This window comes from Bactrocera dorsalis, chromosome 2 (assembly GCF_023373825.1).
Source record: "Bactrocera dorsalis isolate Fly_Bdor chromosome 2, ASM2337382v1, whole genome shotgun sequence".
In the NCBI taxonomy this organism is placed as follows: domain Eukaryota; kingdom Metazoa; phylum Arthropoda; class Insecta; order Diptera; family Tephritidae; genus Bactrocera; species Bactrocera dorsalis.
Window position 1 is genome coordinate 69,116,769 of NC_064304.1, and position 144,179 is coordinate 69,260,947.

General features: G+C 38.1%; 2 protein-coding genes across 3 annotated transcripts; both read right to left on the minus strand.

Annotated features, from left to right (window-relative positions):
* Positions 1-2,700: 2,700 nt before the first annotated feature.
* Positions 2,701-60,412, minus strand: LOC105222108 (eIF-2-alpha kinase activator GCN1). 2 transcript variants are annotated; one of them, XM_049449821.1, is made up of 4 exons: positions 60,261-60,412; positions 60,092-60,194; positions 59,071-60,038; positions 2,701-9,721 (listed from the first exon to the last, which is right to left on the minus strand). In XM_049449821.1, the coding sequence occupies exons 1-4, from the start codon at positions 60,273-60,275 to the stop codon at positions 2,870-2,872; spliced, it is 7,938 nt and encodes a 2,645-aa protein (XP_049305778.1). In that variant the 5' UTR covers positions 60,276-60,412; the 3' UTR covers positions 2,701-2,869. The 2 variants fall into 2 exon arrangements, with proteins under 2 accessions (XP_049305778.1, XP_049305779.1); XM_049449822.1 differs by lacking the exons at positions 59,071-60,038; positions 60,092-60,194; positions 60,261-60,412 and adding an exon at positions 22,815-23,202.
* Positions 60,413-81,650: 21,238 nt separating this feature from the next.
* LOC125776614 (uncharacterized) lies at positions 81,651-86,872 on the minus strand. The gene is made up of 2 exons (XM_049449954.1): positions 83,592-86,872; positions 81,651-83,429 (listed from the first exon to the last, which is right to left on the minus strand). The coding sequence occupies exon 1, from the start codon at positions 86,870-86,872 to the stop codon at positions 84,425-84,427; it is 2,448 nt and encodes an 815-aa protein (XP_049305911.1). The 3' UTR covers positions 81,651-83,429; positions 83,592-84,424.
* Between the last annotated feature and the right edge of the window lie 57,307 nt (positions 86,873-144,179).

A 144,179-nucleotide genomic window follows, 5' to 3' on the forward strand; every position in this document is an offset into this window, starting at 1 on the left:
TCATGCCACACCTTATCAAACGCCTGAGCCACGTTTAGAAATATAGATGAACAGTACTTTCTTTGTTTCGTGGAGGAAAGGAGACATCTTTGATAGTAACACTTTTCAAATATTTTAGAAAGACAAGGTAGAAGACTGTTTCGTTTGTATGAACGGCTGTGTTAAATCTTTTCCAGGTTTTTCTATCTAGACAATCTGTGACTTTTTCCATGAAATTGGATAGTATCCGAGACTCAGAATTGTATTGAAGAGCATAGAAAACCCTTTTACAGCAATATTTAGAAACACAATTAACTTTTTTGGGGTAATATGTATTATCATGTCCTGGTGACATTTGTGGGTTTTTTCTTTGGGAAATTAGGCTGAAATACCTTTTCTAGGTGTTTTCCAAAACAATAAGCTTTTTCCTCGTCAATTCGAGCCCAATTTCCACTCGTATAGGCATGTTGGAGTCAATTGGTGGCTTCATGGACTTTTGGGCTTTCCAAAAGGAATTTTGCTTGTTTGAATTTGGACACAGCTTCTTTATATACATTTCAGTGTTGAATTCTTCCTCACGTTTAAGTGCTCTTTTTAATTTACGTACAGGTGATTTTAATTGAAGCCGAGTAGAGGGGCAACGATTTATCTGCCATTCTCGTCTTGCACGCCTTTTTTCATTTACAAGCTTTTCTATTTCTCCATTAGAGATTTTTCTGCATCCGATTGACTGGTGGTGTCAAATGTCAAGGTTTGCTTTAACCATGGCAGTAGATCTTCAAATAAAGATTCAACTATGTCATGGTAGTAGATCAAATGAAGATTAACCTATTCCATGAACCATAGCTCCTAAAGCTCTGGGAGAAATTGCTCTAACCTCCGGCACGGGATCAATCAGAGATATCTTTAGACCAGGAATTTTATTAGATAAACATGGCACTTTTGATAGGTAAGAGAGTACAATTACTTATGATTCGAGCTGCCATTTTCGCGGCTAAGTAGATTTATCTATGAATGTTGCATCTATAATATGTAAAATTTGTTTTTAAATAAACTGTCAAACTCTTTGAAATATTTTTTGATGGATCTTCTAAAACTGTCAACAATATAGGAAAGATAGCTTGAATATTGACCTTGAGTGCATCAGCACGGCTTCCTGATGAGTCACCAAGTACTTCGATTAATTTTGGAACTATGTTAGGTAAATTCTATCCAAATTGCTTGGGTTTGCAAAATGCCATTACTCCCAGAATTCAAACGATGCTGTCTTTGTTTGCAAGTGACCTTCATCTAAAGCATTCTAAATACTTGACCAATGAAAGGCTCAAATAAACGTCCAGGGATTCTACATTATACTTTAAAAGCAAAAAGTGTGCCTTCCTGTGATTTTTAATTTTTTTTTTTCTTGTATACAATGTGCTTTCTAAAGTAAGCAGGACTTTTTGAATCTAGCGCCCCTTGGTGGCGCCATCTATATGTCGACTGATGCGTTTGAATCTGTTATCTTTATTGATTGTCCAGTAAGACCTTTCATAGATTGGAAGTGAAGTTATTGCGTTTTAAGCGTCAGTATGCTTGTGTTATCGGTGCGAAAATGAGCTTCGAACAAAGAGCCATCATTAAATTTTATTTTAAAATTGGTAAAACTTTTACCGAAACGTTTAAATTGATGAAACAAGTTTATGGCGGTGATTGCCTTTCCCGTAGCAAAGTGCAAGAGTGGTTTCAACATTTTCATAGTGGCCGTGAGGACATAAATAACGATCAACATGTGGGCCAATCAAAATCCGTAATCACCGAAAATTCTATCGAAACTCTGCGTGAATTCATCAAATGGAATTGAACATTTCTAAAAGATCGATTTATGGCATTTTAACCGAACATTTGGGCTTACGAAAGGTGTGTGCACGGTTTGTGCCACACAAATAAACTGACGACCAAAAATTGCTCAGAATCCAACATTCGAAGGATGATTATTTGACCAAAAATCACATTTTAGCCATTAACCACTCTCCGTATCCACCTGAGAAGACACCGTGCGACTTCTTCCTTTTCGGAAAAATTCATTTGCCCATGAAAGAAAAGCGTTATGCAGATGTAGAGGTCATTCAAAAGGCTTTTACCGGCATACTGGCCATACCGGCCAACGAGCTGAAACACTCGTTCGACATGCTGCATTTGAAGCAGAAGAAGACTATTTTGAATAAAATAAATTGATTTAGCAGAAAAAACCATTTGTTCTGTTTTTGTTTTTTTTTTTGTTTACTTTGGAACGCACCTTGTATATGTCGCTATTTTAGCATTGTTTCAATGACAAAACTACCGAGCCTTTCACAATGTCTACCATTCCATAAGTTTCACCGCTCCTCTTTCCATACTTATCGGATTTTATTAGTTGTTATTCGAATATACTCAATATAAAGAGAAAAATCTTTAGCGAAGGCTTATCAAATACATATGTATATTCATCTTTCACATATATGGCAATATCTGTTCTCTCCGTTAGTTATATATAACTCTATATTCATATTTATTCTCCGCATTTGTGACAATATCGTAACTATCTCTAGTGGTTTCTTTTAGATATAACCCCATTCTCTTAGTCTCACTAAGTCGACGATTTTGTGGTTACTTACTTTACATGTACATAGTGGGAGTTTAATTTTACTTTCCAATGCATTTAAGCCTATCGTCTTTGAACTAAATCAAATCAAAAGATAGTTTTAATCATAATTTTACAATTACGTCATCTCGTTTATCTTTTATTATATATATCCAAAATGCAGACAATAACTTAACAATATTTTTTTTTATTTCGAAATTAATTAATCATTTACAGTACATAAAACAAAATAATTTCGAAAAACTTTAGTAGGCCGTATTCATACTTTCAATTCAATATTGTATCATCAAATTCTTCATCTTTATCAATAGCTTGTACAGCGACCTTACGCAAGACTTTGTTCACAACTTCATTTAAGGAATCCCTTGCACCAACTTCTAAAAGTTGACAAACATAACTAAAAGTAGTATCGTTTTCACGGAGATGCAAAATTGAAACTAAAGCAATCTCGGAATTAGACTTTACATAGCCATTTTTTTCTTTGGTACCGTTAACTAGCATTGGTACGAGCTGTTTAATAACATCTGGGCTCATCTTATCTATAGCTAACGTTTTTGCCAAGTAATTACAACTTTTAGCAACAATCTGTTTTATTTCGTTGCTTTTGTGATTCATAGCCCTTGTAAAGCATGAAACTATTATTGGAGAGAACATAATATTATTCGACATATAAAAGTGCAACAAGCACGTCATTGCGCGAACACCACTGCTTGCAATATTTATTTTATCTGATGCAATACTGGAAGTAATAAATTCAATCAACTTGGGCTCATATTTCGAAATAATAATCGTAGAAGGACTTTCTTTTAATGCCACAAACAAAACTGCGGTTCGTCCGTGTTTTAATAGTCCGTCACCATTTCCAGCAACGAGGATTTGAAGTTCTAATAAATCATCTACTTGTTGAATTGATAAATATTTCAAAAGTGCTCCCAAACAACCTGCAGAAGCAGATCGAGTAATGTCTTCTGAATGTCCTATCATATTCAGAAGAGTAACGCTTAATTGTTGTTTTAAACATTCAGACATTTTTCCTCCAGCCAAATTAATACTTAAACGTATTGCCGCTAACATAGTTTCTCGCACGGACGGATCGTCATTCGATTTTATCCCATTATGAATTTCATTAAAAATCGAATCAGGCCTTGAATGTATGATAACCAATTCGGATATTGCTTGTCCAGCTTTCATGCGAACACTTCTATTCGAGTCATGTAAAGCCTTCAGAAATGTTGTTTGTAACTGTGGTAAAAATTGTTTCAACATGACTCCAACTTTTCTCAATAAAATAGCTAACGTTTCCAGTACAGCTGCTTTGACACCTGCATTAAAACGATCTCCTAGAATTCGAATTAGCGGCCCAGTTATTTGAACAACAGATGGCTGTAAAGACTGAGCACTTGTTAGAGAAATAATTTCACCTAATCCTTCAGCAGCATTTTCTTTAACATCTGGCATTCCATTTAAAATTGCTTCTCGAAACACGGGAAGTAGAGGTGTAATTCCTTTTGGAAGGCAAAAGCCCGGCATCTCGGAACCTCTAATTTCGCTCGAAGCAAATCGAACAGCTTGTCTTACGTCACACACTAGAGAAATTTGTTGGGTTGAATCCAAAGTTTTCACAACTGAGTTTAATGCATCCCATGAATTTTGTAAAATGTCGCGATTAGAATCAGCCATTAGGCGTAATAAACAGCGTAACAATTGTGGAACATATTGAGAATAATCTCCTGGAGTGTGTGTACAGAATACACAAAGTAAACTCGACGCCGATTTTCTTATATTTATGCTATCAGATTTTGCTGACATCATTAGAGTGTCGACAATTGTTCGAACACCGATTTCGTCTGTAACTGACAGTATTACTGCTTGACAATAATCTAATTCTTGGTACTCATAGGCAGTGCCTTGTGCATCGGAAAGTGCATGTAATAAAGCATCTAAAATTTTTGGAAGATACTTTGTTAATGCATCCCCCGCTACTGAAACTAATATGGAAAGGGCTTTTGTATTTACAGGAGGTGCTGTTAGTTGGGGAACAAGATATGGCAATACCACTCGAGATTTAATTGTCATGACTTGGCGAAGGCCATCTAATGTATACTCTGCAACGGTTGGATCAGGATCGTTCAACCCCTCAAGCATTGAAGGTAAAATATCGTCTAAAGCACGAGAGCCAACAGTTGAATGTAAAGATTCAAAAGTTTTTGCCGCCGCTCCTCTCACCTCAGGTAAAGGATCCGATAAAGCTCTTCTTACTGTTGGAACTAGACTGTTAACAAACGACAATACCATTTCTTTAGAAGTTGAGGACATTATTTCTGATAGGCCAATGCAGACTCCTTGGCGTTGATCAGGATGTTCTGAATTAAGTCCTTTCTCTAATATTGGTATTATTTCGGGAAGTACTCTCTCTCCCAATTTTCTCACCAAATCTCCTAACGTTCGCGCAGCAACTTGACGTTTATCATAGCTAGTGCTTGCCAAACATCCTAAAAGTAAACTAAATAATGTAGGCAAGATTTCTCTTAGTGTGCGTGGCGTGTTTGTTACTACAACTTTCCAAACGTGTAGTGATGCTTGTCGTACCATCAGTGATACATCACTCCGACCCATATAAAGACCTGAAAGGACTCTGTTTCGTCTCTCTTCGCCTAAAAATCTTATTATGGCAGTATGAGACTGTTCAGTTCCAAAATTATCATCTTCACTTGCTGTTTCTGTAGTCATTTTCCCAGATACGCCTGATATTCTGTATAGCAAGTCTCCTAATAATTGAACAGAACTAAACCGTATTCTCCAGTTGTTATCAAATAAACCCTTTTCTAGTTCAGGAAGAAGAAGCATCACAGCAGATTCGGCATACAAATTCACTATGCGTTGCCCAGCTTTTAATGCGGTGTCTCGAACATATTCATTCTCATCAGCTAATGCTTTTAATATAGGATTAATTATTTGGCCAATATAAGGAGTAAAATCGTTAGGGAAAGGCCCTGGCATATATATAAACATCATTATATATCCATCTTTTACATGTGGGGCAATGTCTGTTCTCTCCGCTGTTGTAATAATATCAGGCATTAATTGATGTAACTTTTGCACTCCTAAACCACCAACAACTTCGGCAAGACCTTGAGCTGCTCCACTGCGATCGACACTACTAGATTCTGATGTCAAGGTTTGCATCAACCATGGTAGTAGATCTTCAAATGAAGATTCACCTATTCCACGAACCATAGCTCCTAATGCTCTGGCAGAAATTGCTCTAACCTCCGGCACGGGATCAAGCAGAGACATCTTTAGACCAGGAATTATATTAGGTAAATATGGCACTAAATCCTTTTGATCGGTAAGGGAATACATATTACCTATGATTTGAGCTGCCATTTTTCGAGTTTCGGTAGATCTATCCATGAAAGCTCGCTCAACCACAGGCATTATTAGGGCCAAAGATGGTGCATCTATAAAATGTACAAATTTTGTTTGAAGTAAACTGTGCAAACAATTTGAAGTATTTTTTGATGGATCTTCTAAAGCTGTCAACAATATGGGAACGATAGCTTGAATTTCGGGATTTTTTATTACGGATCCTATGACTTTGAGTGCATCAGCACCAGCTTCCTGCACTTTAGTATGTGAGTCACCAAGTACTTCGATTAGTTTTGGAACTATATTAGGTAAACATGATGACAATTGCTTGGGTGCACAAAAGGCCATAGCTCCCAGAAGTTCAACCGAAGCTGTCTTCGTTCGCCAGGAATCTTCATCTAACGCATTAAGTAAAGATGGAAGAACAAGTTTAACTCCATGTGCGGAAAGTTTGCCCATAACTACTTTTGCCGTATCATCAGCCGCTTGCCTAACGTATTGAGAAGAGTCTCCAAAACATTGCAATAGATGAGGTAGTACATGAACAATGTAAGGCTCAAATAAACGTCCAAGCGTTGTACATAATACTTCAAAAGCAAAAAGTGCACCTTCCCGTGATTTATAATTTTTTTTTTCTTGTATAAATGTCGTTAGTTTTGACATTATATCGAATTGTTTCAATGACAAAATTCCCAAGCCTTTTACAATGCCCGCAATTCCATAAGCTGCACCCCTCCGCTCTCCATACTTATCAGATTTTATTAGCTGTTGCAATAATTTTTTTATAATTTCAGGAGCTTTCTCTTTTACCGATGAAACTAAATGTGGTAAGCAATTAGCCACAGCTTCCTGTACTTGTTGAGAAGGTGTTGACAGAGCTGAAATTAATCTTCGCACTATTGGTTCAATTCGAGTATCATCAGCTTCTAAGTGTCGAGCTAATGATCCCATTAAAATGACCACAGCTTGTCTAACGTTATCGTAGCTTTGTGATTTCGGTGCTTTGTCTAAAAAGTCTTCGAAAACAGGTAACAAATTGACTATAGTTTCTTTTCCATGACAATCCACTATGCAAAGGGCAGAGGCAAGCATTTCTTTCTGGACAGTTTCATTACGATCTCTAAATCCTTGCGCTACCATAAATTGCATAATTTCGTTAACGTCGTCGATATCAAAAAATTTCGAAACTTGTGATATTGATATTGAAATTCCTCTTCGAGGCTGCCATTGATCTATAGCAGGAAAAATTTCTCGATCGAATTGATCCAATTTAGGAGGAATCATGGTCAGTTTTTCTCTGTATATATCGAGTAAGGATTTTACTGTTTTTTTTACCTGTTGATGGTTAGTGGAGAGTAATTGCACTAGAGATGCAGAAGCAGCTTTTTGTATGCATAGCTCCTTATGTGTAACAAGCAAAAGTACATCATCTAATTCAGGTGGTGCAAATTTAGCCGCTTCCCACAAATCTGAAGCTAATATGCGATTTTCATCCGAGGTATCATATATAGCAATCCATAATAGAAGTTTCAAACGAGAAATTAAATTTTGGTGCATTTCACTGTTAATCAAAATAACTTTTTTAATAATTTTTAGAACCCTCAATGCAACTTCTCTTACTGACTCTTTGCTGTTTTCCAATGAATTTAAAAATAGCTCTATCTCATCGTCAGTAGCATATGCGCAGTAATCTTCGCCAGAACTTAAGTTTGCCACTTCCAAAATTGCAGCTACGGCTTGTGTTTGAACTCTTCCTTCGTAAATATTTATCAAATTGAGTAATAATTTCGACATTTCTAAACGAGGCATGTACTTAGGATGATTGTAGTCTGTAACTTCACCAAACACCGTAAAGCCTCTAATTTGAGCATGACTTTCAATCAATTGAACACCAATCAACAACAATTCTTCGCTGTTCGCTACGAAATTTGTCGCAAACGCTCGTTTTAAAAACTCAAATGTATATGTGAATGTAGGGGCACTAAATGGAGTGTTTGATGCATTTTCACCTTCATCAGTATGACGGTGTAGTAAGATTTTATTAATGTTAAATAAAATACTTTTGATGATCTCGTTCATATCATTTGTTATCCATTCATTTGGTAGATCTAACCGTGGGTTTTCTAGACGTAAAGTCATTATAGCAATATCTCTACCCAATTCGAAACTATCTTCAAAGCATGCTTCTCGTAATTTGAAATAAAGTTTTGCCAACGATTCTCCTGCGATTGGACATGAAAGTAACTTTAATAGTTGCATTAATAACTTATGAAAATGTAATGAAACTGCTTTAGGATTTCCTGCGAATGCCGCCTCTAACATAGATATGGCACTTTTTAACTTTTTATTAAGAAGGCCAACACGTTCTTTCGTATAATTTTCTTTTTCAATTTGATTTTTAATAGCCTCTTGCTGTTTTTGTGAAAGTTCTGATAGGTTTGTTTTGCCCTTATATCGTTTTTTCTCACTTTCACTACTGATTGTTTTTTCATTTTGATGTTTGTTTTCTCGTCCGTGTCCAGTTGTACCATATATATCACTTTTAACAGCTTTCTCATCGGACATCTCTTGTTTTGGTGTTAAATATATATAGTATTCCTCTTCAGTAATATCACTACTTTCGACACATATTAAATCCGTTATAATTTTTTGCATTAGTATTGGTAATAATTTCCCAGGACTTAGTCGAATAATTGTAGAAATGGAGTTTTCATAGGCTTTTTTCAATTGAAATTTATCTATTATTATATTTGTAATTTCTTTAGCATTAACCGAAACAAATATTTCTGGATCAAAATTAAACTTGCTTTTTAAAATAGTTTCCCACAAAACCGAGTTGTTACAAAACACACCAGGGTGGTGGCATATAAGTAGAGCCTGCAAAGCTAGTTTTTTAGCTTCACCAGGAATTTGTTCAAAATTACATATACTTTGCATTATTTCTACTAAAATATTTGAAGTAGCAAGGTTTTCTTCATGATAACCATCATAATCGGTACTAAATTTAATATTATCTAACTGATTTTCTAGTTCGACCATAATATTATTAATATAATCTACACACTCGATTGCATTCATCAATCTTGGGAGTAAACTCAGAGTATATGTTCTCAGCTTTTCGGAATTTGAAATTAAATTATAAACTATAGCCTTGAATAGAACATTCAATGAACCTTTGAGTTTATCAGAGTATTGCGTTAATAATTTTTCAGCCATCAATGATACGTAGCATAATGTTTCAGGGGGTGCAGCTGCCATGAATCGTTCGGAAAAAAATATCAGCTTATTCATGTCAAATATAGTGTTCCAAAAACTTCCAAATAAGGGATCACTAGTTATTGTAATTGTTTGTATAATGATGCAAGTAGCGCAAACCGATTCACATACAAGTGAAATTTGAAGAGGACTTTGTAATCCTTTCTCTACTATTTTTATAAGTAGGGGTGTCAAATTGAGATCATGGTGTAATTTTGCATTGTTAAGACCAGCTAAAAACCATTGAAGATATGATATTCTTACTGTTTGCGTAGTCGTTTTTAGATCCAACCCCCTTTTAAAGATATCGATGATTGATTTTGGTAATTCACCAATAAATTTTAACATCCACAAGCTAAACATATCCAAGGTGCAGCAAATAACCCTTTCTTGAATTTCAGTCTGTAACGCCTTCGAAAAAAGTTCCATAGCGAGATGTAATACAATTGGTGTTTCCTTGTCAGAAATTCCGTTGCAACTTAAGTATCCCGCGCCCTACAAAGAAATATTTTTTTCAGAGGATATAGTTATTAAAAGTTTTTAAAGAAATTATAAAAGCAGTGTTGTAATAATGAAATTTTAAAAACACGAACTAAGAATTCAATAACATTTAAAAGAAATTGTTTGGTATTTCTACGAATGTTTATATAGTAAACTATTTTATTTTTTTAATATATACAAATTTCTCTGCGCCAACTACCGTGGGATAAGCCTCCTCAACATCGCGTATAAGGTTCTATCGAGCGTATTGTGTGAAAGATTAAAGCCCACCGCCAACAAACTGATTTGACCTTATCAGTGTGGCTTTAAACTTGGCTAATCAACAACAGACCAGATATTCACCATGCGCCAAATTTTGAAAAAGATCCTTGAAAGGAGAATCGACACACACCACATCATCGTAGGTTTCAAAGCTGCCTTCGTCAGCACGAAAAGAAACTGCTTTTATGCCTCGATGTCTGAATTTGGTATCCCCGCAAAACGAATACGGCTGCATAAACTGACGATGAGCAATACCAAAAGCTCCGTCAGGATCGAGAAGGACCGAGCCGTTCGATACCAAACGTGCGACTTCTTCAATCTGCTGCTGGAGAAAATTATTCGAGCTGCAGAACTTAATCGAGCTGGTACAATCTTTTATACGAGTGTACAGCTGCTGGCGTATGGCGATGATATTGATATCAAACTCAATAAGTTACTCATTATTCCCATCCTGCTATATGGTGCAGAGGCCTGGACGATGACAACAAGAAAGATGCGAAAGATTTATGGTCCTTTGCGCGTTGGTCATGGCGAATATCGCATTCGATGGAACGATGAGCTGTATGAGATATACGACGACATTGACATAGTTCAGCGAATTAATAGACAGCGGCTACGTTGGCTAGATCATTTTGTCCGAATGGACGAAAACACTCCAGCTCTAAAAGTATTCGACGCAGCATACGCCAGCAGAGGAAGAGGGAGACCTCCAAGGGGAAGGAAGGAAGGGCTTCGCTTGGAATATCCAATTGGCGCCACGTAGCGAAAAGAAGAAACGACTTGAGCGCTCTTGTATTGTAGCCGAGTTATAAACGCGTAAGCGGTGTCTACGCCAATAAAGAAGAAGAAGGTATGAGGGCAGAGCTAATTTAAATTTTCATGTGCTTCCAAGAAGGTCCCCGATCAGCGATGAGACCCATTCCTGATTGTAAACAAGCAAAATTGTTGCATTTGGAACGAATAACGACTTGAAGAGATTCAAGAGCTGCCATTTGATCTAGAAAAAACAATGGTTTGGTGTGGTTTGTAGACCAGTAAAATCATAGATCCATATTTCATCAAAAATGATGTTGGTGAAAACGTAACCATCAATAGCGACCTTTATCGTGCAATGATAACGGACTATTTGACGACGCCATTTCCCACTTTACTTCAATCAATGGATTTATTGAGAGAACACTTCGGTGAGCATATAATTTCACGTTTTAAACCGGACGGTTGGCCACCAAGATCATGTGATTTGACACCGTGAGATTATGTAAAGTCTAAAGTCTATGCGGTCAATGCCGCTTCGATTAAGGTTTTGGATCGAAATATTACGTGTGTCATTCGCCAATGCTCGAAAGAGTCATGGAAAATTGAATTGAGTTTTTTGAATTTTATTTAAAAACAAACCAAAAATATTTTTACCATCCATTTCTTTATGGTGTTTTTATTAATATCTTAAGAATACAGAAAAAAAAAGTTTACAAAAAAATATTAAAAATTAAAATAATTAGAGGGGGGGAGAGACAGGTGTAAAAAAAATGGCGCATCCTGGTGACATTGTTCCTGACTCTCCTAGTGGTCTGAAAAACAAAATCAAAAGAAATTCTTAATCAGTAAGGATGCTGTTATAGTCCCTACCTCAGGAAACACGGAATTTTTTTTTTTTTGAAAAATGGCGACTGCCTGAAAATAAAAATTCTTTTTTACGCATTTTTTTGAAATACCTGAATTTTTTTAAATATTAAAAACAAAGGATTAAGGATTATATAAAGGTAAAGGATTATATAAAGAAGGTTCACACAAAATTTTAAGTAAATCGGTTGTATAGAACTTGAGATAATGCCGGTACTGTGTGGAAAAAAGTAGTTTCGAGAAAAACGCGTTTAAAAAAGCGAGTCTACCTACCTACCGGGCGAGGTACTGCGTCACTAAAGTAATTGTAGCTCTTAAAATAACTTTAAGTTTTAAAAATCCTTTGGGGGATATGTTCTTAAGGGTCTAAACTTTAAATATATGAAAAAAAATCGAATTTTTCAAAATTCTAGAGTAGAATACCCCCTTAAAAAAGCAACTTTGCTCTCATCAATCCACAGCATATTCCGCCATTTTGTAGATGACCAATTGCAATGTTCTTTCGCGCCACGTGAGTCTTTTACGATTTGTAAAAGCAACACCTACAATCTAATCTTTTAAGATGCTTGATAATACATATCTCTGTCTTTTAATATTGTCTTTTTATTTAATTTTGCCCCATGATTTTCGGCATTATCATTGTAATTTTTAAAATTTTATATTACTGTGTAACTGTATCCCACTATTACCATGATTCCCGGTAGGTTCTGTCTTGTTTCCAAATATCTATCCCTACCATAATAAACCCGACTGTTGACTTGGCGATACGGTATGTGCTAAAAAACTCTTTATATAAAGTGTTGCATTCAGGGTTTTCATTTACTAGCGTAGCAGTAAAATTTCAAGAATTATTGCTATGCTATCGCTACTGCTCTCACTTGTCGGGAGCCACAGCAGAGCCATAGCATAGCAATGTAAAAGTATGTGCTCTGCTCTGCTCCGATTTTTGTTAGGTAAAAAACTATAGCTGTAGCGAGAGCAAAAAATGAAGTGCTGTGCTCTGCTCTGTCGTAGCGCTAGCAAAAAATTGGGAGCGGTAGTAGAGCAGAGCTAATGAAAATTTTTATTTGTTTTTTCTTTTTTTGCTATTTTCTGTCATAATATTTGAATTAATTGAATAATTCAACCAAAAAAATGTTATGCAAATCATTTTGGCACTTGTTGCGTCAAGTGACTTTATAAATGTAAAATCAAATATCTTAAGGAATAAATTAATAAAATGAATTAGAAAATAATTGAATAAATTAAAAAATGTTTTTTATATTATGTAAAATATTTACCATTTTTATATTACCAAAAAAGTCATCTATTACAAATATATTACAATACTCAATTACTTTGAATTTTCGAGATTAATTTTAACTGCATATACTTTCTCCTTTTTTATATACATATTTACCAGTAGTTTAAAATGTTAGGTTAAGTTTTAGGCTAAACCATGAAATTCTGGTAATAGTTGATTAATTTTTTTTTTACAAAAGCTATCCGTGAAGTTTTATTTTTTCAATTCTAACCGTGGAGGAAGGAGTCATGTGTAGAAGTTTACGAAAGTGAGAGAAGTTGTCTGATTTCCAGGACGATGTGACCAAAGATGCCTTCTATGAGTTTGGAGCGCACCTACGAGAGCTGTCAACGCCACGTTGTCAAAATCCCGCCTCAGAAAACGCACGTCAACAAAAAAGAAGAAGGTTTGACGTCGAGAAGCTGCAATCACACAAAACATTTGAACGATTTTTTACTCGACTTGCACTCCTGCTCCTCTTCTCTCCTCTGGGGGCACTCGTCAGCAACTCGTTAGAAGGGAACTGTGGGACCGCATTTCAAGCTTCTTACATACAGCTAAAAATGAATACATTGGTTCTCGGAAAAGACAAAAGAACAGCTGGTACGTGTCGAAGGGGAGAGAAAACAGACTGCATACCTCGCAACGTTACGATCGACCACAACACGCGCGGGAGGAAAGAGAGACGTATTTGCAGACAGAAAAAGAAAGAGGCCAAAATTCGTGAGTATGAAGAGCTTGACAAGCTGGTCGACAGGGGTAATGCTCGAAAATTCTACGAAAAAATGCGGTGGCTAACATATGGTTTCAACACCGGAGCATACTCTTGTAGAACCCCCAAAGGTGCTGAATGGCAATGAAAGTATAACGCCAGGGGAAGGCGAACCCAATTTCCCAATCGATGGCATAGTAGCAGACGTTCCATTGCCTAACCACAAAGAAGTTCGAATAGCAATTACCCACCTGAAGAACAACAAATCGGCGGGGGCCGATGAATTGCCGGCTAAGCTATTCAAACACGGCGGCAAAGAAGTGATAAGGAGCACGCATCAGGTTATTTGTAAAATATGGTCGGACGAAAGCTTGCTCAACGATTGGAATTTAAGTGTTCTCTGCCGAATCCACCAAAAGGGAGACCCCAGAATCTGCGCCAATTACTGTGGGATAAGCCTCCTCAGTCCTTCGATACCAAACGAGATTTCAGACAAGGCGATTTTCTTTCGTGCGACTTCTTCAACCTACTTCTGGAGAAAATAATTCGAGATGCAGAACTAAACCGAGAAGGTACAATCTTCTATAAGAGTGCACAGTTGCTGGCGTATGCTGATGATATTGATATCATTGGCCTCAACAGCCGCGCTGTTAGTTCTGCTTTCTCCAGAATGGATAATGCAGCGATGCAAATGGGTCTGGTAGTGAACGAGCGCAAGACGAAATATCTCCTGTCACCAAACAAACTGTCGTCGCACATGACAGTCATAACTTCGAAGTTGTAAATAATTTCGTCTATTATTGGAACCAGAATCAACACCAACAACAACGTCAGCCTCGAAATCCAACGCAGGATATCTCTTTTCAACTCGATGCAGAACCTGTATGGGGAAACAGAGGAAAACCTCCACTCTATTGGAAAGACCAGGTGCAGGTTAAAAATCGATTTTCAGTAGTCGAACTGGATTAAGAATCGGTTCTTGACATTCGAAAAATCGATTATTTTACGAGAAAACTCGATTCTCGAGTATAATCGGGATCGAGTTTACCATCCCTACTGGCAGCCATCGGGGCACATATAAAACCCCCGCACAATAACCACCACAAAAAACAATGATTTTTTTTCCATGTAATTTATATGGAAAACAGAAAATTTGAAAGAGGGACCTCTTAATATTAATATTAAGAGCTCATCTTTTGAGTGACTTTTTTTTACACATTTTCGAAAGTTTTGAACCTGTTTTTCAGTTGAAAAAAAAGGTTGCCTCAGAATGGCACACTCTAATGTTTATATTTTAAAGCGCATAACATGAGATGCTTAAGTAAGCCTTAAGCAAGTAAGGCTATATTTTTAAAAACATACAAAGAAACCAAACGAAACCATCAATGGAGAACGGTATCAACTTCAATTAATGTGATTGAGCCGAGTGCTACGCGAAAAGTGGCCTCAATGCGAGGAGAAGCACGAAAAACTGATTCTGTTGCATGACTACGATCGGCTTCCACCTTGACAGTTTTACCGTAATAGTAGCCGTGTTTTGCCAAAAAGATAATTCATTTATAAGCATTTCCTCACAATAAAATTTCATTTTCATAAAAAAAAAACCAGCGGCAAATTAGTTGTACACCTAATGATATATTTTCATATTAAAAGTGATTCTCAATTATTAAAGGAGAAAACATAACAAAAACAAAGCAGAATGCAATTATTATTATTTGATTCATGGAAGCTTATAGAGACATGACCAGTCAAAAGTTATTATAATTTAACGTTATGGCAAAAATTTAACTTTATTATAGAGATAAATTTGACATTATGGTTCAAAAATGATTTCGGCAAGAGCCCGGGGCGACTGACTCGCATAAATTCCAATCAAGGAGACTACTTTCGTCCACTTTTTGCAGCGATTCAAGTGAAGATCGTTCTGTTTCAATTCTTGCGCGTGTAGGAGTTTGTGAGCCCGCAAACCAATATCCTTTTTTGTTTTTAATAAATGGTAAATAATTAATTCCTTTATATTTTAGCTTCCAACTAAGCTAAGTGTTTTTTTTCGACACAATCGACTAGAGCGGCATGTGTCTAAAAGATTTCTCGCCTCCTCGTTCACATGTGCATTAAGCCTTTTGCAGTGGGCATTTGCCTGACTCCTTATTTCTTCGGCGACTGTATTCATCCTTAGGTCTCGATGAATATCCGCATTTCTGCAGTACCAGGGAGCATTTACAATGCCTCTTAGCATCTTGTTTTGAAAACGTTGTATAATATTAATACTGCCATCATTGGCACACCCCCACAGTTGCGCACCATATGACCCCGGTATGGTGTTGATTATTGATTATTTGTTTATAAAGAAATAATTTGTTGTATATGGACAGGTTTGACCTTCGCCCAATTAGCCATTTCATTTTCGACAATTTCAGATTAAGTTCAATCCTTTTTATTTTAGTATGCTCTTTCCAACGTAATCTAGCATCAAGCGTGATGCCAAGATATTTAGCTGTATTTGCGTATGGTATGCAGACATCTAGAATACTTATAGGTTGGTAAGTGATTCTTTTGTTTGTAAAACTTACATGAAACGATTTGCCACCGTTTAGTTTTATTCTCCATTTTTTAGTCCAACTTACTACAGAGTTGATCGCATGTTGCAGGTTTAGCGCAGCTTTTTCTGCTGTTTTTTCGACGCATAGTATTATGGTGTCATCAGCAAAAGTGGCAGTCATACTGTTTGGTGCTAACGGTAAGTCTTTTGTATACAGAATATATAAAAGTGGACCTAAGATACTTCCCTGAGGAACTCCTGCTTCAATTTCTTTAAGTTTGCAGAATTCATTTCCTTGTTTACACGGAAAACTCTTATGGTGATATACGATTCTGAAAGAGCACAATACTCAACCGGAAGACATGATTTCAGTTTTTGCATAAGGCCTTCGTGCCATACCTTGTTAAACGCTTGTGCGACGTCAAGGAATACAGCTGAGCATGCGTTTCCCTCCTCCAGGGATTTTTCTATTTCTGATGTTATTCTGTGAATTTGTTCTATTGTTCAATGCTTATTTCTAAAACCGAACTGATGCGATGGGATTAACTGCTTTTCGTCGATTATAGATTTTAATAACCAATATCCTACCGCAAAATTTTAAATGAAGCACCTGCGGTTGCTGCGCGCGGTTTTGTTATTAAATGTGCACAATTTGCAAACGTTATTCAGGAGTAAGTATATTACTGTGACCAAACTGAAAGCTGAATTTTGTACATTTCATCTCCTTCAAAGTAATCCTCTCCCGCTGCAATATACATATGCCAACGAAAGGGAAAAATCCTCCGTCCTGATGGCCATCAGAGCCTCTTTAGATTCAGTTTTTATTTCCTCAATTGAGTCAAAACGGTGTCCTCTGAGTGCTCATGTGAATTTGCTGAATAGCCAGAAGTTACATGAAGTTAAATCAGGCGAATGTGGTGGTTGCGCAACGATATTAGTGGAAAATGTGGCGAAATGATCACGAATAACCAATGCAATATGAGATGAAGCTTTTACGCACTTCTTTGTTCAATAAATTCAGACATAGAAAAACACTTTTAGAGCCTCACGAAACGACGCGTATCTCAAATACTAATGCATATTTTAACGTGAAATTTAGCATAGACATAGAAAAACACTTTTAGAGCCTCACGAAACGACGCGTATCTCAAATACTAATGCATATTTTAACGTGAAATTTAGCATAGATGTCACTAACAGTACTACCAACTTACAGAAAAAAAATTTTCCTACAATAGTGCAATTAATAATAATACATAATTGCAAAAAATTCACCTTTCAATTTGATCACAGTAGTATTAAAATGGCAAACCAAACTGAGTATAAATAAAGTAACAGCTGTTTAAAAATATCATTTCCGATAAATGTATTACATCATTGAAAACCACATGCCTAGTATGAAAGGGCTTAGTTCGGGTGCTACCGAACATTTTATTATCTTGAAACTTGCAGGAATCAATCGTTAAAGCCAGGGAAATACCTTAGGCTGTAAAACGTCAATCTGAGGATCGAAAACCAAGCAAGAAAGACCCGATTTATCTATTAACAAATTACCATGCCACATTAGATTAGATTAAATTGATAAATGAAGAATTCACCGCGACCTTAGGTCTATTGTGCCCTCTCCTGAATCACAAGGACATACGTAGCCCCAGCACATTGATGAAGTCCAATATTCTACCGGGTGCTAGTGAGGCGATGCGATCCCTATCCGGAAACATGGATCCAAGGGTCCTAACCCTGCGTCTACAGACTGCTGAATTTCAATTGTATATCCTATACATTGACGGACATTTTCGGTCGAAAGTCAACTGTAGATACTGGGGTCCATATATTCGGTACCTAGAGGCTTGAAAAGTTTTGGTTGGATTTGGACAATTCTTGATCATAAGGAGGCATGCTTTAAAGTAATTACTAAAGCGAAATTGTATCCTTTATATTAATTACTTCTTGATTTGTGTACTGGAAAGTGAAAGAATCAAAAGAATATCACGTACTAAATTTAGACGAAATCGGTCGGTCGGGTCCCGAGATATGTCTGTGATTTCACCAAAAAAGTGGACGATACCACGCCATCATCGAATTTTCACAGCGGCTTCCATAAAGTCCTTTCATCTCGAAGGTAAGGAGAGGTGCAAATCATTTGTTTATCTTATCTTTCGATTTCGTCCATTTTCACACTCTTTCTAGGAGTTCATATAATATTTGCGCTGAGCATATTTGGTTGTTGTTGCTTTACTGATATAGCGTAAATGTATGTACATTAAAGTTATTAAAGGGCGGGGACACGCTCACTTTTTAAAAAAATTTTGGCCACAGGTGCCCCCTGCTACAGTGATCTCCTGTGAGTTTTATATCTGAATTTAGTACTTAGTTATGGCACTTTACAGATTTTCGATTTGTATCCTTTTTTACTAAGGAACGTGCATACTAAATTTTATCAAGATATCTCAATTTATACTTAAGTTATAGCTTGCAAAGACGGACAGACAGCCACACGGAATTCAACTCGTCTCATTACCCTGATCATATATAAATATATATAACCCTTTATCAATTTCGATTAGTTTTAGGTAATACGTAATACAAACGTTTGGTGAACAAAACTAACTAACTGAAAAATATGTATATTTCTGGCTGAAAAAACAGTAATTTGGTTATTCTAAAGAAGTTTTCTTAAGCTAATTTTTTATCAGGTTTCGATGGATTGAAGGGCTGTCATAAGAAAAAAAAGTTAGAGAAACTGGTTGGGCTATTTAATAAATTCATATTAACCTATATTTCTTCTGCATTCAGCTCATTTTTCATAACAATCGTTCCATTTTCAGAACACCAAAACCAAATTTACACGTTTTATGTATTCATTTTAATTTTCAATTTCACTCGGATTCCCGAACCCGCCCTTTTATTACCTTTTCTATAGAACGCAATTGTTTTAGAATATATTCTTGTCAAAATTGCAGGTATTGGAATTCGATGATGGTTAGAAGTGAAGACAAATTTCTTTACACAAAAACTGTTAGTTAACCTGCGTTCTACAAAAGTTTCTTCAGATGACGTGCTTTAAATTAATATTAATAATATATGTTGGTAAGTGAAAAACAGAAAACAATTACTAGTGCGGCGCAGCCTCTCAAGCAATGTCGTAGACATGTCTTTTTTTTCGGACTGTCTGGCTGTCAAATGTAACACCTCAAATTTTAGGATTGTTGACAGTCGGAAGTTCAATAACATAGAAATTTGTGAGATTAAAATGCACTCTCTGTCAATATCTAAGGTGTTGGTAATTCCTTCTGATGGTTGAAGGAGTTAAATAATAGCAGGGAAAGGACACTACCCAAGAGTCAGGCGAAATACAAACAAAGAAAAATCGTTGAAAATCCTACATATCGTCACCTGAAATGCAAAATAACGTATCATCAAAAAATTCGAAATTGAGTGTCTTATTGATTACGCTTCAATACTTCAAATTATATACATAATATTACATATGTTCAACATTTTTTGGTTCTGCGGTCATATATAAACCAGTTTTAACCAATATTAATATTTTGTTTCACTCATGTTCCATTTTATTCCGTGTTTCATTCATGCCACTGTAAATTTCTGAAAATGTTGTTACGTTAATTTGCATTTCAGGTGACGATATGTGGTGTTTAAGATGTAGCAGCGCTTGTCACAATTGTAAAAAATCTAACCTTTTCAAGGATGAGTGATTTTTAAATTAATAAATTTAGCTAAAATATAACAAAATAAAAATGAAATATGAACTTATTTTAATGTTTAGAGTGTATATTTAAATGTACCAAGTGAAAAATGTGAAACAATTTAGTGAAACATTCTGAAATACTAAATGTTATTAAAACAATATTTTGAATTTTTTAATTTTTAGGAGGATGAAGTCATGTGTAGAAGTTCACGCAAGTGAGGAAAGTTCTCTGATCGCCATTCACTTGGAAGTGGCGAGAAACAATTCTTTTACATATGACTCAAGCAGCTCACGACTTCCGGTCTTTGACCAAGTATCCTCTGGGTAGCCTAAGAACATCCGTTTGAAGGCGAATTAAAGTGAGAAGGCAAAACATCCCCTGCATCTTTGTGGCATTTACTACAGTGGCCATATAAAGGAGCGCAAATTTGGTGTGGGATTCGTGGTGGCTGAGAGACTCCATCGCCGAGTACTGTCATTTACCTCAGTGGATGAACGAAACGGCAAAGAAGGTATCTTTGGTTCAACGGTCGGTAAATTCAGATTCCACAATGAAACATCCCCAAATGGGTTGTGGCGATCGACTTCGCCGGGGCCCGAAATATGGTTATCTGTAGTACTGGATTTCAGCATAAGATAATTCATCAAGCCACCTGCCTGTCTCCGGATCGAAAAACAACCAACCATATCGATCATGTTGTGATAGACGGAAGACACGTCTCCAGCGTTTTAGATATGCGTACGCTCCGAGGTCCTAACCTCGACTCGGACCCCTACCTTCTTGCAGCCAAGATTCGCACCCGCCTCTGTGCAGCAAAAAACGCACGTCACAAACGCAAGGAAGGTTCGACCTCGAGATGCTGCAATCACAACAGATAGCTGAAGGATTTTCTACTCGAGGGAACTGTGGGACGGCATTTCAAGCTCCTTACGTACAGCTGCAACCGAAACCATTGGTTTTCGTAAAATGCAAGAGAACAGCTGGTACGACGAGGAGTGCCGTGTCGCAGCGGGAAGAGAAAAAAATACTGCCTACCACGCAAAGTTACGATTGACCACAACACGTGAGGGATGGGATAGATACCGAGAGTTGAAGAGGGAAGCGAGAAGGATGTGCAGACAGAAAAAGAAAGAGGCCGAAATGCGTGACTATGAAGAGCTTGACAAGCTGATCGACAGGGGTAATGTTCAAAAATTCTACGAAAAAATGTGGTGGCTAACAGAAGCTTTCAAGACCGGAGCATACTCTTGTAGAACCCCCAAAGGTGATCTAGTGAGCGATTCCCAGAGCATACTAAAATTATGGAGGGAACACTTCTCTAGCCTTCCGAATGACAGTAAAAGTATAACGCCAGGAGAAGGCGTACCCGATTCCTCAATCGATAACGATGGAGCAGACGTTCCATTGCCCGACCATGAAGAAGTTCGAATAGCAATTACCTTCCACCCAGCTTCAATTGAAATCTGCTCTACGTAAATTAAAAAAAGCGCTTCAAAGTGAGGAAGGATTCGACGCTGAAAGTATGAAATGTATATAAGGAAGCTATGTCTAAATTCAAACCATCTATAATTCCCTCTGGAAAGCCCAAAAGTCCATGAAGCCACCAATTAACTCCGTCATGCCTATACGAGACTTGGGTGGAAATTGTGCTCGAAGTGACGAGAAAACGGCTAATTGTTTTGCAAATAAACTAGAAAATGTATTTTAACCTAATTTGCCAAAGAACAACTTTAAGCTGTCAATCTTACCCAACACAGCTAAAAGTCGCTCTAGTCTTTTAAGACTTCACCTTCTGAAATTATTTGAATCATAAAAGAACTTAAAACAAAAAAGTCGCCGGCACATGATAATATTACCCCTAAAAATGCTAATTGAGTTACCAATTATTGCTGTAGAGATGCTCTCTTTGCTGAAAAAAACTTAATACAGCCGTCTTAATACAGGCCAAGTATTTTTTTACCGTTTTTCTAAAATATTTGAAAAATTATTTCTATCAAAGATGTCTCCTTTCCTGCACGATATATACATCAACAATACCAACGCATCAATTCGGATTTCGTGCGAAACATGGTACAATAGAGCAAGTAAATAGAATTACTAACGAAATAAGTAAGCATTTGGGCCCAGGGAGTACTGTTAAGCAATATTTCTAGATGTAGCTCAGGCGTTTGATAAGGTGTGGTCTTTATATAAGTTTAAAAAAATTCTACCTTTAGAATTGTATAAAACATTGGAGACTTATTTAAATAATAGACAAATTATCGTGAAAGTAGGAGATTTCATATCTGATGAAAGACAGATAAGGGCTGGTGTACCATAGGGCAGTGTTTTAATCCCAACTCTATACATCTTATATACAGCAGATCTTCCAACAGCTAACAATGTATTAATTTCAACTTTTCCGAATGATACAGCTTTAGTGAGCCGTAACAATTGCCACATTTTAGCATCAAGAATATTAGCGAAGCATTTCAATTTTGTCGAAGAATGTCTAGCGAATTGGCGTCTAAATGTGAATGAACAGAAGTGTAAGACATTTTCGCTAAGACCAAAAATGTGCCCGGCAGTAAAAATAAACAATATTTTAGTACCCCATGCGAACGAAGTAACATATCTTGGTATTCACCCAGATAGAAGGCTCACGTGGAGAAAACATATCTCAAGTAAAATAACATGTATGAAGATTAGCGCTGCAAATTTAATTTGGATTTTAAATAAAAACTCTAAACATAGCCTAGAAAACAAACTTGCTCTTGCAAGATTGCACGATGCAAAAACCCTATACCGAAATATGCAAGGCCAAGAGAGCACCCATTCTAGTATATATGAACGGCTGATTCGGTCAATTTATTGAGAATGACTATTGTGAATTAGCACACCTTCTGCATTCATAATAAACAAAAAACTGTAAGGAATTTTTATAATTTAAGTAGAAATTATAAAATCTATTTAAAACTTACCTTCCTCAGCAATTTAACGGCGAAATATGTCTTTATGTAAAATTACAGCTAAAACAGGGTTGCAATTATCTTTTACGTGTCATTGCACGAAAATAAAAATGGGTTTTCGTCTGACATATTTTATAGCCATTGCAAATAATTTTCAGCGTGTGTTTATTGTTGTTCCGTTGCATCAAGTGGAAAATTCTGCAAATCGTGCACCGTGCAAGGGTTTTGCAAGAGCTAGAGAATCCCTCTAGTGATTTTATATAATCCGGTCATAAAGCCAATTTGGATGTATGACATTCAACTGTGGGGTACGACCTGTGTAACTAATATTCATATAATACAAATGTTCCAATCGAAAACATGTGTTCACCATAGTACATGTGTAATGAAAATATCCTTTTGGCCTATGCTTTGATACATTCGTGCGATCACACATGCCTTAAAAGAAGAGATACACGTGCGTACTAAGGAGCAACGTATCACCAAAACAGCTCATTCACTTGCTTGAGCATATCTAGTTTTTAAATAGATTTAATATTTTATAACTTATTGTTACGCTTTAAAAAGAGCAGATCAAATAAATAAAATAATATTAAAAAAAAAATGAAAAAGTCACTAGGATTTCATAAAAAAATTTAACACTAAATTAGTAAATCACTTATTAAATATATTTATTTATTTTGTTTTCATTTATCGTCCCTTAACGACACAACTTATGTCATAAAAAAGAAAATGGAAGCAAATGTAACGGGATTTGTTCGTTTCTATAATTTGACTTGACAAGTAGCTGTTGTCCTACTATTTTCATATACACAGCAGTAGGTCCATATGCATGTATTTATGATATCCCTATGTGCGTTTGATCGCAATTTCGGTTTATATCCTATCCTGGACCTGTTCAAGTATTGCGTTACTACAATGAAGTGCTGGCTATTTGCTTTGCATTTTGGATGAAATTGGGGGTAAGGTGGTCTAGACGATGATCACGTTATTCCTTGCCTTACCCCCAATTTCATCCATATATATATATATATCATTTAGCCAAGGAATAACGTGATCATCGTCTAGACCAGGGATGGGCACATGGACAGTAAAAGTATAACGCCAGGAGAAGGCGTACCCGATTCCTCAATCGATAACGATGGAGCAGACGTTCCATTGCCCGACCATGAAGAAGTTCGAATAGCAATTACCTTCCACCCAGCTTCAATTGAAATCTGCTCTACGTAAATTAAAAAAAGCGCTTCAAAGTGAGGAAGGATTCGACGCTGAAAGTATGAAATGTATATAAGGAAGCTATGTCTAAATTCAAACCATCTATAATTCCCTCTGGAAAGCCCAAAAGTCCATGAAGCCACCAATTAACTCCGTCATGCCTATACGAGACTTGGGTGGAAATTGTGCTCGAAGTGACGAGAAAACGGCTAATTGTTTTGCAAATAAACTAGAAAATGTATTTTAACCTAATTTGCCAAAGAACAACTTTAAGCTGTCAATCTTACCCAACACAGCTAAAAGTCGCTCTAGTCTTTTAAGACTTCACCTTCTGAAATTATTTGAATCATAAAAGAACTTAAAACAAAAAAGTCGCCGGCACATGATAATATTACCCCTAAAAATGCTAATTGAGTTACCAATTATTGCTGTAGAGATGCTCTCTTTGCTGAAAAAAACTTAATACAGCCGTCTTAATACAGGCCAAGTATTTTTTTACCGTTTTTCTAAAATATTTGAAAAATTATTTCTATCAAAGATGTCTCCTTTCCTGCACGATATATACATCAACAATACCAACGCATCAATTCGGATTTCGTGCGAAACATGGTACAATAGAGCAAGTAAATAGAATTACTAACGAAATAAGTAAGCATTTGGGCCCAGGGAGTACTGTTAAGCAATATTTCTAGATGTAGCTCAGGCGTTTGATAAGGTGTGGTCTTTATATAAGTTTAAAAAAATTCTACCTTTAGAATTGTATAAAACATTGGAGACTTATTTAAATAATAGACAAATTATCGTGAAAGTAGGAGATTTCATATCTGATGAAAGACAGATAAGGGCTGGTGTACCATAGGGCAGTGTTTTAATCCCAACTCTATACATCTTATATACAGCAGATCTTCCAACAGCTAACAATGTATTAATTTCAACTTTTCCGAATGATACAGCTTTAGTGAGCCGTAACAATTGCCACATTTTAGCATCAAGAATATTAGCGAAGCATTTCAATTTTGTCGAAGAATGTCTAGCGAATTGGCGTCTAAATGTGAATGAACAGAAGTGTAAGACATTTTCGCTAAGACCAAAAATGTGCCCGGCAGTAAAAATAAACAATATTTTAGTACCCCATGCGAACGAAGTAACATATCTTGGTATTCACCCAGATAGAAGGCTCACGTGGAGAAAACATATCTCAAGTAAAATAACATGTATGAAGATTAGCGCTGCAAATTTAATTTGGATTTTAAATAAAAACTCTAAACATAGCCTAGAAAACAAACTTGCTCTTGCAAGATTGCACGATGCAAAAACCCTATACCGAAATATGCAAGGCCAAGAGAGCACCCATTCTAGTATATATGAACGGCTGATTCGGTCAATTTATTGAGAATGACTATTGTGAATTAGCACACCTTCTGCATTCATAATAAACAAAAAACTGTAAGGAATTTTTATAATTTAAGTAGAAATTATAAAATCTATTTAAAACTTACCTTCCTCAGCAATTTAACGGCGAAATATGTCTTTATGTAAAATTACAGCTAAAACAGGGTTGCAATTATCTTTTACGTGTCATTGCACGAAAATAAAAATGGGTTTTCGTCTGACATATTTTATAGCCATTGCAAATAATTTTCAGCGTGTGTTTATTGTTGTTCCGTTGCATCAAGTGGAAAATTCTGCAAATCGTGCACCGTGCAAGGGTTTTGCAAGAGCTAGAGAATCCCTCTAGTGATTTTATATAATCCGGTCATAAAGCCAATTTGGATGTATGACATTCAACTGTGGGGTACGACCTGTGTAACTAATATTCATATAATACAAATGTTCCAATCGAAAACATGTGTTCACCATAGTACATGTGTAATGAAAATATCCTTTTGGCCTATGCTTTGATACATTCGTGCGATCACACATGCCTTAAAAGAAGAGATACACGTGCGTACTAAGGAGCAACGTATCACCAAAACAGCTCATTCACTTGCTTGAGCATATCTAGTTTTTAAATAGATTTAATATTTTATAACTTATTGTTACGCTTTAAAAAGAGCAGATCAAATAAATAAAATAATATTAAAAAAAAAATGAAAAAGTCACTAGGATTTCATAAAAAAATTTAACACTAAATTAGTAAATCACTTATTAAATATATTTATTTATTTTGTTTTCATTTATCGTCCCTTAACGACACAACTTATGTCATAAAAAAGAAAATGGAAGCAAATGTAACGGGATTTGTTCGTTTCTATAATTTGACTTGACAAGTAGCTGTTGTCCTACTATTTTCATATACACAGCAGTAGGTCCATATGCATGTATTTATGATATCCCTATGTGCGTTTGATCGCAATTTCGGTTTATATCCTATCCTGGACCTGTTCAAGTATTGCGTTACTACAATGAAGTGCTGGCTATTTGCTTTGCATTTTGGATGAAATTGGGGGTAAGGTGGTCTAGACGATGATCACGTTATTCCTTGCCTTACCCCCAATTTCATCCATATATATATATATATCATTTAGCCAAGGAATAACGTGATCATCGTCTAGACCAGGGATGGGCACATTTTTAGCCCTCAAAGTTAGCAAAGTGCGCACGGGGGCTAGATGAGGGGAATATCAGTTTACGGAGAGAAGGGCATAACAAGTTGCGAAAAGTTGCAAAAAAATCAATTACATTCCTCCGTAACTTAATGTTCACCGCAGAGTGGTTGCGGCAATACTGTCATTGTACACAAATTAAAGAGCGGAAGTTTACTTCATATCGGAATTGAACAGTTGTGTGAACAAAAAGAGGTAAACATAATTTGCAGGGTTTAGAGTTTCGCATTAAAATTTGTTTTTATTTACCTTTTCATGGTGAGAAATTCTAATCACTGTTAGGAAAAAATATATAAGTTATACTTGTATCCAAAAACAATTTTATTTAATAAGAAAACAGCACATTTTAAAACGTCACAACACCTATAGTTGTTCCTATTTTGTTCACACCACTGTACATGTGATAGATCAGTCTAATGGTGGTGATGCCAGTTGTAAAAATTCATTTTAGTTACAATTGGGCAAACTTTTCTCAAGTTGTGGGCTTTTATACGTACATATGCATATCTGCATATATAAAAAAGAAAAGATACTTGTGACCATTATATTTATATATTCTGTTTAAACATATTGCATTTCCATTTAATGAAAATGCTTATATAAATATATGATTTGTGATATTTTCAGTTTGGTTGTTTTATCAAAATATTCAAAGAATTGAGGTTTTTTTCTACAATTGTTTTGTTAAATTTTAAAAATCTAAGTTGCCTCTGGAAATGTATTAAAATAATAATATGCGCTATAGAAAGGGAACACATATTTTAAAAAATATAAGAAATCATCCAAAAAAAATATATAATATTTGCGCGGTATGGCATTATTGATTGAGAGTGGCTAAGCACACAAATAGAATACAAACGCTAATGGCAGAAACATCCTCTCACTTCGCCACGAGCGGCAAGCGTTTTGTTCTCGTTTTCATTCGAACAATGTTGCCATTACTCAATACGCATATGTAGTTTAATAGACATCTAAGTTTTCAATTATAATTTTTCATAATAAAAAATATCAAAACTGAAATCAAACTATTAAAACTAGTTTATATATTTGTAAATAATAGCATTCGATTCTGAATTTGAGTTATTTTAAGAAAATTTCAAATATATTGAAGACAATTTTTATAATTACTACAGTATATCGAGCCTGGCAACCCTGCGGTGTGAGAGAGCAATCAGCTGAGTCGTTGGAAATTCTAGGATTGGCGGGTGGTAGAAGGGCTGTTGGGTAATTATTTACATTGCGCTCTCATTTGGTCATATGTGTTTGAAGAAACAGTGGTTCATAAACTGAAGTTATTATTAAAATTACTTTTTATAAGGAAGTTTAAAGAAATAACCTGGTTTGAAACTTTTTGCTTCGAAACTTATATATAAAATAAGAAGTAGGTTATCTGATTTAAATTTTGGTACTTGGTACAATAATGTGTGGAGCTATAGCAAATGAGATTAAACCAAGCATATAATTTATTATTTCAAATAAACAAAATTAAATGCTGATATAAAGACATATTAAAAAAATGATTACTAAAATCAAATATTTATTATACTTTTTGTTATTTGTCTTACATTTTATAAATTTATAGTAGTTACAAAGAAACTTAACATTCTTAGGCAATTTTACTGTTATTACCCACAGTGCAACTTCCCATATATGCGTGCGCTCTCATTTGTAAACATGGTGTGGTAAAATACGCTGCTCTTACTTCCCTCCTCATGTTTGCCCGCGATGAGCCCCTCACCTAGCCCTCAAAATGTGCACTCGTGCCCGCACGGGCAAAATGTCACTGAGTGCTAATATGTCCATCCCTGGTCTAGACCACCTTACCCCCAATTTCATCCAAAATGCAAAGCAAATAGCCAGCACTTCATTGTAGTAAGGCAATACTTGAACAGGTCCAGGATAGGATATAAACCGAAATTGCGATCAAAGGCACATAGGGATATCATAACCTATTGCTGTGTGTATGAAAATAGTAGGACAACAGCTACTTGTCAAGTCAAATTATAGAAACGAACAAATCCTGTTACATTTGCTTCCATTTTCTTTTTATGACATAAGTTATGTCGTTAAGGGACGATAAATGATATATAAGTTATATATATACTGGCATATACATACAGGGTAGGCCATTTAAAGTTGACCCATCTGGCAACGCTGTAACTTTTAACAGCGCTGACAAATCGGCTAATGTCATACCGCGTTAGAAGCGTCATTCGAAGACAATTTATACCATGGAACAGTACACTCCAAAAGAACGCGCTGAAATTGTTCAGCTTTATATTCAAAATAACTTTTCAATTGTGTTAACTCAACGTGCGTTTCGCAAAAAAAATAAAGTGAAAAGTGCTCCAGTTAAGAACACAATTAAGTCTTTATACGCAAAATTTGTGAACACCGGTAATCTCAGTAATGCCAGTCATGCATCCAGACAACGCACAAGACGTTCTGATGAAAATATCGAAGCTGTACGAGCCAGTATTGAGGAGACTCCATCGACATCGAGTTATCGCCGCTCTCAGGAATTAGACATCTCTCGCACCACTCTCCGACGCATAATTCATAAAGATTTGAAGATGTTTCCATATAAAATTCAAATGGCACAAAAACTAAACCCAGCTGATTATCCGCGACGCCTTAATTTTGGCAAATGGGCCATCGAAAAAATTGATATCGAAAAATGGTGATGTTGACTGGCCACCGAGATCACCAGATTTGACGCCACCAGACTTTTATTTGTGGGGTTATTTGAAATCCAAGGTATACGCTAATAAGCCAAAGACCTTAGCTCAACTGAAAGCCAACATTCGACGTGAAACAGCCGCCATATCATCCGAAACATTGGCCAAAGTCATGGAAAATGTCGAAAAAAGAGTGCATTTAGCTGTCAAAGCTAAAGGTGCCCATTTACGCGATCTAATTTTTAAATATTAGCTGAAACAAATCCCCTTGGACCAAAATAAATTATTTTTGAAATGAACAAAAAACATTGTTTTCTTTTGTTCTTTTTTTTTAGAAACAAATGGGTCAACTTTAAATGGCCTACCCTGTACATATCTGATAAAAGGCCTACTTATGCTTACATTTGTGTATCTAAACACACAACATTAAAAATCAAAAAAAAAAAAGTCCAAGTATTCACTTGATAAAATTTTCCGGCAATACCCTTATACACAAAACAGTATAAGCAGGATTGCGCAAAAAGTAAGCCAGGGCAATTGCGAAATTTAAAAAGAGAAAATAAAAATAACATAACCAAACATACATACATATGTACATATATGCCAATAGTCACCACTTTCATATGTAAGTTAGCACCAGCTAAGTTGAAACCAAAGCTGACACCAACACTATTGCGCTAAGTCAACAATTACAAAGAACTAGGAAATAGCCCAGACGCGCGCTCAGTAAAATTGTCAATATCAGCAGCGCAATATCCGGCATGCGCCGATCAAAATTCTGGATCGATCTAAAAAAGGAATAAGCAAAATAAAACACTTGCAACAACATCCGGCATGCGCCGACCAATACCAATTGCTGACACAGGTAGAAATAGGGTATATTTAAGAGAGAATAAGTAGAATTAAGTTTTAGTATTAACGTTTTGGTGATTCAATAAAGGTCTTGCGACCAACGAAAAAAATCTTTTTTTAGACTTGTACAATAAAGTCGATAACTGGCGCCCGAGTCAAATAAGCTCGGCGGAGTCTAGTCGTTGAAAGTGTTAAGAGCGTTGAAAGTGTCAGAAATAAATAAAGACCCTTTTTTTTAACGTGCAACAATAAAGTGCCACAAACTAAAGACTTTAAAAGAAATTTGCCATAATAAAGTGCCAAAAACAAATAAAGACTTTAAAAAAAGTGCCACAAAAAAAAAGCACCGAAGAAAGAAAGACTTTGAAAAAGTGTGCCACAATAAAAACGGCTCCACACAAAAAGTGAGATAATAACACTACAAAGAAATTGTTGAAAACAACATAAAATCAGCATAAAGTGGCGTGAAGAGGAACGTGGAACTTCCTTGACGCCCCAACGACAGCACGACACCAGCCGACCCGGAGTAAAACAGCAAGGAGTAAGCAAGTGTTCCCGAGTACCGTAAAGATAAAAGGATATCAGCACACTTACCGGCATATCTATCAACAATGCAGCTGCTACTAATGTAAGAAAATAGATTATAAGTACTAATTATACCATATAAACCCTATTCTTAACTAAATTTAATGAAATAAAAATAGTTAGAGAAGAAATTTAGATATACGTCAGAAAAGTGAAAAATTTAAATAAAGAAAAGTTTTTGTGAAAAAATAGAAAATAGTGGAAAATTTAAACAAAGGAAAATAAGTAGTAAAAAATTTTTTAAATAAAGGAAGTTTTTGAAAAATAGGTACATAGCTAAAATCTAGAAATAACAAATTGGCTTGTACAGCCTATAAAATTAAATATTACTGAAGCTGTGATTCACCACCCTCGGGGGGACCCTCCAGCTTATAACATAAAAAAAACACTGCGATTCACCACCCAAGGGACCCTCCAGTGATTTATCAACTAAACAAAAATCTGAAAGGATAAATTAATTATAAAAAATAAAAAGCAGATAATAACAACAAAAGAAAATGGCAAATCCAAATAATTTAATCAGACCACCCGTGTTAGGGAATAACACAACTCCCCCACCTGCCCAACAAATTTCCCCAGACTTGGCAAACATGATACGAGCTATGGTTTCCCAGGCTATAGAAGCCAGTGGACCAGAGCTAGTCAGGACTACTCTAGGCAATAACAATAACCCTATTATAAAAGATCACACCATAGAGGAGCAATATAGGAATAATATGGCTGAAATGGATAAAGTCCCAGATGTCGTACGATCCTTGAGAGAATTCTCAGGAAACGCCTCTGAGTTCAGCTCATGGAAAAAAAGTGTCGAGCGAATTATAAAGATATATGAACCCTCAAAAGGCACCCCAAAATTTTTCGGAATTCTAAATGTAATTCGGAACAAAATTGTTGGAAAAGCGGACATAGCGTTAGAATCATATAACACCCCCTTGGATTGGACAGCCAGCTCCCGTTGTCTGACCACCCACTATGCCGATAAACGCGACATAGGCACTCTAGAATATCAAATGACGTGCCTTATTCAGGGAAGGAGCTCTATAAACGAATTTTATCAGAAGGTTTATAGTCAATTATCCCTAATACTTAACAAAATAGGATGCATGGAAATTGGCGAGGAGGCGGTCCATCTACTAACGGACAACTACCGTGCCAAGGCCCTGGATACCTTTGTGAGAGGACTTTCCGGTGACCTCCCGAGGCTTCTGGGTATAAAAGAACCCAAGACTTTACCAGAGGCACTACACCTTTGTCTAAAGCTGGAAAATCGAAGCTTTAGAGCACACCATGCCAACAACCAAGTGTTAAATGCACCATCAGTCCCCAGACATCAAAGTTTCAACTCTTTCATTCCTAGACAACAACCCCCCATGGCAAGGCAGGTACAACCATTAAACTCACGATTTCCCGAATCAAGATTCTATCCCGAATTAGCCCATATACCTCACCCTCAGCAAACTTATCGCCAACCAAATTTGAGTCCCATAGCTCCCAGCAATATCAAAATTCAAATTCGAATCCACACAATAGCTACCAACAACAAAACTCCTATAACCACTCTAGATATCCATATAACCAACAACCAAACTATCCTCCCCCAAGGCCACCTAAACCTCCTCAACGCATGGACGTGGATGAAAGCGTCAGAACAAGAGCGGTAAATTATGTGAACCGCCCTAAGCCCCACGAAACTGGCAAACGACCATTGAATGCATCCATGATCAACCACCCCCCAGCGAAAGCTCAAAGGAACTTTCATATAGACATGGACGAAACAACTTACGATCCATACCATGAAGACATTATGACCAACACGACAACACCCAACAAACAGCTTACAGTCAGGAAACAGCTTACAATAATGCAGACAAAGAACCATATGACCTAACGGACGTACAGTTTTTATGCTGAATAGCTCTTCGTTGCCCTATTTTCGATGCAAAACGAAGAGCGGCGAAATACTTAACATATTGGTGGATACAAACAAAAACTATATCCAATACGGTCTAGTTAAAAACGCAAAAGAAAACGATAACCCCTTTTTCGCCAACTCAGTTGGAGGAAAAACAAAAATTACACACCTATCCTCAGAACCGAACGAAAAGCTGACATACGCAACAAAAGTAGTAGCAGAAATACGAACAATTTCCGACACGCCCATATATTCAAAATCTTACCCATACCCTACCAGCCTTAAACAAGAGGTGGAAGACCAAGTAAACAAATTATTGGAAGACGGAATCATCCAAAAATCAAGGTCACCCTACAACTCACCTGTCTGGATCGTACCCAAAAAGAACGACGCTTCAGGGGAAAAAAAGTTCCGAATGGTTATCGATTACAGAAAACTAAATACGGTCACAATTGCAGATAGGTACCCAATACCAGAAATAGATGAGGTTCTCTCTCAACTAGGAAAAAACCGAATTTTCTCTGTAATTGACTTAAAAAGCGGTTTCCATCCAATTCCTCTTAAGGAATCTGACGTGGAAAAGACAGCTTTTTCAGTGAACAATGGAAAATATGAGTTCACTAGACTGCCATTTGGTTTGAAGAATGCCCCGTCTATTTTCCAACGGACATTGGACGACATACTAAGGGAATATATAGGACGGATATGCTATGTATATATAGATGACATTATTATATTTAGCAAAGACGAAAAAGAACACTCCGAACATATAGATACAATTTTTGACACCCTTACAAAAGCAAACATGAAAGTGCAAGTCAACAAATGCGAATTCTTTAAAAAACAAGTCTAGTTCTTAGGATTTGTAGTATCCTCCAATGGAATTTCAACAAACCCATCCAAAGTACAAGCAATAGCCATCTTCCCCTATCCTCAGACGATCAAAGACTTAAGATCATTCTTAGGCTTATCTGGTTATTATAGACGATTTATCAAAGATTATGCTAAGCTAGCAAAGCCGTTAACATCCTTACTTCGAGGTGAAGAAGGAAGAATGTCTAAGAGCAGTTCAAAAAAAAAATCCAAATACAATTAAATGAAGAAGCAAAGGCAGCATTCAATAAAATCAAGAACACGTTGACATCTAGAGACGTAATTCTGCAATATCCCAATTACAGCAAAGAATTCAACCTGACTACAGATGCCTCAAAATATGCCATAGGCGCGGTCCTGGAGCAAAATGGCAAACCAATTACCTTCATTTCAAGAACATTAAACAAAGCAGAAGAAAATTACGCGGTAAATGAGAAAGAAATGCTTGCCATAGTTTGGGCACTCAACTCCTTTAGGAACTACCTATACGGTACAGCAAAAGTGGTAATACACACTGACCACCAGCCCCTTACATATGCCCTAAGTAATAAAAATAACAATTCAAAACTAAAACGTTGGAAAGCAATACTCGAAGAGTATAACTATGAATTAAGATACAAGCCCGGAAAATCGAATGTAGTTGCAGACACTTTATCTAGACCATTTGAATTAAATTCATTATCAGTTGCTACCCACTCCGATGAAAGCTCATCTCACAATCTAATCCCATCTGTGGAAGGACCCATAAACGCCTTCAAAAATCAACTTTGGATCTCTTTAGGAGAAGAAGACAGCTATCAGTTTAAAATACCATTCCCGACCTACCATAGACATCTAATTACTAAACCCAATTTTTCAATGGACAACCTAGTGGCATTATTAAAACGTTACCTAAACCCTTCAGTCATAAATGGCATAATTACCTCCGAAGAAATAATGGGAAAAATCCAAGAGGTCTACCCCCTACATTTTTCCAATTACAAAATCCGTTATACCCAAACAAAAGTAGAAGACTTAATAAACGAAGACGCCCAAAACGAAGAAATTTTGAAAGAACACAAACGAGCACACAGAAATAGAGATGAAAATAAGAAACAACTCATACAAAAAGTCTACTTCCCCAAAATGAAAGCAAAAATAGAAAATATTATTAAGCAGTGCAAAGTTTGTAAGGAACATAAATATGATCGTCATCCCAACAAACCGAAATTACTCGAAACCCCAATTCCCCAATATCCCGGTGAAATAGTTCACATAGATATCTATACTACAGAAAAACACCTGGTCTTAACGGCATTAGACAAATTTTCGAAATACGCACAAGTTAAATTAATAAGATCAAAAGCAATAGAAGACATCAGAGAACCACTACGAGGAATAATCTTTTCTTTCGGAGTACCGAAAACAATAGTCATCGACAACGAGAAATTGCTAAACTCAGCTTCCATTCAATTCATGGTTGAAGATCAACTTGGAATTGAAATATTTAAAACAACCCCTACACAAGTACAGTCAACGGTCAAGTAGAAAGATTTCATTCCACACTATCCGAGATCATGCGTTGCCTTAAAACAGAACAAACTCATCGCTCGTTCCAAGAACTTTTAGATAGATCCACATATGAATACAACTACTCCATACACTACGCAACAGGGAAACGACCGATAGAGACATTTTTCGGCAGACGAGTTTCAATAGACGCCGAACAATACGAAAACTCACGCAGAGAAAACATAAACATACTTAGGAAAAGACAAGCGAAGGACTTAGAAACTCATAACAAAACAAGACAACCCATAAAAACATATTCCCCTGGTGACATAATTTACGTCAGGATAAATAAACGATTAGGATCCAAACTTACCGCTAGATATAGGAAAGAAATAGTAAAGGAAGACAAATCTAGCGTGGTAATAACTGAAAAAGGACGGACAGTACATAAAAGTAACATGAAGACCTAGAAACACTAATAATCTTTAAATTTTCTTATAAACGTATAATTTTTTTTTTTTTTAGACTTCTCGTACATTTAGTGTACGCAGACTTTAAAATTATAGACTATACGAACTCACAACTAGCAACATTTGACACAGGACTGACGAAAATTCGAAGAAGGATCATATGCAGTGCATTTCCACAATTCCACGGTTATAATCGACAACCAGAAATACTATTTTAACGAGATACTAACCAGCAAACCCCTGCCTGCTATACTTCAATCAAATATCCCCTCAAACAAGGAAGAAGAAATTTTAAGCTTAGAAATGTTGAAAGAACTTCACATTAATAACACCAAGCGGTTGGATGCATTGAAAACAACCCACACAGCAGCCCTAGTAACAAATTTTTCGCTAATAATCACTAGCATTATCTTCATAGCAAGTTTGATTATCAAGTTAATCATGAAAATAATTTTCAAGGCAGAACCAGAGCTATCGAGCTACAATCCGAACGCCAATGAGGCCGATATTAAAAAAAGTCGCAACACCCGAAATGCCTTACTTAACAGAACCCACAAGCCCAGTTTTTTAATCCAAACAAACGAGGACGTTCGTTTTTGGCGGCGGAAGAGTTAGCACCAGCTAAGTTGAAACCAAAGCTGACACCAACACTATTGCGATAAGTCAACAATTACAAAGAACTGGGAAATAGCCCAGACGCGCGCTAAGTAAAATTGTCAATATCAGCAGCGCAATATCCGGCATGCGCCGATCAAAATTCTGGATCGACCTAAAAAAGGAGTAAGCAAAATAAAACACTTGCAACAACATCCGGCATGCGCCGACCAATACCAATTGCTGACACAGGTAGAAATAGGGTATATTTAAGAGAGAATAAGTAGAATTAAGTTTTAGTATTAATGTTTTGGTAATTCAATAAAGGTCTTGCGACCAACGAAAAAAATCTTTTTTTTAGACTTGTACAATACAAGTCTATAACTTGTACATACCTTACATACCGAAACAAAGTGAGAAACAAAATTAATGCGACATACACCCACATTTATGTATAAACAGCACAACTAAAATTATACATATGTATTAACCAAAAGTGCATACCTGCACTTCACCGATTTTCTATTCCCGCGTTATCCGTACGGCAAATAATATACATACAAGTTCATATTACATGAACATATTCTATTTCTGTTATAAATATGTAACCCATATGGTACTTTGCTAATACTGTCCGCCTTTGGTGGTCCAAAAATGTAACTCATAGATTGTAAGATGAATCTTTCCACTTGTAACATATGTCCTATCCTACATATGTCCTATCTCAAGTGGATTGTAAATATACTTCCTAGAATGTAAGATTAATATTTGTATCTAGGCTTAAGCAAAATATTGTATTTAAGAAAATGTAATAAAGAAAACGAGGCAGTTGCTCGTGGTTGCCCAAAAACAAACGACGTAATTAATTGGCGATCCTGCCAGGAGCATCGTAAAACTCCTGTTGGACCAAAAACAAAACGCAAACAAGTATCGCGAACTCGCGAGAAAAGAAATACAAAAATACTAGTGTGTTACTCAAAGCGTACGGTAGCAATTAGAAACGCACTAAGCAATTAACGGCAAAGTAAAAAAGGTTGAAAAAACGCTAAGTCCAAAAAGAGACATATACGCAAAAAAATCTCAGCGCCACTTAGAAAAATATTGAAAAAATTTCGAGTGTGTGTTTGTGCCACCAATTGCCAATCAAACGCAGCACGTTTAAACCGATTACGGGCGAACAACAAGCAACGCATTACAACAAAAAAAAAAAAAACAAAAAACTACAACAGTTTCACAGATAAAGTGATTTTAAAATCTGAATTGAAAAACCAAAAACTGAAAGTGAAAATTTTTGAAAATTTCAAACAAATAGAAGAAAGTGCGTGGATCTATAAACTATCCACATAAAAACAAATAAATAAAAAAAATTTCACCAAAAAACTTATTTAATTTAAACCTCGCACACGGCCGCCAACGACGACCATTGCACAACCAACCGCCAAAATTCGACTTAAAAAGCAACAGCAGCAGCAAAGGCAACAATAGCCGCAACAGTAGTAACAGCAGCAACAGCAGCAATAGCAACAGTAAGTAAGGCTTATATTTATTAATTAAATGGGAAATAAACCCACTAATATTAAGTATAAAAATTACTGTGAGTATTACATGAAACTCGCAAATACATATAGTATATAAAAAAACGCAAACCCGAAAAATAACGATTATAAAAAAGAGGCGATAGGAATAAAGAATTTTTAAGAGATCAAGATAATTTTATAAATGGCGGTTGTTAACTCGGCTATAATCGCGTAAGCGGTGTCTACGCCAATTAAGAAGAAGAAGAACTATCCTCCGAAATAAGATTGTAGGTAATGCCAATGATATGTTAACTAATCATGGCACAGTTTTGAATTTAGAAGCAATATTTGCAAGATTAAATTTTGCTTACGCCGACAGACGACCAATACACGTAATTGATCAAGAAATGAGCGTTATGAGACAAGGATCGACATCCTTAATTGATTATTATAATGAAGTCAATCAGAAATTGACATTACTAATAAATAAAACTATAATGACGCACGACACCAATTCAGATATTACAAAACAATTAAATATCAAGAATCGAGAAACCGCGTTAAGAACTTTTATAACTGGTTTAAATTACCCTCTAAACCAAATACTATTTGCATTAACACCTACCGATTTGCCAAATGCTCTTGCTAAAGCACAAGAACTGCATTCAAATCAAATACGATCGCAATTTGCTTTGCAATTTACTCATGAATCATGAAATTGGTTGAAGAAACAAGCCTCAAGCTAACCGAAGATATTCAAATTTTCAGAATATCTTAAGGCACCCCCAAATGAATAATAATTCATACCAAATGTATTCCAATCACCCAGAACCTATGAAAGTGGATCAATCAATCCAATTAACAAATAAACGCAATCATGTGCAAAGAAACCAACCACATGTTAGGAGTAACAGGTATAATTGGCAGACCAATTATCAGCCAACAAACATTTCAAAAAGCTCAATTGAAAGTGCACAAATAAGCGCACAACCTCAACCAAAAATTCAACGAATTAATAATATTGGTGAGAACCATTTTTTAAGGGTAAATTCTGATTTGCCGTATGTTATTAAAACCGATACAAAAACTGGGCAAATCTTTAGAATTCTCATAGATACGTTGGCAAACAGCTCATATATACGGGCCGGAATTTATAATAATAAAAACCTTTTAGTAATTAAGAAGAAGGTTAGGACCATTCATGGTTCGACCATAATAAAATATTTTCATAATATCAATCTGTTTGGTATACAGGAACGTTTTTATGAAATTAACAATTTAGAGAGCGATCTTTTAATTGGAATTAATTTCCTAAATAAAATCGGAGCGACAATTGATATTCCGAATAGAAAATTGATTTATGGGAATAATAAAACAGAGAAAATAAATTTTCTCAATGATTTAATTATACTAAACCCCTTGGGACAAAAAAGTCCTGAGGCACCCGTCAATAATAATATTAATAAAAATGATACTAAGGATAGAAAAATTAATGAAGCAAATGCTCACAACATTTTCAAAATAAATAATGTTGAAATTTCTAACGAAGTTGCTGATACGTATAACTATAATAATAATGAAAGAAAAGATATCAACATTCCATTGCTAAGAGAGGATGTTATTAAAATAATAAATAAAGCTCATAAAAATGTTAACATGGATTTACCTTTTAGAACAGATATTAAAGCAGAAATTAGAACTGAGGATGACAAACCTATATGGTCCAAACAATATCCTTATTCTATATCTGCAAATAATTTTGTTAATAAGGAAATCGAAAGTTTACTCGCAAAAGGGATTATACGACATAGTAAAAGCCCATATAATTCTCCCGTTTGGGTCGTTCCAAAAAAAGAAATAAATGAAGATGGTAGTCCGAAATTAAGACTGGTCATCGATTTTAAAAAAATTAATGAAAAAACAGTAACCGACAGGTACCCAATGCCTAATCCCGAGGTGATACTTTTTAATTTGGGAGAATCAAAATACTTTTCCACAATAGATTTAGAGTCTGGATTTCATCAGATATTGATGGAAGAAAACGACATAGAAAAAACAGGATTTTCTGTAAATAATGGAAAATATGAATACCTAAGAATGCCATTTGGACTTAAAAATGCTCCAAGTATATTTCAGAGAGCAATGAATATTTTACATGAATTTATAGGAAAATTTTGTCACGTATATGTTGACGACATAATAGTATATTCAAAAACTGTAAAGGAACATATATCTCATTTGAAATATATAGTACAAACCCTCGAAGAAGCCCATATGAAAATATCTATAGAAAAATCAAAATTTATAGAAACCGATGTGGAATTTTTAGGATACGTTGTATCCCATAAAGTTATAAAAACTGATCCCAAAAAAGTAGAGACAATAAAAAATTACCCATATCCCAAGACGTTACGACAACTTAGAGGATTTTTAGGATTAACGGGATACTATAGAAAATGCATAGAAAATTATGCAACAATAGCTAAACCACTAACAAAACACTTAAAGGGAGAAAACGGTAAAATATCGCAGCATATGCCCAAAAAACAATTATTAATCTTGATCAAGAAGGAATTGTTGCTTGTGAAACCTTAAAAAGAGCGTTACAAGAACAAGTTGAATTAGCTCAACCAAACTTTGAGAAAAAATTAATTTTAACTACTGACGCATCTAATGTTGCTGTAGGTGCAGTCTTATCCCAAGAAGGAAGACCAATAACATTTATTTCAAAGACATTAAACACTACCGAACAAAATTACGCAACAAACGAAAAAGAATTATTCGCCATAGTTTGGGCATTAAAGACATTACGCCATTATCTTTATGCAGTAAAAAATTTAGAAATTCATACGGATCATCAACCATTAGCATTTGCAATGTCGGAAAAAAATCCAGATGTTAAAATGAAAAAATGGCGAGCTTTTATTGAGGAGTTTTCTCCAAAAATAATTTATAAACCGGGAACAACAAATGTAATTGCTGACGCATTATCAAGACAAGTATTAAATAATTTAACTAGTTCATGTGAGTCGAGTGACTCAAGTGATTCACTAATAGAAACCCAACATGCCACAGAAAGTAGCGATGAGTACCAAATTCATGAAACAAAAAAACCTTTGAATCATTTTAAGCAACAGATAATGGAGCAAGAATTACTGTCTTAGAGACTATTTTTTCTTTTAATAATAAACGTTTTTTAATTGAATATGACAAACCAGAAAATATAATTGGTATTTAAAAAGAATATATGAATCCAAAAGTAGTTACAGTAATATTTTGCACACCTGAAGTGCTATACATAATGATATTGATATCATCGGTCTCAACACCCGCGCCGTTAGTTCTGCTTTCTCCAGACTGAACAAGGAAGCAACGCAAATGGGTCTGGCAGTGAACGAGGGCAAGACGAAATATCTCCTGTCATCAAACAAACAGTCGTCGCACTCGCGACTTGGCACTCACGTCACTGTTGACAGTCATAACTTTGAAGTTGTAGATAATTTCGTCTATTTAGGAACCAGCATTAACACCACCAACAATGTCAGCCTAGAAATCCATCGCAGGATTACTCTTGCCAACAGGTGCTACTTCGGACTGAGTAGGCAATTGAAAAGTAAAGTCCTCTCTCGACGAACAAAAACCAAACTCTATAAGTCGCTCATAATTCCCGTCCTGCTATATGGTGCAGAGGCTTGGACGATGACAACAACCGATGAGTCGACGTTGCGAGTTTTCGAGAGAAAAGTTCTGCGGAAGATTTATGGTCCTTTGCGCGTTGGCCACGGCGAATACCGCATCCGATGGAACGATGAGCTGTACGAGATATACGACGACATCGACATAGTTCAGCGAATTAAAAGACAGCGGCTACGCTGGCTAGGTCATGTTGTCCGGATGGAAGAAAACACTCCAGCTCTGAAAGTATTCGACGCAGTACCCGCCGCGGGAAGCAGAGGAAGAGGAAGACCTCCACTCCGTTGGAAGGACCAAGTGGAGAAGGACCTGGCTTCGCTTGGAATATCCAATTGGCGCCACGTAGCGAAAAGAAGAAACGACTGGCGCGCTGTTGTTGACTCGGCTATAATCGCGTAAGAGGTGCTTGCGCCAGTAAAGAAGAAGAAGAAGTGCTATATGCAATAAAAAACATTTTGAAGGAGACATTTCCCACGATAAAATTCCTATATACTAAACTATTCCCTAATGATATATGCAATAAAGAAGATCAAGGATCGATAATCGAGCAAACACATAATAGAGCACATAGAAATTATAGGGAAAATTTGGCACAAATTAGGCAGCAATATTATTGGCCTTTAATGATAAAACAATTTAAACAGTACGCAAAAAATTGTAGCATATGTAATAGTAATAAATATGAAAGACATCCGAAACTAATTCCAATAGGGGAAGCACCAATACCAAACCAAATACCAAAGAGGGAGAACAACTCCATATAGATATTTTTTTCACACAAAAGCTTAAATTTCTTACATGTATAGATTCATATTCCAAATTTCTAATCGTAAAATATATAGAAGACAAATCAAAATTTAGAAGAAAAAGTTTTGGAACTGTTACAAACATTTCCAAATGTTAAAAGTATAGTTATTGATAATGAACCAGGCTTAAGTACGATACAGTTCAAGTCTTTAATGGAAAGGATTAATGTGCAAATTTATTATTGTACACCACGCAACAGTACAAGTAATGGCCAAATAGAAAGAGTTCATTCAACACTGATTGAAATCTCCAGATGTTTAAAGCAAGAACACAGCTTAAGGGGTTACATGGGTTTCAAAGGCTCAAAAAATGGGTATTTTTTTCAATTTTTTAATAATATTTGTAATGAAATTATTTATTTAACAGTTTGGCATATTAATGATACATATTTAATAAATACTTTGTGAAATTTTTACACAAAAATATTGAATATTCAGCCCTTCAGAGCTCATGTCCCTCGCCCTCTCAAAAAAAAAAGTGCTCTCGCCGTGGACAGGATAACTCACAACTGGTTCATCTAAAATTAAAAAACCAAATATTTTTAGTTAGTACATGAATAAAACTCGTACTTGAACGAAGGAAAAAGAAAAAACTTGAAATTTGAGTTTTTGGCGGAGTTGTTAACACAGAACTACACTTTTTGGTCAAATTTTAGGCATATGTTGCCTCGTATAATGACTTGTAATAAATAAAAAAAAATCCTTCATTCAATTACGAGATAATATTATTTTGAAGAAGTGTGCAAAATTTTAAGAAGATCGGTTCATAACTTTTCGAGAAATCGTGTCCACCGACTTCAAAAATCGAGTTTCGAGAAAAACGCGTTTAAAGACGGCGCACTTAGCCTAGCTTGCCTCGAGCGCACAAGTTTTGTATCTCCGAAACTATTGCTCAGATCAACTTGAAAATTTGGGACGATATTCTAGAAATGTTATAGAATTCAATAAGACAAAAAAAAATTTCGATTTTTTGAAACTGTGAAACCCATGTAACCCCTTAATTAGTAATTTTGAATCAATTATGAGAGCAGTTCAACAGTATAATAAAACAATTCATTCTGTAACAGGTAAACAACCTTGCAACATTTTATTTAATAAAGAGCCTCACGATAATATGAAAAATGTGTTGCAAAATGCTCAAGAGAAAATGCTAGAGCATCATAACAAGAAAAGGCTTCAGAAAAGTTATCAGAAAGGAGATATTATTTATGAAAAAATTTATGGGAAAGAAATAAATTGAACCCCAAGTACAAAAGACAAGTAGTATTAGAAGATTTGGGAAATACAATTAAAATACAAAACAGAAACAGAATAATACATAAAGATAATATCAAATCTTAAATTAATATGCAAGAAAAAGAAATTTTTGTCTAAAAGTTGTCACATTTAAAAAGACTTCGATCAAAATAATAATTAGAAGTCAAAGATAATATAAAAAGTGTCTAGGAGTCAAATTTAAATAAATTGTACATATACATAAATTAAGATTTTAAAATGGTACTGTTTAAATTGATAAAATAGTCTATAGCCTCACGTACTATATCCCTTTGAATCGGGACGCTTCAATTTAGAGGTGGGGGAGTTAATACCACCAGTTCATATTACATGAACATATTCTATTTCTGTTATAAATATGTAACCCATATGGTACTTTGCTAATACTGTCCGCCTTAGGTGGTCCAAAAATGTAACTCATAGATTGTAAGATGAATCTTTCCATTTGTGACATATGTCCTATCCTACTTATGTCCTATCTCAAGTGGATTGTAGATATACTTCCTAGAATGTAAGATTAATATTTGTATCTAGGCTTAAGCAAAATATTGTATTTAAGAAAATGTAATAAAGAAAACGAGGCAGTTGCCCGTGGTTGCCCAAAAACAAACGACGTAATTAATTTACATACATATGGCATACAATTTGCCTATGCCGGTATATACAACGTACATAGGGTACAAAATTAAATTAAAATTTCACAAATTTTACAAAATTCCGAAAAAATAAAGCGGTAAATGCTAAATTTTAATTTCTTAAAAATTTTAAAATTTGCTAATTAAAAAAAGAAAATAAAAATTTGCGGTCAAAATAAAACAAAAAATTTTAAGAGTTGATAGAAAGAAAAGCACATACATACGTATTGGCATTTTCAAGTGTTCACACACACATACTTATACTTATACTCGTATTCAAAGACCAAATCGGCACCTGTAAAGCAATACCCCTTGTTCTTGTTAAAGCACAAGCAAGCACGATTGCAAACAAAACAAAAAAATAAATTTTTAGCAACTTACGTATGCACATAAACACGCACATATTGTTGTAAACTCATATACAAAGGTCATCAACCTTTTCCTCCTTTTGCATTATCGCTCGTATACGCAAGTATTTACTAACGAGTACGGAACATTAAACAAAATAAAAAACAAAAACAAGAACAAACTAATAGCTAAATACATAAGCACCGGTAATAAGGAAAACGAAATACGCATTCGTTATTTGATACATTGCGTATACAACAAAAATAAAAAAAAAAACTTTTTATCTTAAAGATTTCACTTATTATTATCAGATGTACACTGAGAGAATTTTTTTTTCTCATATTTTCAATTTTATCATATTATCTAAATGAACGGAGATTCTATAGAATCTAAAACAATACAATATTTAAAAGTACAAAAAATTATTTCAGAAGAAAAGAGCCTATGTACACCTGCTGATGCTACACGCTCAAAGCAAGGTGCTACAAAGCAAAAAAAGCTGAAAGATATTTCATATACTAAGTTTATTGCTGAGAGTGACAGTCTAATTCGATACTGCACTCGATTTTCATTTTCACCGATTCAAGATAATTCGGAATCTGTATTAGAAATCAAAAAAGAAAATCTGGTCAATTTCTGGACACGTCTCCAAGCTGCGTATGACGCAATTGTAGAATCTGACGAATCAGATCTACCTGAAAATTTCAAATCTTCAGCATACTCCAAATATGAAAACTGCTTAGACCAGTACGAAGAGACGAAAGCTATGATCTCCGATCAATTGAAATTAATTAAAGCAATTGCCAACAAAACTAGCTAATTTTGAAATTACGGGAATGGCCGGAAGAGTAGTACAAAACTCAAACAAAATCTGCCCCATTACCCTTATTTCCCCCCAAGCGGATAAGCGCATACCAGCAGAAGCTATTGTCTTACCACAACTAACAAGCATGCTTCCAAGCTATCATATAAATAGCAAGCATTTGCAAAAGGTTTCACACCTTAAGTTAGCAGACCCCAACTGCAACACTCCCGCTCAAATAGACATTCTATTAGGCAGCGATCTCATACCACAATTTATTTTCGAAGGTGTTGAGAAAGTTACAAAAACACTTCTGGCGCAAAATATCATTTTCGGATGGGTCCTAAGCGGACTAGTTGCGGAACCAGTCACAACAATGACAACTCAAGTTGAGGAAATCTCAAACGAGTACCTCAATACACAACCCATATCAATCACAACCCCAGAAGATCGATATTGTGAGGATTTTTACAAATCCACAACTACTCAATTAGATAATGGCCGGTACGTCGTACGACTACCACTAAAGCCAGAATTTCCCCACACACTCGCCTTAGGTCATTCTCGTACCTCTGCTATCCAACAGTTTTTAAGTATGGAAAAAACCTACTTAAAAAAGGTGAGCTTAAACCAGAATACGATAGGGTTTTAGAAGAATACCTCCATTTAGACCACATGGCGAAAAAATTATAAAAGGTAAATACTATTCATTTTACCTGCCACATCATACAGTAATAAAGCCAGACCTCCTCCATACCTCGCCATTCGTACACTCCACGCACTGGCAGAAGACACAAAAAAAAGTGGTCCCAGTTCGCGGGTAATCTGAAAGATATCTCACAGATACAAATCCCACGATGGATAAATTATGCCCCAGAGCACAAAGTCGAACAACATGGCTTCTGTGATGCCTTTGAAAATGCATGTTGTGCCACCATCTATGTGCGCACACAATCTGACACAGCGACCACCAGTCACCTACTGGTAGCCAAGGCAAAGGTGGCTCCGTGACAAACAATAAGTCTGCCACGACTAGAACTATGTGGTGCGGTAGAATCCATGGTGCCAGCGCATCTAAATATGACCAAATATAAATTGTGTGCGCACAATCTGACACAGCGACCACCAGTCACCTACTGATAGCCAAGGCAAAGGTGGCTCCGTGACAAACAATAAGTCTGCCACGACTGGAACTATGTGGTGCGGTAGTATCCATGGTGCCAACGCATCTAAATATGACCAAATATAAATTGTATCTCTGGTCTGATTCCGAAATTGTATTAGCCTGGTTAGAAAAACAGGCACATGCATGGAAGACGTATATTTCCAATCGAACGTCTCAAATCCTTGACCTAGTGGGATCAGCCACTTGGCGACACGTGGCCAGTGCTGACAATCCTGCCGACCTAGGTACAAGGGGGTGCAAGCCTCTACACTTTGCAACCACCACTCTTTGGTGGAATGGCCCTCGATGCGCAACATAATTGCCCCGGAAAGTCGAAAAATCGATTCTTTTCACACGATATTTGATGATACTGACATCCTTGAGCGATTTTCATCAGACCCTCGAGCACTCAGAGTAATCACTTATATGTTCAATTTCATCAAGCGACTCAAAATTAGAGTGAAGGGTGAACCCACGCTATACTCCCAAGGCGATACATTGACCTAGAAAAGGCAAAGGTCGTTCTTATCACTTATACTCAGTCGCGCCACTATATTCTCCGACTTAAGCCTCAAATAAAAAAGTGCATTTTCATGTGCAAAATCTGCACTATGCATAAACAGAAGATGAGAACGCAAATTATGGCAGCACTTCCACCGGAACGCTGCAACTTCGCTCTGGCTTTATCACAGGTGTGGACTTTGCTAGGCCTTTTCAGATAAAGGCGTCTATGCTAAGGTTTCCCACTCTAATGAAAGGCTACGTGGCTGTCTTAGAGCTATGTACTAATCTGAAAAAAGAGGCTTTTCTCGCGGCATTTGCTCGCTCGACGCGGTTTTCCGTCCAAACTTATGAGCGACAATGGAAAAACCTTTATCGGGGCTCAAAGAGCCACAGAAAAACAGTTTGTGGACTTTATTAAACAAGTCTCCCTTGAGATTGTACAAAAGTACGCTCCCCAAGGCATTAATTGGCAATTCATCGCCCCAAGAGCTCCTCATATGGGTGGTTTATGGGAATCAGCTGTAAAAAGCTTCAAATCCCACTTAAAAAAGGTAGCTGGAAACTACAAATTTAATTACGAAGAATTTACAACCCTATTAATTCGCATTGAAGCCGTTCTCAATTCACGGCCAGTAACAACACTCTCGCAAGATCCCTCAGATCTCACAGCCCTAACTCCAGGGCACTTTCTCAAAAGAGCACCCATTCTGGCCACACCTGAGCGAGGCGTGGAGTCGCTATCCTTATTAAATCGATGGGAGAGAATTAAAATCCTCCATCATAATTTCAGTCGCAGATGGAAAGAAGACTATTTAAAGGACCTCCACAAGAGGTATCGATGGAAAACATCAGAAAATGCGCCAAAGCTTAGAGATTGTGTGCTTATTAACGACGATTGTCTCTCACTTACCGAGTGGCGACTTGGCCGTATATGAAAACTCCATTACGGCTCAAGCGGTCACATTCGGGTAGTTGATCTCCGTACTCAAAGCGGAATACTAACCAGACCGCTGGTTAAGTTATGCTTTCTACCAACCGCGGATAATAGCGAAAATCCGATACTAAGTGTGGAGATCTGGCAGCGCGAGAGATCTGGCAGCACCTGGAGATTCGGAGAGGAATGGAAATGGCGCGGTTGCGGAGGTCTGTTTTGGTTCGGTTAAGTAAAATGTTCTACGAAACTGAAGTCTGATGAAATAAAGTCTAAATCAGAATAAATACTGTATTTGTCTTATTACTGGTGGTAAAGGTGAGTTGTTACAGTGGCGACGAGGTAAATTTGTGAAAATCTAAAAGAAAAAAAAAGAAATAGGTAAATCGAAGCTGGCATAAAATATGCCGAAGCCCAAAGCAACTGACGTACATACATATGTATATGTAAGAAAAAAAGCAGCATACATATGTAATATATGGAAAAAAAAACCAAAAGCACAAGTGGCAAGGAATAGCAACTGGCATATATAAAATATGCCGGCGAGCACGAAGAGCACGAAAATTGGTATAATACACCAACGGGCAGAGACCGAAACAACTGACATACATAATTGTAAGTCGGCGAGCTCACTGAGACAATTTTTATTGCAGCGACAATAAATAATTGAAAAACAAAAGCAACTCGCACAAAATGTGCCGGTGAGCAATACAAACCGGAAATAAATATAGTTTAAAAAAACTAAAAAACACGCTTTTAAAGCATATCAAACTAAAAAGTGAAAAATAATTCTTGGTATAAACTAACAATAATAATGAAGGAAAAATTCCTGCATTATTGTGAGAAAAGCGTAGCATGCTCGATATATGAAAAATATGTCAATATTTTGAGACTAACGCTAGAGACTGTTTAGTGAATAGTAACTAGTCTCGAATTGAGACTTTGCCTCAAAATCTCTCAAATAGAGACTAGAGACAGAATCCCGCTATTAGTATTGTGGTTAAGTAAATCGATAATTAGGCAGCATTTAATATCTACTCGTAACCTTTCATTGACTAATTGTTACATTATTTTCCACCAAGTTCTATTGACGACTTTACGAATTATTACTTCTTAATCGAATCATTTCTTCTAAAGCTTCACTGTTACATGGAGTTTTACCTGTCAACTTTGAACAGTCTAGTTCTTCAATTCGAGTACCGTCCAAAGATCTACAACGACTGAGTGCTACATAAGCTTGTCCAGCAGCAAACAGTCGAGAGCCCAGATAAATTACTGCATGCTCTACTGTACAACCTTGCATCTTATGAACGGTCGACGCCCAACTCAGTATGCTATTTAAATGTCACCAAAACTAGTTTTATATATATATTGCATACTTTTAAGCGCATCTTTTTCGTGAGCTGCTTAAACTTACTATCGCCTTCCTACAGTGTCGCTCAAATATTCTAGGTTTCAGTACCACTTAAAAAAGTTACATACATATATACATACATACATACAAGTGAAGTTAATAAAAGCGTATTAAAAAATTACACCAACGATCGTAGTAACTGGCATAAGTTATGCCGGCGAGCAAAAGCAACTGACATACATACAAATGTACGTTTGTGTGCGTAAACGTATAACATTGTATGTCGGCGAGCAGAATAAGCAAATGAAAATATGCAAAAGCAACTGGTATACAAACAAAAAAAAAAGGCAAGGCGAATGGATAGGTACGAGGTGATAGCAAAGCAAACTCAAACGCATTTTACGTTGCGCCATTGAAATCAAACAACGAGCAGTCAGCTGTTCGTTTACTGTCACCTAGTACAATAATCCACCTTACGAAGAAGTGTGCCGACGGGCTAAAGAATAATAGTGTGAACAAAGAAATTGAAAGGCAATTAATATGTGTAAATGCAAGACGCATTCACCACATGAGCTGCTGTTAAAATAGCAATAAGTTCGCCGTATTTTGTTTTCTCGACCTCGCTTTGTTATGTTTTGCACGACGGACTGCAGAGGCAAAATTGCACTTGATTTTGTTCGTATTTCTTTGCGTGTTTGCTATCAGCTGGGGTGAAATCGTCTCGCAATAATTTATGTTCACAATTTTTGAAAGAAAATAAAGTTGGTACTGGAAATTCTGGTGTTATTTGTCATTACAAAATTAAATAAATGTATCTGTTTTATTCTCCCAATTTTGCGACTTGATAAAACAAAGGCATTCAATCCAAAGTAAATTAAAATCATGAACATAGCGGGCGTACCACCATTTTTGTGCAATGCAATTGATAAAGCACTTGTTCGTTCGTAGTGGGATAAGCCCCCTTATCCTTTTATCTATACCTGGAAGCCGAGGACATCAAAGATCCTATTAAAAGAAAGAATAAACTGTTGCATTTAGGAGGGATGCAGCTTCAAGAGGTTATCTACAATATACCTGGCGCACTCATAGAACCTGAAGAGAAAAAAGATGTGTTAAGGCATTTAGTAGAAAAATTGCAGCAATATTTCTCTCCTAAAAGGAACTCCACTTTTGAACGTCACTTATTTCGATCTTTGAAACCTGAGGTGGGGGAAAACTTGAATAAATTTATTCTTAGGCTAAGAAACCAAGCCGCTAAGTGCCAGTTTGGTGAAACAAAAAACGAAATAATTGAAATTAACTTGAAAGACAAGCTCATAGACACATGGGCACCTACTGAGCTTAAGAAACGTGTATTAGAAAAGGAGCATTCTCTAGATGAAATAATTGAGATGTGCTTGGTATATGAGCAAATTAAAACACAATCAGAAACTATGATATTGCCGTCGCAATCTGAAAGCGTAAACAAAATTACACAAGCCGTCGTAAATAAGGAAAGGGAGACAGAATGCGGTAGATGTGGTCGAAAGGGGCATTTGAGTAGCAGCGCTGGGTGTCCAGCCAAAAATGTGAGATGTAATAAGTGTAACTTTATAGGGCATTTTGCTAAAATGTGTAAGACAAGGGCTCGTAAACGGAAACAGAATGATGAAACAACCGATAAGGTAAAAAGGAAGAAGAATTATGCATCCAAAGTCCACTGTGTTGCAGGGGATTACAAATCTGATGGCGAGCATGATACACTTAACGAATATAATTGTTTTAAAGTATCAGACAACTTCAATGAAGATCTAAATGAGCTAATAGATTGCTTCATTGGTGGTAAAAAAATTTCGATGCTAATTGACTCTGGTTCACGTTTTAATCTTCTCACAGAAAATGACTGGAAAAGTCTGTGTAGTAAAAATGCCACAGTATGGAATATTCGTAGTGAGTCAGATGTTCAATTCCGGGCGTACGCGGGAAAAGACCTGCAGAGAGTAAAACTTGTATTTGAGTCTGTTATTGATATTGATTTGAATTCAAATGTGATTTCTTCATTCTATGTATGTTATTGAGAATGGCAGACAATCACTGTTGGGTAGAGATACGGCCATAAAACTAAGGGTTTTGAAGCTAGGGATCGAGGTAAACGCGCTTGAAAATCGGGTTCCTTTTCCGAAAGTAAAGGGAATACAGATATCTTTGACCATTGACAAGTCAGTTAGACCAGTATAACAACCGCTTAGGCGAATTCCATCTGTAGAGGAAAAGGTTGACCAGAAGTTGAAAGAAGCGTTAGCACAAGATATTATCGAGTCAGTAACGGGGCCAAGTGCATGGATTTCACCCATAGTAATTGTATTTAAAGAAGATGGTGACATCCGTTTATGCATAGATATGCGACGTACAAATAAGGCTATTTTAAGGGAAAATTACCCATTGCCAACATTTTATTCGTTTGTGACGCGACTCACAAGAGCGAAGTATTTTTCTAGATTAGACCTCAAGAACGCCTACCACCAATTAGAATTGGACGAACAAAGCAAAGGGATAACCACATTTATTACGCCCAAAGGCCTATTCAGATATAAGCGGCTTTTATTTGGGGTTAACTCGGCCCCTGAAATCTTTCAGCGAACGATGGAAAATATACTGGCTGGTCAGAAAAATGCCCTTAATTACCTAGGTGACATAATCGTATATGGTGAAACAGAGGCCGATCATGATAGCAACTTACAAGGCGTTTTAAAAGTTTTTGAGGAATTTAACATAAAGCTTAATGACTCGAAATGTATCTGGAAAGCACAGAAACTGACATTTTTAGGACACGTGTTATCTTCGGATGGTATCGACCCTGATCCAGAAAAGATTAATGCCGTTTTAAAATTTCGAGCCCCTTACACCAAAGAGGAAATCAGGAGTTTCTTAGGTCTAGTAACATACCTTGGCAAATTTTTGCCGGATCTGGCGGGCGTCACCGAGCCGCTAAGGCACCTGATTAAAAAAGACATAAAGTTGGTGTGGGGTCCGCAACAAGAAGCCGCATTTCAAAAGTTAAAATATAGTTTGGCAAAAATACCAACACTCTCATATTTTGATCAAAGAGACGTACTCAGGTAATAGCTGACGCAGGCCCAGTGGCGTTGGGCGCGATACTCCTTCAATTCCAAAGTGAGTCACCTCAAGTCATTTCGTTTGCCAGTAAATCCCTGTCAGAAGTGGAACGCCGGTATTCACAGACCGAGAAGGAAAGTTCTGCGTTAATCTGGGCAGTTGAACGGTTTTATTATTATCTGGCAGGGATAGAATTCGAACTCGTCACGGACCATAAGCCACTAGAAGCAATTTTTAAAACTACATCGAGACCTGGGTTCTCCGTTTACAATCTTTTAAATTTAAAATAATATACAGACCGGGAAAATACAATATTGCTGACACCTTCTCGAGATTATACGTAGGAAAACCCTCTAACACGTTTGATCAATATGGAGAACAGAGTCTTTGTACCATTATTGAAAAGTCGGTGCCTCGAGCTCTCACAATTTTAGAAATTTATCAAGGTAGCTCCTCAGATCCCGAACTCTTAGAGGCACTTAGAAATGTTAAGGAAGATACTTGGGCGACAAATCTATTAACAAGTTTTTTCCTTTTCGCTTGGAGCTATGTGCGGTTGGAAACATGCTTCTACGGGGAACTAAGATCGTTATACCCAAATCGTTGTGATCTCGCGTCCTGGAATTAGCCTACGAAGGTCACCCAGGTGAAACAGTAATGAAAATAAGAGTTCGATCGAAGGTCTGGTGGCCCCTCATCGACAGGGAAGTTGAAAAATTCGTTAAAAACTGCCGCAGTTGCTTACTAGTATCCAGATCCAACAACCCGGCCCCAATGAAAAGACGTACCTTACCGGACGGACCGTGGATTTCACTCGCAATGGATTTACTGGGACCTTTACCAAACCACGAGTACATTTTTGTTGTTATTGACTACTATTCACGTTATCATGAACTGAAATTTCTTAAAATAATAACTCTATAATAAGTTTTCTGGATGAAATATTTTCAAGATTGGGGTATCCAAAATCCATCACTGCGGATAACGGCCGACAGTTTGTAAGTGAAGAGTTCAAGAACTATTGTTTAGAAAATGCGATTGAATTGATTACATCTCCACCGTATTGGCCACAGGCAAACGGGGAGGTAGAGAACTTGAATCGATCTTTGCTTAAGCGTCTATAAATTGCCAATGCACAGGGAGAAAACTATAGAAAAGAAAGCCAAAAGTTTGCTCTCATGTACAACGTAACCCCACATGGAACAACAGGGAAATCACCCTCAGAACTTTTATTGAATAGGCGCATACGAGATAAGATTCCATCGCTACAGGACGTCGAAGAACCGTTCCTGGACCTTGAAGCCAGAGATTTAGATTGTGGCAATAAAGAAAAAGAGAAAAAGAGAGGGGATGAGGACCGGAGAGCCAAAGAAAGAAAATTGCAGTTGGAGACAAAGTTCTGGTACGTAATACGATACTCCCAAATAAGCTATCTACGACGTTTAATGCAGAAAAATTCGAAGTGATTAAACGAACAGGGAATGACGTTGTAGTACGTGGTAATGGCAAAGAGCACCGACGGAATGTAAGCCATTTGAAAAAGCTTCCAGTACCTGAAGTGACAGAAGGTGACAAAGATACAGCAAAGCAGCATACTAATCCACCGTTGAAACTTACTTTGAAAAATATAGAAGGGATGTGGAGATCTGGCAGCGCGAGAGATCTGGCAGCACCTGGAGATTCGGAGAGGAATGGAAATGGCGCGGTTGCGGAGGTCTGTTTTGGTTCGGTTAAGTAAAATGTTCTACGAAACTGAAGTCAGATGAAATAAAGTCTATATCAAAATAAATACTGTATTTGTCTTATTATTGGCGGTAAAGGTGAGTTGTTACACTAAGTAATCCGAACATAATGCCGAAACACAAATGAAAATAAAATCAATCAATCAATGAAAATAAGTCAATAAAACCGCAACCCGGAACAAACCGTTAAAAATAACCATAAGAATTTCAAAAAATGGTCGGTCAATACGACGACCCAGTCATGCCACATAACGTGGCACAATCGCACATTCCATTTATATACTCGTACTACCATGTACATATATTCAAATACAATTTTTTTACAGAGATCAAGATGGACGTGGACATGCCTACTATCCCAACACCAACTGGTCGGCAACCAACGAGGCACGTACTGGGCCTACTCTTCCGCCCCGCCCAACCAATGCAACTATATCGACTGTCGCTTCTGGTGGTAGGTTACGAGCAGCCCCATCAACGCCATCCGCTCAAGTCGAGCCACGTCGCATCCGATGCCCGCTATGTCGCCGGAAACACCGACTACAGCACTGTGGGCTCTTTAAGGAGTTGACACCGACACAACGCCAGCGTGTTGCCTAGGCACATGAGCACTGCCTCAACTGCCTGTCGCACACGCATGTGACGCAGGAGTGTGTTTCTGTCGATTTATGCCACACGTGTGGCAGACCACATCACACGCTGCTGCACAGGACACCACGACGCGATGTAGGTCGGCCGGCTGCCTCAAGCATGGGTAGATCCACGCAAGGAAACCGGACGGTACGACGCCGAACCACTGCAGCCCGTCCTGAGCCCCATCAATGGCGTCCGCACCACGTCGCACCAACCAGGCGTCGTCTAAAAGCGCCACAGCATCGCCCTGCTACTGGACTCAGCAACGTAGTGGCAACACTCCAGCAATTACAAAAATTGCTAGGATGAATATTCGCCTAGGGGGGCCGGGATGGCTAAATGAGATAAGTCGGAGCATACTCTTGTAGAACCTCCAAAGGTGATCTAGTGCGTGATGCCCAGAGCATACTAAAATTATGGAGGGAACACTTCTCCAGCCTGCTGAATGGCAGTGAACGCACAACGCCAGGAGAAGGCGAACCCAATTCCCCTATCGATGACGATGGAGCAGACGTTCCATTACCCGACCATGAAGAAGTTCGAATAGCAATTGCCCGCCTGAACAACAACAAAGCAGCAGGGGATGGATAGCCGGCGCACAGTGATCGATTTGAAGTATTTAGGCGGCCAAAAGTAAAAATCTTAAATACGTAGTAGGCACAAAATATTGACGTCTAGGTATAGTAAACACTTCCGCGAATTACCCCCCACCCTTTTTTTCAACAACCGTACGTCACCGCTTCCGTGCAGTTAGCCGCAATTTGATCGTTGACTTGATACGTATTTTTATTTGGGTGCCCAAATTATATCAAATTTCGCAATACGCATTTATGTTTATTTTAAGTTGTGTAGTGAAGTGAAAGTGATTCCCGTAGCTCACATGAAAAATGTATTTTTTTTTATTTCAAAAGCAATTTTGTTATGGATCAGGGTTCATCCGGATCATATTTTTTTGTTTATTGAATACGTTACACATTCAGCTTTTCTATAAAAAAAACAAGACCCGCAGAATCCCGCTTACTCCTTAAAGACAGCAGTTCAAAGTATTTTGTTAAAAAAATTTAAAAAACAATTTTTTTTTTTTAATTTTATGTTTTTTTCAGTTATAAAGATACCTAGTTCGTCGGGGGTGAAAATAGTGACCCGTAAATGTATGTTTGAGCAAATGCAACTACAAAATTTGCTAAGTATGAATGAGAAATTGGAGTTTTTAGAAAACCACTTGCTATTGTCTTGCGGAGACACTGTGAAAAGAAAAAAGAGCCTTAAGCGGCCCACTCACGACAAATTTGTTTGACAAATCTGTTTGAGTTTGAGGTGGTTTTTGTCGTGAGTGGGCATGTTGTCAAACGGATTGAAGGTTTGCGACAAATTTCAAAAACTAACAACCGATTTGTGGATTCGTTTGTCGTGAGTGGCGTGGTTTGCAAACATTTGGTCAGTTGCTTGAAATTTTTGCAGAGTAAACATCAGCGGATAAAAAAATGGCAAGCGTGAGCAAACATTTTTTGGAAGAGTTTATTGAATTATTTAAAAATGAACCGGCCTTATGGCAATGCAAAAGTGAAAATTATAAGAATAAATGCCAAAAAGATAAGTCGTGGAAAAATTCAGCTCCATTGAATTTAATAGTTTTACATGTGAGTGGTTATATCTCTCACATAACCACTCTTTCATCCATTCTTTCTTCATTATTTTTTTTTGCATTTGGCTTTTTTCGCTTCATGCACTGGTGTATTACTAGTAGCGCAATTACATCATCCGCGTTATAATCAAACATGTTAACTCCGCGAAGCACACAATGGAAATAAAGTTTGTCAAATCGGTTTGTCGTGAGTGCTCAACCGTCTTCAAACAGATTTGTCAAACAAATTTGTCGTGAATGGGCCGCTTTAAGCATAAATTTTCCTACATCAAACACGAATTTAAACATAGGCTAAAAGGCTAAAACAGCTAACAGGCTAAAAGCTCATAAAGTTGAAGAAGTTTTTATGGAAAACAACCAGAAGTGGTTGGAAGGCACTTTTGAAATACCAGTGCATTCGCTTAATCAACCAGGTCGTCCGAGCAAATCATTTTCGGATTCGAGTGAACGAAGCGAGAGAAGAAAAACTGAGGGAATTCGATCAAATGTTGATGATGAAATGATTATACATGCCGCACAAGTCATATTGCAAACGAAGGGAAAAAGAAATGCCTCAAAAGTGCTCAAAGATATACGAAATTCACCAACAAAGGCTAGTAAATATAGAAAAGCCTATTCCAAGACCAATGAAACAATTGCTCCTTTGATCCCGTTCCAAGCAATGATCATAGAAGCTGACCTAACAAGACAACAATATGAAATAATAAGGGCAACTAACCCAAAGCATTACCCTTGTTACGACCTTTTGTTGAAAGCAAAACAAGAATGCTACCCACCAAAGACGGCATTGCGAGTAACGGCTACCTGCGCAGAAATTAGTTTACAATGCCTAATGGATCATACTATTCAACGATTATCAATCTACCTGGAAGAAGTGTTATCAACTCTTAACGAAATTGAAAGAAAGTCATTAACGGTCATTTATAAATGGGGTGTGACGGGTCACAGCAAGCACGGTACAAACAAAAATTCTCGGAAGGCGCCGAATCCGATGCTAGTATATTTTTGAGTTCTTTTGTCCCACTTCAAATTATTTGTGGTAAAAAAACAATAGTGTTTTGGCAAAACCCAACACCATCATCACCACGATTTTGCCGCCCCATCAGATTTCGGTATGTGAAAGAAACTACAGATGTAACAAAAGAGGAAATAAGTTATGAGAAAGCATTAGAAGAAGAAAGGAAAAAAAGAAATCCAAGAAAGATTCCGCTGGGGCTGTTGATGCACATGCCTAAAGCCAATTTTGGTAATACCAATGATGGCAATACGAGTACGAGATTTTTTGAAAACACAGAATTAGCGGCGGACAGAACAGGCATTAACCACGGATTAATACACAAATTTAAAATCTTATTAGAGGTGATTTCAAGTGGACACAAAATAAATACAACAAAATTCGAAGAATACGCCTTCAACACCGCGCAAATGTATGTGGAATTATACGGATGGCATCCCATGACTCCAACAATGCATAAATTACTATAACAGTGCGCACTTTTTTATAAAATTCTTTGTATTTCTTATCATTTATTTACAGAATTACGTAAATACAGAATTTTGTCAATACAGAATTTCGTCAGTACAGAATATTTTTTACAGAATTTTGAAATACATAATTTTAGATACAGAATTTTATAATACAGAATTTTTAAATACAGAATTTCGCATACAGAATTTTGTAAACAGAATATTGTATAGTACAGCATTTCGTACCCAACCCTATTTCAAATCGACCACTGTGCGGCGGAGATGTTCAAACACAGCGGCGAAGAACTGATAAAGAGCATGCATCAGCTTCTTTGTAAAATATGGTCGGAAAAAAGCATGCCCAACGATTGGAATTTAAGTGTGCTATGTCCAATCCATAAAAAAGGAGACCCCACATCAACATCAACATCGCATATAAGGTTCTATCGAGCGTATTGTGTGAAAGATTAAAGCCCACCGTCAACAAACTGATTGGACCTTATCAGTGTGGCTTTAGACCTGGGAAATCAACAACCGACCAGATATTCACCAAGCGCCAGATCTTGGAAAAGACCCGTGAAAGTAGAATCGACACACACCATGATATTGATATCATCGGCCTCAACACCCGCGCCGTTAGTTAGTGCTTTCTCCAGACTGGACAAGGAATCAAAACAAATGGGTCTGGCAGTGAACGAGGGCAAGACGAAATATCTCCTGTCATCAAACAAACAGTTGTCGCACTCGCGACTTGGCACTCACGCCACTGTTGACAGTCATAACTTTGAAGTTGTAGATAATTTCGTCTACACCACCAACAATGTCAGCCTAGAAATCCAACGCAGGATAACTCTTGCCAATAGGTGCTACTTCGGACTGAGTAGGCAATTGAGAAGCAAAGTCCTCTCTCGACAAAAAAAAAACCAAACTCTATAAGTCACTCATAATTTCCGTCCTGCTAGGACGCAAGGCAATGCATCCGATATGTGGTGCAGCATGAGGGCCCAATTGATGAATTGCCGCCACGAGGTAAATAGGGATGTATTAGAACGGAGCATTCTCAACACCGAGCCACATTGGAAGTAACGATGGACTTACTACGCCATGGACCGACCGACCCAATTTTATCGTAAGAGAAGCATGCGCTGTTTGAGGTGAATGCCAAAGGCGATGACGATCGGCTATCTATCACGACAGATGTACGCCAAAAAGAAATGTTCCCCCAGCAGTCTCAGCTGCTAGGTTTCTTATACAACTACCAAAAAAAAACAAAAATTATTTGTCATTTTTATGATAATGAACTATAGGTAGGTAATTTTAAACTGAATTTTAAAGGTAGTAAAATTTACAAGTTAAATATGTATCACAATAGAAAATACCTGAATCAGATGTATTCTGTACTCCGCTACTGTTATTTTACCATTGTGTCCATCAAGAGTGTCGAAAATTCCTTTCAGTAAATATTCAATCGAATCGACAGTAGTACACTTAAGCGATAATTCCTTCAGCGTTTCTAAAGATTCTCCTCTCACTATGTCATCCTTACAATATAAATGATGTAACAGCACCTTTCCTAATGATGAGGCATATTCACTTAAGTCTATATTTAATTTGTGAAAAATTAATCCCATAACACGTATTGCCATTTCAGGGCTCCTTAATATGGATTTAAGTAATACCGGATGTATCAATTCTTCAAAATCCTTTTGTGTAATTATTGTTAACAATGGCTCACACGCCATTACAATTGAAGATTGTGGCTTTGTTTTATTAATGATAATACTTTTAATAAAGTGCTCAAATAGTTCCGATTTGTGCCTTTTTTGTATATATTCTTCATGTCCTTTGAAATGTTCAAATCGTAAAAGTAACATTAAAAAGTTGATAATGTTAAATGCAGGTTCCTTTAATATAATTGTAGACGAGCAAAGTATGTAATTTTCTAGATTTATCCAAGAATCAAAGAGTAATTTCTCAGCCATTTCAATTATGCGCATGTTACAGGAAAGAAATATATTATAATACAATATACTTTGGTATTCTACCAACTTAGAATATTCCGTTTTAAATATGTTCGAATTATAATCTCCATTTCTTATAATTAAATCAGTCCATCCTAAAGCAATAAGTGAATACTTTGCAGACTTTTGAGGGGTCAAAATTAATATTTCTTTGTTTAAGACAGTTCTAACTACAGAGCTAAGACTTTCAGTAGCCACGTCATGATGCTGTTTTACGATATCCACAATTAAATTTCTGACAAGAATTTGAGAAGGTGTATCCTTGTATTTTGTCAAAGTTGTTCCAATTACTTTACATAAGCCTTTCACAATAGACGCATTAACACCTAAAATATAATGTTTTAATGGTTTTTAAAATTAACACGCTCTTGTTTTATACCAGGATTATTCAGCACAGATGTCACGTTTTGAAACAAATCTGTTCTCTCATCACACTTCGCTGACAAGACTCGATTTGGTAAGTCACGCAACGCTTTAGACAACTGTAAATAATAACAATTATATTTTCAAAAGAAAACCACCATTATATTATTATATCTCTTTAAAACCTCAATTTCTGCCATTTTATTGCATGCTATTTATTAACTCCCAATTAATATTTAGTTTTGGAATAGATGAAAATGAAACAATATTCATAGGGTGATCAGTGCTAACACATGTGTTCGATGCAGTGCCAGATTTCTTTCAATTGTGTAAAACATACAAATTTTACCTTAACCCACGGTCACACATTCAATATTTATAATGACATTTAGATCATGATTCATAGTGAAGGCTGTTGGATCGCGAGTAAACACTACCGGCCCAATAATTATCACTTTTTACCGTGCGATTCTGTACTGTGATACTGCCTCAAGTCTCTAAATTTGAGATTTTAATAGCGGGATTCTGTAACCAGTCTCTAGTCTCTATTTGAGACATTTTGAGGCAAAGTCTCAATTTGAGACTAGTTACTATTCACTAAACAGTCTCTAGCGTTAGTCTCAAAATATTGAGACCTGGTAGTTAGCCGGTCACAAAACTAAAAAGAGCTCTTGTCTGCCATTTTGAATATACTGAATAGAGATCATCATAGATATTAATCGATTGTCGTATTTTTATATTTTGTAAGCAACTCAAACACGAAAAAGTTAAAAATGAATAAATTTTACATAAATTTCGTAAATATTATGAAACAAAGTCAACATATATTTTCACTTTTATTGATAACTATGTTTTTTGACGATGTTATAGAAATTTTAATATTTGTTATCGACATATTTATTTCCATTCAAGTGTAAAAACATCTCTGATTGATGAAATGTAATAGATTTTGTGACTGTTACTTACAGAATAGCAATATCGTCTCAAGTCTCAAAATTTGTCTCTAACTTAAAATCTCAAATTTAGAGACTTGAGACTGTCTCACGTTACAGAATCGCACGGTAAGTTAGAGACAATTTTTGAGACTTGAGACGATTTTGCTATTCTGTAACTGACAGTCACAAAATCTATCACATTTTCATCATCAGATATTTTTACACTTGAATATAAATAATTATGTCGATAACAAATATTAAATTTTCTTTAACACATACAACATTGTCAAAACACATAATTATCAATAATAATATAAATATATGTTCACCTTGTGTAAGCGATGGCAACTCTGTTGCCCATCAAGTGTCAAATAAAATAATGCAAGTGGCAGCAACCAAACGAGCAACCGTCAGCGAGTGAGTAACATAAACGAAATATTTGAGAACATCCAGTAAAGTTGAAATAAGTGTAACATTTTTCTTATATTCACAATAAAGTTTTGTATTATTATATATAAGTGTTTGACTGTGCACACGAGTACGGTGTTTCTCTACAGTTCAGAAGTGGGATGATAAACCCATACACGTCTACAAACATAGTAAGTATATGTATGTGCGTTGGTGAAGGGCTATAGGCACCGGCAGATATATATACACGATACGTAAAAACGATACGATGGTGAAGATCAGTGATCTGAAGGTGGAACAACTGAAGAGGTTGCTACGGGAAAGGCAATTAGCGACGACTGGCACGCGAGACCAGTTGTTGCAACGTCTTAGCGCATATGAGGAGTCCGACGAGGTGGACATCCAAGAGATCAACGTTACGGAGGAGTCATCCGAGATGTCAACGGTGGCACAACTGCAGCAGGAGATGAAGCAGTTACGCGAGACGATGGCGCAGCTGCTACAAGCGCAAAACAACGGGACTGGTACAGTTAGCATGAAAGAGGTACAAACGGTACAAAACGCAAATAGCAACGATAGCGCAGTCGCAGTCAACGGCGGCGCAGGCGTTCAGAGTCACGCCACTGACGCTATTTCAACGAACGACGACAGCACGGTTGCAACTAACAACAACGTTACAACACGCATTCAAAGCAACGGAAAGAAATTGCAAATACCCTGCCGGAATTTGATCCAACGAATAACGCAAGCATTACGGTAGAGCAATTTATTGATAGAGTCGATCGAGTAGTGGAAGCATATAGATGGGACGAGAAATTTTTATTGTTAGCTATTTACACACGTTTAAAAGGAGTTGCACGTATGTGGTTGGATGCATCACCCACATTACACCGACACGGGCAGCCAATGCAGCATCATTCGTAGGTCAGTAGCCAAGCGCATCGACGATAAAGCCGTAAAATGCTGCTTACAAGTAAAAGGCATTTGCGGAGGGGTGCGTACGTTCACGGAGGCTATTCCCATAGACATCACCATCGACGGAATCAACATCGAGACGCAAGCCTACATCGCTGATGACGAGTTACTAGAACAAGACGTTTTAATAGGTCAAGATGTTATCATCAATGCAAACACTACGCTGAAAATTGAAAATGGTCGGCACATATTTCGGAAGCAGACGAGCAGTACAGACAACGGTAATAACTGAGAGCAATTTTTCCAAATTAATGTCCAGTTTCAGCAATGAAGCAGAACGAAATAAGATACAAAGTCTTCTGGCAAGCTATGCCGATGTTTTCTCCAGTGGGCTGAAAGATATTGGCAAAACTGACGTAGTTCAAGATAGCATCGAACTTGAGAGCAATCGCACCATATTTCAAGCGCCTTATCGTATCCCAGAACCGAAGCGTGATATTGTCAACAGGATGGTTGAGGAGTTGCTTGAGCGTGATATTATCACGAAATCGACATCCGAATACGCAAGTCCCGTGGTCTTAGTCAAAAAGCAGAATGGAAGTGATCGGTTATGTATCGATTATCGACGAATTAATAAGGTAACAAAGAAAGAGAATTTTCCAGTCCCGAATATTGAAGAACGGCTACACGAAGCGAAACGTTTCCGATACTTTTCGTCACTCGATTTGAATAGTGGGTACTATCAGATCAAAATGGCACCCGATAGTAGGAAATACACCGCTTTTATCACGACGGACGGTCTATATGAGTTCAAACGCATGCCGTTTGGTTTAAAGAATGCACCAGCTGTGTTTAATAGACTCATGGCAGAAATCCAAAGACGGGTGGAGACGGGCGACATGCTGCATTATATGGATGACATCCTAATCGGCAGCAATTCTTTCGACGAAATGTATACAAAGCTTTCTCGTATACTCCAAGTACTACGTACCTGTGGACTCACATTGAACGTTAACAAATGTGAGTTGTTCACGCAAACAATAACGTTTTTGGGACATCAGCTAACTCCTGAAGGCATCAGTCCGGGCAACGTCAAAACCAACGCTATCGTAAATTTTCCACAGCCGAGAAATGTCACTGAAGTACGAAAATTCTTAGGTCTCAGTGGCTACTTCCGAAAATTCGTCGCTGGTTATTCCATTATTTCTGAACCATTACGCAAATTGCTACGCAACAACACCGCATTCGCATGGGGACTACAGCAAGAGTCAGCATTCAACGAACTCAAAACCGCATTATCATCGAAACCAGCCATGGTCAACTACCGCATCGAAGCCGAACACGAACTACATACAGACGCAAGCTCTATCGGCCTTGCAAGCGTTTTGTTGCAAGTCGAGAATGGACAACTGCACCCGATCTCATATTTTAGTCGCTCTACTACAGACAACGAAAAACGTTTCCATAGCTATGAACTCGAAGCATTAGCGATTGTGGAATCATTGGAAAGATTCAAATACTACGTATACGGAAAGAAGATAAAAGTTATTACCGATTGCAACGCTTTACGAACAACGATGGAGAAGCGAGAGCTTATACCACGCATTGCCCGATGGTGGTTGAGAATCCAAGAATTCGACATTGAAATTCAACATCGACCAGGAGCTCGTATGGCCCATGTCGATGCGTTGAGCCGTGCACCTTATGAAGATGCACACGAAATAGATGCCGCTGATCTCAAAATTTCCAAGATGATTATCGACCAGGCAGATTGGTTGTTTAGTGTTCAGCTACAAGACGAGAAAATAAGAAACATCGTTAACGAAATACAGAATGAGGTGAAGCCAGAATATCCCGACTACGTTGTTGAACTGGGACGCCTATATCGAAAACACGACAACAAACTACTATGGGTTGTTCCAAAGCAATTAAGGTTCCAAATACTGCACGAATGCCACGATAAGGCAGGTCATATGAGCTTTGACAAAACAATGAAACGAATTCTCAATCTCTTCTGGTTTCCTCGAATGCGCAATTACGTAAAGAGCTACATCAACTCATGTGTGGGTTGTGCTTTAAATAAAACCCCTGGCGGACGACGTGAGGGTCGATATCACTACGACAACGTTAAGCCAATACCGTTCACGACAATACACATTGATCATTTGGGTCCGTTCCCAAAAAGTTCAAAACGCAACGAGCATGTGTTGGTAATTGTAGATTCATTTACCAAATTCACAATCCTACGAGCAGTCAAGAGTACCGCAACAAGCCATGTAATTCCGGTATTGCTTGAGATCACGAGCTATCTAGGAATGCCTGAACGTATCATACCCGACCGAGGAACGGCCTTCACTTCAAAAGCGTTCCAAAAGTTTTGCTATGAAAACAACGTCAAACATATTCTCAACGCAGTGCGGACGCCACGCGTTAACGGACACGCTGAACGAGCAAATCGCGTCATCCTATCCATGCTACTACCTTCTACTGATGACGAAAGACGATGGGACGACAAATTACGTCAAATACAATGGAGCATTAATACCATCCCGAATAAAACCACAGGTTGTACACCATTCCGACTACTTTATGGGTACGTGCCTCGAGACATCCTGCAGAATCAACTTATCCAGGCACTTCAAGACGATGATGTTGACCTGATAAACGACACCGACCTACAGCAACTACGAGTCGACACAGCTCAACGAATAAACGACGTAAGAGCACAAGCCAAGAAGCTATATGACGCAAAGCATAATCAACCGAAGACGTACAACGAAGGTGATCTCGTATTGACTACAAACGAACCAATAAGCTCCGGTATATCACGTAAACTAGAACCACGATTCAGAGGACCATTCATCATCACCAAAGTCCTGCCAAATGATCGTTATGTACTTGAAGACTTACCTCATGCCGAGCGAACGCAACGTCACTACAAAGCCGTATTTGCATCAGATCAACTTAAAACTTGGTGCATGTTACCACCAGATGATCCAGACGACATAGACGACATAGACAACGAAGATGAGAGCACCATGGGCGAGGGCGCCACATTGGATCAGGAAAGCCGACTGTAAGCGATGGCAACTCTGTTGCCCATCAAGTGTCAAATAAAATAAAGCAAGTGGCAGCAACCAAAGACACAGTCAACGAGCAACCGTCAGCGAGTGAGCAACATAAACGAAATATTTGAGAACATCCAGTAAAGTTGAATAAGTGTAACATTTTTCTTATATTCACAATAAAGTTTTGTATTATTATATATAAGTGTTTGTTTCATAATATTTACGAAATTTATGTTAAACTGATTTATAGTGGGATTTTGTAATGAGTCTCTAGTCTCTATTTGAGTCATTTTGGCGCAAAATCTCAATTTGTGACTAGTTACTATTCACTAAACAGTCTCTAGCGTTAGTCTCAAAATATCGAGAATTGGTAGTTAGCAGGTTACAAAACTCAAATGAGCTCTTGTCTGCCATTTTGAATATACTGAATAGAGATCATCCTAGATATTAATCGATTGTCATTTATTTATATTTTTTAAGCAACTCAAACACGAAAAGGTTAAAAATAAATAAATTTTACATAAATTTCGTAAATATTGTGAGACAAAGTCAACATATATTTTTATTTTTATTGATAATTATGTTTTTTGACTATGTTATAGAAAATTTAATGTTTGTTATATACTTATTTATTTTCATTCAAGTGTAAAAACATCTCTGAATAATGAAATGTAATAGATTTTGTGACTGTTACAGAATAGCAATATCGTCTCAAGTCTCAAAAATTGTCTCTAACTTAAAATCTCAAATTTAAAGACTTGAGATTGTCTCACGTTACAGAATCGCACGGTTATTTTTAACCTTTTCGTGTTTGAGCTGCTTACAACATATAAAAAAATGGCAATCGATTAATATCTATGATGATCTCTTTGTGTATTATTACACGCGGAAACTTTTGTTGCGGCAACTCTTGATTTATGGGCGAGGGGGCGACGAAGAGAGGAGAATCGCGCCGAGTTTCCAGTGTTCAGTAACTCGCTTTGTGTTCTTATTCGTAACAGTTCGCTGCGACGTTTTTCGGCATTCGTGTTCTTTCTTTCGTAGTACATAGTTGCATTTCAGTATATATTTTTGAAATTAATATTTTGAATATATTTGAAAAATTGTATTTCATCTTTTGGCAAGTAATTTGCAAATATGTATACAGATATACATAATATAATATAATTATTTTAGAAAATGGAGTATGACGAAAAAATCGAATTAATTAAATATATTGTGAAATGTATGGAGAAAGCCATACAAATTGATTCAGACGATAGTGAAGTGGGTGATATATGTGAAAGTCTGTCATATAATCTTTGTTTTAATTTTGAGTTATCAATAAAATGTATTTCTTAATTGACAGAACTGATTAATATCTGTGATAGAGTGGCCCAAATACCTATAAGGAAAAAGAAACGACAATGGGTTAAAGTAAAGAGTAGACAATGGGTTAAAGTAAAGTGAAAGAGAATGAGAAAAAAACTCGAACAGAGTTGCGCAACACAAATTGCTCGTGTGAAGGTAATGGGCGACAGCAAAAGAGAATCCCCCGAGAATTAGCAACAAAAGTTGCCTCACGTAATAGCGCTCTATTCAGTATATTCAAAATGTCAGACAAGAGTTCTTTTTAGTTTTGTGACCTGCTAACTACCATTTTGAGACTAATGCTAGAGACTGTTTAGTGAATAGTAACTAGTCACAAATTGAGACCTCCCTCAAAATGTCTCAAATAGAGATTAGGGACTGGTTACAGAATCCCGCTATTATTCCATTTTTTGAGAAAAAGATGTGAAACAAGTAAGGAAGACCAAAGTTCGGGTGCAACCGCACATATCATAGACTTGCAACTTACAAGAGACAAAACCAGGGAAATACTTTATGGTGTAAAACGTCGACTTGAGAATCGAAATCTGAGCTATTTTATGTATACATATACTATATATAACTCCTATACTGACAGATATATGAGATTTGTTAGAAAAACAAAAACCATTATATGTAGTATATGGCATTTGGGCACAATTTCAATTTCTTTGGGGCCGCGATTTGAAGGTACTGTTGGAAAGAGAAAGTCCTCCTGATTAAAAAATATATGGGGTTATAGGTACCGCAACCGCTTAGTTTACGAGATATTCGAACTTAAGGGGCACACCTAGTGTGACAGCGTAAAACAAAGGCATTTTTTGGGATAAAAAAAAACTAGTCAATCAATCGTTTTAAAATTTTGAGAGTATATTTAAATATGTTTTAAGATTTTTGATTAGATCAAAAAACTAGAGGGTTATCGTATGGAGAACTATATAGAGAAGATGCAAAAAAAAAATTGATAGCGATCGGATTATTTGTCTGCGAGTAATCACTCCAGCAAATTCGAAAAATGCTGTATCGAAAAAACGCGTTTAGAGATAAAATGATTGTTTTACTACTACTACTCTTTTAAATAGCTGTAACTCAAAAACTGTTCCAGATATCGATTTGAAATTTTAGTATGTTATTTTTAAAGGTATAACCTATCGAAATACGAAAAATCGATTTTTTGAAAATTTCACACTAGGTGTGCCCCTTAAAGTTCAAAAATTCGCAAAATTCGAACATTTCAAGAAGCTATTTTACCACATTAAACATACTTTATTCACATTTTTCACTTCAAATTAATTAAATTACACTATAAACTTTTAAATAACTCCACATTTTACACTTTTAGCAGGTTTTTTTTTACCTAAAAAAACTTAATTTTAAAAATTATATTTTACGCTTGTTTGAACCTCATTTGTTTTCCAAAAATTACGACGAAAAGGAGTGCTGCCATGTGATGATAAGGCAATTCGCTGAAATTCCTCTATCCATGCATATGGATATTTTCTTTTTTAAATTTATTAAGCTAATAAGTAATATTAAATACATGTATTAGTAATATTATCTAATAATATTATATATACATATGTATAAGTAATATTATATGTAATATTACGTCCTTAATAAAGTGTAAAGTATACAGTACAGGACAAAAACTCAAATTTTGTTTCAATATGAGTGTATGATAACCAAAAAATATAACCACTTTAACCACTTTATAATAAAAACTCAATATATTTTTTTATTTTTAACGCAGAAATGAGTACTACGTGAAAGTACTTCAGTCACTCCGGGTATTCGCTCAGTCAGGGTTATTTTTTTAGAGCACGGCCGAGGGCTGCCAACGCAGAAAGGAGTAATACGTGAAAGTAATTCAGTCAGCCCGGGTATTCACTCGGCCAGGGTTATTTTTTTAAAGTGCGACCGAAGGCCGCCAACTCAGTACGAGAAGAATAGTATCAAATTGTAATATGTATATAAAAATGTTTTATTACAATCATATAAATATTATAATATTATCACAGGATTTTACTTATCTGTGTTTATGAAATATAAATCATATATTATATTATTCACATATGTACATATGTATATGGAAAAGTGTTCACATATTCAATATTAGATTATAGTTTTTTTATAGTTAATAAAGAAAAAAGATTCACTCGAAAGTACAAACAAAGAAATCGCTGTGAAACGCTGAAAAATCCTTCACTTTTGGTTTTTAAGGTGTAGCAAAGCTGGTTTTCCTCGTAAATATAAACACTCTAAACTTTTCAGCCATAAATTTGATTAATGATTTACTAAATTTAGCTGAAAAATTACAAAATAAATGTGAAACGTGAGCTTATTTCAATTCTTAGAGTGTATATTTAAATATTCAGAGTAAAAAACGTGAAAAAATTAAGTGAAACAGAGAGAAATACCATAGGGGTATTCGCTTGCTCTTGCAAGATTGCAGATTGTAAAAAGACTATACCGAAATATACAAGGGCACGAGATCACCCATTGCATCTCTAGTGATATATGAACGGCTGATTCGGTCAATTTATTGTGAATGACTATTATGCATGGCTATTGTGAGTTGGCGCACCTTCTGCATACATTTTTAACAAAAAAAACTGTAACAAATCTTTATAATGTAAATAGAAATTATAACATCTGTTTTAAACTTACCTTCCTCAACAATTTAGCAACGTTATGTCTTTATGTAAAATAACGGCTAAAGCAATTAAATTTTTGCGGGACATTGCACGCAAATATACATGGGTTTTGGTCTGACATATTTTACAGCGATTGTAAATAATTTTCTGCGTGTGTTTGTTGTTGTGCCGGTGCACCAAAAGGAAATATATGCTATTCTTGCACCGTGCAAGGGGTTTGCAAGAGCAAGAGAATACCCCTCTGGTGTTCTTAGTGTAAATTTTTGAACTTTTAAACGTGAATATTTTAAAAAAATATTAGTTATTTTTATATTACTTTTGGATATTCCTCCTCTGGAGAAGCTCCCCTATCCACACATACCCCATTTATGCGGAAATTCAGGTTTTTTACCCCTCTGCCAAAGTAATCGGAATCGTGTCGGCAATTGGGGTAGTATCGACCAGATTTTATCTATTTTTCCCAATATCTCATAAATTCCAAGCAGACACATAGCTTCAGCATGATGATAAAGTCCAATAATCTGCTGGGTGCTAGTGAAGATGCCCTCGCTATTCGGAAACATGGATCCAAAGGCCTTAATCCTGCGTCTATAGACTACTGTGCAGTCGATTGGTAGATGTTTCGTTGTTTTAGGCTCCCTTCTGCAGAACCGGCAGTTTTTGTAAGAAGATAGGCCCATGTTGTGTAAATGCTTATCCAGCTTGCAGTGGTCGGTATAAAATACGACCAGTAGCCAGAGTTTATCCCTAGGGAGGTTAAAGGTTAATTTAAACCTGCTGAGATTGTCCACGTATTAGCTACTTGACATGTCTTTCTCGCGGGCGAGCTCGTCAGCCAGTTCGTTACCTGCTATACCTTTGTGACCAAGCACTCAGATGAGGTGCACCTGGTTACGTTTCGCAACCGTTTTCTGCACTCCTGTACCTGTAGCGATTTGATCTCGTAGGAGAAGATTTCTCTTAGTGCCGCTTGACTATCGCTTATCTCTATGTACCACATGATCCTACTATTCCTTAGCAGCAGCTCGAGAGTGGAATCCTTCCACTTATCCTTGCTGCCAATGGTAACTATGAACATCTGCGTGAAGTTAACGTTTTTGGTAATGCTGTCTCTCGGGAGAAGGGCCAATGGTACAGTGTCACTTATCTCTTTCATTATCTAATAGTTCGAGCTCTATCAAAGTCTGCGAAGCTTTTGGTGGCCTGGGTCACCACCCATACGTGATTATCGGTCGCAAAATCATGGTGTACAACAGAGACCTGCATTGAGTATGATCGATCCGGTTTGATCAGCCTCGCTCAAAACGGTCACAACTCAGCACAGCGGTTCGCAACAAAATTGTTCAATCGAGTTTCGTGCTCAAAACGAAGGAGTTCGATCAGTTGATTGGATTGCTCTGCTTACTGATTGAAACTGATTGGTTGGTTCCGGTATGATGATTGGAAATGATTGTACAGAAAAAGACGATCAAGTCCAACGATGCACGAAAACTCAGACATCGATCAAGTTGCAAATTTCTAATTTTAATCACTTCTTCATTGAGATCCACAAAAACTTAAAATTAAAAAAAGGTTTATTTTTTGGTTTCAATCTTAATCGCTAAAACTTTTATAAAATGAATTTAAAAAAAATAAGCTTTCAACTGAACATGGTCCGAGCCTATTTCTTTTTTCAGTTATAATATTTTAAGCTAAAGAAAAAGAACGCTCAGCGACTGCGCTGCTGGCAGGAACCAACCGGTATGACCAAACGGTATGATTGTGATCGATCGGAATGCAAGCAGCATTCTCGAACATTCTTTGCTGCTCACACAAGGCTTTCGATCGAGAAAAATCATAACGAAACAAGCAACAGTGATTGAAACTGATTGTTCGCTTCGAGCACGCTCGCTTACGATCATTCATTTTTGTTGAAGCAAAGTTTTCCGTCACAAAAAATCTGAGTCAATGATCGGGTATGATTGAAAAAATTGTGATCGTTGCAGCTCTCTGGTGTACAACCACCTAAAAATCCTTGACTTACAGCGCCAGGATTTCCCGCCAGCCGGTTGCACACCATTAGAGCTTTTGTCGCCTTGACCAAGACATTCGACCACGATGCTCATCTCTGTCTCTCTGCCCCCAAGTGTAAGGTTTTTGGGAATGGGTAGGAACTTACGTCGCGTTGACGGGACGATGGTCATCTTAGAGAAGTTGATGTTCAACTCAACCCTATGGGCAGCCCCTAGGTGTGCCAAAACGAATCCTTGTATCTCCTAGTGTTGTTTCAGCAATTCTGGTGCGCAGTACGGCCTCTGGCTACACTCCTGTGACACGTGTTGTCAAAAGCACCTTCGATGTATAGGAAGGCGCAAGGCACCACTTCCCCTCTCTCCAGCTCTCTATCTCCGAGGTTAAATAGTACAGAGCAGTATTGGTCGATCTGCCTGCTCTGTATGCCGCCGCCATAGGGACTCCTAGCCCCTCCAGGAGTTCCTGCGTGGAGGGTATCTCCCCTCCTTGAGCGCAAGTCCTCTCTTCGGGCAGTTTCGAAGTCACAACAGCCGCAACCTGTTCCGCCCTTCTGTTGCTGGGTTGAGTAGTAACGGCTTTTTTGCTCAGAGGATGGGGTCCTTCCAGCCTTCCAACTCCTATAACCATTTGGAGGACGTCTCGTCCTGGCAGTCCACCTGCAACATGCCTGGCTCCTGCGGTGTGATTTGTCCGCTCTTCCGCTTCGCGGTTTGTACCTGGGTGGCCGTAGGCGCTGCCTTTTCGCCACCTCTCTGGCATGCTCCTCAAACAGCACCCGGTCTTCTGGCTAGAGAGCGTCAAGGAAACTAAACTTCTGTTCAGCTCCTGGATCCCCCTTACCTGCAGCTGCGCTGATTCCATAGTCCTTCTCGTTGTCCGTGTCCTGGTTTTTTGTCTTGTTGTATTTATAGTTACTGCTTCTTTGGAATTGTCGAACATCTTTTTCTCACGACCCTTGGTTCAACGCGGTGAGCTGTAGGGTCTGCGTTACTAAAAGTGAACTAAAGGTTCGCCACGCCAGAGCACGAGGTAAGGCCATAGTTGGGAAGGCTCCACTCGAATACAGCCGAACTAACCTCATGGCTGCAAATCTTCCAATGGGCACGGAAGTCGCATAACACCCTGAATTAGGAGGTGGTAGAGGTGCCAAGCAGCATCCATCATGATGATTGGGAGATGCCGACAAATGCATTGCAGTTAAGTCCCTACACCACAACAAGGTGTCTACCATTCGCAGAGGATGTTAAAAACTAAGGGGCCATCCATAAATTACGTCACACCTTGAAGGGGGGGGGGGGAGGGTATCATTCAGAAGTGACATAGTGTGACAAGGGGCAGGGGTGGTCAAAAGCTTTGTGACATCACATTTCAAAATTTGTGATGTACAAACGTGAAATTTTTAGGTAAACAAAAAATATTAAGCATTTATAAACACAATCTTTGTTTTCAATATTTAAGTTGTAACCAAGCTTTTTACTGCCCCTGCTTCTTACAAGTATAACTTGCTGAGGTATACTCGCCGTGTCCACGGTTCGTTACAATAAATTTGTAAACATTGGGGCTCTTCTGCGAATCGTACATTATTTTATTTTATATTATAATTTTAATCAAAGTTACAAAATTGCTTTCCGCGTTATAGTTTCAGCTTTACAACATTTTAAATATTTTCATTTAGATGCAATTTATATAGCTACAAATGCCCCAGGAAGGAGTGCATTTAACAGAGTTGAACGACGCATGGCACCTCTCAGTCGCGAACTTACTGGTGTACTATTAAATCATGATGATTCTGGGTCACATCTTGATTCAAGTAATCAAACTACTGACTTAGATCTAGAAAAACGAAACTTCGAAAGTGCGGGCAATGTGTTGGCTGCCATTTGGAGCAACTTAGTCATTGATAATTTTCCAGACATTGCTGAATGTGTTGCACCAACTGTTACTGGACCGGATATTGAACAGGCTATAATGTTGAAAAATAATGCTACTTGGTAAGCTAATCATGTACGTGAGTCAAAATATTTTTTACAAATACTTAAATGTGAAACTATTGCATGTTGCGGTGTAAGACGTTCTGGTCTTTGGAAATTATTAAAAGAAGAATTTTTACCACCACCTGTGTTAATTAAGCAGACATCAGAAGGTTATGGAGTCACAGAGAGTGAAGACAACAACGCTAAGTTTGCTCCATTATTACTACAGATATTATTAAATCTCCAAGCATCATCCCATCTAAAACAAGTTCCATATGATAGTTAATGCCCTAGTGTCGAGTCATACTTGTTTAAAAGATCGTGTAGCATATGTGGCCTATATTTTTCTTCATATTAAGCCACCAATCAACACAAACAATCACATAAAAAACAAGAGCTGTTACCTATCGCGAAAATTCGTCCTCAAAGAATTGCGGCTGGACGTGCCCGAGAGATTCTCTGTTTAATGAATGATGACGATGCTTTATGGATGGAAGAAGACGATTTTGATACGAAAGATGTTCCTGACATCCAAATTCAGAACGAAAATGAAGTACCTGATTAACCAGTAGTAAATGATAAGGAGTGGGTGAAAAGTCCGTGGACACAAGGTGATTAAGTTTTGTATTTTTAATTAGCATATTTAAGTATCTATTATTTCTGGACTAGTCATTCGTTGTAAATGTTGATTTTATTAAAGATTATTCAATAAATATAAGAATAAATAGAATAACCTTTTTTTTAATAAATCCATAAAATTGGAAAATGTGTGACGTCACAAAAGGGCGCTCAGTAATTTTTATTGAGATAACTGAAATATTGGCTGCTATTGGGATCCAAATATTGGGTACCTAGGATGCTCTTCATACGGGATTAAAAATTTGTGTAATTTTTGTATGTTACTGAATTGATATTTCGTATTTGTGGACATAATTTCTAATATTTTTATATCTTCTTGTCCGTGCGCTAAAATATACTTTTTTATTTCTTCATCTTGAATATGGTATTTATTATTATTAATTTCAATTGTTTTATCAAATTGAACTAAATATGTTCCTTCATATGTTTTGTTGTTAACATTATTTTTTTCCATTTATTAATATATTTCCTTCGCTAATTTTTTTTATTTCCTCATTATTTTCTTCTATAACATTACATTGTGATTGCAAAATTAGTAATATAGGTATTGTACACTTATCTGGTTTTTCTTCTTTGCATATGTATTTCGACAAAATATTTTTACATTTATTAATTCGTTTCATTCCATTAGCACATTTGGCAATTTTTGAGTCTAATTCTATCTTTCCGTGTTCATATGATATTGGGGTAATTTCGTAAGTTTCACATTTTTCTTTGATTATTGGATACTGTCGAGGTGATCGACGTGAGTTTGCCGGTGTGCCAAATAAAATAAAAACTATTAGAAATCGGGTAACAATTCGGATGTGTGTATTTGTGGGTGTGTAATATATAATTTGAGTAGGTTAGTATGTACAATTGTATATTTGTGTATGAGTTTATACAATAATACGGCTTAAGGGTTATTTATAATATAAATACAGTTATTATATAAAACCTGATGTGGTTAATTTTTCCCGCGTTGATATGATTCTGCTGCTGTTAATACTGCTGATGCTGCTGTGGTTGTTATTGCTGCTGATATTGTTGCTGCTGCTTTGGCGCCTGACTGTGTCCGTCCGCTTTGCTGATTTATTTCATTGTGTTTTTCTGTTTGTTGGGTTCTTCGCTGTTATGTTGGCGCTGTTGGGTGTTTTTTGCATTGTCCTCTAATTCGTATTTAGACGAGTTAGGAGGACAATGCAGGGATGTGTTCATTTGGTATGAACATCCCGGCCGCCTTGCAGTGTCTATTTTGATTTGGGTAAATGAGTAATGTTATGAACGGGTTGGAGGTATACTTGGGGTTTAAATCGCACAAGCACCGGTTAAAGTCCAACCGAGTGCGGTGTTTTGTGCGATCACGGTGCTGTTATCGGGGTTGAATAAGCCGGGTTTCATCAATCTTGGGTAGATGTCAGCTCCCAGTTCCAACATGATTTTGTAGTCTTTCCAAAATGTAGGGTCGGCAAGGACTAAGTGGTCGAATTTCTTAATGGTTTCGCCACTTAAGTCACGATTATAGGGTCGGGTCGGTTAATCATGCGTCAATAGGCAGTTAACTTCGACATGCCAGTCGGAATCAGTTAATGATCCTATGACGACTTTGCCTATGCAATGGGAGTCGAGGTACGTTTTCGGTAACCTCAATCTCTGAACCAGCTCTGACGGGTCGGGTTGATTATGTCTCGTATTTTGTTCCATTTGCCATCGTGTTTAACCTTAACCAGGACTGTTGGGTCGGCTTGGCCAGTAACGTGGGTAGAACTTCTTGTCTATGTAATCGTTCTCCGCCTTTTGCTGTTTTCTTTTGCTCTTTGCAGAATAGCCTGGGGTGTCCATGTAGGGTTGAATGGTGTTCCCCGTTACACGTGGCACATCGTTTTTTACTTGTGCACTTTTGGGTAGAATGCGATCTGACCAAGCAATTGACACAGTACTTGTATTTATTAACTGCGTCAAACTTTTCGTTGATGTTCATTTTGGTGAATTTTGAACATGTTACCAGTCTAAGGTCTTTTTTACACAATCCACAGGCGACGTGTTTGTGTTTCGTTTTGATGGACGGCTGATAGCACGCCGAGCCGTGCGATGGGTACTTCCTCGTTCTTCCCGAATAGGGGAAAGGCTGATGGTACGTCGGGCCGTGCGATGCGTATTTCCACGCTCCTCTCGAATGGTGGAAAGGGGCCATGTCACTATAAGGAAATAAGATTAATTATTTGGTAAAGTGACTATTTTGGTTATTGGGCGGGTAATTATTCCCTGAGAGGTACGAATGTCAACTATTCTTGCTTTATTGTCTGCACAGAGATATGTTTTTTCGATGCGACCAAGTCTCCACTCATTTGGGGGTAGAGTTTCTTGACGTATAACTACCATATCGTCAACGTCTATGTTGCGTTGAGGGTATTTCCACTTATATCTTTTGTGGAGTTCTTTCAAATATTCTTCTTTCCATCGTTTGCAGAAGTGTTGATAGAGTATCTTCAGTTTTTGCCATCTTTGTGCGGTGCTTAGATGTGCATCTTCTAAGTTGGGTTCTGCTGGGATTAATAAAGGGGTTAAGGTTCTAAGTTAAAGTTAAGTGGAGTTAAAGGTTCTAAATTTGTTGGGTCTTCACTTAATGGGCTTAAAGGGCGAGAATTCAAGCAACTTTCGATTCGGGTTAAAAGGGTAGCTAGTTCTTCGAAAGTGAATTTCTGGCTGGTTCTGAGACATCTTTTTCAAGTGGCTCTTTAAACTTTTCACTCCTGCTTCCCAGAGTTTACCCATGTGTGGAGCTCCTGGAGGATTAAAGTGCCAGTTGATGTTTTGATGTGCTTCACTAGTCGTTAGTTGAGTTTTCAATGACTTCATGAATTCTCGCCGATCTTTAATTAAAAGTTTAGACGCTCCAACGAAATTAGTACCATTGTCCGAATAGAGATCGGCGGGATTTTGGTTGCAAAACAAACAAATACGCATACATAACCTTTTGTGATCAGACATGCTCTGCCGGTGTAATTTTTTATGTCATAGGGACCGGCGAAATCGATTCCTGTTGCTGTGAATGGACGGGTTAAGGTGGTACGTTCTGCGGGTAGTGCTGCCATAATCTGAGTAGTGTTGCGCTTTTTGTGCAAGCTTTGCACTGATGAATGGTAGACTTGATGAGGGTTTTCAGCTTCGGCATCCAAAATTCCGAACGCATAAGTCGTAAGACTAGCTGGTTGCCGCCATGAAGGGTTATTAGATGGGTAAAGTGGGTGAGTAGTTTGGCTAATCGGCTGCTATAGGGTAATATAATCGGATAACGCTCGTTGTATGATAATGCCGCTGAATTGCTCAACCGACCATTAACTCGCATTATTCCTTTGGGATCGATTAAAGGGTTTAGTGTCAAAATTGTACTTTTTTTGGGTATGCTGGTTTTCTAGGTTAAGGCTTCATACTCTTCTTTGAAATACTTCTTTTGGGATAAAATAATTAGCTTCGTGCGGGTAGTGTTGAACTCCTCTGGAGTTATTTCCAACGTCGTGTATGACTGTTGTGTTTTATTGGGTGACGCATTCGAACAGAATCGGAACAAATATGCTACAACTCGAATGGCTTTGGGTAAGGATGAGAATCTATCCAGGATATCCTCTTGTGTTGTGTTCACGAAGGTTCTGATTGGCCGGAGTTCCAGTTTTGTATCGCTTGATATTTTGGTAACTGGCCAGTGTATTGGGTCGAGTGTTAGCCATTGGGGTCCGTGCCACCAGAGGTTATTATTAACCATTTCCAGAGGTGTGCTTCCGCGAGCAGCTAGATCTGCCGGGTTGTCTTGACTTTCGACGTGAGTCCAATTTTTGGTTCCAACCTTTTCTGCGATTGTGGCAATTCGGTGGGATACAAAGGTTGTCCATGTACATGGGGGTTTGCTAAGCCATGAAAGCACAATTGTGGAATCCGTCCAAAGGTGAGTACGGTATTGGGTCATGTTTAGTTGGGATAGAGTCGCATCCACTATATTTGCCAGAAGAACAGCCCCGCAAAGTTCTACCCTTGGTAATGTTCTAGTTTTTATTGGGGCCACACGAGTCTTGGATACCAAAAGGGTTGTCCAGGTATTTACGTTTGTAGAAACACTGATATATAGGGCTGCTGCGTAGGCCTTTTCAGATGCGTCAGAGAATCCATGAAAATTGATGATCGCCGATGTCGAAAAGTGGGTCCATCGAGGAATTTCAATGAGATTTAAGGAATCATAGTCCTTTATGAATCTTTTCCACCGATGGAGGGTTAAGGGTTTCAGACATTCATCCCAATCAGATTTATCCAGCCAGATCTGTTGCATTATTATTTTTACGGTGACTACAAAGGGGCTGAGCCAACCAGCTGGGTCGAACAATTTTGCTATAATCGACAGTACTTCTCTTTTAGTATACGACGTTTTATCCTGAATAGGGTTGATGAGAAAAAAAACGCATCTTTAGATTTCCGACTGCTTCCACAGATTTATATCGATGAGTGAGAAACGCGTCGAATGTTTTCCAGGATGGTATTTCCGAGTTGTCTTCTAGGGTGTCCTCGAATTGATGAAGTAGGGTTTTGGGTAGTTTCAATCCGCATAAGAAGATTAAGATGGGGTCCCAGCTACTGGTGTCTATGTACACGTTGTGCAGATTTGTGAGACAATTGTTGACGGTCCTCTGAAGGTGTTTAATCGCGCTTCCCCTTTCTTGGGTTGCTTGGGGTAGATTGAATAAAATTTTCAATTGCGCGTTGATCTGAACTCGTTTGTTCTCCTATTGGGATATCAGGTCTCTCCATGCCATCAGGAAACCATCATTTGTTAAGGGTGCATTTTTAACAATTGCTCTTGCTTCTCCTCGGGTCTTTTGAATCAATTTTGATTTTGTGATTGTTTACGTATATAGCAATAAACATATCTCGGAATCACAAGAGGGTATATGAATTGAGGGTCCTATGTCCCGCGATGTATATTCCTCTGAAACTCGTTCTTTTATTGTTGGAGTTGGGGTCTTGAGATCATCAATAGCTTGATTAATGGATCCTAAACATTTTAAATATAATTGATGACCTTTTTTAAATTTTTCTTTGATTTTTGCAAAATCAATAGTTTCACCGGGTTTTTGTGGGGTTCTACGAAAGGCATCGTACGACTTGTTTGCCTTGTCATATATCGCGTTGAGTTCAACCCTTTTTATTTCTAGGGTATAAATTGACTCATCTTCGGGTTGGGTATCGTAATGTTCCTCAATGTATTCGAACAAATCGGACATATAAAATTTAAACTCTTCCATTATTATTAAAAATTCACTTAAGCGGGTTTACGAAGACGAATTAAATTGAAATAAAACAAATAATAAATTTGAATAAAATATTGAAAATATTTCTTTATTTAAGTTTGAATTTTAATAAATTAATAAGCAACGACTTTACTTTTTTGTTCGATGTGTATATTTTGTACCGCAAAATATAATGGGTGAAATTCCGACGAATGAAAAATTTCCTAATGGGTCTGTTTAAAAAGACGCGTTTGGTTCGGAATGTAAATATGTACTCAGCCCTGGTTGCCCAGAGCTCCTTTATTTATAAAATTTCTTATCCTAATTTGTGTATGCACCACATGCAGAGTACATACACCAATCTTAGTACCAATCTACTGTACATAACGAAGTATGTACACATATCTTAAACATAAGTGTTCTCAACGGCATACATACTATTTCTTATCTTTTAATAGTTTAGGATCATTTCCGTTCCTTTACATTGCATGCATTAAATATTACAGTCTCTAATCAATATGCCTGTTCAAATATATTGAACAGGCTTATCTTCGCCAGTGTTGAGGCAGTACAAAGCAAATACATAAACAACGCATAGAGATACATATAATACATTTATATGAGGCACGTATGCATTTATATGCAATACTTATGCACTCAACAATTAGCAAACAAAGATATTTACTTAAGATAACATATTGACTTAAGATATGGCAATTGAATACAAATGTGCATGTGCACTTGAAAACAAGCCTATACCATGTAACATAAACAATACCCGAAATGGGTATTTGTACATATTTATATTTATGACTGTATTTTTATGTGTTAGCGATAATGCATATAAATATTTGACATATGAGATCCGTTTCTATACAGATTTATCTCATTTACAATTGTAGCCGTTAAGAACTGTTCAGAAATCTGAACATACTGCCCACGTTGAAGTGTTCACACTTCAAAATAATTCAAGTATTTATAAATTTTGGGCATGTTAATTACATTTTTTAATTACAAGATTGGCGGATCGAACTCGTTAAAATTTTTCTAATATAAACTATTTTTATTGTATACTTTTTAAATGTTTGATATAATTTTCAGTTGCTAATATTATTAATTAATTTCTAAATATATATCCTCCTATGGGATATACGTTCCTTGCTGCGATGCAGATGCGTCGTAGGATTATTGTTAAGATTACACCACCAGCAATTAACAGGATTAGGTTAGTGGTATTCATGCCGTAATGTACCATATGATGCCATTCTAAGTCCAGTGGAAATCCCCAAATGGTAGTTGGTCGCAGAATGTCAGGTATCTTGAATGCCTGTATGGATCCTTTTAGCTTAAAATGTTTTAGGGGAGGGAGATGTGTTGTGAGGTTAGTTCCTGGTATTTCAAACTTAATTCCGGAACTTTTGAGATTGTATGCCCAAAGGTTTACGCTCTCCGTCCTCAAAACGCAATTGGTGTCGAAAGTTATGATGCCTTGTCCGTCTAGGATGGTAGTTTGATTACTACCATTGCAGCTAGTTTTGGCCTCTATCTTTGATGGCATTGAAAATATCCATGTGTTAGGTGAGGAGAGCTGTAACCAAAACTCTTGCGTAGGCATAATATTAACTTCACAGTAAAGTGGTATGCCTGTTTTATTTATTAATAATGACATCTCACAAGTCTGCATATGTCCTACGTTAAAGATAGGATGCACTTGTGGACATATTGTCATTTTCACCATACGTTGACATCTGTACAACAATTCATCAGTCATGCTATAGAAAACCGTTTTATTTTCGTTGAAAATAATCTGACGATTTGTTTCCTTAATGCTGACGAAATACCCGTCATGTATTGTGGGGTATGGGTATATTGTGTACATATGGAGTTCTGTTTTGGTAACTAAAGGTATTTTTATATAAAACAATATAAAATCTTTAGTAACTTTGGCTGTTGTGGTGGCTATATGTCCGAGTTCAAAGGGGTCAGTATCCGGAAGCCGCAAATTCGGGTCAAGATTATTCGAAATTAATTTTATTTGGGCTTAAAACTTTTTTATCGGCAACAACTTTTCCATGAAGTTACCTCTAGAGTTCCAAAGGACGCTTATAATATCTCTTTGAAGCATTTCAAAGGTCTCCATTGTTGTGCTTAGTTTGGTGGCTGTTTCAATAAATAACTCCCTTTTCATTTGCTCATCGAGAATGGAACTCATTGAAAAAATTGAGTCGTTCATTATTTTGAAGTTGTCCCAGTAAGCTTGATTTTGACGTTTTAAAACATCTAAGGTAACGTCTTCCACTGAAGATTGATTTCGCAACAATCCCAGCAAGTAGTTTTCGTTCTCCTTAGCCTTCTCTATTTTTTGCGTAAGAACTTCTGCATGCTCTTCATCCATCAGTCCAAACAAGGAGTGGTACAATGACCCTATAAAGGGTAACACTGACCTTGTCCTCCGTTGCATCCTCCTCCCCGTGAACGCAATGATGTCGTGCAGCTGTTCAATCTCTAAATACTTGTTGTGCAGCTGCTGAGCCACTTCGTTCACTTTATCCTCTTTAAATATAGTTGAGTCCTTTAAATATTTCAACGAATTTGAAATTTGCTGCTTTTCAACCGAGTATTGAAGAAGATCGATGTGGACAATTATATCCCACGCTGTTCTAGTCAACCCAACAGGCCCTCTTTGTTCCAAAAATACTCCAGAACTATTCTTAAAATAACTTATATTTAAGCATTTTACAGATGGTAAAACTATAAGTAAGTTTAATAATGTTAAGATTAAGTTTTTATTTTTTATCCGAGTCGACCGCCTTGGTATATTATCATTTACCTCAATCGGATCATCTCTTGTTTTTTCTTCGATAGGACATTTCTTCAAAAGTCATTACACCTTCAACTACTCGGAAAAAATGTTTTTTAACTGATTTAACAGCCGCTTCCCAAAGTCCTCCTACATGTGGAGATCTTGCTGGTATATTTATCCAGGTTATTTCTCTTTGATTACAAAATTCTGATAATTTTGCTTTATGAGAGTCTTTCTGAAATAATTTAAAGACTTCGCGAAGGCTATTGGCTGCTCCAATAAAATTGGTCCCATTATCTGAATAGATTTTGTATGGGAAACTTCTCCTAGAAATAAATCGTTTTAAGGCACCTATAAAGGCTGCTGAAGAAAGATCTGATACTACTTCTAAGTGTACTGCCTTCGTAGAAAAGCACCCGAAGACACAGACATAAGCTTTATTAGCCTTTTTTCCACGTATTTTATGATGTATCCTAATTGGACCTAGGAAGCCCATTCCTACTATATAAAATGGACGCGTCCCTATTAATCTATCTCGTGGTAAGTTTCCCATTAACTGATGAAGGGGGCGAGGGTTTGCTTTAAAGCATCTATAACATTTATTTACAACTTTGCTTGCTAATTGTCTACCTCTTAAAATCCAAAACTTTTGCCTGGTTATTGCTAGTAAACCCTGTGGTCCAATGTGTAGATGTTTAACATGTATATGATTTACTAATAAACGAACAATTTCATCTTCATAAGGGAGAAGTATAGGGTGCTTATAATATTATTAGTATCTACAATTGGAGCTAAAGTGGCCAGTTTGGAATTTTTTGGAATTCGTTTGTTTTAATTGATTAGTTTTGGTTCTAGATCAAAGTATTTGTTTTAGTATTTGACAAACTACATAATTTAATGCTTGTCGTTTATAAAAAATTGGATTCATTAATGGTTTTTTCCTTATGATATCTATAAATTTAAATATGTTAGCTATAACGTTTTGTAGAAATTCGAAACTATTTTTATGGTTTATATTCATTAGAATTGTTTGTTTTTCGGTAAGAATCATAACAATCTTGGATTTCTTTATCTCTGGAATAATTAAATTATCATTGTTTACCTTTTGTTGGATTTTATAATTATTTGTATAAATAATTTCCGGTCCTCTAAACCATAGTTTGCTGGTGATAAGTTCGCTTGGTGTCACTCCTCTAGAAATAATATCAGCCGGATTGTCTTTTGAGCCGATATGCCTCCAATTATTCATGTTGGTGTTGGTTTGTATGAAATTTACTCTATTCGACACAAATATCTGTAAACGTCCAGGATCTAGCTGTAACCAATTCAATACTATTGTGGAATCTGTATAAAAGTAAATAGAACATTTAAATTTAAAACTTTCTAAAATTTTTTGTACTAATTCTACTAAGAGGACAACCGCACATAGTTCAAGCCGCGGCAATGTTATTATCTTTATTGGCGCGACTCGTGATTTGGCTGCAAGTATATTTACATAAGTTTCACCTGTTTGGTTTTCAGATTTTGCATAAAGTACGGCCCCATACGCTTTCATCGAAGCATCACAAAAACCATGTAACTCAATATTCACCGGTTCATTGCATAAAATACGTCTGGATATTCGTATTTGATTTAACAATGGAAGCTCATCTTTGATTTTTAACCAAGTGTCCACTATTTCCTGTTACGGCTTTTCATCCCAATCAGTTTTTGATTTCCACATTTCTTGTAATAAAATTTTAGAAGTAACTGTGACGGTATTTACAAAGACCAATGGGTCGAATAATTTGGAAACGTCTGAAAGAATGGTCCTTTTAGTAATTTTGTCGTTGCACTTCCAATTGCAAGTTATACGAAAGTAGTCGTCGAATGGAGTCCAAGTGACACCTAATGCTTTAACTTCGTTGTTATTTTCCTTGTTCAAGTCAAGTTGATTTTCTCTGTCTTCAAGAGGAATGTTTTTTAGAAGTTCAATGTTGTTGGAACACCATTTTCTAAGGTTGAATCCATATTTTCTGAAAATTATTTTGATATTGTCCTGGATTAACTTGACATCATCTAGATTATCTCCTCCTGTCATGAGATCATCCATATAAAAATCTACATTGATAATTTCTGCTACTTCTGGATAATTATTCCTCTCCATTTCTGTAATTTTCTGCAAACATTTAACTGCTAAATAAGGTGCAGCTGCAGTACCATACGTAACTGTTTTAAGAGTATATGTTCGCAGTATTTCATTATCTTCATCGCGCCAATAGATTAATTGATATTTTTCATCCTCTGGGCGAATCCATATTTGCCTGAACATTTTCTCAATGTCTGCTGTGAAGACATACCTACATATGTTTTCTAAATCTCAGCAAAATATTAAATAAGTTTTCTTGCAACTTAGGCCCAGAATGCATTATTGAATTCAAGGAAACATTCTTGTCTGTTTTACAGGATGCATCAAAAACGACTATTAATTTAGTAGTTGTACTATCTGGTTTCAGTACGCAATGGTGTGGTAAATAATATTTCGATTTAAACAAATTAACATTTTTTATTTCCTCCGTATGGCCCAACCTTATGTATTCCTTCATAAATTGTTTATACTGCTCTCTCACAATTTCATTATTTTTAAGCTTTTTCTCCAGAGAAAGAAATCTTCTTTTTGCTTGTAAAGAAGAGTCACCTAAGTTTATATTTTCTTTTTTGAATGGAAGAGCTACAGTAAATTTACCATCTACAGAAATTTTAAAATTATTAATAAAATGCTCTTCACAATGTGTTTCTTCTTTAGTTTGATTAACACATTTATTTTCAATTGATTCTATTTCCCAAAACTTTTTAAGTTGATTATCTAGTTTTTCATCGAAATATGTTACCACACCACAGTGAGCTAATTTGGAGCTTATGTTAGTTGATCCGTATATCAACCACCCAAACACACTGTTCTGCAGTTTGTAATTAACATTTTCGATTGATAATTTCTCTTCTTTTAAGAAATCAAAGAATATGTCCGCACCTAAAAGTAAGTCAATTTTACCCGGAACACCAAATGAAGGGTCGGCCAGTTTTATATTCTCTGGAATTTTTTTTACTTTTATGTGTTCTGTGGGCACATTCGACACAATCTTTTCTACAACCATAGTGTCTAAATTTGTTTCGAAAGGATCTTTTAATGACTTTAAATGAAGATTAACTCTTTCATTTGTATTTGTCTTGTTTTGACCAACTCCTTCAATGGTCATAGATTCTCTCTTGGAAGGAAGTTTTAATTTATTTTTTAGTTCTTTGGTTATAAGGTGAACTTGAGACCCACTATCTAATAAAGCACGTGCCTTTATTATTCTTCCATCACGACCTTTTATACCAACAATTGCTGTGGTTAGCAGGACATGTTTAGAATCATTTTTTAATTTATCATTTTTCGTATTTTTAATGATTGTGCTTTTCGCTTTAGAAGTTTTATCTTTATGAAGCCATAAATGATGGTTTCCTTTACAAGTGAGGCAACTTTCGCCTTTACATTCTTTTATATTGTGCCCTGTTTTAAGACATTTGGTGCATAATTTGTGTTTAATTACTGCATCCCATTTGTCCTGTGTAGAAAGGGCTTTAAATTTATGACAATAAAATATATTGTGAGAGTTATTACATCCCATTATGCATTTAAATTCTGCATTTTGAAATTTTGGTGATGTTTTTGAAGCTTGTGCTGCTTCTAGTGCATTCCCTTCATGAATCAGAAACGATTGTAGTGAATTTAAGGTAGGTATTTCCTTAGGGTTTTTAAGGGAATTTTCATACCTAAGTCTTAAATTGTTGTCCAATTTTTGCACAAGCGTATAATTTAATAAAGCTTGCAACAAATTATCAGCAGACAAACTGAGACTTTCCAATGCTTGTGTACTTTCAGAAATTTTTTCTTGAAATTTTCGTACACTAAAAGCAGTCTCAGTCACTACTGGTGCTTCTAAAATTTGTTTGAAATAAGTGTTTGCGAGTAACCTTTTATTCGTAAATTTTTCATTAAGAAGGTTCCAGGCAACTGAAAAATTAGTCGAGGTTGAAGGCAAATTTGTAATACAACTTGCAGCCGATCCTCTTAATTTTGTTTTTAAAATACACATTTTATATGTGTTTGAAACATTTTGAGAGACTACGAGTTGCTCAAACAATTCTTTAAATGTTTGCCACTGAGCGTAATCTCCTGAAAAGATGGGAATGTCTACTTGAGGCAGCGTAAAATTAGTAGCATTTTTTTTGCTAATGGATTTTAATTTAAGTTTGTAAAATCTATTTCTTAAATCATAGAATTTACTCGTTAACTCATCATTTTCGTGCTGGCTAATAAATTCAAGCACAGTATCACGAGTTTTTTCTATTAGTCTCTCTATGCTGTCTAGAGAGCATATTTCGTTTAATTCGCAGTCTTCAATATTCTTTTCTAATTCTGTTAATAAGAATTGAAGCCTGCGAACTAAACCAGGATTTGGAAGGCATTCCATTTTCCTGGGAGCACTATTTTCTTTAATAATAGCGATCAAATCGCTTAACTTGGCGTGCGCTGTCAAATAAAGCGTGCCTACCGACCCTTCTACGTCACTTTTAAAATAATTATCTTTTTTATTTTTGGGATCTTTGGACAATTCTAAATGGTTTCGTTGAAACTCTGACCATTTTTTGGCCAAACTATCTAGGAGTTTTTCCAAATTTTCTAAATCTTCATTTATATCCATACTCATGGACTTAAAATGAAGTTTTTGCAGTTCTTCTGCTAATTTAATTTGGTTCTCCATTTTACCAAAAATATATGAATATAAAAATATATAATGAATATAAAAAAATGAAAAAGGTAAGAAACCTTGATACTCGTAGAAAGCTGTAAATTTGAAAAAAAATTTTTTTTTTTTTAATTCACTTGGTTTTTTTTTTTTTTTATTATTAATAATATATGTATGTATATATATATATTATTATTATTATTATTTTTTCTTTTTAAATGCACTTTTTCAAACACCACTTTTCACTTTTCACAAATTTTTTTTTTTTTTTTTTTGTTTTTATAAAGACAAACTTTTAGAATTTTCTTTTTTTTTATAAAAACACACTTTTAGAACTTCCTTTACTTTTTTTTTTAAATACTCACTCGCGTGTTTTAAAACTACGGGCTCACCAATGTTTAAAAATAAGACGCGTTTGGTTCGGAATGTAAATATATACTCAGCCCTGGTTGCCCAGAGCTCCTTTATTTATAAAATTTCTTATCCTAATTTGTGTATGCACCACATGCAGAGTACATACACCAATCTTAGTACTAATCTACTGTACATAACGAAGTATGTACACATATCTTAAACATAAGTGTTCTCAACGGCATACATACTATTTCTTATCTTTTAATAGTTTAGGATCATTTCCGTTCCTTTACATTGCATGCATTAAATATTACAGTCTCTAATCAATATGCCTGTTCAAATATATTGAACAGGCTTATCTTCGCCAGTGTTGAGGCAGTACAAAGCAAATACATAAACAACGCATAGAGATACATATAATACATTTATATGAGGCACGTATGCATTTATATACAATACTTATGCACTCAACAATTAGCAAACAAAGATATTTACTTAAGATAACATATTGACTTAAGATATGTATTTAGGCAATTGAATACAAATGTGCATGTGCACTTGAAAACAAGCCTATACCATGTAACATAAACAATACCCGAAATGGGTATTTGTACATATTTATATTTATGACTGTATTTTTATGTGTTAGCGATAATGCATATAAATATTTGACATATGAGATCCGTTTCTATACAGATTTATGTCATTTACAATTGTAGCCGTTAAGAACTGTTCAGAAATCTGAACAGGGTCTTTTGAAATTTTTCCTACCGGGTCTGTTTTTTGCTTGCTCACACTGCACTTGCAGTCAACGTTAGTTCGTTGTTAGTTGAGCGGGTAAAGCAATAAAGCATATGTATGTACGCGTAGGTACGGGTGGGTGCCAAAGCAACGCTACTTGGCTCTCAAAAATTATATGCGTATGTATGTATGTCAACGGGTAAGGTGCAAAGCGGAATATGGCGATAACAAAGTTAGCAAATACTTTGTGCTTAATACCAGTTAAGCAAAAGATTTACTTTGGAATAGAATATTAATTTTGTTCTTGTTTCACTCTGCCGTTTTATTCCGATTTGCACTAATTCATGTATATTATTATATTTTAAACAAATTTGAGTTTGGGTACTTACAATTTTTTCCACTTATGTGTTTGCTGATTAAGTAGTTGAGTAGTTAATTGGGTGGGTAAAAATTAATTCGGAGGATCCAAAATACGGTTAATTGGGTGGATGAAAATATGTATGTGCACAAATCTTGATGATCCGAAATCCTGTTCCAAACGATGATTAATTGGGTGGGTTTATTTTATTAGGCGGACAATTCGGCTCGAAGGACCAAAATGTCGGGGTGATCGACGTGAGTTTGCCGGTGTGCCAAATAAAATATTGCTGCTGCTTTGGCGCCTGAATGTGTCCGTCCGCTTTGCTGATTTATTTCATTGTGTTATTCTGTTTTTTGGGTTCTTCGCTGTGATGTTGGCGCTGTTGGGTGTTTTTTGCATTGTCCTCTAATCCGTATTTAGACGAGTTAGGAGGACAACGCAGGGATGTGTTCATTTGGTATGAATAGATATTTATATACAACAATAAAGGTATCTCCAATTCTACATATCGTCACCTGAAATGCAAAATAACGTATCATCAAAAAATTCGAAATTGAGGGCTTCACTACTACGCTTACGCTTCACTACTTCAAATTACGTACATAATATTGCATAGGTCCAACATTTCCAGGTTCTGCCCTCAGATATAAACCAGTTTTAACCAATATTAAAATTTTTTTCACTCATATTCCATTTTATTTCGTGTTTCGTTCATGCCACTGTAAATTTCCGAAAATGTTGTTACGTTAATTTGCATTTCAGGTGACGATATGTACATGAATATCTGAGTATTCCATTAAATTTATTACGGGTATATCAGATCCTTCGGTTTTAATTATTTTTTCGATATCCTCTAAATTTATTGATGCAGAGTAGAAATTTTTATTCTTTGCAAAGTTTATAGTCATTTATTTTTTCTTTAATTTCAATAACATCATAATGGTCTGGTACTCCGGTAACAAAGCTAACTATTGAGCCTAAAAAATTTATACTCCTAGGTTTCCTTCTGATTAACAACTGATTTGTCTTCTATTCTGTTTATTATAGCCGTTTCTTTAGCTAAACCTTTGTTTCCTTGAACCGAATCGCATAATGCATCGTAATGTTTTAATATTTCTGTTAAATTTACCATATGAAATAAATAGTCTGATTTGTCGTAAGTGTACGTAGGATATGTTTCTGTTAATAAATATTTTTTGTCCTTTACGTTAGTTATTTGTATCGCGAGTGCTTCCTTTAACAGGAGCGTCATTATGATTATTCGGTACATTTCTAATATTATCTTTATGTATGACTTTATTTTTTGTTGTGATCACTGTATTTTCTTTCATAATATGTTTTATATACCTTTTGTTATATTTTTCGCGTCGATTTGTTTTTTCGTAAATTGTTTGTCCTGGTGTATATTCCTTTAATATCCTTTTCCTGTTGTGATATTCTAGCATTCGCTGTTGACTGTCTTCGATGTTTTCCTTCACAGGTTCATCTGTATTCTTGTTAAACAATAAGTTTATTGGTTTCCTTTTGGTCATTTAATGTATTGTTCATTATATTCTTTTATTGCAGGAAATATTTGTTCCTATGTTGTTGTTTTTTTATCTTCAGCTAAAGTTCTCGCAATTTCTAGAATTGTGGAGTGCAAACGTTCAACTTGTGCGTTCGATGTCGAATTTTTTTTTTTTTTTTTGAAGAGATGTGGGGGGAAATCTTCTAAAGACACCCTGGCGGGTAGTGTCGGATTCGCTTGATGCGCCTACCGACTAAAACCCCCCCACACCGGTTGGAGTAATTTGGGGGAGAAGGAGGAAGATTCAGTTGTGAGCGGTAGTGGCCCTCAAAAGAATCTGACGCTAATAAGCGAAGCTCGAGTTTTCGATGTCGAATGATTGTTCGCGGTCTTTGTATGCTTAATATGTAGTTCGTCAAGCATCGCTGTTGTGCCTATACCTACGAATATACTTTCGTTATCTGTCATTACTTCGGTGCAGTTCGGGAATACTTGGCATAGTACCTCTTCAAATATTTCGTGGAAATGCCGTTTACTGTCGAGCTTGCGAAAGTATGCGTATTTCGTATGTCTGTCTATGCATGATAGAAGTTGCTGCTGTTAATATAAAATATGGCTGCTTGTATAGATGTTCCGGGTATATTTGGTGTTGGTGTTTTGTCTAATAGTTGCTTGACTTGATTTCTCTCGTATTTACTTTCAGTACAGTTGGTGCAATTTCTTGCTACTTTCTCCGTATCTTTTTTTAGTGTTGGCCAATTACATGTTTCTAGTATTTCTTTGTAGTTGTTGAATGCGTTTCTATGCGCTCTTTTATGTGTGAATTCTAGTATATTCTCTCTGTCGATTATTTCGGTTATGTCTTTTAGCTTAATTTGCGTGAATAATTTGAAATATGTAGAAAAAATTTAAGGGTTTTGCAATCATTTTAATGCATCTGAGTGCTGAAGACTCTGCGGAATGGATTGATGCATCTGACATCGTATTTACTTGTCTAGATAGTGCGTCTGCGGCCACGTTCTCGTGTCCAGGTTTGTATTTTAATTTAGCACCATATTCCTCTATTAGGTTTTTCCATCTTTTGAGTTTAGTGTTTGGATTTTTTTCTGATATCGAAAATATAAGAGACTGGTGATCTGTGTAAATTGTCAGGTCGGCTATTCCATACAGGTAATTTCTTAGTTAGCCCAAATTATGGCTAACATTTCCTTTTCATTTGTGGAATAGTTTTGTTCTGTGGTTGTCAATGTTCTTGATATAAACGAAATTGGGTTTCTACCCTGACTCAGTTTCCTATAGTAGGAAGCTAATCCTAAAAATGAGCGTAATTCTTTTAGTGTCTCCGGTGTTTTATACCTATCTATAGCATCTATTTTCCCTGGGTCTACTGTAATCCTTCCGTTATTTATTATGTGTCCCAGAAATTCGGGTTTAGTTTGAAAAAATTTGACTTTTCCTCGGAGATCTTCATATTAGCTGTATGTAGCGTCTGTACAACATTTGTGATATCCTTAATGTGTTACTCTGGGTCAGCAGAGTAAATTAAGACATCATCGATATAGACATATCATTTTCCAATGTATGGTCTCAGAATGTCATCTACACATCTTTGAAATGTGGCTGGAGAGTTCTTTAGGCCGAACGGTAGGCGAAGGAATTCATACTTTGCCCCATTGACTGAAAATGCAGTCTTTTCCCTATCTTCTGGTTTAATCATTATTTGGTGAACTCCAGACTCTAGATCTAATGTTGTAAAGATCTTGCCTTACCTAAATTCTGCAATGTCATTGTTATATCCGGTATGGGATATCTATCTGGTATTGTCTGCTTGTTTAATTTTTGAAAGCCTATAACCATTCTTTTCTTTGGTTTTCCTTCCTCATCTATACCCTTTTTTGATACTGTCCATATTGGTGAGTTATATGGGCTTTTACTTTCCCTAATTATTTCATTCTTTAAAAGTTTTTGTATTTCCTTTTCGACAAACTCCTGATCTGCACATGGATACCCAAACAGGTTCTTTGGATTCAGTCCTAATCTCTGTTTGTATTGAGGTGGTGAAAGGTAACAGTTCATTATTGTAATTATTCTCCATTAGTTCCTTGATTTCTTTCTCATATTTTTTATCTCCTATAGAGTAATTTATTTGTTCCCTACCTACTTCAGTAGTTTTTTCAAATGTTACTGAGTATTCAAATAAATCTATTTTTGCTTTCATTTTTCTTAACGCGTCCTCTCCTAGTATTATATCGAACTCTTTTAGTTCTTCTGCTTCAAAAAAATCTAAGTCAAATCCTACTAGATTGTTTTCTCTATTGTGAGTAACTGTTGAACTCCCGTGTAGTGTGTTAAACTTAACAGGTTTATTTAATTTTATTCTTTCTGCAAATGGGTAATTTTTACTCCCATAGCTACTAGTTGCACCTGAATCTATCAGTATATGCACGAATCTTCCATTAGGTGCAGTGCGTCTTAACGTCGGAAGACCGTGGTATCTTATAAAAAATGTTTCTGTCTATTATTATTTCTATAACTTACACTAGGTGCTTCATTGTAAAGTGACTCCTGGTCGTCTTCTTGGGTGTCTCCCACTTGGCTAAGGCGTTGTGTTTTTCTTTGTTGCGAGTTTGCCGTGTCTTATCTGTCGCGCTTGAATTGGTTGCCGAATCTTTGGATGACTTGTCTAAACGGATTCTGTGTTTGCCTTGCTTCCTGATGAGTGTTCATTGGCGGTTTTGGATTGTATGGTTGTCGTCTAAATCTTGTTGAAGAGGGGTCTACCTCCATTGGTTCCGTTGTTTCTTGTTGCATTTGAGGTTGTTGGTGATAAAAATTCTGCTGGAATTGCTGCTGTGTTTGCCACTGTTGATGGCTTCGCCATTGTACCCTCGGTACGTGTTCCAGTTGGTGATAATGCGAATCATGCTGCATCGTTCTAGCTATCCCATGTGTTTCCATCAGATTGGTGCATGATCTTGAGTATAATGCATTCTTTGTTGCTGTACTACTCAATCCTGCGATAAATGTTCTCACTGCCTTTAATTGTATCTCCTTGGATAGAGCGCTGATCACATTTTCATTCTTGTGTGTCATCTCTATTTTGGATAATACTACGTTCAACGCTTGGTTTAACTGATCGTAGTATATATGTAGAGGTTTTCTGCCTGTCTTATCCTCATTATGTCTTCTTCCAGGACATAGAGTGGGCGTTGATCGGCATATGAGTCGTCTAAGCGGTCTATGATTTCCTCGAAGTTTAATTTTGCATTATTATTGATGAGAATTTGCGCGGCTCTTCCTGTAATCTTTCCCCTGAGTAAGATTAAGGCTATTCTGTCCCCTGAATGGTTTCACGTTTCCCATTAGAGTTGTGGCCAGTTTTCTCCAGTTTCTATACTCATGGTAGTCTCCGCTGAAATTGTTTATTGCTGACTTGAAGAGTCCTAAATCAACTTCTTTTGGGTCTGAGTATGTGCAGACTTCGTCCTGTGCTTCTTCCACTGGTGCAGCGGTTATTTGAGCTTCGGCGAATCTTCTCTGCAAGTTCATAACCATGGCTTGAAGTGCCTGGATTTCCGATTGTGCCTGTGCCATTTTTAGAAAATTTCTTCTGTTGGACCACTTTTGATACACTTGAATTTTATTTTGAATTCGTCGTTGTTTAAGTCGCGAAGGTTTTATTCACTGAATCCTTTTGTTCACCGGTCCCTGCTCGGGCGCCAATTAAGAATAATCTTTGGTTATTCTATAGAAATATATTTCCCTTGGATCCCTCCAAGGTTTCTTTATTTAAATATATATATTGTATGTTTACACATTGGACAATATATTACTAGCTATGCCCATGATTATATTTAAACTGAGAACAAGTGTTGTATGCGCGTCACTCTTTTATAGCAGTGCAGTCAACTCGTGTCGGCTTCTGATTGGCTAATTCCGGTGGCGTGGCATCTTGTAAGATGATGCCCCTCCATGTGTCTGTATGTTGACCACGTTGTATGTGCGTGATGTGGTATAGGCTTGTTGTTGTTGGTCACGTGGTGGCTGTACATTCTTGTAAGATGATGCCTCTCCATGTGTTTGTGTTTTGATCACGTTGCACATGTGTGATGTGGTATTGGCTTGTACTTTTTGGTCACGTGGTGGCTATACATTCTTGTATAATGATGCCCCTCCATGTGTTTGTGTGCTTTGTTCACGTGGTCTACTGTTGCTATGTTGTATATATGTGTAGTGGTAGGTAATATGAGTCATACGTGTATGGCTGGGTGTTAACTCGCGCGTAGTCGAATCGACCGCGCTTAGTACATTTACGTTCATATTACTAGTTAATTTTTGTTTTTTTTTATACTCTCGCAACAAAGTTGCTAAGGAGAGTATTATAATTTTGTTCACATAACGGTTGTTTGTAAGTCCTAAAACTAAAAGAGTCAGATATAGGGTTATACAATATATACCAAAGTGATCAGGGTTACGAGTAGAGTTGAAATCCGGATGTCTGTCTGTCTGTCCGTCTGTCCGTGCAAGCTGTAACTTGAGTAAAAATTGAGATATCATAATGGAACTTGGTACACGTGTTTCTTGGCTCCATAAGAAGGTTAAGTTCGAAGATGGGCAAAATCGGCCAACTGCCACGCCCACAAAATGGCGAAACCCGAAAACCTACAAAGTGTCATAACTAAGCCATAAATAAAGATATTAAAGTGAAATTTGGCACAAAGGATCGTATTAGAGAGGGGCATATTTGGACGTAATTTTTTTGGAAAAGTGGGCGTGGCCCCGCCCCCTAGTAAGTTTTTTGTACATATCTCGGAAACTATTATAGCTATGTCAACCAAACTGTATAAAGTCGTTTCTTTCAGGCATTTCCATATACAGTTCAAAAATGCAAGAAATCGGATAATAACCACGCCCACCTCCCATACAAAAGTTATGTTGAAAATCACTAAAAGTGCGTTAACCATTAACAAAAAACGTCAGAAACACTAAATTTTGCGGAAGAAATGGCTGAAGGAAGCTGCATCCAGTCTTTTTTTTAAATTGAAAATGGGCGTGGCGTCGCCCACTTATGGACCAAAAACCATATCTCAGGAACTACTAATCTAATTAATTTTACAGCAAAATAAAAAAATGTGTAAATGACGGATAATAAAATCTCGATTATCACTTTATCATGCGAGAGTATAAAATGTTCGGTGACACACGAACTTAGCCCTTCCTTACTTGTTTTTAACAATTTTAATTCCTTTTTTTTGACAAAATAGACTTTAAGGACAATGATAATATATCTAAGTACAAATAAATAAATAATTACTGAATAATTAGCTTTATTTTTTTTATTCATCCCAAACGTCTTTTCGGTTACGCGCGCCCGCTCCTGTTACAAATGACCCCGCTTGAAAGTTAAAGGTGTACTACTAAAGTAAAAGAACCAAGTAGAATTTAAAATTGTGCTATATGAAAAGTAGACGTGGTTTCTGTCCCATTTCGCTCATTTTCACAACATGACATATAAATATAAAAAAATACCACATACCAAATTTTGTAGAAATCGGTTAGTCGGATCCCGAGATATGGGATTTCACCAAAAAGAAGGCGGTGCCACGCCCATTGTTCAATTTTTACCCCAGTCCCTATAAAGCACTATCATAACATCCTGTTGGCAAATTTTGGCGTCTCTTGCGCATTTAGTTATTGAATTATCGCGGTTTTAGTAGTTTTAAACAGTACTGTTATATAGGGGGTGAATGGAATTTTCATCCTATTTTGTCCATTTTTACACTGTCAGTAGAAATGCTTGCAATATTCGTGTTGGCCGAATTTGGTTATTGTAGCTTAAGTGGTTCAGGAGACATGCGCATTTAACTTATTAGAGGGCGGGGCACGCCTACTTTTCCGAAAACTCTCTGTGCAACTCTGCTTTAGCACAACTTGTCATTATTTGAAATCTATGACATTATTACAGCTTATTTAGACACTACAAAGTGAAAGTGTAAGCAAACAAGTAAATTAAACGCAATGAATTTGAATTCACCTTAAATCCACTCTGTAAATAAAAAACATGCGTCGATTATTTCCATTGTATGGAAAATATGTAAAAAAAGACGGCTTTTATACCAAAATACTAAATAACAATGTTTTCTTTTAATAAATATTAAGCCACGTGAATTCTTGAATGGCGATAACATCTGTTTTATCATCTGTCGGCAGTGAAAACGGGTTAGATTAGTGAAGAGATTAAATGTAATCCAATCACTTAAAATTTTTGGTTGGAACATAGTATTATATCTTAATTAGGTACTTAGTTTTTGCACTTTATTGGTTTTTGGTTAACAGCGAATTGTTGGCGTGGCAGTGGTTGAACTTGAACTTTTTTTGTACTCAGAATATATCAAGTTTAATTAAGATATCTCAGTTTTTACACGGACGGACGGGCAGACAGAGAGTCAACCGGATTTCAACATTTTTTGTCACCCTGGTCATTTATATATAATTAACCCTATATCTATCTCGCTTAGTTTTATGTAATACGTACAACCGTTAGGTGAACAAAACTAGAATACTCTGTAGCAACTGGTTGCAAGAGTATAAAAATAACTTTTGTTTTATAAATTGTTATATTTTTTTCTGGTATTTTTTTTTTATTAAATATCCAAAGAAAACTGAACAATGTTCAAATATATGTATGTATATAACATTATTAGCAACCATTGGAAATAATTCACTGGAACTTTGACAATACGAGGATTTTTATGTAAATATAAATACATTGTAATACAACTTTAGAATACAAAATTGATGGACTGCGATTTAACAACAGCACGCCAGTCGTTTCTTCTATTCGCAATGTGGCGCCAATTGGTGATTCCAAGCGAAACCAGGTCCTTCTTCACCTGGTCCTTCCAACGGAGTGGAGTTCTTCTTCTTCCTCTGCTTCCCCCACCGGGTACTGCGTCGAATACTTTTAGAGCTGGAGTATTTTCATCTATTCGGACAACATGACCTAGCCAGCGTAGCCGCTGTCTTTTAATTCGCTGAACTATGTCAATATCGTCGTATATCTCATACAGCTCATCGTTCGAGCGAATGCGATATTCGCCGTGGCCAACGCGCAGAAAACCATACATCTTTCGCAGATATTTTCTCTCGAAAACTCCTAACGTCGACAAATAGGAGGAAGGGAATAATGAGTAACTTATAGAGTTTTATTTTTGTTCTCAATTGCCTACTCAGTACAAAGTACAGTGCCGGATTAAACTAGCGCGGGGCCTGTGGCAAATTCTGTCAAGGGTCCCTCGGTTCGCTATAGGTTCTCAAGTTTAGGGTATTAAATAAAACAAAATTGTTACAAATAAACTTTTCTGGATTTATTATAGGCAAATTTAGAGATAATACTTTCAATATCGACTTATTACGCAAGTCAAGCTCTATATTCAACAAAGGGAGATGATTAAGACCTTCTTTGCCCATCGTGTTCCTTAATTCATTTTTAATACGTTTTAATGTTGAAAAAGAACGTTCGCCACTGCAGTTAGTGATCATGAGAGATAAGTAAATTCGCAAAGTTATTTCTAAGTTTGGGACACACGATTCTAAAGAATTATTTAATAAAAGTTTATAATATTGCTGTTCCAGAGTTTCCTGTTTCTTGCTATCAATAACAGTAGCCACATCTGTTTTCAGCAGCTCTGCGAACTGCACTGGTTCGCCGCCTAGGCCGTTCTCCAAATCTGCTTCGTAACCATTGACCATACTAGAGGATTTTTCCAAAATCTCTTCTGTTGTAAGAGATTATAGCTGTCGAAATACTTCAAAAACACTAGTAATTTCATGATATGCTTTCATACGTTTAGTTAAAGCAGACAGTACGTTATCAATAATGACCATAAACACCTCAAACTCGAAACGTTGTCCAGGTGTACTTTGTATTTCGCTTGATTCGTCGCCTGTTGCTGGTATTCTTCACAGTAGGTCAGATCTTTGGTTCTTGCCTCAATATCTGAAAAAATAGATCGCATTGCTTGGACGTAGCCATATAATGATTCATAAAGGGCGTATCCCTTTATTAAGGTCTTGATCAGACGACTGCAGCGAAGCACTAGTCGCTTGCAAGCGTTCTAGGGCTTCGTTCCACGTAATTGTCATTATTCCCGTTTCTAACTTATTCATCGGGATCCCTGCGTTGCTTCCTTGTTCAGCCTGGAAAAAACAGAGCTAACGGAGCGGGTGTTGAGGCCGATGATATCAATATCATCGGCATACGCCAGCAGCTGTACACTCTTATAAAATATTGTACCTGCTCGATTAAGTTCTGCAGCTCGAATAATTTTCTCCTGCAGCAGATTGAAGAAGTCGCACGATAGGGAGTCGCCTTGTCTGAAACCTTCGTTTCTGACGAAGCATTTGGTGGTGCTCAACGTCAGTTTACACAGCCGTATTAGTTTTGCGGGGATACCAAATTCAGACATCGCGGCATAAAAAGCAGCTTCTTTTCGTGCTGTCGAAAGCAGCTTTGAAATCGACGAAGTGGTGGTGTGTGTCGATTCTCCTTTCACGGGTCTTTTCCAAAATTTGGCGCATGGTGAATATCTGTGAGTAGATCACCTTGGGGGGTTCTACAAGAGTATGCTCCGGTATTGAAACCTTCTGTAAGCCGCCGCATCTTTTCGTAGAATTTTCGAGCATTACCCCTGTCGGCCAGCTTATCAAGCTCTTCGTTCTTTCTTTTTCTGTCTACAAATACGTCTCGCTTCCCGCTTCAACTCTCGCTATATATCCCATCCCGCACGTGTTGTGGTCGATCGTAACGTCGCGAAGTAGGCAGCCTGTTTTCTCTCCGCTGCGCCACGGCACTCCTCGTCGTACCAGCTGTTCTTTTGCACTTTCCGAAAACCAATGGTTTCGTTGCAGCTGTACGTAAGGAGTTTGAGTACCGAGTTGTTGACGAGTGCTCTCAGAGAGCAGGAGTGCAAGCCGAGTAGAAAATCTTTCGGCTGTCTGTTGTGATTGTAGCTTCTCGACGTCGAACCTTTCTTGTGTTTGTTGGCGTGCGTTTTTTGCCCCGGGCCCCGGCGAAGTCGATCAGCCTCAACCCATTTGGGGATGTTTCCTCGTGGAGGCTGAACTTACCGACCGTAGTACCAAGGATACCTTCTTTGCCCACCCTGGCTTTGAAGTCGCCAAGCACGATTTTGACATCGTGGCGGGGGCACCTCTCATAAGTGCGCTCCAAGCACTCATAAAAGGCATCTTTGGTCACATCGTCCTTCTCTTCCGTCGGGGCGTGGGCGCAAATCAGCGATGTGTTGAAAAACCTCGCTTTGATGCGGATTGCGGCTAGACGTTCATTCATAGGAGTGAATGATAGTACTCGGCGAACTAGTCTCTCTCCCACCGCTAATCCAACAACAAACTTGCGCTCCTTTATATGTAAAATTATCATGTGCCGGCGACGTTTTTGTTTTAAATTCTTTTATGATTCAAATAATTTCAGAAGGTGAAGTCTTAAAAGACTCGAGCGACTTTTAGCTGTGTTGGGTAAGATTGACAGCTGAAAGTTGTTCTTTGGCAAATTAGGTTAAAATACATTTTCTAGTTTATTTGCAAAACAATTAGCCGTTTTCTCGTCACTTCGAGCACAATTTCTACCCAAGTCTCGTACAGGCATGACGGAGTTAATTGGTGGCTTCATGGACTTTTGGGCTTTCCAGAGGGAATTATAGAAGGTTTGAATTTAGACACAGTTTCCTTATATACATTTCGGTGTCGAATTCTTCCTCACTTTTAAGCGCTTTTTGTAATTTACGTAGAGCAGATTTCAATTGAAGCGGGGTGGAAGGTAATTGCTATTCGAACTTCTTCATGGTCGGGCAATGGAACGTCTGCTCCATCGTTTTCGATTGGGGAATCGGGTACGCCTTCTCCTGGCGTTATACTTTTACTGTCATTCGGAAGGCAAGAGAAGTGTTCCCTCCATAATTTTAGTATGCTCTGGGAATCGCTCACTAGATCACCTTTGGGGGTTCTACAAGAGTATGCTCCGGTCTTGAAAACTTCTGTTAGCCACCACATTTTTTCGTAGAATTTTTGAGCATTACCCCTGTCGATCAGCTAGTCAAGCTCTTCATAGTCACTCATTTCGGCCTCTTCCTTTTTTTGTCTGCAAATCCTTCTCACTTCCCTCTTCAACTCTCGGTATCTATCCCTTCCCTCACGTGTTGTGGTCGAACATAACTTTGCGTGGTATGTAGTATTTTTTCTCTTCCCGTGCGACACGGCACTCCTCGTCGTACCAGCTGTTCTCTTGCATTTTACGAAAACCAATGGTTTCAGTTGCAGTAGTACGTAAGGAGCTTGAAATGCCGTCCCACAGTTCCCTCGAGTAGAAAAACCTTCGACTGTCTGTTGTGATTGCAGCTTCTCGATGTCGAACCTTCCTTGTGTTTGTGACTTGCGTTTTTTGCTGCACAGAGGCGGATGCGAATCTTGGCTGCAAGAAGGTAGTGGTCCGAGTCGAGGTTAGGATCTCGGAGCGTACGCACATCTAAAACGCTGGAGACGTGTCTTCCGTCTATCACAACATGATCGATATGGTTGGTGGTTTTTCGATCCGGAGACAGGCAGGTGGCTTGATGAATTATCTTATGCTGAAATCCAGTACTACAGATAACCATATTTCGGGCCCCGGCGAAGTCGATCGCCACAACCCATTTGGGGATGTTTCATCGTGGAATCTGAATTTACCGACCGTTGAGCCAAAGATACCTTCTTTGTCCTTTCGTTCATCCACTGAGGTAAATGACAGTACTCGGCGATGGAGTCTCTCAGCCACCACGAATCCCACACTGTAGTAAATGCCACAAGGACCTACTCGTCTCTGTCCTTTCTTGGACGGCGGTGATGTCAGCCTTTATTTTCACGAGGACATCAACCAGCTGGGCAGCGGCACCTTCCCAATTAAGGGATCGGACATTCCAGGTGCATGCCCTCAAATCATAGTCCTTAATTCGTTTGCCATGGTCGTCATCAAAAGGGGGGCCACTCATCCGAGGCTTGTTGTTTTCTTTCATTGGGGGTGTTTTTTTTACGTGGCGGGTCCCAAATCCACACACAACCCTAAGTAGGGGATATTTCGTCTTCTCACCCAGAGTATACTTGGTCAAAGACCGGAAGTCGTAAGCTGCTTGAGTCATATGTAAAAGAATCTTTTCTGGCTACTCCCAAGTGAATGGGGAACAGAGAACTTTCCTCACTTGCGTGAACTTCTACACATGTTGTTCAAATATCATTGAACATGCTTACTTATCAACAAAGCCGAAATTCTACTAAATAAAAATATCTATTTATATATTAATATACATACATACATATGTATGTACCTAAACAACCACATGAATTTAAATGCAATGTGCATCGAATAATAATAAAAATGCATGGGACACAAATCATAAATTTACAGAAGATAACACACACACACACATGTATTAAATTGTACACTTAAAAACAACCCCATGCAGAATAAAACATGTTAAGCAGCAATAAACAATATGCTGCAATACATACTGACATACACACATACACATATATTTAGTTATTTAAGATAGTTTTAAAATTTGTATATAAGCATAGAAAATACTTAAAAAATCAGAATGAATATATTCTCACTTGACGAAAGACTTTTTTGAAATCCCCCCACCAGCGGTAAGGTAGACAAAAATGTTTGTTGAGTTACAAACACATGTCACCAACAAAAAATTGAAACATTGTTCTACAAAAGCAACAATTGTCTAAAAAGCAGAAGCATCACAAGTCAATATGGCAGCCAAATTGGCGAAGCCCAAATATAGTAAATTTTACAACAAAAACGATTTCGTTAATAAACGCAGGCGCAAATTCCACAAGCGACCTCGCTTCATTCATAAAAACAGACGCCGTAACATCTCCCCGAGCATGCCTTTGCCAGCAGGCGTCTTTTCGCGACGATGGCAAAAGCTAAAAATCATAAATTGAACATCTTTCTGGTGTTTGTTCTAAGAACGAAGTGAGAAAAGTGGCAACATAGCTGTTGTCGATTTACAATATTTGTAAATTCTAAAATATTTTTCCGTGGCTCGCAAAAATCAGCGTCGATATGTATACAAGCTCATACAAAATCATACATATATGCGCTAGCTTGTTGGCGAAGCTGTTCGAGCAGCAAGGGAAGCGGTAACAATCGGCGATCGTTTGTTAGTTTCTTTCGGCATAGTTTGGATTTTCTACCAACAACACAACGTTGCCGTCGCGTCAGTGCTTCGACAGATTGACTCTTTGACACTTGTTACTATGAATGTATGTACATATGTATATGGTTCGCATTTGCTTTCGTAAACATATAGACAAATGTGCCAAAGAAATAATATATGTATGTATATGCCAATAATATAAAATAGTATGCATATTTCTGTCTCATTCTTTCCTGGCTTCATCCTACACATTTTCGTATTTGTGTCTTTTACCTGTCCGTTTTTCCGTTGCATCTGGTTTGAAATCACAACGATTCTAAAGAAGTTTCACTTCTAAAATATATATTCGCTAAGTTTCCACCTTATATAGTATTTGATAAATGAATAATTACTCTGATGGATGCCCTTTACACATAAATTCTTTGCATTACTAGATGATTATCTCCAACTAATATACTTATTTCGTTTACCAGAACATTCTGGTAGTAACTTGACCACCTCAAGCGGCTTATCCTATTTGATCTGTGGACCTCACCTCTATTTTGTAGTCAGCGACTGTAGTCAGTTATGTTAAAAGAATACATGGGTTTCCTCGGGTAAAAATAAACCTTTTTTCACATTTTTTTTTTTCATGTAAAAAATTAACTATAGATTTTGTTATTGTTACAAACATACACTAATAACAAAGAAATTCTGAAATTTTTGGAATAAAAAAATTTTTAAACTCGGCCATTGCGACGCTATTTCTGAAGACGAAGGGAAAAAACTGAAAATTGGATTTTCGGAAACATTTTTTACAAAAATTTTAAAATTTCACAACATTTATTTTTTTTTTTCATACAAATGTAATCGAAAAAGAATCCTACTTCCAAGTCCTTAAGAATTGTATCTGAAAGACCTGTGTAAAATTTCGCGCAGATCGGTTGAGTAGTTGTCGAGAAATCTTGCAACCGACTTCAAAACCACAGTTTGCGCGCTGAACCTAGCTACCCTCGAGTGCATACGTTCTCAGCATAATCAGCGAAGCTGTATCTCTGAAACTATTAGTCGGATCAATTTGAAAATTTAGGACAATCTTCTAGAGGCGTTGTAGAATTTAATAAGATTTCACTATTTAGAGCCATTTTGGTTATATTTTATTTCTCCCTTTTCCTTTTCTTTGAATATGGGCACTTTTAAATTCTATAGCTGCCCTTGCAAAGATTAATAAAACCTTTTGTATTTTAGTGAACATTTAAAAAATGTTTATATCTTTTTTATACCTATATCATCGCTACCGTTTTTGATACTATTGTGTCACGTTTATAATAAGCCTCAATAGTTATTTTTTCCCATATAATTCAAATTTTTCTGCATACTTTCGATTCTATCCTCATCTTTATATTGATTTTTTCTTGTTTTATTTCGCCTCCACGTTTTTCAAAATTTTTAACATTCTGCTTAACATATCCAAGTGAGTTGCCCCTTACCAACTATCATTTTTTCGAAATCATTCGGTCATTAGAGTCTTAGTTTATTTGTTTATATGTATTTCTTATCTTATCAAGGAAAAAAAGGAGAGTCTTTTATTTTCTAAGGTAGGGTCATCTTTCGAAATATTTTATTATATTGGTGGTCGTGCCATGATTTATAATTTGATCGGATATACAAATTGCCACAATAAATACACGTTTGATAACATTTATAATCCTAAATTAATAGTAATAAGTAACAGGAGTATGGGGTCATGTGCAGAAGTTCACGCAAATGAGGAAAGTTGACTCAAACAGCTCACGACCTCCGGTCTTTGACCAAGTATCCTCTGGTTAGCCTAAGAACGTCCGTTTGAAGCCGAGCTAAAGTGAGAAGGCGAAACAAGCTTCGGACAAAGTCCTCTCTCGACGAACAAAAGCCAAACTCTATAAGTCGCTCATAATTCCCGTCTTGCTATGTGGTACAGAGGCTTGGACGATGTCAACAACGGATGAGTCGACGTTGCATGTTTTCGAGAGAAAAGTTCTGCAAAAGATTTATGGTCCTTTGCGCGTTGGCCACGGCGAATATCGCATTCGATGGAACGATGAGCTGTATGAGATATATGACGATATTGACATAGTTCAGCGAATTGAAAGACAGCGGCTACGTTGGCTAGGTCATGTTGTCCGAATAGTAATTTAAATTATTTATCATTTGGAGTAATTTCCAACAGTTTTGTTAATATTTTTTTAATGAGATATTATTGTTTTCGGTTTTTCTTTTCGCTTCTGATAAGTGTTTCTGTCGACTCGATTATCCTTTTAGATGGATAGAATGGATATTTTTCTCTCTTTTTTTACCAAGGATATATTTTTGTATGCCTTACACGTTGGACGCCAATCAATTCAATTTGCAAGGGAGTTCTTAAAAAATAATATTTTAATCGCGTTATTGATAATACCCCACTTTGAACACTAAACTACCTTTTTTTTGTTTCGATGAAAAAAGTACAATATTTATTTATTCCGACGAGGAAAAATCGCTAATTTAAACAACTTGGTTTTGGAAAGAAAAACACAATTTTAATGAGATGTCGTTCTTAAAAAATATCGGTAACTATGAAAAGCGGTCAAGCGCGCGTTGCTAACTCCTTGAGCGTGACGTCGGAAAAGAGGCCGGCCTGCTGCCCGTTATTCCTTTTTTAGCGTTTTGGTGTGGGGTGTCGGTCAGCCGCTAGATCTGCTATAGCGGTGACATTGTGAATGTTGCGTGGGGGAATATTGTGGAACGTGTGTGGTAAATGATGAATGCGGTGTGTCGGTGTTGCGCCTCTATGTAGGGTTGCATGCTGGTGTTGTACGCTGAGGCTCATTTGGCCATCCCGGCCCCCCTAGGCGAATAGTTAGCCTAGGAGACGCTGTAGCTGCTGGTGGCGACCACGTTGCTGAGGCCTGTCGTGCGGCGAGGTTGTGGCCTGGATGATTGGCGCCGCATCGAAGTGTCGTTATGTGGACGCCAGGCCCGAGGTGCTGCGAGGACATTTCTTTGATGGGTCCGTGCTACACGGCTTGGCTGCGCCTGTCGGGCTAAATAGCGGCTACGGGGAGCAGATGAACGGGCGACAGCGCGTCTGGGATGATGGTGTAGTAGTGTATGATGTGGCCGCTCACAGTGCTGGCACATGGTGTCAGACACGCACTCCTGTGTAACATGCGTTTGAGTCAGACAATTCAAGCAGTGTCCATGTGCCTGAGCCACCTGCTGACGCTGATTGGGAGTCATCCCCTTAAAAATAGGACAGTGCTGCAAGCGGTGTGGGCGACAACAAAGCGGGCATCGGGTTCGGGGCGGCTGCGAAGCCGCGGTCGTTGTTTGTCGGGCGCGGTTCGTGCAACGGTTGGCGCAGTGGTTACAGTGGTTGTACGGGGCGCTGCTATGGGGACAGCCCCAGTGCGCGGCACAGTGATAGCCGAACGTATAGTTGGCGTTGGTGTAACTAGCCTTTCTGCATCCATAATACCCTCTGTGGAAGAAGAGGTAGTGTTTATAGATTTATCATTCATAGTTTGTTCCACAATATGTTGCACGAACGGGCCGTCATTTTGGACGAGCTTTTAAATAATTCGGTTATATTGTTTGATTATCGTTTATTTCGGCGGTTGTTTTAGCGAGTTTTGACACCGTTTCGTTATTATCGGTAGTTGGTAAAAAACATAGTTTTACAAGTGGTCTAGTTAACGTTCCGGTTTGCGTACGGAGATCGACTACTCGGATATGACCGTCGGAGCCATAGTAAAGCTTTTCTATGCGGCCAAGCCGCCATTCGGTCGGAGGGAGACAATCATAATTAATTAGGACACAATCTCCAAGCTTAGGCGCATTTTCTGATGTTTTCCATCGATACCTCTTGTGGAAGTCTTTTAAATAGTCTTCTTTCCATCGGCGACTGAAATTGTGATGGAGAATTTTAATTCGTTCCCATCGATTTAATAAGGACAGCGACTCCACGCCTGGCTCAGGTGTGGCCAGAATGGGTGCTCCTTTGATAAAGTGCCCTGGGGTTAGGGCTGTAAAATCTGAGGGGTCTTGCGAGAGCATTGTTAGTGGCCGTGAATTGAGTACGGCTTCAATGCGGATTAGTAATGTTGTGAATTCCTCGTAATTAAACTTGTAGTTTCCAGCTACTTTTTTAAAATAGGATTTAAAACTTTTTACTGCGGATTCCCATAAACCAGCCATATGAGGCGCGCTTGGGGGAATAAATTGCCAATTAATGCCTTGGTGAGCGTATTACGATATCAGGGGAAACTTGCTTGATGAAATCAACAAACTGTTTTTCTGTGGCTCTTTGAGCCCCTATAAACGTTTTTCCGTCGCTCATAAGTTTTGACGGAAAACCGCGTCGTCCGACGAAGCGTGCGAATGCCGCGAGAAAAGCCTCTTTTGTCAGATTAGTACATAGCTCGAGGTGCACTGCTTTTGTCGTAAAACAGACAAAAACAGCCACGTAGCCCTTCATTAGTGTGGGAGAACTTAGCATGGACGCCTTTATCTGAAAAGGCCCAGCAAAATCGACACATGTGGTAGTGAAAGGCGGAGCAAAGTTGCAGCGTTCCGGTGGAAGTGCCGCCATAATCTGCGTCCTCATTTTCTGTTTATGCATCGTGCAGATCTTACACATGAAGATACACTTTTTTATTTGAGGCTTAAGTCGGGGAATATAGAACTCTTGACGAATTATATGTTGCATCAAGCGATGTTCAGCGTGTAGCATTAAGATGTGTATATAACGGATAAGTAATATGGCAAGTTGTGATTGTTCTGGCAAAATTATGGGATGGCGTTCGTTATATATAAGACTTGAGTTGGCAAGCCGACCGTTCGCACGAAGCACACCCTTTGTATCCAGAAATGGATTTAGTACTAAGAGTGAGCTCCTTTTATTAATCGTCTTCGATTCTCTTAGTAGTGACATCTCGCTACTGAAATGGCGCGATTGGGTGTAAGTGATGAGAGCGACCTTTGCCATTTGTAAGTCTAGGTGCAACAATGTATCACCTTGGGAGTACGCTGAGGGTTCTCCCTTGACTTTAATCTTGAGTCGCTCTATGAATTTGAGCATGTAAGCGATTACCCTGAGTGCTCGGGAGTATGATGAAAATCGCTCAAGGATGTCGTCGTCATCTATCGTTGTATGAAAGGAGTCGATTTTCCGACTTTCGGGGGCAATTATATTGCGCATAGGCGATTGTGGCCAAGAATCGGGAGATTCTGTTGACCATCGGGGACCATTCCACCAAAGAGTGGTGGAGGTAAGGTGCAGGGGTTTGCACCCTCTTGTACCTAGATCGGCAGGATTGTCAGCACTGGCTACATGTCGCCAGGTGGCTGATCCCACTAGGTCAAGGATTTGAGACGTTCGATTAGAAATATACGTCTTCCATGCATGTGGTGGTTTTTCTAACCAGACTAATACGATTTCGGAATCAGACCAGAGATACAATTTGTACTTTTCCATCTTTAGATGTGTTTGCACAATGGATACTAGTTTAGCAAGTAGTAACGCACCACATAGTTCCAGTCGTGGTAGACTTATTGTTTTTAGAGGAGCTACCTTTGCCTTGGCTACTAATAGGTGACTGGTGGTTGCTGTGTCTGATTGTGTGCGCACATAAATGGTGGCACAATATGCCTTTTCAGAGGCGTCACAGAAGCCATGTAGTTCGACTTTGTGCTCTGGGGCATAATTTACCCATCGTGGGATTTGGATTTGTGAGATATCACTAAGATTTCCTGCGGACTGGGACCACTTTTCTAAACGAAGTGGTTTCACTTGTTCGTCCCAGTCTGTTCCGTCTAGCCATAATTCTTGAATCAGGATTTTCGCTTGTATCATAATTGGCGAAAGCCATCCTGCGGGGTCGCAAAGTTTTGCCACCGAGGATAAAATTTGCCTCTTTGTTATGGCGGATAGTGCTGATATTGACTCAGTAGTGTTTGAAAACTGGTCAGATATCGCATTCCATTGTATACCCAAAGTTTTTGTTGTGCTTTCCTTTTAAAATTTAAGGAAATTAGTGTCGAATATATTTTCCTTTGGTATACCCTTTAAAATATTAGGGTGGTTAGCCGTTATCTTTTTTAACGGAAACCCAGCTGTTTTGAGAGCTTGTGTCACTTGTGCTAGTGACTCGTATGCTTGTGGAAGACTGTGGCTTCCAGACAGAATATCGTCCACATACGTTTGTGTTTTTAACACTTGTGTTGCCAGAGGAAATTCTGACTTTGTGTCTTCTGCCAGTTCGTGGTGGCTAAATGAGCTTCAGTCTCTTGCCCCAACACATAACCAACACAGAACACCTAACCACAACAATAATCCCGAACACTCTACACTCACCGCATCAAAATAAATAAAAATAAAATATACGTCACTAGCACACTTCATTCACCACACTCATCTCTACACGACCTACAATCCACATCACACATAACTATGTACATTACCACTGCGATTTCACCACCCCAAAAAAAGGAACAAAAGGAGCGGAGAAACAAGTTCGCCTCTACCACCTTTTCTTTTTCTTGCGATCCGAACGAAAGCCGTGCTCCGTGAATACCGAAGTTTTTTCAGCCGTTGCATCTTGTGCGAAAATCCATTTTCTATCTTCAAGAAATAAATAACTAAATAAGTTAATTTACAATCCTCTTGTGGATATAGTGATACAATTTGTGGAATTTTGATTGAAATATACATACATACAGTTCAATAAAATACATTTTTGTAAATTTTTGGCGGAATTGTGTGTTGCCTTTTTCTTTGTACATAAGGTTCCGAATGGTGAGTGCTAAGAAATTAACTGAAAAATACATGGTCCTTCGAGCCCACAGAAAGGCACTATAAAAAAAAAAATCAATTTTAAAATTAAAAAAAAAAAACATAAAGAGTGCAGTGACATTAATACATATAAAAAAAAACGAAATAAAAAGAATAAAACCAAGTTGGAGTAAAAAGTTAAGCGGAGTGCTGTGAAAAAAAGGAGATAAAAAGAAATATTAACACATACAGAAAACAAAATACAGAAACGAAGTTCTTTTTTAAAAAACAATAACATATACATACATATATATATGAACATAGCTATATAATTACATGTTCATGTGTTAAAACATAATAAAATAAAAATTAAGTTTTTAAAACAAAATATAATACATAAAAACTAACAAATCATAATCAAACGAGCGCGCCGCGTTATAAAAATCTAACCCTAAACATCATTCGAGCGCGATCGGTCAAAAAAACAAAAAAGCATTAATACAACATAATAACAACAACAGGAATACCGGAGCACACAGGCGCGGGACAACACAACAGGAAAACCGGAGCACACAGGCATATAAATCCTTTACAAAAGCTTCTTCTTCTTAATTGGCGTAGACACCGCTTATGCGATTATAGCCGAGTTAACAAGCGCACGCCAGTCGTTTCTTCTTTTCGCAACGTGGCGCCAATTAGATATTCCAAGCGAGGCCAGGTCCTTCTCCACTTGGTCCTTCCAACGGAGTGGAGGTCTTCCTCTGCTTCCCGCGGCGGGTACTGCGTCGAATACTTTCAGAGCTGGAGTGTTTTCGTCCATCCGGACAACATGACCTAGCCAGCGTAGCCGCTGTCTTTTAATTCGCTGAACTACGAAGGCTGTCCGATAAATAACCGACCTTAACGTGAAGCTAGCGGCACATCTGAAAAAAAGTTTCTACTTCAAATTGTGCATATTATAATAGCTACTCGCCAAAATTTCAGAAATTTATCTTGCGCAATTATCTGTTGACAGTCGTTTTTGTGAGTCTATTTCGGTGATTTCCCCAAAATGGAAAAAATTGAATATCGAGCTGTAATTAAATGTTTATTTTTGAAAGGCAATACGCCTTCACAAATCAAAGATGAGTTGGACTCTGTGTATGGTGACTCTGCACCATCGTTTACCACCGTAAAATTTTGGGCAGTGAATTTAAACGTGGTCGCAGGAGCTTGGAAGCTGATGAACGTCCTGGGCGTCCAAAAACTGTAACCACTAACGATAACATCGCTAAAGTTCATCAATTGGTACTAGACGACCGCCGGATTAAAGTTAGGGAAATAGCTAAGATTATGAAGATGTCAAAAGAAAATGTTTCTCACATATTAAACCAAGATTTGGGCATGAGAAAGCTGTCCGTGCGTTGGGTGCCGCGTTTGCTTACGCTAGACCACAAACGTACGCGCATGAACATTTCCAGCGCTCTGTTGGCTCAGTATAGAGGCAATAAGACCGAGTTTTGGCGCCGATTGATAACTGCCGACGAAACTTGGATTCATCATTATACGCCCGAAACAAAAAACCAATCTAAACAGTGGATTGAAAAGGGGGAACCAGCCCCAAAAAAACCTAAAGCTGTGTATTCGGCTGGGAAAGTGATGGCGAGTGTTTTTTGGGACAACCATGGAATTATTTTTATCGACTATCTTGAAAAAGGAAAAACTATAACAGGAGCATACTACGCATCATTAGCGGACAAGCTAAAGGAAGAAATTTCGAAAAATCGGCCACATTTGCAAAAAAAGAAAGTCTTGTTCCACCAAGACAACGCACCATCTCACACCTCAACAGTCGCCATGGCGAAAATCCACGAATTGCGGTTCGAACTGCTTGACCATCCACCTTATTCACCGGATCTAGCACCAAGCGACTTTTTTTTGTTTCTCAACTTAAAACTGCGCTCTGCGGCCAGAGATTTTCGTCAAATGAGGAGGCAATCTCTTTCGTGAACTCGTATTTTGCAGACAAAGACGCCAAGTACTATTTGGAAGGGTTGCAGAGATAGGAGCATCGCTGGGAGAAGTGTGTGGAGTTACAAGGAGACTATGTAGAAAAAAAAAAAAATTTGAAAAAGTCGCGTGCATCATGGTTGGGTCGGTTATTTATCGGACAGCCCTCGTATGTCAATGTCGTCGTATATCTCGTACAGCTCATCGTTCCATCGAATGCGATATTCGCCGTGGCCAACGCGCAAAGGACCATAAATCTTTCGCAGAACTTTTCTCTCGAAAACTCGCAACGTCGACTCATCTGTTGTTGACATCGTCCAGGCCTCTGCACCATATAGCAGGATGGGAATTATGAGTGACTTATAGAGTTTGGTTTTTGTTTGTCGAGAGAGGACTTTGCTTCTCAATTGCCTACTTAGTCCGAAGTAGCACCTGTTGGCAAGAGTTATCCTGCGTTGGATTTCTAGGCTGACATTGTTGGTGGTGTTTACGCTGGTTCCAAGATAGACGAAATTATCTACAACTTCAAAGTTATGACTGTCAACAGTGACGTGAGTGCCAAGTCGCGTGTGCGACGACTGTTTGTTTGATGACAGGAGATATTTCGTCTTGCCCTCGTTCACTGCCAGACCCATTTCTTTTGCTTCCTTGTCCAGTCTGGAGAAAGCAGAACTAACGGCGCGGGTGTTGAGGCCGATGATATCAATATCATCGGCATACGCCAGTAGTTGTACACTCTTATAGAAGATGGTACCTTCTCTGTTGAGTTCTGCACCTCGAACTATTTTCTCCAGAAGCAGGTTGAAAAAGTCGCACGATAGGGAATCACCTTGTCTGAAACCTCGTTTGGTATCGAACGGCTCGGAGAGGTCCTTCCCGATCCTGACGGAGCTTTTCGTGTTGCTCAACGTCAGTTTACACAGCCGTATTAGTTTTGCGGGGATACCAAATTCAGACATCGCGGCATAAAGGCAGCTCCTTTTCGTGCTGTCGAAAGCAGCTTTGAAATCGACGAATAGGTGGTGAGTGTCGATTCTCCTTTCACGAGTCTTTTCCAAGATTTGGCGCATGGTGAATATCTGGTCGGTTGTTGATTTACCAGGTCTGAAGCCACACTGATAAGGTCCAATCAGTTTGTTGACGGTGGGCTTTAATCTTTCACACAATACGCTCGACAGAACCTTATATGCGATGTTGAGGAGGCTTATCCCACGGTAGTTGGCGCAGATTGTGGGGTCTCCTTTTTTATGGATTGGGCAGAGCACACTTAGATTCCAATCGTAGGGCATGCTTTCGTCCGACCATATTTTACAAAGAAGTTGATGCATGCTCCTTATCAGTTCTTCGCCGCCGTGTTTGAATAGCTCGGCCGGCAATCCATCGGCCCCTGCCGCTTTGTTGTTTTCCAGGCGGGCAATTGCTATTCGAACGTCTTCATGATCGGGCAATGGAACGTCTGCTCCATCGTCATCGATTGGGGTATCGGGTTCGCCTTCTCCTGGTGTTGTGCGTTCACTGCCATTCAGCAGGCTGGAGAAGTGCTCCCTCCATAATTTAAGTAAGCTCTGGGCATCAGTGGCTAGATCACCTTGGGGGGGTTCTACAGGAGTATGCTCCTGTCTTGAAACCTTCTGTAAGCCGCCGCATCTTTTCGTAGAATTTTCGAGCATTACCCCTGTCGGCCAGCTTATCGAGCTGTTCGTACTCACGCATTTCGGCCCCTTTCTTCTTCTGTCTGCAAATGCGTCTCGCTTCCCTCTTCAACTCTCTATCCCATCCCGCACGTGTTGTGGTCGATCGTAACGTTGCGAGGTAGGCAGCCTGTTTTCTCTCCGCTGCGACACGGCACTCGTCATTGTACCAGCTGTTCTTTTGCACTTTCCGAAAACCAATGGTTTCGGTTGCAGCTGTACGTAAGGAGTTTGAAATGCCGTCCCACAGTTTTAACAAAAGCTTACTATCCCCCAAAACCCCTTGAGGCGAGATAAAGTAAGTGTATCGTTTCTCTTTTATATTTACTATATGTATGATAACAAACGGAATTATATTTAATATAATCCGTTTGAACGGCACAAACCGCGCAAATTTCAATTATATATATCATCTATATATATAAAACAGTAAAAAACAAAATATATATATATAGGTATATTTTATTTGCCTATTTGATTACCCCAGTGTTACGAACACACGTAACAAGCTAATTTAACAACAATTTAAATTCAAGTATCCACTTGCAAGATTTTCCGCAATACTCCTTCTGTACCTCAAAACAGTAAGCAGTATATCTAAAATAAATAAGCAAAAGGCACAATAAAAACACAAGAAGAGAAATTAAAGACATAATAAATTCGAACATACATGCATACATACATACATATTAACTAGTAACAACTCCGTATTATATTATACGAAGTTAAAACTAAAAACGCAAAGCATAAAGAGGTGAACACTTGCTCATGGTGCACTCTCTTTTGGATTCGTAGCACGCCTACAACGGAAGAACGTAAAAGCAATAAAAATACTTAAATATATGTACCATAGCGCATTACATATAGACCAGGCACATATACAAAGGGTATAGACGCCTGTAATTTCGAGAGTGCATACGAGAGCATACAAAAAAAATACTAAACACAGAAGCACAGAAAAAAAATACTAAATAATAATACTAATCAAATTATATATGTACATATACATTTATATATATATATATTGTTACGAATTTACTGCTTGCTAGTTTACTTTGTTAGGTTCGTATCTCTGGATTGACAAATAAAATCAACACTGTTTAATTTAATTCAACAACTCTTTATTTCACAACTCGTCTACACTATAGCAGTTTACTCTTAGCACTGATTGATTACGTTGGCGCTGCCACGGCTTATATAGCCACGCACTTCTCGCTGATGCCGACGTGTCCTTCTAGAATATCGCGTCTGGAAATTACCAGAACATACGGCTATACGGCGCCAGACGCAAGCAGACAGTCGCGGCGCCAGACTCAGCAATTGTTTACCTAGACAAGCAGACAGTGCGGCGCCAGATGTCTATTGTTTCGACGAGCAGACAGCCGTGGCGCCAGATGTCTACAACAAGACAAATGCTATTCCATATACCTACAGCTATTGTTCATAATCAGGGATGCATATAGTAATACAAATATAACTTAATACTACTTTTGTAACACTGCCCTCCACTAAAGCCTAATCGTCCCGATTAGGCACAAATCCTCTTGAACCAAATGGGGCGAGCCTCTCCAAATGTACTACTTTCATTTTACATCGTGCTTTTCCATTTCTTTGTATGCGGTATACCACGTCATTAAGTCGTTTCATCACCATATAGGGTCCTTCCCAGGCTGTCTGCAGTTTCGGGGACAAGCCTTTCTTTCGAAGTGGATTGTACAACAGGACCAGATCACCTTCTTCAAAACCTTTTGAATTTGCCGCTTGATCGAACCGGTCCTTCATCTTATTGCGCATCAGATGCGTATGCTGTCTTACCATTAGATGCAATTCATTCATTTCTTCCTTTAAGGCAGAACAATAATCTCCATCATTTCTTACAGCTGTAGGATTCGTTCCAAACTTAAGATCAGCAGGGAGTCGCAGATCAGATCCGAAAATAATCTTTGCTGGCGTGTAACCAGTTGTCTCGTGCTTCGCTGAACGATACGCCAGCAGGAACATCTGGATGCACTTGTCCCAATTCCGTTGATCTTTATCAACGATTTTCCGCATATGTTCTTCGAGCGTTCGGTTGAATCTCTCCACCATTCCATCTGATTGTGGATGTAACGCTGTTGTCCGTGTCTTGTGGATGCCCAATAATGTACAGACTTCTTGGAAAATGGAAGATTCGAAATTCCTGCCTTGATCTGAGTGTAATTCGATGGGCACTCCAAACCTTGTTATCCAATTTTCTACAAACGCTTCGGCTACTGTCTTCGCTTCTTGGTTTGGTAAGGCATATACTTCTGGCCATTTACTGAAATAGTCCATGACAACCAGTAGATATTTGTTTCCGGCCGTACTGGTTGGGAACGGACCTGCAATATCCATTGCGACTCGTTCAAATGGTGATCCCACGTTGTACTGTTGTAGCCTACCGCGACTTTTGGCTTTAGGACCTTTAGCTGCCATGCACTCTACGCAATTACTTATCCATTCTGCTATGGAATCTCGACAACCGATCCAGTAGAACCGTTGTTTAATCTTCTCTATAGTTTTTGTTATTCCAAGGTGCCCTCCACTAGGTCCATTGTGATATTCTTTCAATACTTTTGGGATCATGGACTTCGGTACTATGATCAGCAGACGAGAATGTTTGCCATCTTCGCTTTCCCAGGTACGATGAAGGTATCCATTAACGAGGTTTATGCTGTTCCATTGGGCCCAATATGCTTTTGCAGTTGGACTCTCGCTACTTATTTGTTCCTTTGGTGGTCGTACCCCATTTTCTTTGGCTATTATCAGCTTTGCAAGATCAGGGTCATCCAGCTGATTGATTCTGATGCGGTGAGGAGTCCAATCATCCTCAGGATCTATATTCAGTAATCGCACGTCGATTATACCTTCTTTTCCTTCTGATTTGGAGCAATGTTTACATTCCAGTGGACAAGGGCGACGTGATAATGCATCCGCATTTTTGTGGTGAATCCCCTTTCGATGTTCCGTTTCGAAGTCGTAATTCTGTAATCTTTCGAGCCATCGTGCAATTTGGCCTTCCGGATTCCTAAACTGTAATAACCATTTTAATGCTGCATGATCAGTCCTCAGCAAGAATCGTTGTCCATACAAATACTTGTGGAAATGTTTTACACATTCCACCACAGCTAGTAGTTCTTTTCGCGTCACACAGTAGTTTTTCTCTGGTTTCCCGAGCACTCTGCTGTAATACCCAATTACTCTTTCTTGCCCGTCGATGAGCTGAGACAGGACACCTCCAATTCCATAAGCGCTCGCATCTGTATCCAGGATGAATTTCTTTCCAGGTATTGGATAAGCTAACATCGGCGCCGCACAAAGTAGTTCTTTAAGCTGCTCAAACGCTTTTTCTTGTTCCAACTGCCATACAAACGGGCGATTCTTCTTTGTTAAATCATGTAAACTTCTAGCCACGTTCGCAAATCCAGGTACAAAACGGCGGTAATACGTGCATAAGCCGAGGAAGCTGCGGAGTTCATGAATGTTGGTGGGTCGAGGCCAATCTTTCACTGCTTTTATTTTTCCTTCCTCGGTGTGAATTCCCTCAGTTGACACTTTATGTCCGAGATATGTGACCTGCTTCTTCCATAATGAACACTTTTTGGGATTCAAGCGTAATCCGGCTGATGCTATTCGCTGAAAGACTTCCTCTAGATTTTTCAGATGATCATCAAAACTTTTTCCCATGATGATAATGTCATCAAGGTACACCAAACATGTCTTCCAGTTGAGTCCTTTTAACACATGTTCCATCAGTCGCTCGAACGTTGCAGGCGCATTACATAACCCAAATGGCATCACAGAGAATTCCCATAACCCGTCGCCCATACTGAAAGCGGTCTTTTCACGGTCACATTCATCAATCTCGACTTGCCAATATCCACTTTGTAGATCTAATGTAGAAAACCATTTCGCTCCAGACAAGGTGTCTAATGTATCGTCGATTCTTGGTAGAGGATAACTGTCTTTCTTTGTGACATCATTCAACTTCCTATAATCTACGCAGAAACGGGTGCTACCATCTTTCTTTTTAACTAAGACGATAGGTGAGCTCCATGGACTATTTGAAGGTTCGATTACACCGTTTTTGTGCATGTCTTCAATAATTTTGTTAGCATCCTCACGTTTTGCTAGTGGAACCCTACGCGGAGCTTGTCGGATTGGTTTAGCGTCTCCAGTATTTATGCGATGTTTGACAATGCCGGTTCTTCCTGTGTTTCCTTCGTTTGCAAATATGGATGCGTATTTTTCTAATAGTTTTTCTGCTTTTAATTTTTCATTTCCATGCAGTTCGTTCAGCAAATTATTTAGGAGTGTAGGACTTATCTGCTGTGGCTCAATAGTAGGCTTCTGTTGTGACCGTTCGCATCGTGCTATTGCACTTATATTCTGGCACTGTCCAATTACTGCTCCTTTCTTCAGCCTTATAGGCGTGTTGAATTCATTCACTACTCTCACCGGAATGGTGGCGTCTTCTCTAGTTTTCACAAGCGTTCTTCCTACCAATATGGGTGTATCTATTTTTGTTGGTTCCACAATCCACAACTCTTCAGTCCCACCTCCTCCATTCACTTTAGCCCATACAATCGCCTCAGATTTTGGTGGAATACTCTGATTATCATCAACAATCACCCTCTTACTTTCAACGTTGGTCACATATCCGGTGTTTATAGGCATCTCCATGTTCTGGCAAAACAGCATTTGCTTGTTTAAATCCAAAGTAACCCCGTGATCAATCATGAAATCTACTCCCATTATAATTTCATCCGTGATTTCTGCTACGATGAAGGTGTGATTAACTTCCAGGGTACCAATCATCACTTTGCAAAACACTTTTCCCGCGACAGCTGCTTCCTCCCCGGTGGCCGTTCGAAGCTTGCAACCGACTAATGGTTCAACCGTTCCTCTTACCACATCCGGTCGGATAATTGAATGTGTGGCACCAGTATCCAAAGTAAGCGTTGACAGTCGTCCATTTACGATGCCGTTGATAGTAAGATTGTTGTCATGGCGACCTATTTGTGATATCGAGATGGCGGGGTAAATAGTTGTGGGAACCAGCTCACGCCCCTTTGAACTGTTCCGTTTTAGTTTAACGACTTGTGAGATGTGGATGCTTCGTCCTCATTATCTGTTGGTTGTTTCTGTTTTGATGGGTTTACTTTTATATTGCAATTTCGGGCAAAGTGACCCGCTTTTCCACAGTTGAAACATCTTCCTGTTGTATTTACTCGCGGTGCAGCAATTGTCTTCAGAGTCTTCAATATTTCTTCCATCAGCGCCGGTTGTTCCATTTCAACCCTTTGTACCTTGTGTGCTGGTTTACTTAGTAGGGAAGCTGTTTCCTGTGTGAGGGCGTGCGAAACCGTTTCAGCAAACGTTCTTTTTGGCAATGCATATGTGGCGCGTTTGGTGTCCACATCACGAATTCCATTTATGAAACATTGAATTTTTACCCTCTCAATGTAATCCACAGGTGCATCTGCATTTGCCAAATGAGCCAGTCGTTCTATTTCAGTTGCGAACTCTTGCAATGACTCGTTCATTTTCTGACCCCTATTTTGCAGTTCGATCTGGTATATTTGTTTCCGGTGCTCACTACCATATCGTCTTTCTATCGCACTCATCAATGCCTCATAGTTGTCCCGTTCACAGTCTGGAATAGTCTGAAGGATTTCTGCCGCAGGCCCTTTCAATGATACAAACAAGGACGCCACTTTGTCCGCTGCATTCCAGTTATTGGCCATTGCTGTCTTTTCAAACTGAAGTTTGAAAATTTGAAATGGAATACTTCCATCGAATGTGGGTGCCTTCAATCTTGGATTATTTGTTGATGGTGCAGGGCCATGCAGTTGCAGTTCTCGCATACGATTACTCAGTTGAAGAAATTCTGATCTTAAATTTTCTTCGTCATTTTTTATTGTGCTTAATTCGTCTTCAAATTTTGAAAATTTCTCTTGCACTTGTGTATTATTTTCTGTAATCTGTTGTACCAAACGCTTTTCTAACTGCGTATTATTTTCAGTCATTTGTTGTGTAAGGCAAGACTTTAACTGCGATGTATTTTCAGCTATTTGCTGTGCCAGACGATTTTCTGTTTGCACTGCATTTTCTGCCATTTGCTTAATAGCCACTAACAACGTGTTCATGTCTACACTTGATGATGTTCGTTGTTCTTCTACTTTCTCTTCTACCTTTGTAGAAGTTTCTGGCCCAACAAATTCGAACTCGTCCACATTAATTCCATCCGCTTCCATTGCTTCACGTAATCGTGCCTGCAGATCCGCCTTTTGCCCGCTTATCGGCAAATTACGCTCCTCCAGTTCCTTTTTTAATTGCTGAATTCTCAATTCTCCGAATTTAACCATCTTGAATTTGGATTATTTGACAATCCCACTTCTGACACCAATTGTTACGAATTTACTGCTTGCTAGTTTACTTTGTTAGGTTCGTATCTCTGGATTGACAAATAAAATCAACACTGTTTAATTTAATTCAACAACTCTTTATTTCACAACTCGTCTACACTATAGCAGTTTACTCTTAGCACTGATTGATTACGTTGGCGCTGCCACGGCTTATATAGCCACGCACTTCTCGCTGATGCCGACGTGTCCTTCTAGAATATCGCGTCTGGAAATTACCAGAACATACGGCTATACGGCGCCAGACGCAAGCAGACAGTCGCGGCGCCAGACTCAGCAATTGTTTACCTAGACAAGCAGACAGTGCGGCGCCAGATGTCTATTGTTTCGACGAGCAGACAGCCGTGGCGCCAGACGTCTACAACAAGACAAATGCTATTCCATATACCTACAGCTATTGTTCATAATCAGGGATGCATATAGTAATACAAATATAACTTAATACTACTTTTGTAACACTGCCCTCCACTAAAGCCTAATCGTCCCGATTAGGCACAAATCCTCTTGAACCAAATGGGGCGAGCCTCTCCAAATGTACTACTTTCATTTTACATCGTGCTTTTCCATTTCTTTGTATGCGGTATACCACGTCATTAAGTCGTTTCATCACCATATAGGGTCCTTCCCAGGCTGTCTGCAGTTTCGGGGACAAGCCTTTCTTTCGAAGTGGATTGTACAACAGGACCAGATCACCTTCTTCAAAACCTTTTGAATTTGCCGCTTGATCGAACCGGTCCTTCATCTTATTGCGCATCAGATGCGTATGCTGTCTTACCATTAGATGCAATTCATTCATTTCTTCCTTTAAGGCAGAACAATAATCTCCATCATTTCTTACAGCTGTAGGATTCGTTCCAAACTTAAGATCAGCAGGGAGTCGCAGATCAGATCCGAAAATAATCTTTGCTGGCGTGTAACCAGTTGTCTCGTGCTTCGCTGAACGATACGCCAGCAGGAACATCTGGATGCACTTGTCCCAATTCCGTTGATCTTTATCAACGATTTTCCGCATATGTTCTTCGAGCGTTCGGTTGAATCTCTCCACCATTCCATCTGATTGTGGATGTAACGCTGTTGTCCGTGTCTTGTGGATGCCCAATAATGTACAGACTTCTTGGAAAATGGAAGATTCGAAATTCCTGCCTTGATCTGAGTGTAATTCGATGGGCACTCCAAACCTTGTTATCCAATTTTCTACAAACGCTTCGGCTACTGTCTTCGCTTCTTGGTTTGGTAAGGCATATACTTCTGGCCATTTACTGAAATAGTCCATGACAACCAGTAGATATTTGTTTCCGGCCGTACTGGTTGGGAACGGACCTGCAATATCCATTGCGACTCGTTCAAATGGTGATCCCACGTTGTACTGTTGTAGCCTACCGCGACTTTTGGCTTTAGGACCTTTAGCTGCCATGCACTCTACGCAATTACTTATCCATTCTGCTATGGAATCTCGACAACCGATCCAGTAGAACCGTTGTTTAATCTTCTCTATAGTTTTTGTTATTCCAAGGTGCCCTCCACTAGGTCCATTGTGATATTCTTTCAATACTTTTGGGATCATGGACTTCGGTACTATGATCAGCAGACGAGAATGTTTGCCATCTTCGCTTTCCCAGGTACGATGAAGGTATCCATTAACGAGGTTTATGCTGTTCCATTGGGCCCAATATGCTTTTGCAGTTGGACTCTCGCTACTTATTTGTTCCTTTGGTGGTCGTACCCCATTTTCTTTGGCTATTATCAGCTTTGCAAGATCAGGGTCATCCAGCTGATTGATTCTGATGCGGTGAGGAGTCCAATCATCCTCAGGATCTATATTCAGTAATCGCACGTCGATTATACCTTCTTTTCCTTCTGATTTGGAGCAATGTTTACATTCCAGTGGACAAGGGCGACGTGATAATGCATCCGCATTTTTGTGGTGAATCCCCTTTCGATGTTCCGTTTCGAAGTCGTAATTCTGTAATCTTTCGAGCCATCGTGCAATTTGGCCTTCCGGATTCCTAAACTGTAATAACCATTTTAATGCTGCATGATCAGTCCTCAGCAAGAATCGTTGTCCATACAAATACTTGTGGAAATGTTTTACACATTCCACCACAGCTAGTAGTTCTTTTCGCGTCACACAGTAGTTTTTCTCTGGTTTCCCGAGCACTCTGCTGTAATACCCAATTACTCTTTCTTGCCCGTCGATGAGCTGAGACAGGACACCTCCAATTCCATAAGCGCTCGCATCTGTATCCAGGATGAATTTCTTTCCAGGTATTGGATAAGCTAACATCGGCGCCGCACAAAGTAGTTCTTTAAGCTGCTCAAACGCTTTTTCTTGTTCCAACTGCCATACAAACGGGCGATTCTTCTTTGTTAAATCATGTAAACTTCTAGCCACGTTCGCAAATCCAGGTACAAAACGGCGGTAATACGTGCATAAGCCGAGGAAGCTGCGGAGTTCATGAATGTTGGTGGGTCGAGGCCAATCTTTCACTGCTTTTATTTTTCCTTCCTCGGTGTGAATTCCCTCAGTTGACACTTTATGTCCGAGATATGTGACCTGCTTCTTCCATAATGAACACTTTTTGGGATTCAAGCGTAATCCGGCTGATGCTATTCGCTGAAAGACTTCCTCTAGATTTTTCAGATGATCATCAAAACTTTTTCCCATGATGATAATGTCATCAAGGTACACCAAACATGTCTTCCAGTTGAGTCCTTTTAACACATGTTCCATCAGTCGCTCGAACGTTGCAGGCGCATTACATAACCCAAATGGCATCACAGAGAATTCCCATAACCCGTCGCCCATACTGAAAGCGGTCTTTTCACGGTCACATTCATCAATCTCGACTTGCCAATATCCACTTTGTAGATCTAATGTAGAAAACCATTTCGCTCCAGACAAGGTGTCTAATGTATCGTCGATTCTTGGTAGAGGATAACTGTCTTTCTTTGTGACATCATTCAACTTCCTATAATCTACGCAGAAACGGGTGCTACCATCTTTCTTTTTAACTAAGACGATAGGTGAGCTCCATGGACTATTTGAAGGTTCGATTACACCGTTTTTGTGCATGTCTTCAATAATTTTGTTAGCATCCTCACGTTTTGCTAGTGGAACCCTACGCGGAGCTTGTCGGATTGGTTTAGCGTCTCCAGTATTTATGCGATGTTTGACAATGCCGGTTCTTCCTGTGTTTCCTTCGTTTGCAAATATGGATGCGTATTTTTCTAATAGTTTTTCTGCTTTTAATTTTTCATTTCCATGCAGTTCGTTCAGCAAATTATTTAGGAGTGTAGGACTTATCTGCTGTGGCTCAATAGTAGGCTTCTGTTGTGACCGTTCGCATCGTGCTATTGCACTTATATTCTGGCACTGTCCAATTACTGCTCCTTTCTTCAGCCTTATAGGCGTGTTGAATTCATTCACTACTCTCACCGGAATGGTGGCGTCTTCTCTAGTTTTCACAAGCGTTCTTCCTACCAATATGGGTGTATCTATTTTTGTTGGTTCCACAATCCACAACTCTTCAGTCCCACCTCCTCCATTCACTTTAGCCCATACAATCGCCTCAGATTTTGGTGGAATACTCTGATTATCATCAACAATCACCCTCTTACTTTCAACGTTGGTCACATATCCGGTGTTTATAGGCATCTCCATGTTCTGGCAAAACAGCATTTGCTTGTTTAAATCCAAAGTAACCCCGTGATCAATCATGAAATCTACTCCCATTATAATTTCATCCGTGATTTCTGCTACGATGAAGGTGTGATTAACTTCCAGGGTACCAATCATCACTTTGCAAAACACTTTTCCCGCGACAGCTGCTTCCTCCCCGGTGGCCGTTCGAAGCTTGCAACCGACTAATGGTTCAACCGTTCCTCTTACCACATCCGGTCGGATAATTGAATGTGTGGCACCAGTATCCAAAGTAAGCGTTGACAGTCGTCCATTTACGATGCCGTTGATAGTAAGATTGTTGTCATGGCGACCTATTTGTGATATCGAGATGGCGGGGTAAATAGTTGTGGGAACCAGCTCACGCCCCTTTGAACTGTTCCGTTTTAGTTTAACGACTTGTGAGATGTGGATGCTTCGTCCTCATTATCTGTTGGTTGTTTCTGTTTTGATGGGTTTACTTTTATATTGCAATTTCGGGCAAAGTGACCCGCTTTTCCACAGTTGAAACATCTTCCTGTTGTATTTACTCGCGGTGCAGCAATTGTCTTCAGAGTCTTCAATATTTCTTCCATCAGCGCCGGTTGTTCCATTTCAACCCTTTGTACCTTGTGTGCTGGTTTACTTAGTAGGGAAGCTGTTTCCTGTGTGAGGGCATGCGAAACCGTTTCATCAAACGTTCTTTTTGGCAATGCATATGTGGCGCGTTTGGTGTCCACATCACGAATTCCATTTATGAAACATTGAATTTTTACCCTCTCAATGTAATCCACAGGTGCATCTGCATTTGCCAAATGAGCCAGTCGTTCTATTTCAGTTGCGAACTCTTGCAATGACTCGTTCATTTTCTGACCCCTATTTTGCAGTTCGATCTGGTATATTTGTTTCCGGTGCTCACTACCATATCGTCTTTCTATCGCACTCATCAATGCCTCATAGTTGTCCCGTTCACAGTCTGGAATAGTCTGAAGGATTTCTGCCGCAGGCCCTTTCAATGATACAAACAAGGACGCCACTTTGTCCGCTGCATTCCAGTTATTGGCCATTGCTGTCTTTTCAAACTGAAGTTTGAAAATTTGAAATGGAATACTTCCATCGAATGTGGGTGCCTTCAATCTTGGATTATTTGTTGATGGTGCAGGGCCATGCAGTTGCAGTTCTCGCATACGATTACTCAGTTGAAGAAATTCTGATCTTAAATTTTCTTCGTCATTTTTTATTGTGCTTAATTCGTCTTCAAATTTTGAAAATTTCTCTTGCACTTGTGTATTATTTTCTGTAATCTGTTGTACCAAACGCTTTTCTAACTGCGTATTATTTTCAGTCATTTGTTGTGTAAGGCAAGACTTTAACTGCGATGTATTTTCAGCTATTTGCTGTGCCAGACGATTTTCTGTTTGCACTGCATTTTCTGCCATTTGCTTAATAGCCACTAACAACGTGTTCATGTCTACACTTGATGATGTTCGTTGTTCTTCTACTTTCTCTTCTACCTTTGTAGAAGTTTCTGGCCCAACAAATTCGAACTCGTCCACATTAATTCCATCCGCTTCCATTGCTTCACGTAATCGTGCCTGCAGATCCGCCTTTTGCCCGCTTATCGGCAAATTACGCTCCTCCAGTTCCTTTTTTAATTGCTGAATTCTCAATTCTCCGAATTTAACCATCTTGAATTTGGATTATTTGACAATCCCACTTCTGACACCAATTGTTACGAATTTACTGCTTGCTAGTTTACTTTGTTAGGTTCGTATCTCTGGATTGACAAATAAAATCAACACTGTTTAATTTAATTCAACAACTCTTTATTTCACAACTCGTCTACACTATAGCAGTTTACTCTTAGCACTGATTGATTACGTTGGCGCTGCCACGGCTTATATAGCCACGCACTTCTCGCTGATGCCGACGTGTCCTTCTAGAATATCGCGTCTGGAAATTACCAGAACATACGGCTATACGGCGCCAGACGCAAGCAGACAGTCGCGGCGCCAGACTCAGCAATTGTTTACCTAGACAAGCAGACAGTGCGGCGCCAGATGTCTATTGTTTCGACGAGCAGACAGCCGTGGCGCCAGACGTCTACAACAAGACAAATGCTATTCCATATACCTACAGCTATTGTTCATAATCAGGGATGCATATAGTAATACAAATATAACTTAATACTACTTTTGTAACAATATATATATATGTACGCACTTATATTATATATAGAATATATTAATTATATTATACGAGGGCATACGAATAAGTCCGCAAACAATATATATATATGTACACACATATACTATATACAATATATTAAATATATACTTTGTTTAAATATTTTCAAAAAAATTCGTAAAACGATAAACGCGTATTTCAATACATTACTCGCTAATTCGGAAGTAAAAACTCTTATTTACGCAAAAGAGTTTTCGGGTTTACATTCGTCTGAATTTATACTAAAAAATTAACTTTTATTAATTTATTGATACTAAATGAGCACAGACTCTAAAGATTCTAAATCTACTCAATTTTTAAAAATTCCGAAAATGATGTCTGATGACAAAAGTCCAAGTACACCGGCAGAAGCTACACGCTCGAAGCAAGGTGCTACAAAGCAAAAAAGGGGAAAAGATATTTCTTACGCTAAATTCATTTCTGAGAGTGACAGCTTAATAAGATACTGCACTCGTTTTTCATCTTCACCGATTCAAGATAACTCTGAATCGGTGCTAGAAATCAAAAATCAAAATATTGACAATTTCTGGACACGTCTCTAATCTGCATATGACGCGATAGTAGAAACTGACGACTCAGATCTACCCGAAAATTTCAAATCCTCGGCTTACGCCAAATATGAAAATTGCCTTGACCAATATGAAGAGACAAAAGCCATGATCTCCACAACCGAGTGTAGAGCTGCCACAAATTCAAAGCCAAGAGGCGAGTTCAGGCATTCACCTTAAAGTGCCAGCATGCGATACAGAAACATTTCACGGAGGTTATGAACAATGGCCGTCCTTCCGTGACATGTTTACGGCCGTGTACATAAACCATCCGAAATTATCTCAAGCGCAAAAACTGTATCACCTCAGATACAAAACCAAAGGTCAAGCAGGCGTAATAGTCAAACAGTTCGCATTAAATTACTACAATTTCAATTTGGCTTGGGAAACTCTAAAAGAACGATACGAGAATGAAAGAATATTGGTCGACCAACAAGTCACCATATTAATGAACTAACCAAAAATTCAGAAAGAAACAAGTGAGGAGTTTATAAAACTTCAATCCACTGTTTCAAATTGTTTGTCGGTTCTATCGACACAGAATATTCCCACAGACAATTGGGACCCCATACTGGTAAACATATGCTCCGCGGCATTACCGGAAAAATCTTTGCTTCTGTGGGAGCAATCGCTCTCATCCCGAAGAAAATGCCCAACGTGGCAACAGATGAAAGATTTCTTAACTACCCAATACGAAATTGCGGAAAGGGTAGATAAAAAGACAGTCAGAACCAAAAACGTTCAACACGACCTAAATCGAAGTTTCATTAGACCCCAAGCTAGTAACAACAACAGTTTAAACAGAAGCTTTTTTAAAAATCAATCGTTCACATCTGAACAAAATAAATTAACGTCATGCGAACTGTGTAAAGGAGGGCACAAACTAAAATCTTGCGAAAAGTTTAAAAAACTTAATATTAATGAAAGGAACAACTTTGTCAGATCGAAAAGACTCTGTACAAACTGTTTGTCCCACTCACACAATCTCAATAATTGCGAAAGCAAATTCAACTGCGTATATTGCCACAAAAGGCATCATTCTATGTTGCACTTAAATAACTTTCCCAACACACCTCAAAGTAGCGCTTTCTCAAAAAGAGCCACGGCTTTAGTTGCAACCGCAACTTCCGAAACACAAAATCCCGAATTTTTCCAAGAGGCACCATGCTGCTCCAAGGCATTAAAAACTCAAACTGTTTAAACTCAGGGCCTTAATAGACCAAGGATCACAAAGATCATTTATTGCGTCTAGGGCACAAAATAGGCTACAACTGCCTACAAAATTAGCCAATTTTGAAATTACGGGAATGGGCGGAAGAGTAGTTCAAAACTCCAATAAAATCTGCCCCATTACCCTAATTTCCCCCCAAGCGGATAAGCGCATTCAAGCAGATGCAATAGTCTTACCGCAACTCACGAACATGTTTCCAAGCTATCATATAAATAGCAAGCATTGGCAAAAGGTTACACACCTAAAGCTAGCAGATCCCAACTGCAACACCCCCGCTCAAATAGACCTTCTATTAGGCAGCGACCTTATATCACAAATTATAATAGAAGGTGTTGAAAAAATTTCGAAAACACTTCTGGCGCAAACTACCATTTTCGGTTGGGTCCTAAGTGGACTAGTTGCGGAACCAGTCACAACAATGACAACTCAAGTTGAGGAAATCTCAAACGAATACCTCAATTCACAATTGAAAAAATTTTGGGAGTTAGAAGAACTTCCCCCCATTACAATTACAACGCCCGAAGATCAGTATTGTGAAGACTTTTACAAAGCCACAACTACTAGATCAGGAAATGGTCGGTACGTCGTACGACTACCATTTAAACAACAATTTCCAGATACACTCGCCATAGGTCACTCTCGCACCTCTGCAATACAGCAGTTTTTAAGTATGGAAAAAAACCTACTTAGAAAAGGTGAGCTCAAACAACATTATGATGGTGTCTTAGAAGAATACCTCCATTTAGACCACATGGAGGAAGTAAGCCCATGCGAAAAAAACATAAAAGGCAAATATTATTCATTCTACTTGCCACATCATGCAGTAGTAAAGCCTGACAAAAAAACCACAAAGGTTAGAGTTGTCTTTAATGCCTCGAGAACCACTAGCTCGGGGAATTCCCTAAATGATATTCTATTTACGGGACCCACACTCCAACCAGATTTAATGCTCCTCATATTAAATTGGCGTATATACAAATACGTATTCAATGGGGATGTCGAAAAAATGTATCGACAAATAAATGTTCATAAAGATGATCAAGATTTCCAACAGATTGTTTTCCGAAAATCTGCCAATAGTCTACTACGCGACTTTAAATTGAAAACAGTTACCTTTGGCGTAAACTGAGCCCCATATCTAGCCATCCGTACACTCCACGAACTGGCAGAAGACACAGAGTCAGAATTTCCTCTGGCAACAAAAGTCTTAAAAACACAAACGTATGTAGACGATATCTTGTCTGGGAGCCACAGCCTCTCACAAGCATACGAGTCCTTATCACAAGTGATAAAGGCCCTCAACACCGCAGGGTTTCCCCTAAAAAAGATCACAGCTAATCACCCAAATATCTTGAAGAATATACCAAACGACAATTTGTTGGATACTAATTTCCTTATATTCGAAAAGGAAAGTACAACAAAAACACTGGGCATCCAATGGAATGCGATATCGGACCAGTTTTCATACACGACTGAGTCTATATCCGCATTATCCGCCAATACAAAACGCCAAATTCTCTCCTCTGTGGCAAAACTTTTCGACCCCGCAGAATGGCTTTCGCCAATTATGCCGGCCGGCTTGCTAATTCCAGCCTTACGTATAACGAACGCCACCCCATAATCATACCTGAGAAGTCTCCATTTGCCACATTATTCCTGAAATACATCCACATATTAATGCTACACGCCGAACATCGCCTCATGCAACATATGGTACGACAAGAGTATTACATCCCACGTCTGAAGCCCCAAATCAAGAAATGCATTTTCATGTGCAAGGTCTGCACTATGCACAAGCAAAAAATGCGAACGCAGATTATGGCAGCACTTCCACCTGAACGCTGCAATTTCGCTCTGCCTTTCACCACCACAGGTGTCGATTTTGCTGGGCCTTTTCAAATAAAGGCGTCCATGCTAAGATCTCCCACTCTCATGAAAGGCTTTTTTTTTTTTTTTTTTTTTTTTATAGTACGGGGAAGCATCGAAAGCCGGAGTGCGGAACTTTAATCCGCTAAACCTAACCTACTCCCAACTCAAGACTCTCCCACGGAACCACCGATTAAGTATTACTTCGTGGGAGGGACAAGACATTTAAGTCTCCTCTATTGCGCGGACTGACGGACGCCTATTCTGTTGAAAAGATCTCAGTTTGGTCATTATGAATGCTGACGCTTCGCTGACAGCTTTCCATTTATCCGTCGACTGACACATGAGTGTCGTTAAATTATCGACCGTGAAACTACCACCGAGTGTGGTTTTTAGCTTTTCCCTTGTATTCGTAAATCGAGGGCAATAAAATAATACATGCTCAGAGTCTTCTATATACCCTGCGCATGTCGGACAATTCGGACTGATGTCGTTGTGGAATCTGAAAAGGTAGCTTCTAAAGCATCCATGTCCACTAAGCATTTGGGTCATATGAAAGTCTAGGTCCCCATGTCGTCTGTCTATCCATGAGTGGATATCTGGTATGAGTCGGTGGGTCCATCGCCCTTTGGATGAGGAATTCCACCGCTCCTGCCACATTTTAGTGCTCTTGTTTCTCTCCTCGATCCTTGCCGATTCTGTTTTGGGCGTTGATAGCTGATATAGACGCTCGAGTTCGTCTCCCTGGATGTCAATGGGCGGCATGCTGGCTAATACTTCAGCAGCGTCGGTTGATATAGTTCGGAAAGCACTTATTACTCGAATGGCAGAAAGCCTATGTACTGCAATTATTTGTTTAGCATACGCTTTTATATCCATTGCCTGTATCCAAACTGGTGCCGCATACAGTATTACGGAACTCATTGCTTTCGCTATTAGGAATCGCCGGCTGGAACGCACACAGCCTCTGTTGGTCATCATTCTCGATAGGGCATTATAGATTTTATTTGCCTTCGCGGAAGAATACTCCAGGTGTTCTTTAAATTTTAATTTGGAATCCAATATTACTCCCAGATACTTCAATTGCGGCTGTGAGGTAATCTCGCACTCCCCTATAGTGAGCTCTATTCGTTCTTCTAACTATCTTCCTAGTACTTATGAGTAAAACTTCTGTTTTTTCCTCCGCCAGTTTCAGACTCACAGAAGAGAACCATTGGCGTAGACCATTTATGCACTCATTACATTTAATTCTCAGGTCGGCTAAATGTTTGGCTACTGCTACCACCACGAGATCATCCGCATAAGCTACTAGTTTGATATCTGTTGGTTGCTGTCTTTTTAGCACCCCATCGTACATAAGATTCCATAATAGTGGACCTAACACTGAGCCTTGGGGTACACCACTCGAGATAGAGTAGCTCTTGGTGCCTTCGTCCGTCTCGAAAATCAGCCTTCTGTTTTTGAAGTAACTCGTTATTATGTTTATGAGGTATTCAGGGGCCCGTATTTCATCCAGGGCTTTGATTATGTGTGCCCATTTTGCTGAGTTGAACGCATTCTTGACATCCAGGGTAATCAGCGCGCAGTACTTTTTTGTGCCACCTTTCCATCTTTTGCCACTTACTGCACATCTCGCCGTATCGACGACTTCTCGTAGTGCGTCAATAGTGGATCTCTTCTTTATAAAGCCGTATTGTCTCTCTGATAGTCCACCGGCTTTCTGGATTGCTAACTCCAAGCGGTTTCGTATTATACTTTCGTACACTTTACCCATTGTGTCGAGCATACACAAAGGTCGGTACGATGAAGGTTCTTCAGGTGGTTTCTTTGGTTTTGGGAGCAGAACCAAACGTTGTACTTTCCAAGAGTCGGGGAATACCTCTTCCTTTAAACAAGCGTTGTACATTTTAGCAAAAACTCGGGGTTTTAAGCTTATGGCTTCCTTCAGAGCTCTGTTTGGTATGCCATCCAATCCAGGCGCTTTAGTGTTTTTGATTTTCCTTGCTATTGCCAATAGTTCGTCTTCCGTGACTAACGGGGGTGACTCTGCGGCTTCGTTTCGTCGCTTGGCATATGAAATTCGGTCGTGTTTCGGGAATAGTGTTTCGACGACCTTTCCCATAAAAGAGGCATCTTTAGGTTGCTGCTGCTTGTTTTTAAATCTGGACATGCAAATTTTGTATGCAGTACCCCAAGGGTCAAGGTTTGCTTCCTCACACAGCTTCTCAAAACATGATTTCTTGCTTCGTGTAATTGCCGACTTCAGGAGCTTCTTGTAGCTTTTAAAACCCTCCCTAAGGCGATTTTCGTTAGTTTCGCCCCAGTTACGCTGTAGACACCGTCTAGCTGAGTGACAAAGCTTTCTCAGCATGGAAATTTCATCATTCCACCAATATACAGGCCGCCGCTTGTGGTGATGTGACGTTCTACGCATTGTTGCGTCGCATGCTGCCACGAGTTCTTTTCGAACTGCTGATACCAAGTGGGCGGCGCTGTCACCAGATGCCTTTGATGCACTCCAGACTAGGTCAAACAGGTCTGGGTCGAACTCTTTTTGTTTCCAACTTCGCCTTCGGGAGGGGTTTCTGCTTAGAAGCTCCTGCTCTCGGGAGTACGAAATTTGCGCTATAATTGCCATGTGATCACTGTTTGTGTATATGTCGGACACTGCCCACTTAATGTGCCTGCTCAGCGCATCGTTTGCAAACATAATGTCAATTATGGATCCTTTATTGCCTTTTTGATAAGTGTTTCGAGTTCCGGTGTTCATTATTGTTAAGTGAGTTTGACTCAGATATTCATGAATTAGCCGCCCGCGGTGGTTTGTACATCTGCTGCCCCATGCACTTGACCAAGCATTAAAATCACCCGCTATTATAATAGGTGTTTTGCCTCTGGTTTCTAAAGACAGCCTTAAGAGGAAATCTTCGAATTCTGCAATTGATGCGCTGGGACGAGCGTAGCAACTTACAAAATAAATCCCCTGAATATTCGCCCATGTGAAACAATTATGTTTTTCTCTGGAGCAGGTCTTAAAAGGTTGCCCTTTACAGGACCATATTGCTGCCTTGCCAGCTTTGTCTGCAATCCATGTGCTTTCCAGACGCTGGGAGTATTGTTCACTTAGTATGGCGACATCAATGTTCTCTTCTATGATTATCTGATCTAGCAAATCTTGTGCTGCTGCGCAATGGTTTAGATTCAGCTGTAGTATCTTCATTTACTTAGCGATTTCATCATCTCGAGGTACTTTGGGCAAGTCGTGCTCAATACAGAGTGCTCCCCTTTGCAGAGCATACAGCTCGGAACGTTTGTGCACGACTTTGCTACGTGTCCTGCGGATCCGCAACGCGTGCATAGGGAAGATCTGTCCGTCAAGCTGCAACACTTACGAGCCATGTGACCCAAATGGAAACACTTATAACACCTGGGGATAGGCGAGTATTCCCGAAGGCGACATATTGACCAACCAATCTTTATCTTTCCCACTTTGAGTGCGGCCTTAGCATCTTGAGCGCGCATGCATATAAGTGCTATTTGTGTGCCGCTCCTTGTTTTTCGTAGACTTTTGACGTTTGTTGTCTCTAGATTTTGGATTCCACACTCCCTTTTCAGTGCTGAGCAAATTTCTTCGGGAGTTGTTATTTCGTCTAAGTCTTTGCATACAATGGTCACGTTGTGGGTTTTAGGCTGTATCATAGCCATTTCTCCAACCACTCCTTCCAAGACGCTTTGAAAGGATTCAGCTTTCGTGTCTCCTCCATTTTTCAGCTCTAAAAGCAGGTCTCCTTTGAGTGTTTTCCGAACATAGGTTACGTTCGAACCCAACTCCTCAAGCCCGCTGTCACTTTTTATTTTCCGCAGAATATCTGCATACGACGCCCCCTCTTTCTTCGTGATTATAATCGCATCCGGTTTAGTTTTAATTTTCTTTTCCATCGGTTTCCTCTTTTTAACCACGTCTACCCATCTTTCATTTGCGCTCTGAAGGGTTGTGGTATCTTTTTGAGTGTTTTTTACTGCTCCACTATACGATAATTGCTCTTTCTCAGCTACGTTTTTTGGCTTTTTTGTGGGTGGTAAAAAGCCCGATGCCTCTCGCATTCTTTTTGGGGTATTATCATCTCTACCAATGGTGATTTGAGATGATTTGCCTATTTTCACTTTTCTCGATGGGTTTTCTACTTTTTCCGATTTTGCGTGTAGCGCCACAATACTGCTTATAAGTTCGCGCATGGTTTGGTTAATGTGTCTTTGACCCGCCATCATGCTTTCAAGTTCCTTTATTTTTTTGCCCAGTTTGCTGAAATTGCTAAGCGTTTCTCCGTTTTGCAGTTCCTCCGGCTTACTCTCCTTGCTTACTTGATCGGCAGTATCACATTTCTCATTCGATCCAATAGCGGTGGGTTCCTCATTTTTACCATTGGGTGGTGTTCTCAATATTTTAGAAATTCTTCGGAAGGGATTATCCGGTGTTCGCCCAATACTATTTTCGGAGGCCATACCTCAGCGAGAAAATAGTTTGGTAACACCCGTCGATGTGTACGTTCAGTACCTAGCTTTACTGTCTAACTTAAAACTAAAGTAGTTGGCAACGCGAAGACCAAAAAGAAATAAGGGAACAGCTGATACTTGTGTTTGGGATGGTTGGCAATGCGCAAACCAAAAGAAAACACGAGAAGGGGAACAGCTGATAGATCACCAAATAAAGAAAACAAAACGGCAGAATAATGAAAATACAAAACAAGTGCACGCTCCTGTAAGGGGAAATAATTGTATTTTTTTCACAAAATTGGCGCGGAAAAACACAAAAGGTAAGTGCACATGATTATATATTATCAAAAATCAAAAGTGTACTTATCTTTTTCTTTAGGCCTGGTTTCCACTTATGTGGCTTAGCCTCTCTGGATGTTCCACACAAAAAATGAACTAATTTTTCCCAGTAAACAGCAGAATTTGCTAAGGGATTTGAAGAACACAAAAAAACACGTCTACTTCACTCTAATACGTATGAAAGGCTATGGGGCTGTCTTTGTATGTTTCACGACAAAGGCAGTCCACCTTGAGCTGTGCACTAATCTGACGACAGAGGCTTTTACCGCGACATTTGCTCGCTTCGTCGCTCGACGTGGCTTCCCATCAAAAATCATGAGCGATAATGGCAAAACATTCATTGGAGCTCAACGAGCCACAGAGAAACAGTTCGTGGACTTCTTTAAACAAGTATCACCTGACATCGTACAAAAGTACGCCCCCCAAGGTATCAATTGGCAATTTATACCCCCAAGCGCTCCTCATATGGGTGGTTTGTGGGAATCAGCTGTAAAGAGCTTCAAATCTCACTTCAAGAAGATAGCTGGCAGCTACAAATTTAATTATGAAGAATTCACTACATTATTAACTAAAGTCGAAGCCGTTCTCAACTCACGGCCCCTCACGGTTCTCTCGCAAGATCCCTCCGATTTAACAGCCCTAACTCCAGGGCATTTTCTAAAAGGAGCACCCATTCTGGCCACACCTGAGCCAGGCGTGGAGTCGCTATCCTTACTAAATAGATGGGAAAGAATTAAAATTCTCCATCATAATTTCAGTCGCCGATGGAAGGAGGACTATATCAAGGGCCTCCACAAGAGAAAATGCGCCAAAGATTGGAGATTGTGTCCTGATTCAGGACGACTGTCTCCCCCCTACCGAATGGCGGCTCGGCCGCATAGAGAAGCTTTACCAAGGCTCCGACGGTCATATTCGCGTAGTCGATCTCCGTACTCAATCCGGGAAGTTAACAAGACCGCTCGTTAAACTATGCTTTTTACCGACAGCCGATAACATCGAAACTTAAACGAAAAAACCCTCGAATAAACCCGTTATAATAAATATTTTAAAATAACAAACCAAACAATCTAATGGTCAATCAACTTGACGCTCCACTTCTGCCACAACGTGGCAGCTATACCCATATCCACTTCATACAACAAATTTACAATTAAAATAACACTCTTCCATACAGATAAACATGGATGCAGACATGCCACTCGCTCCGACGCCAACCATCCGCTCGACTGTCCACGTGCCACGCCAAGTGGCAGCTCCAGTTGCGGCAGCCCCAGTTGCGGCTGGCCCAGTCGCAGCTCCCCGAACCACCACATCAACGGGTCCGCGTAGTGGAACGCGAGCACTGCCGTCAACGCCCATATCAGCAGCAGAGCCGCAGCGCATCAGGTGCCCAATATGTCATCGACCGCACCGGTTGATGCACTGCGCCATTTTTAAAGGTTTGCCACCACCGCAAAGGCTGCGCATCGTCCAGGCACACGGCCACTGCCTCAATTGTCTGGCACCTACCCACACTACCCAGCAGTGTACATCGGGAAACCTGTGCCAGATATGTATGTGGCCTCACCACACCATGCTGCACAGAACCACCAGACCCGACATCGGTCAACAATCTGGTAGCCACCACCGTGGTACAGTACGACGACCACCAACCAGCCGGGATGCACGATCGCGTCGACAGCCAACCACATCATCCTCCCGTATCCGGCGGCAACAGAATGGGACGTCGACACGACGCCAGCAACAAACGCCCCGTCCGCGCCGCACCTCAGGCCTAAGCAACGTTGTAGCTACGCTCCAGCAGTTGCAACGACTTCTAGGCTGAAATATTCGCCTAGGGGGGCCGGGATGGCTAAATGAGCGTCAGTCTCTTGCCCCAACACATAACCAACACAGAACACCTAACCACAACAATAATCCCGAACACTCTACACTCACCGCATCAAAATATACGTCACTAGCACACTTCATTCACCACACTCATCTCTACACGACCTACAATCCACATCACACATAACTATGTACATTACCACTGCGTTTTCACCACCCCAAAAAAAGGAACAAAAGGAGCGGAGAAACAAGTTCGCCTCTACCACCTTTTCTTTTTCTTGCGATCCTAACGAAAGCCGTGCTCCGTGAATACCGAAGTTTTTTCAGCCGTTGCATCTTGTGCGAAAATCCATTTTCTATCTTCAAGAAATAAATAACTAAATAAGTTAATTTACAATCCTCTTGTGGATATAGTGATACACTTTGTGGAATTTTGATTGAAATATACATACATACAGTTCAATAAAATACATTTTTGTAAATTTTTGGCGGAATTGTGTGTTGCCTTTTTCTTTATACATAAGGTTCCGAATGGTGAGTGCTAAGAAATTAACTGAAAAATACACGTGGAGTGTACGAATGGCTAGGTACGGGGCACAGTTTACGCCAAAGGTAACTGTTTTCAGCTTAAAGTCGCTTAGTGGTTTATGGGGGGATTTTCGGAAAATAATTCTCTGAAAATCTTGATCATCTTTATGTACGACTATTTGCCGATACATTTTTTCGACATCCCCATTGAATACGTATTTGTATATACGCCAATTTAATATGAGGAACATTAAGTCTGGTTGTAGTGTGGATCCCGTAAATAGAATATCATTTAGGGAATTCCCCGAGCTAGTGGTTCTTGAGGCATTGAAGACAACTCTGACTTTTGTTGTTTTTTGTCAGACTTTACTACTGCATGATGTGGCAAGTAGAATGAATAATATTTGCCTTTTATGATTTTTTCACATGTGCTTACTTCCTCCACGTGATCTAAATGAAGGTATTCTTCTAAGACACCATCATATTCTTGTTTCAGCTCACGTTTTCTAAGTAGGTTTTTTCCATACTTAGAAACTGCTGTAATGCAGAGGTGCGAGAGTGACCTAAGGCGAGTGTATCTGGAAATTGTTGCTTAAGTGGTAGTCGTACGACGTACCGACCGTTTTCTGATCTAGTAGTTGTGGCTTTGTAAAAATCCTCACAATACTGATCTTCCGGGGTTGTGACTGATATGGGGGTAGTTCTCCTAATTCCCAAAATTTTTTCAATTGTGAATTGAGGTACTCGTTTGAGACTTCCTCAACTTGAGTTGTCAATGTTGTAACTGGTTCCGCAACTAGTCCACTTAGGACCCATCCGAAAATGGTATTTTGCGCCAGTAGTGTATTTGTTACTTTCTCAATACCTTCGAGAATTATTTGTGGTATGAGATCGCTGCCTAATAGAAGATCTATTTGAGCGGGGGTGTTGCAGTTTGGATCTGCTAGCTTTAGGTGTGAAACCTTTTGCCAATGCTTGCTATTTGTATGATAGCTCGGTAATATATTGGTTAATTGCGGTAAGACAATAGCTTCTGCTTGTTTGCGGTTGTCCGCTTGGGGGGAATAGAAGGTAATGGGGCAGATTTTATTTGAGTTTTGAACAACTCATCCGCCCATTCCCGTAATTTTAAAATTGGCCAGTTTTGTTGCCAACTGTAGCCTGTTTTGTGCCCGAGACGCTATGAAAGATCGCTGTGATCCGTGGTCTATTAGGGCTCTGAGCTTAAACAATTCTCCTCGATGTTCGATGGAGACGACAGCCGTTGGTAGTAGTACCCTACTTTGATTTTCGCTGTGTAGCGTTTGTGTTTTCAATGCCTTTGAGCAGCATGGTGCTTCATGGCAATTTTGTGGATTTGGCACTTCGGGATTCGTTGTTGTAACTAAACCCGTGCCTCTTTTGATATTAGCGCTGTTTGGGGGTGAGCTGGAAAAATTATTTATGTGAAGCATCGAATCGTGTCGTTTGTGACAATAAACGCAATTAAATTTGCTTTCACAATCTTTAAGCATGTGATAAGCAATTTGTGCACAGTCTTTTTGGCTTTACAAAATTGTTTCGGTCAATGATATTTAATTTTTTAAATTTCTGGCAAGATTTAAGTCTATGCCCCCCTTTGCATAGTTCGCATGACGTTTGTTTGTATTGTTCGGATGTGAACGTTTGATTTTTAAAGAAACTTTTATTTGAATTGTTGTTGCTACTGGCTTGGGGCCTGTGGAAGCTTCTATTGAGGTCGTTTTGAATACCTTTTGGTTTGGTTATTTTTTTGTCTACCCTTTCGGCGATTTCGTACTGGGTAGTGAGGAAATCTTTCATTTGTTGCCACGTTGGGCACTTTTTCCGTGATGAGAGCGATTGCTCTCACAATAATAAAGACTTTTCTGGTAATGCTGCTGTGCATATGTTTACCAGTATAGGGTCCCAGTTGTCTGTGGGAATGTTTTGGGTCGATAAAATCGACAAACAATTAGAAACAGTGGATCGAAGTTTGATAAATTCTTCACTGGTTTCCTTTTGAATCTTTGGCAAGTTCATTAAAATTGTTATCTGCTTATCGACCAATATTCGTTCATTTTCATATCTTGATTTTAAAGCTTCCCAAGCTATATTAAAATTGTCGTCATTTAATGCGAACTGTTTTAATATGACGCCTGCTTGACCTTTCGTTTTGTATCGGAGGTGATACAATTTTTGTGCATTAGATAATTTTGGGTGGTTTATGTAAACAGCTGTGTACATGTCCCGGAAGGACGGCCATTGTTCATAACCCCCATGAAAAATTTCTATGTCATATGCGGGCACCTTGAGGTGTATGCCTGAACTTGCCTCTTGACTTTGTACTTGTGGCATCTCTACTCGCGGAAGTGGAGTAGGTGTAATTGCTTTAATTAATTTCAATTGATCAGTAATCATTGCTTTCGTTTCTTCAAATTGGTCTAAGCAATTTTCATATTTGGCGTAAGCCGAGGATTTGAAATTTTCTGGTAGATCTGAATCATCAGATTCTACGATTGCGTCATATGCAGCTTGGAGACGCGCCCAAAAATTATCTAAATTGTCTGTTTTGATTTCTAATACCGATTCCGAATTGTCTTGAATCGGTGAAGATGAGAATCGAGTGCAGTATCGTATCAAACTGTCACTCTCAGCAATGAATTTTGTATAAGAAATATCTTTACCCCTCTTTACTTTTGTAGCACCTTGCTTTGAGCGTGTAGCTTCTGCCGGTGTACATGGACTTTTTTCGTCTGCAATCATTTTTGGTATTTGTAAATACTTCGAATTTTTTGATTCTTTTGAATATGAGTTCATTTAGAAAATATAATTTTTCAAAATAATTATTCTCAGTGTTTACTGATTATAATTATTCTTTGTAATTAAAAATTGAGACCGAAACTCTTTTACGTAAATAAGAGTTTTATATTTCGATTTGTTTACCAGAAATATATATGTAAATTTTGAATTTTATTTCGAAATGTTGTGCTTTGCTTGTTAACCGCACTTTTTGGTAATAATATTTAGAAATATGTATTATGTATTATACAAATGTATATGTAAAAATATTTTTTCCTTTTTTGTTAATGTCCTTATGTTGTATGTAGGCGCACCCTAATACTTGGACTTGTATGTATTTGTTCTTGAGCTATTAAGTGCTCGCTGAAGAGGTTAATGCACTATTCGGTATATAACCACGCGTTGTTTGTGCTTTAAATTGTGTGAGCAATCCTGCTTGCCTTTTGCAAGGGGTATTGCAAGACAGATGCCGATATGGACTTTGAAGCTATTAGAATTATTGTTGTAATTCGGCTACATATATTAAATATAAGTATATAAACCTTTTCTCCGCAATTATATTGAATTGGCGTAATTTCAATTTACCACCGGACAATTTAAAGATTATTATGTATTTTTATTATTAGATTATTCTCCGATTAATTGTACCCTATGTACGCAGGATGGAGTCATGTGTAGAAGTTCACGAAAGTGAGGAAAGTTCTCTGATCGCCATTCACTTGGGAGTGGCCAGAAACGATTCTTTTACATATGACTCAAGCAGCTCACGACTTCCGGTCTTTGACCAAGTATCCTCTGGGTAGCCTAAGAACATCCGTTTGAAGGCGAGCTAAAGTGAGAAGGCGAAATATCCTCTACTTAGGGTTGTGCGCTGGCTTTGGGACCGGCCACGTAAAAAAACACCCCCAATGAAAACCAACAATCAGCCTGCTGTTGTTGAGTCGGCTATAATCGCGTAAGCGGTGTCTACGCCAGTAAAGAAGAAGAAGATGTACGCAGGGTATACCGGAATAAATGGGTTTTATGTTGTATTTAGGTATATATGTATATATGTATGCGTATTTCTTAATTTTCGCGGTACGGAGGTAAAGAGAAAGTAAGTATGAATTTTTTTTTCCGTTTTCTTATGTACTTCACTTCTTTATAATTTCAGCATAATTGTTGTAATGCATATTCATATAATCATTATGTAATTATGCTTGTAACGGGTGATTTTTTTGAGGTTAGGATTTTCATGCATTAGTATTTGACAGATCACGTGGGATTTCAGACATGGTGTCAAAGAGAAAGATGCTCAGTATGCTTTGACATTTCATCATGAATAGACTTACTAACGAGCAACGCTTGCAAATCATTGAATTTTATTACCAAAATCAGTATTCGGTTCGAAATGTGTTTATCGACAAATTTTGTTCAGCGATGAGGCTCATTTCTGGTTGAATGGCTACGTAAATAAGCAAAATTGCCGCATTTGGGGTGAAGAGCAACCAGAAGCCGTTCAAGAACTGCCCATGCATCCCGAAAAATGCACTGTTTGGTGTGGTTTGTACGCTGGTGGAATCATTGGACCGTATTTTTTCAAAGATGCTGTTGGACGCAACGTTACGGTGAATGGCGATCGCTATCGTTCGATGCTAACAAACTTTTTGTTGCCAAAAATGGAAGAACTGAACTTGGTTGACATGTGGTTTCAACAAGATGGCGCTACATGCCACACAGCTCGCGATTCTATGGCCATTTTGAGGGAAAACTTCGGACAACAATTCATCTCAAGAAATGGACCCGTAAGTTGGCCACCAAGATCATGCGATTTAACGCCTTTAGACTATTTTTTGTGGGGCTACGTCAAGTCTAAAGTCTACAGAAATAAGCCAGCAACTATTCCAGCTTTGGAAGACAACATTTCCGAAGAAATTCGGGCTATTCCGGCCGAAATGCTCGAAAAAGTTGCCCAAAATTGGACTTTCCGAATGGACCACCTAAGACGCAGCCGCGGTCAACATTTAAATGAAATTATCTTCAAAAAGTAAATGTCATGAACCAATCTAACGTTTCAAATAAAGAACCGATGAGATTTTGCAAATTTTATGCGTTTTTTTTTAAAAAAAAGTTATCAAGCTCTTAAAAAATCACCCTTTATATATAAGAAGTTATACATAAGTATGTAGTTAAAATACGTTGATGAAGATTATCCCATAAAAATATGTATATATTTGGAAAAGCATATTTCAAAAGAAAATGTGTGAAAGTTTATGCGTGTAAGTTACATGCAATGTAAATATGTATGTATTATTTATGAAAATTTTCCCCAGACCGATATGTATGAATGTATGTATGTTCCTAAATATGTATATATATATATATATGTATGTATATATATCTTTTTTTTTGTATATATGTATTTTTTTTGTACATATATGTATTATACCAAACTGTTTTTTTCGTGATAGCGGAATTTTCAGTTTTCCCGTAAATTACCGAAAATTGAAGCAGTTTGATATTGATTTTTGACCGTTAAGGCGGTTCTTAATTACCGATTTTATCTATATATACGCATAAAATCGCATTTGAACATGCATACATAGGAACATACATATAATAAGTAGTATATAGTTATATATGGAAATGATACCACTCACATAGATTTCCTCCAGGGGCATGGGTTTTGGATACTTATGTATGTGCAGGGCTCTGCGTTCGCCATTCCTACTAATTGCGTTCCTTTCCTCCCTCTTGTTTCTGTTCTCTTAACTTTTCGCGCCCGCGCGGTTAGTAATTTTGTTGTTTTGGTAATTTTGTTTTTTTGTTTCGGTTTTACGCGCCCGCTCCGTTTTTTTGTTTTTCTTTTATGTGTTATATATAGACGTTATATACTTTTGGCTTTGCACTTATTATAATTTTTTTTTGTTTTAATAACTTCTTGTTTCACATGTCCCTCACATTTGTATGTATGTATTTTTTTTTATGTTTGCACTTTTAATATGTATTTGTGTGTGTGTCACTTCACTTTTATTTCGGTTCTCACTTGGTTTTGGAAAGAAAAACACAATTTTAATGAGATGTCGTTCTTAAAAAATATCGGTAACTATGAAAAGCGGTCAAGCGCGCGTTGCTAACTCCTTGAGCGTGACGTCGGAAAAGAGGCCGGCCCGCTGCCCGTTATTCCTATTTTAGCGTTTTGGTGTGAGGTGTCGGTCAGCTGCTAGATCTGCTATAGCGATGACATTGTGAAAGTTATGTGGGGGAATGTTGTGGAACGTGTGTGGTGAAATGATGAATGCGGTGTGTCGGTGTTGCGCCTCTATGTAGGGTTGTATGCTGGTACAGTACGCTGAGGCTCATTTGGCCAATTTTATCCCATATTTCAAGAGAACGTTAAGCGTTCTTTTGTTCAGCATACAATTGTTATTGTTATGCTTTTGTATGATGGCTCCCAACACTCTTTAATAAAAATGGATTATTCCATTCAGAACTAAAAAAGCATATCGCATTCATATGATCAAAAACGTTAATAACGATTTATCCGACTCCATAAATACAAAACTTAAGCAATAATTTATTTACATTTACCACCTCCACATAGCAGCTTTACGATAATTGTAAATAAATTGTAGCTTGCCGTTAACTGTCTTTTCTAATTGAATAGGGAACCATAATTTTCAACACTTTTGTTTATAATTTTTTTTTTAAAGAGATTGTATGTAGGATTATCCTAAAGCGCCAAATACACGACACGAACATTTCCGCGAACATTCCCGTTATGTCATGTTTCTGGGAACTTTTCTGTCGTGTATGGTGGTGTTTGCCAGTTCGCGCAAATGTTCGCCAAAAATCAAAACATTTTAATTTTTGGCGAACATTTGCGTGAACTGTTCGTGCGTGCGAAATAGCTCATAATCGTAGTAATTTTTGAACGGAACAGACGTGCGCGGAAAAGTAAAATGGACAATAAAAAATTTCTGAGTGAATTTATTGAAATATATAAATCTTTGCCATCATTGTGGCAAGTAAAAAGCAAAGATTATTGTAACAGAACTAAAAAGAATAATGATTATGCGACTTTAATCGAAAAATTAAAAGAAGTAGATCCTGATGCCACAAAGGATACGGTTATAAAAAAAATAAGTAGTTTGTGGGCGCAATACCGGCGTGAATCAAAAAAAAGGGAGATAGTTTGAAGTCTGGTGCTGGTGCTGAGGATGAATATGTTCCTACTCTTTGGTGCTATGATTTGCTATGCTTTTTGAAAGATCAAGAAGAACCTTTGGCAGGCGTTACCACAATGCAGGATGAAAATACAAACACATATGAGGTAAGAAAAAAAGTCAACATTTTATTTTCTTTTTTTTTTGTGAACACAAACATTCATTTTGTTTTTATTCCGTAAATGATTCACTTTCTTATATTGTTCTGCCACGGAACTGCTCCCACTGTATTAAAATAATTACAATATTTTTCTCGAGTAGTTTTTGCTAAATTGGATGCATTCTTTGCACTTGAAGCTTGAAGAGCTGTAAGTCCATGGTCATTATGCCAATCGGCGTATTCTATCGCTCCGGGATCTGTTTCTTCAACATCGAATCCACCTTCAAAATACGTCTCCTCATTTTGCCTCCGTAAAAAGTTATGCAAGTAGCAACAGGTTTCGTGACTTTTTCTGGTGATAAATTAATAGTTTGTAGGAGAATTCTAAATCTGCCAAAACAGTTTTCAACAATTCTTCTCGCCCGAGAAAGCCTGTAGTTAAAAATTATTTCTTCTTCCTTGAGTGTGTTGTGGCTAAATGCATTAACCACTGCCATTAAAATGATGGAACATTTTTTTATAATTATATGGCTTTGTTATATTGACGTGTTTTCCATCAATTGCGCCTATACAATTTGGGAAGTTCCAGCGTGCATCAAAATTTTTCGCTTCTACCTTCCAATCTTTTTCTGTTTGTGGAAGCTGAAAAGTAATGAAAAACTTATAAATCTTTCTTTTTAGGAATTCACTGTTCGACCAAGCAAAAGAAAAGTTTCTGAAAAAGATCAACTTATTAAAATTGCATGCGAGAGACTTGCCAACAGCCGCGAACCCACAGAAGGCGCTTCCTTGGCTCAATCATGGGCTTCGCAATAAGAAAAAAAGCAAATTATCGATAAACAGGCATATCAAAATATTAACATGTTTGAAAAGGAAAGGCGAATAAACAATTTTCATGAATAGATAAGTGTTTACAATAGAAGCCGACAAATACCCAATTGTATGGATAGTTTTGGAGTAGCTAAGATCTTATTTGATAATTATTTAAATGACGAATAATTCTTTTAAATATGTATGTCTATAGAGAAAAACCAAAGCGAAACTATTACGGGACCTTACAGTGGGTGATGAAGCCTCACAGCAGGGATAAGGGGATGCCCAACTTATTCCAGTGTGAGAGCGCCTCAAAATACGCGTTTTATATAACAGAACAAAATAAAAATTTTTGGGCATTTTGAATTAAAACACCCAACATTTAGTACGATTAAAAACTACTATATAGGGGTTATTTATTATATGGAGAAACTATTTAAATCTTTTTAAAGTATATTAGAACAATTGACTTTTGAACTTTTAATACCCAATAAAAAGATTTAAGCTTTTTAGCTCTTAATCAATAAATGTTTTCAATAAATTTCCATTGAAAATAATACTATGATGCATCACATTACAAAACGT

Coding starts and splice junctions, on each gene's coding strand:
- LOC125776614 (XM_049449954.1), bottom strand. CDS start 86,872: ATGGAGAACCAAATTAAATTAGCAGAAGAACTGCAAAAACTTCATTTT.
- LOC105222108 (XM_049449821.1), bottom strand. Junction 60,039..60,091: donor ATCTGTGCTGAATAATCCTG/GTATAAAACAAG, acceptor ATTATATTTTAG/GTGTTAATGCGTCTATTGTG. Junction 9,722..59,070: donor ACAGAATACATCTGATTCAG/GTATTTTCTATT, acceptor ATTTCTTTGTAG/GGCGCGGGATACTTAAGTTG.